Here is a 121033-nt window from a genome sequence, read left to right on the forward strand (position 1 = left end):
CTCTCCAGCCGGGATTTAATTAGTGGAATTCTCTCCAACGTGTAAAAAGACATGAAAGCAGAAATTCAAAGGAGGGCCAATTTACAGAACAGAAGGGAAGGATAAAGGCAGGCTATCAGTCTCTACAGGCATTTCAGAGCAGATGCTGATGCCACTGATATTACCCATTTCTTTAAAGACTCAGAAATTCTTTTTTTTATGTTTGTTTTTGTTTTTGTTTTTTTGGAGGAGGAGGGCAGGGCAATTGGGGTTAAGTGACTTGCCCAAGGTCACACAGCTAGTAAGTGTGTCAAGTGTCTGAGGTCGCATTTGAACTCAGGTCCTCCTGACTCCAGGGCCGGTGTTCTACTCACTGCGCCACCTAGCTGCCCCTCAGAAATTCTTTAAAAACGAAAACAACAAAACAAACAACAAAAAAACCACTCTTTCCCCAGCTTTCAGCCCCAGCAATTGTCCGTTTCCTCTTTTTTTTGTCTGACAATCTGAAAAGTAGGAAGTAGAACTTCAGAGTTGTTTTAATTTGCTTTTCTCTTATTATAAGTGATTTGGAACACTGTCTCATGATGTTATTGATAGCCTGACATTCTTCTTTTCAGAACAGCCTCTTATTCTTATGTAGTTGTTTCAGTTCTCTATATATCTCACATATCAGACCATTATCAGTGAAATTTGCTGGAAAGGTATTTTTTTCCCCCAGTTAACTGTTTCTCTTGTAATATTAACAGCAATGATTTTTTTCTATAAAATCTTTTCAATTTTATATAATCAAAAATGTCCATTTCACCACCTGTGATAATCCTCTTGTTCCCTGGTTTGGTTATTAATCCTTCCCCTATACGTAGTTCTACAAAGTATTTTCTTTCCTACTCTTCTGATTTGTCTATAATATGATGCTTTACATCTATACCGTGTGTCCATTTGCAACTTATCTTGGTATACAGTGTGAGATGTTGGTCTAAAACTAATTTCTGCCACACTGCCTTCCCTATTCCCCAGCATTTTTATCAAAAAGAGAGGCCTTACAGCAGTAGTTAGAGTCTTTGAATTTTCTTTGGAAGTATAATTGATATGGGGATATATATAAGCATATATATAATATATATAAACTGTGTGTGTATATAGACACATATATACATATTTACTATTATTTAATATTTTTAGTTTTCAGCATTTATTTCAACAAGATTTTTAATTACAAATTTTCTCTCCATTTCTACCCTCACCCCCACTCCAAGATGGCATATATTTTCATTGCCCCATTCCCCAGTAAGCCCTCTCTTCTGTCGCCCCACTGCCCCCCCACCTCCTTTTCCCTTACTTTATTGTAGGGCAAGATAGATTTCTATGCCCCATTGCTTGTATATCTTATTTCCTAGTTGCATGTAAAAACAACTTTTTTTTGAACATCTGCTTTTAAAACTTTGAGTCCCAAATTCTCTCCCCTCTTCCCTCCTCACCCATCCTCCCTAAGAAGGCAAGCAATTCAACATAGGCCACATGTGTATAATTATGCAAAACCCTTCCACAACACTCATGTTGTAAAAGACTAACTATATTTTGCTGCCTCCTATCCTGTCCCCTTTATTCAATATTCTCCCTTGACCCTGTCCTTTTATGAAAGTGTTTGCTTTTGATTACCTCCTCCCCCTATCTGCCCTCCCTTCTAGTATCCCCCTTTTTTATCTCCTTCTTCCTTCTTTCCTGTGGGGTAAGATACCCATTTGAGTGTGTATGTTATTCCCTCCTCAAGTCAAATCCCATGAGAGCAAGCTTCACTCATTCCCCCTCACCTGCCCCCTCTTCCCTTCCAGTGAACTGCTTTTTCTTGCCACTGTCATGCAAGATAATTTACCCCATTCTATCTCTCCCTTTCTCCCTCTCTCAATATATTCCTCTCTCATCCCTTAATTTGATTTGATTTTTTAGATATCATCCCTTCATATTCAACTTACCCTATGCCCTCTGTGTGTATATGTATGTGTGTGTATGTATATATATATATATATATATATATATATATATATATATATATATATACACATATATATATATATACATACACACACACATATATATTCCCTTCAGCTACCCTAATACTGAGGTCTCATGAATTATACACATCGTCTTTCCATGTAGGAATGTAAACAAAACAGTTCAACTTTAGTAAGTCCCTTATGATTTCTATTTCTTGTTTACCTTTTCATGCTTCTCTTGATTCTTGTGTTTGAAAGCCAAATTTTCTATTCAGCTCTGGTCTTTTCACTGAGAAAGCTTGAAAGTCCTCTATTTTATTGAAAATCCATATTTTGCCTTGGAGCATGATACTCAGTTTTGCTGGGTAGGTGATTCTTGGTTTTAGTCCTAGCTCCATTGACCTCCAGAATATCATATTCCAAGCCCTTCAATCCCTTAGTGTAGAAGCTGCTAGTTCTTGTGTTATCCTGATTATGTTTCCACAATATTCAAATTGTTTCTTTCTGGTTGCTTGCAATATTTTCTCCTTGATCTGGGAGCTCTGGAATCTGGCGACAATATTCCTAGGAGTTTTCTTTTTGGGGTCTTTTTCAGGAGGCGATATATGGATTCTTTCAATTTCTATTTTACCCTCTGGTTCTAGAACATCAGGGCAGTTTTCCTTGATAATTTCTTAAAAGATGATATCTAGGCTCTTTTTTTGGTCATGGCTTTCAGGTAGTCCAATAATTTTTAAATTATCTCTCCTGGATCTATTTTCCAGGTCAGTGGTGTTTCCAATGAGATATTTCACATTGTCTTCCATTTTTTCATTCCTAGGATTCTGTTTTATAATATCTTGATTTCTCATAAAGTCACTAGCTTCCACTTGCTCCAATCTAATTTTTAGGGTAGTATTTTCTTCAGTGGTCTTTTGGACCTCCTTTTCCATTTGACTAATTCTGCCTTTCAAGGCATTCTTCTCCTCATTAGCTTTTTGGAGCTCTTTTGCCATTTGAGTTAGTCTATTTTTTAGGGTGTTATTTTCTTCAGTATTTTTTTGGGGGATCTCCTTTAGCAAGTCATTGACTTGTTTTTCATGGCTTTCTTGCATCCTTCTCATTTCTTTTCCCAATTTTTCCTCTACTTCTCTAACTTGCTTTTCCAACTCCTTTTTGAGCTCTTCCATGGCCTGAGACCAATTCATGTTTTTCTTGGAGGCTTTTGATGCAGGCTCTTTGACTTTGTTGACTTCTTCTGGCTATATGTTTTGGTCTTCTTTGTCACCAAAGAAAGATTCCAAAGTCTGAGTCTGAATCCGAGCCCGTTTTTGCTGCCTGTTCATATTCCCAGCCAACTACTTGACTCTTGAGCTTTTTGTCAGGATATGACTGCTTGTAGAGTAGAGAGTACTTTGTCCTGAGCTTGAGGGGCTGTGCTGCTGTTTTCAGAGCTATTTCTACACAGCCAGCTCTGCCACAGCAGCAATCCTCCTCCCCCAAGAACTGTCAACCTGGACCTCAACTCAGATCCAAGCAGGCTCTGCACTCCCGCTCTGAACCACCACTTAATTCCTCCTACCAGATGGACCTGGGCCCAGAAGCAACTGCAGCTGTAGCTCTGGAAGCAGCCTCGGAGCTGCATCACCTCTGCCACCCCTGGGGTGGTGGCCAACCGCAAATTCCTTTCACTCTGTCCCAGAAGATTTTTCCCACTAACCTGCACTGCCACAGCTCACTGATTCAGGATGCTAGGGCCTGTTCTGCTGGGCTCCTGGTCTGGTTGGTCCAGGTGTGGCTCAAGCTGGGCTCTGCTCCCCTTGGCTCTCAGCTCCGAGTGATAGACTTTACCCAGTGACTATCCAGGCTGTCCTGAGCTGGAGCCCTGCTTCCCTCTGCTATTTCGTGGGTTCTGCAGTTCTAGAATTTGTTCAGAGCCATTTTTATAGGTGTTTCGAGGGACCTGGGGGAGAGCTTTAGGCAAGTCCCTGCTTTCCCTATATACATATTTACATATATATATTAAGTAATATTGTAATTTTTACTATATTGGCAGGACTTAACTATAAGCAGTTACTATCTAATTAAGTCCTTTATGTAATCTGCAAAAAGTAATTTTGTTTTCTCTTTACCTATGCTTATTCCCTTACTTTTTTTTTCCTTGTCTAATTACTATATCTAACATTTCTAGAAATATGTCAACTATAGTGGTTACAATGAGTCTCCTTACTTCATGCCTGATCTTTTTGGGAAAACACTCTAATTTTCTCCATTACAGATAATGTTGGCTCTTGGTTTTAAATGGATGTTATTTACTACATCAAAAAATAGGTCATTTAGCAATCAAAAACAAACACTTTTGAAAAGGGACAGGGTCAAGGGAGAAAATTGAATAAGGGGGATCGGTCAGGATGAAGCAAAATATAGTTAGTCTTTCACAACATGAGTATTGTGGAAGGGTTATACATAATGATACACATGTGGCCCATGTTGAATTGCTTGACTTCTTAGGGAGGGTGGGTGGGAAGGAAAGAGGGGAAAGAATTTGGAACTCAAAGTTTTAAAAACAGAAGTTCAAAAACAAAAAAAAAAGTTTTTGCATGCAACTAGAAAATAAGATACACAGGCAATGGGGCATAGAAATGTATCTTGCCCTACAAGAAAGAAAGGGACAAGGGGATGGGAGGAGAGTGGAGTGACAGAAGGGAGGGCTGATTGGGGAACAGGGCAACCAGAATATGCGCCATCTTGGAGTTGGGGGGAGGGTAGAAATGGGGAGAAAATCTGTAATTCAAACTCTCGTGAAAATCAATGCTGAAAACTAAATATATTAAAGAAAAAAAATAGGTCATTTATTCCAATGTGTTTTAATGTTTCTAATATAAAGGGGTGTTGTGTTTTATCCAAAAATTATTCATCACTTATGATATAATCATAATTTTTATTGTTTTCATTATTCAATATGGTCTGTTAAGTTTATCATTTTCCTAATATGGAACCAAACCTGCACCCCTAGTATTAATTCAACTTGGTCATAGCACATAACTTTAAATATATTGTTGTAGCCCTTGAAAATATTTTATTTAATATTTGAATATTGATTGATTTTATGTCTTGATAACTTATGCTTCACTCTATATTTAAAGTCCATCATCTTCTTGCTAAGAGAAGGGAGTTGTATCTCACCAAAAATCCTCTGGAAGTCAAGATTTTTCACTGCATTGATCAGAGTTGTGATGTCTTTCAATGTTCTTTTCCTTTACATTATTATGTTCATTGTGTAAATTGTTCTCTTTGTTTCATTTGCTTTGCATCGATTCACATAAGTTCTTAGAGCCAAATCACATTCCATAATATCCATACACTATAATTTGTTCAGCCATTTATTAACTGATAGCACCAGCTTTGTTTTCAGTTTTTTTTTGCTACTGCAAAAAAATGTAGCTGTAAATATTTTGGTGCACATGAGATCTTTTCCTCTGTCATTAACATTTGGCCTGGTAGTGATATTGCTGGCTCATAGTATGTACAGTTAATACTTTTCCAGTATACTATACTTCCAAGTTGTTTTTGAGAACAGTTGGAACAATTTACAATTCTGCCAACATTGCATTAATACATCTTCCCACAGGCCCTCCAACACCGAGCATTTTGAACCCCAGATTCTTTATACACAATGGCCTCATAAGGCCAATCAGTAAGCGAAAGATCTTTATCGCCCATTAAATAGGCCTCAGGTGGGGCCAACAAAGGGAGGCCTGATTAGAGGCAGGCCCATACCCTTTCACTGACTAGATGTGAAGCCCCAGGCCCATACCCTTTTGCTAATTAGGCCAAGAGAGCATGAAGCCCTCAGGGCCCTAAAGGGAGTTGCTAAGACCAGAGCCTGTGACATGTGCACTGAGTTCTAGTCAATCAGATGCTGGCCAGGACTGTATAAAAAGAGAGCCCAGAACTGAGAGCAGCGGAGCAAGATTCAGAAGCAGACATCAAGAGGACATAGAGGCAGTGAGAACTACAGGAATTGGAATTCAGCCCAAGGAGAAGAAGCAGGAACTTGGAGTCTACAGAGCTGCAGAAGGGAGCACAGAGCAGAGTTGGGATTCGTGAGTGATTGTTTCTAGGAAGGCCCTAGGAGGGAGGAAGGTTACAGGGTAACTTGGCTCCTTGCTATAATATTGTGTTACAATTTCCTTGTTGCTACACTGAGTTAGGCTTAGTGGCTTTGGAATATTATTGCTACTATATGGAATTGGAATTGCTGGTCCAGGGATTGGATTCTCTCGCGTCTAAATAAATGTTATACTTCCTCTGCCTTCTACCTAGAGAATTTCTTATACTTCACGATTCTGAACCATTCAGGCACATTCATAGTCATCCTCGAGGTCATGAATCTTGCTTTACTGATATACATGGGCAATTGCAAAGCCTTTGTAAATGTTTCTAAAGCCAGCAAGCATTCACAAGCCAACATCAGGAACCTGAACCCAGAACCTAGCCCCTAGCTTATCAGAACAGGGGCATATGGAAACTTAGATGGCTACACAGGGAGACTGGGTCCAACCTTGGAGCACTGGGAGCCACATAAGGAGCCAAATAAGTGCCAGGATAACTGAGCACCAAGGCCAGGAGGCCTGAGACCAGTGGCACCAGGTGCAGATTCACATGTCCTCTAGCTCTGCTTTAGAATTTTCTCCTAAAAGTGCCACTCAGTGGTAACCTACCCTTTAAATGTGGGCCTCTACTTCATTTTACCCTCTGGTTGGTACCTCCTTATGCCTTGAAATGGACTAGGGAGCTCTAGTTCAATGACTTATTAGTCCTTTTTTTTCAACCATTCCCTCCTACTCACCCCTACACCCCAAACACATGCACCCTTCTCCTCGTCCCACTAAGGTCCTCCTCTGCTTGACCTCCCCTTGCCCCTGGCCCAACACCAGCTGTGCCGGACAGATGAGTTTGTTGTGATATACGTTACAATTACATCAGTTCTACCCTGTGTTCTTCTCTGGAGTTGTTGCTATCTGAAAGCGCACTGTGGTATGTGAGAAGATGATATATACCAGCTGATACTCCCTTCTCCCTATAGCCCTCCTCTCCCAGGCCCTCCTCCTCCTTTCCCATTCCGCTTTTCCCTTCATCCAGAAAACTTTTGTTACTAAGCTCCTAGTATGTCCCATTCCCCTTCCTCCTTCTCCCATTAATTCCCATTTCATACTTTGGTTTCAAGTCTCTCCTTCCTTTTGCTCCCAATTCCACACAATGAACCTTTCTATACCAAACCAGAATCTTCACTTCCATTCACTCTCCCCACTTGCGGTCCAGCCTGAGATTCTGGTGCCAATCACCTCTTTGGAATGGCAGGGCTGAACACTCAACTAGTTTATGTGACCTTTCACAGCTTCATTTCCCTCACCTGAAAATGGGAGTCTAGTGCTCTCAACAATAGCAACAGTTGTTAGCAACAATATAAAAATGCAACAGTAGTTACCATAATAGCTAGCATTTGTAAGTGCATTAAAATAAGCACTTTACACATGTAAACTCATGTGATCCTTGCAACAGCCCTGTGGGGTAGGTGCTATGATCATCCCCACTTTACAGATATGGAAACCTATGCACATAGAGGTTAAGCGATTTTCACAGGGTTGCACAGCTAATAAAACGTGTCCAAGGCAGGATTCAAACTCAGGTCTTCCTGACTCTGTCTACTGTACCATAATAATAATAATAACAATTTGAAAATAATATTAGTAGTATCCGTGGCTGCAAAAAGCCCCTTTGCCTCAGTTTCCTCATCTGTAAAATGAGCTGGAGAAGAAAATGGCAAACCACTGAGATATTTTTGCCAAGAAAACCCCAAATGGGGTCACTGAGAGTCAGACACAACTGAAAAATGACTCAACCAATAGAGTCCTTTAAGGTTTACAAAGCATTTTACATATGTTATCTCATTTGCTTTCGCTACATATATTATCTCATTACTTTTAAGTCACTAGCCAGGCAGAAGCGGTTCTTCTTTAGCTTCTTTCCAACGGGAACTAGGGTCTCACTCATCTTTGTGTGTCCCATCGCTCTTATGCATGTGGTAGTTATTCAGTAAATGTGCATGCTTGCACAAGTGAGTGTACTAAACATGATGAGGTTTGGAACTTCGATACGTCCAACGCAGCCTCTGCTCAGTCAAATCACAGGGTAGGATGCCCGCCCAGGAACAGTGCCACAGCCTGTCTCTGGAAACTTCTGGATGATTTTCCACTGAATAACAACAACAGCAGCTATCATTTACAAAGCTCTTTAAAATTTGCAAATGTGTTCCTTGTGTTATCTCATCAGATCCTCACAACAACAAGGCAAGCACTTAGTAGCATCCCTGTTTTACAGATGAAGATACTGAGGTGAGAGCAGCTAAGTGACTTGCCTAGGGTCACATAGCTAGCAAGTGTTTGAAGTAAGATTTGAACTCCACTCTCGCCAACTCCAGGTCCAGTTGTTGAAGAGCAGGTCTTCCTAAGGGTGAGATCTGTGTTTAAGAGTAAAGCCTGTGTGTTGAAGTCCTCGAAGTATAAACTTCAAGAACATATGGTCTATCATTCACTTTCCTGTACCTTTTCCACTTATAACCTTTCAGACATCATGGAACAGTTCATAGGGAATACATTCGATTCAATTAAGTTCAGTTTCAACTCAATTAGCGTTCAGAGTCATTTGGAAAGTGCTGAAAACTAGAATGGGCAGCTAGGTGGAGGACTGGTTAGAGCGTCAGGCCTGGAGTCAGGAAGCCCTGAATTCAAATCCAGCCTCAGACACTTACTAGGCATACAGATCCTATTTGCCTCCATTTCCTCATTTGTAAAATAAGCTGGAGAAAGAAGTGGCAAACCACTCTTGTATCTTTGCCAAGAAAATCCAAATGGGATCACCAAGTGTTGGACACAACTGAATAATAACGAGGACCTCCTTTGAGCCTAGAAAGAAGATAAAGAATTTGAGGAAGCGGAAATGAGGAAGGTGTGCACTCTAGGCAGAAAGGATGGCTTGTGTGAATACAGGGAGGCAGGATTATATTACCCAGGTTGGTTATGTAGCAAAGGTGAGGGATAAGAGAAGGATGCTGATATGTTTAATGTGAATGTATATGTAGAGCCTGTATTGGATTGCAAGTCATCTTGGGGAGGGAGAGGAAAGGGGGAGAAAATTTGGAACTCAAAAGCGAGTAGAACTGAATGTTGTAAACTAAAAACTAATTAATTAATTTAAAAGAAAAAAAGAAGAGATGGATGCTGGATCACAGCCTTCTTCTCTAAGAAATACTAGTGGACCTAGAAAAAGGCCTCTAACTCATCCAGTAGATCCTCCAGGAAGGATTTATGGGAAGACACAGACAGAAACCCCACATGATGACATGGCACAGATCAGCTACAATTTGCACCAGTGGAAGGAGTCTATTTCTTGGTGAAATCATAAACACATTGAATTACAAGATGTATTAAGGCAGTGTGGCATTATGGAGGCTTATGGAAATAGACAACCAACCTCATAGTCAGGAAGACCTGTGTTCAAGACTTGCTTCTGTCACCTGCTGGTTATGTGGTCCTGGGCATAACCTCCTAGGACCCCCAACCAAAGACTTTAAGTTGCTGGGCAGAGGCTGATCTGCATGGGCACTCTCCAGAAGTTTTTTACACCAAAAAAATCACAGGTCTAGAAAAAAAATTAACTACCAGGTTTTGGAATTGCGAGGAGCACAATTTCAGTAAAATGCAAAGCTTTTCTCTGGCTATCTTGAATAAATGAATGAATAACAAATGAATGAATGATAAAGAATTTATTAACTGCTTCCTATGCTAAGTGTTTGTGATACAAACACAAAAGCAAAGTTAGTACCTGCCTTCAAGGAGTTTACATGGCACAAGGATGGGTGACCAGAGAGGCACCAGAGAGTTGCAGGCATGGTAAATGGAGTTTTAGGGAATTAGATTGATATACCCCATCTAGTAACAATGGCAGAGTTGATTTGATCATTGTTCTAGAACCGGGACAACACGGTTCCTCCCAGAACATGGTTCCAGGGCTTAGGTGGATAAAGAAAAAGGTATAGAGGCAAGGCTTGGCATAGCTTAGTGTAACAACAATGTTGCTTGCAGCTGCTGTGGCTATGTAAGACCAGTAACACCAGCACACAAGAGGGCTGCTAGCATGGGTTCTTTGATCTGTTTTTCTAAGGAAAGAAAATTTAAGGGGTTAACAATCTTTAATTAAACATATATATATTATTCACTTAGTTCAAGGGAAAAAGCCAGCACCCTGAACTTCAGAGCAAATATAAACAGAAATTAAAAGCATACATTATATAAACAGAGCAAACAAACCCAAACCAGTAGACAGGCTTCTAACCATCTAACTATAGCAATACATGCAGTTACCAGAAAGAGAAGCATCAACATCTGGGTTTTCAAAACAGGGGCAAGGGCGGGGCGGGGCATCCATGATGGCTACCCAGAGTCTCATCTGGTCAAATCACATGACACTCTTCCAGGGAGCGAGAGCCCCAAAACAAAATGTCAACCTCAGATCTTATATACCCTTCTTAGGGCCAGAGGGAGTCACAACCATGCAACTCAAACCCATGTGAACTAGGCTCTATTGTTGCTTAAGCAGGTCATCAAAGACTCTTGATTCAATCAAAGAAACAAAGGCAAGACTCAAAGGCACTTGATTACCTCAGTGCTGAGAAGCACTCAAACAAAAAACAGCAAAAAGTCCCACTTTGCTTGCCATTGCATTTGAAAGGCAAGACTCAAAGATACTTTATTACCTTAGCATTCCAAAAGAGAAAATGGTAAAAAAAAAAAAAAAAGTCCCACCCTTCTTACCATTATACTTGGCAAGACCATTGAGGAAATGATGAGAGATTTGGGACTGAAATGAAACCTATCTGGGGCTTTTTCTGAAGTAGCAGTCTTGAGTGGTCTCTGCCCCAACCCCAACCCAACATTTGAATTCTAATGTTTCTCTTTGCTTCTCATTCTGTACCCCCATAATCCATGCCACCTCTCTACTCTCACGCCCCAGTAACCATGCAGACTGCCCATATGTCTCTAGAGCAGAAATTAACATAACAGTTTGACAGGACAAATTGGAGCATAAAGCAGGGAATTAGCTTATCCAAGGTTACCCAGAGCAGCAAGGGCTGGGCCATTTTAAGGGCTTCCTCACAGGTTGGATTTCACTATGAACTTCTATAACCATCCCCATCACCTTTCACTCTGACCCTCAGTCACAGCATGGAATGACTCCCCACAATTCCAAAAGCTGATGGTTAATTTTTTTTTTCCATATCCGTGATTTCACTGGGGTAGGATGTGATGTGAGAACTCCCTCTACCCACACACAAAAGCATCTGCTTTGCAACTTAGGGGCACTGAGAAAGTATGCCTAGGATCATGCAGGCTAAAGGTGCTCTTAAAGAGAGAGAGAGGTCAGAAAAATAGGAAAATAGAAATCCTAGCATCAGAAAGAAGGGTTAAATCATCGGTGACTAGAGCCCAGGAGTGAACATGGTTTCCTTCTTTCTGGAGCTTTATGGAAAGTTCAGTGACTGAGGAATGTCCCTGGAGTCATGCTTCATGGGAGCGGAGCAACTCTGTAAGAATGGGGGAGGGAAGATGGGATCAGAAAGATGGGAAACAGACAGAGAACCAGATAAAGGATCAGGACCTTTGAAAGACTGCCAGGGTTGAGTAGCTGAGGTAGGGCAGAGGGGTTAGGCATTGGCCTAGAAGATTTGCTGGAATAACCCCTAGCACAAAAATGGGATTGCTCTGCTCTTTACATTCCCATTCCTGACCCACTTTCCAAGTTTTCTGTGGCTAGGTTATTAATTACCCCAGTCACTGGAAAGAATGATTAACACTAACCTGTCAATAAACTGCTAGGGTTCGAGTCTCTAAGAGTCACTCTCTCTACTCTGGGGAAGGAAGAGGGGAAAGAACCCATTCTTCTTAGTTTCTCTAATCAAGACTTGACTGTAGAGCACAGTCCTTTAAATGATGTCCTAGGAAGGGAACGGGTCGGGGGGGGGGGGGGGAGTATGGGGGCAGAGTAAGGTTTTTTCAGTAAGGTGAACAATGTTTCCAGGAGCTGCCCAAGAAATCTGTATTCTGACAAAAAGCATGAGTTTTTACAGAGAGGTACGCACTGGGTGTGGGAAGCAGCTGGCAAAAGTAATGCTCATCTACCCTTGCTTTTCTCCCAACATTTTAGTGCCCTCCTGCTTCTCAGTTACCTTAGGGCTCCCTCTCTTTTGCATAATATAGAAAATCCTCAAGCTGAAAAAAAAAGCTTCAGCAGTCATATGATCTAAATGTTTTTAGCAAGCTGTATTTTGCCAACAACATCCCTGATAAGCATCTGCTTGAAGACCTCTAAAGACAGGGAATTCACTACTCTCCAAAACAGTTCACAGGAAGACAATGTGTTATAGAAGAATGAGCACCACTTTCTTGGAGTCAGAAAACCTGGGTTCAAATCCCAGACCTGATCTTTACTAGCTATGTATTGCACCCTTCTCCATGACCACTGCTGGTCAAATCACTTTATTTCTCTGAATTCCAGTTTCTTCATCTGTAAAATGGGGATTATATTTGTATTGGAAGACAGCATGCTATAAGGTAAGAGCTCCACGGGATTCTCTGCTCTGCCACCATCTCAGCTTCTCTGGGCCTCCATTTCCTCATCTGTAAAAAGAGAGGGTAAGACTAGATCTCTTAAGGTCTCTTCTAGAGTTGACATTTTGATTCCACTTTTTGGACAGCTCCAGTTGTTAGGTTTTTCCTTCTACTGAGCCAAAATCTACCTCCTTGTAACTCTTATCACTACGAATATTTTGATACATATTAAAACTTTGACTCTCTCTTTTGCCTAACAGTAGAATCATTGGCACCTTGAGCTCTTAAGGAATAGGCTAGTGGAACACAGGCTCTGGAAGATTCTATTAAGGTGAAAAGTTTTAAAATATGAGACTGACAATGGACTTAGTGGATTTTATACCAGCTAGATAAGTTCAGAGCAAGCTCTTTACCAGGTTATGCTTAGAGTGAGTACAGTGAGGGAAGTTAGGTGGCCCAGTGGATAGTACCGGGAGTTCAAATCTGGCCTCAGACACTTACTAGCTATGTGACCCTGAGCAAGTCACTTAACCCTTTTTACCTCATCTGTAAAAATGAACTGGAGAAGGAAATGGTAAACCACTCCAGTATCTTTGCCAAGAAAACCCCAAATGGGATCGCGGAGTCAGACAGAATTGAAATGGCTGAACAAGAACAAATATTGGATGAAAGATATAGGGCTAGAAGAGATCATAGAGATAATTAAGTCCAAATTCCTTAGTTTATGTATAAGGAAATTGAAGCCCAGAGAGATAAACTGCCTTACTCAGGATCATATGAATAATAAGTATCTGAGGCAGGATTTGAACCCTGGTCTTTCTGAGTCCATGGCCAGAACTGTTATCCACTATACTATGCTGCCTATGAGGATGCCAGTATTACATTAAAACTGTGCTGGGTGAACAAAGGGACCCACAGACTACCTGAGCCATATATGTTGTCTAGTGTCTCTTAAATTTTAATCACTTTATAAAGTGAAGTAAATTAAACAAGTGCTTATCAAGCAGCTGTTATGCAGAAGGCATATATAGGACCTACAAAGACAACAGTGAAAAACTCTCCTTGCCCTCAAGGAGCTTACATTTTTCTCTGGGATATAAAGAAGTGCTATGTAAATACTACTTATTATCACTAATGAGCCTTTCTCATCTCTGAACCTAAGCACTGGTTTCAGTAGTAGGTGAAGCTAGCATCTAATGAGAGGGGTTAGGTTACCTTTCCCACACCTTTGGCCATACCCTGGAGCCCCATGGAAAATACTTAAAGCCTACATTTGGCTTATCTATAAAATATATACAATAATATAAATATAGATAATAATCACAATAATATAAAATATATATAATATAATAAATATAACAAAATATTATATAATAAATATAATATAAATAAATATATAAATATAATAAAATTTTATATTATAATGTAATATAAATGTAATATAAAGTGTTTTGGAGAGTAGTGAATTCCCTGTCTTTAGAGGTCTTCAAATAGCAAGGGACATACAAGGTGAATAAAATACGGGGCAAATATTTATTTCTTCTACGCAAAAGAAATGCTAAATAAAAAGATTCACAAGTGTGCGCTGACAGAGATTTATAACAGGATACTTGTAGGTTACATTAACTTATGCTCTTGGAAGGTTGAAACTTAAACATCAGAATATAAAGCAGTTTTCGGAGTTACTGAATAGGCATTTTACATTTCCCCCAGCTCTGCACTTTCTAAATGATTCTCTCCAGGCACTGAGTACCTTCCCCTTTTGGAGGTCATCCTCTACCAAGCAGAAACTTCCCTTTGCCACTGGTCTGCCCCAAACAAGTGACCCAGTTTTCCATTAATTCTAGTAGCTTCTTGTCCTGTCCTTCCTAATCTTTATAATATGATTCAGGATCTTCAAAGTCTCAAACTCATAAGGTTGCTTCCAGGACAACAAATGTTCAACTAAGGATTGATATTTGGTCACCTATACTCAGAAATTTTCAAAAAGAGGTCTTAGACCCAAGGTCTAAGTTCCCCTAAACTCATACATGTGCTTTACCTGTGATGTGCCCAAAACTCACAATTTCTCTTAAGATGGGGGAAGGGCACTAGCTCTTTTCCCTCTTGCTCCCACACTGCTCCCCCACTCTCCCAGGCATGGGCATGAAGAGTCGTGATATGATCTGCACACGGGAAGAGAAGAGAGTAGCAGAGTGTGGGTCAGTCCCTTTTAAAGGTCTACTGACTCCACAGCACTTCCTACTTACTAGCCAATAAGGGGGTTTCTTCATCATCTCAAAGTACAAGCCCTTCACATATTTCCTTGGAGTCCCCAGAAATTTCCAGAGGAACTCATGATTTTGCTTCATGGTAAAATCCCTATTGATATAATTCTCACGTATGCTCCTCCCTGACTCTATATGTGATTTTTTTAAAAAACTGAACCTATGATTTCTTCAGTATCCAGTTGGTAGCTGTTCTACAATTAGAAAGTTACCTGTGGCACTAAGAAATCAAGTGGTTTATCCACTATAGAAAAGCCAGAATGTGTCAAGAGTCTAAACTTGAAACTAGATCTTCCTGATTCAGAGGCAGGATCTTTATCCACTGGATCCTTAAATTATTGTTGCCATAATAATGATAATTATATAAATTATTGATTTTGCTAAATGAATTACTTAATTATTAATGCATGATTAATTATAAAAATATACAGATGGATTAGATTATCCTTAAGGTCTCTTCTAGATTTAAATTTTATATTCCTCTAGAAGCCAATCTAGAAGGTTGGGTTTCCAGATGCACTGGGATATTACTACTCCCCTTCTCCTTGACCCAAAGTGCAAAAAATGAAGGTGACCACCCTATAGATAGAACATCAGATAAATGTTAAGTTGCTTCCCAAGGTGGGCTAGCCCCCCTCTCATTCTCTTGCTTCCCAAGGTGGGCTAGCCCTGCCTCTCATCCTCTATGAGTAATGAGTCACTGAGGGCAAAGAAAGTTCTTAGGGCTCCTCAGGATTGGATGGAGCTTGAGGTAGTGCCTCCCTAGATTATCATGAGTTCCAACCAGGGAGTCATCCGCTTCCTCTCCTGTTACCCTTTGTCCTGCTCCCTAACTAAACCCTCACCGCTGTCCCCCACCACATACCTAGTGGTACAAAGAGTTAAAAGGCTGGTGTTTGCTGAGATCACTTCCTGTGCTTCTTTCGGAAGGCTGGCCAAGAGCTCTCCCTTTAAGGAATGGGAGGGGGTTTAAGAGGAGAGAGGGAGCAAGAGAGGCTGAGGGGGAGGAGACAGAGGATGGGAAAGTGTTGAATGGAGAAAAAAGACACTTTTTGCCATTGTGAACTTAGTCCTGGGGTAACACTCTCCCTTGCCACTTCACTTCCACACGGGAGTCCCCACTCCACCACTGGCTGGAGAAAAGAGCAGAAGCAGGGGAGGGTGCATGCAGTTTATGTACGCGACAAGCCCGGTACTAGGTCAGCTGCAGCCTGGCCCCAAGGTTGATTCTCTGCTCTGTGCGCCTCTCTTAAGCCGGTGAGCTTCCTGAAGGAAGAGAGCGGGTAAGCTCGCCCATCCACCCTCTCCTTAACCTCAGCGGGGCAGGGGAGAGATTCGAGGGTGTGGGTAGTAACCAACCGACCCATGGGGGAAGGGATGGGCACCCCTTTGGCGACGCAGGTGATACGATAGCTGAGCAGGTGTCTTCCACTTGAAATCTGGCTCCTCCTCTCTTTGGGAGTATCTGTTGGGGCTTCCGAAGGTAAATCGATTTTTTAAAATGGATTGGGGTAGGGGGGAAGAGTCTTTCAAGGAAGAAACCTGACTTTGGAGTTAACACTATCCAACTTCTCGGAGAAGAGAGTGCCTTGGGGATGCAGACTTCTACCACGTAGCCCTAGTTCCTTTCTAGCCGGTGGACCCTTTCCCCATCCCCACTCCGCCTTTCTTTCCAATTGCCATCCCCCACCCCCACCCCCACACAATCCTAGGTTGTAAACCTGTTACTTCTATGTTTCTCCCAAGAAAACAGTAACCAATCAAGCATATGAGAAAACAGGTTGGACAATAGAGTGATTCGGGAACCTGATAGGTGAGGAGATTCAGCTTTGATTCTTGTTAAGTCCAGTAAAGAATAGCAAGGGACCACTAGGGGCGCGGAAGGTTATAGCGGAGTAGACCCCTTCCCAGACGCGCCCCTCCAGTTACTTCGCTTTTTAGGTGCTCACAAAATTCTCACACACCGTGCACATGGGTTGCATGAGAGAATCAAAGGCAGCAGCTTCTGGCACAATTTTCCTCTGATCAGACGTCTCTCTGTCCTACAAAATTCCAGAGTAAAACCGTTTGTAGAATAGATTCTTTCCAGCCTGCTCTTCTAGCTTTGTTTTGGTGACTTCTCTCCAACGGGAGAGTTAGAAAGATGTCTGCTTTGGTGGAGAATTTGGCTCTATTTTCTCAGTGATAATTCTGACCCAGTCGAATTATTGGAAAAAAAAAAAACCTCTTCCCCAATCAATCAATAAACACTGATTAAGCACCTACTATGTGTCAGTCACTGAGCTAAGTACTGGGAATACAAAAAGGAGAGAAAGGCAGTCCCCTCAAGGAGCCTATTACATTCTAATGGGGGAGTCAACATGCAAACAAATACAAAGCAAACTATACACAGGATAAATAGAAAAGAATTAACAGAGGGAAGGCACTAGAATTAAGAGGTGCACCTGGTGTCTTAATTTTTCTCTTGGATGAGGAAGAATGGTCCCATGAAGGCATGCTGCTAGATTCTGAATGGCAGGGCTTGGGTTCGAATTCAGTCTCAGCCTGAATAATCTGTGTGATTTGGGACAAGTCACTTAAACTCTGCAAGCCTCAGTTTCCTCATCTGAAAAAGAAAGCTCACTAGACTAAGTGGACACTAAGGTCCTTTTCTCTTAGCGACGAGGTGGTGCGATACATTCAACAGGTGACCTGAAAGTCAGGAACAACCTAAGTTAAAATTTTGCCTGGGACACTTAGCTGTGTGATCCTAGGCAAGTGGCTCAACCTGTTTCTGCCTCTATGTCCTCTTCTGTTAAATGGAGATATTAGCACCTAATTCACCTGGTTTTTGTGAGGATGAAATGAGTTAATACCTATAGAGTGCTTTGCAAAGCTTAAAGTGCTATGTAAATGATAGATTTAGCTATTATCCTTCTAGCTCTAAATCTATTTTCCTGTGACTATGGCAGAGAATTTTTCTTGTCCTCCTCCAAGAATCACCAGTCTCTGAGACACAGTCTTAATTCCTTTGTGGAAAGAGGACACCTACCTTCTGTACTCAGACCCCATAGTATTTTCCCCAGGAACACATTTCCCTTACCTCTGTGTGTTTATCTTCTAGATTCTGCTACCGTGTGTGTGTTTTCCTGCTAGACTGTCAGCTTCTTGAGACCTGGAAGGAATAATACTAATAAATAGCTAACATTTATATAACATTTACTCTGTGTTAGGCATTATGCTAAGCAATTTACAGTTATTATCTCGTTTGGATCCTCACAACGACCCTGGGAGGTGGGTGCTATTATTATCCCCATTTTACAGATGGGGAAATTGAGGCAAACAGGTAAAGTTATTGAGGTTTTAGGGATACTCAGGACCCCAAAATACTGACACACTGGGTCCTGCCTGAATGAATTTGACCCAAGCCTTCTTTCAGCCAAAGAGAAAAACAAAGTTTATTAAAGATTCACCATATCAGGTAGACACTTAAGGAGTCTGAGCATTTGCAACACCTGTATTGACAAGCAGGCCAGATTCATCTCTGAACACCTTCATGGAGGCAAGATTGGACTTATATTCAGAAAGATTGTGGGAAGGATCTAGGGGTGGGCAAGTAGTCTGGGATGATGGGAGGAGGGGTTTAGGGTCTTGATGGGACTGAGGTGACTGGGGGACTGGGATGAGGTCAGACTCCAGAAATGGGATTAAGGGTGGGAAATAGCTGAAGGCTACCTCCAGAGGGCTAGGCTAGTTTAAGGGTAACAGATTTGGATATAGATATTTTGTTAGGATCAAGGGTGAGAAGTGGCCAGAGGCTATCAAAAGGCAACCAGACAATGGAGGTAAGAGATGACAGATTTGGGCATGAGAAGTCAGATCCAGTGGGAAGATTCAAGGAGAGCTCAAGGGGGTTCCCAAAGCCTACATACCCCATCAAAGTGACTTGCCCAGGCTCACACAGCTAGGACATTTCTGAGGCCAGAAAAAAATTTTAAATTGTTGTTAAGACCACTGGTCATTTTTCTTGTTTGCGGCCCAGCTGGGAGGGTAATTGGAGGTTGCAGCATTATCTGGACCCACTAATTAGTCAAAGAATCATAGATTTAGAGCTGGAGGGGAATTTATAGGCCATCTAGGATGAGGAAACAGAGGAGAGAGTTAAAGTCCTTGACCAGGATCATACAGCTAGGAAGTGTCTGAGATAGTATCTGAACTGCTGTCTTCCTGACTCCAGGTACCATGCTTTATCCACTGAACCACCAAGCTGCCTAGATGGAAAGGATCTTAGAAGCCATCTAGTACAATGCTCTCCCTTTTTACAGATGAAGAAACTGAGGCTGTGAAGCCAGCATTCTATCCAGTGGTTTATCTGGTTATGACCCTTTTGTTTACTCTATGTCCTCTCAGCATTTAAGTAGGTTGAGAATAGTACATTAATTTGCACTGTGCTTCAATAATTTTCCTGTTTGTCACCATGCCCGGACTTGGAGGCATGATGCCTGCATTCAAATCCTAGCTCAGCTACTTCCAATTTAATTCATAAAGCGAATGATTCAATTCCTAAGATCATAGATACAGAGCTAGAAGGGATCTCAGAGGCCATCTAGTCCAACCCCCTCGTTTTACAGTTAAGAAAACTGACACCCAGGGAGATAAATGATGCACCCAACGTCACGCATTGAATATGGAATTTGAAACCAGATCCTGTGACTCCCAGGAACCAGTAAATCTCTCTGAACCTTATTTCTTCATCTTCAAAATGAAGTGATTGGAATTACTAGCTTTATGATTTTAGACTTGTCACAATTGCCAGTCTGAGACTGAAGTTTCCACCTCTGTTATCTGTTGGAAGTACTAAGACAGTCTAATTGACAGAGTTATTACGAGGAAGGTGTTTCACAAACCTTAAAATGCTGTAGAAGTGTGAATTATTATTATGACTTATCACTATTGGATTGTACAAGGCAGCTAGGTGGCAAAGTGGACAGAGTGCTGGGCCTGGAGTCCAGAAGACCTGAGTTTGAATCTGGCCTTAGACACTGTGCTGGACGTGTGACCCTGGGCATGTCCCTTGACTCTGTTTGCCTTAGTTTCCTCATCTGTCAAATGAGCTGGAGAAGGAAATGGCAAACCAGTAACTTTGCCAAGAAAACCCCAACAGGGTCATGAAAAGTCAGATATGACTAAACAACGAGAACCCTAGAAGGATATAGTAATATTCACTTTCTTTCCCCCAAAACTGGAAGGGATGAACCAAGTCCAGTTCGTGTTTTAGATGATGATATTGAGGACAATTACATTTAAGGATGGTGCCATAATTTAAGAAACAGAGACATAAGTGGCCCTTGGATTGAGGGGACAAGCAGATAGTGATAGTGGTAAGTTTTCTGAGGGAAAGGCCACCTAAAACCTGTCCATAATGGAGGACATTAGAATGACTCTCTGAAGTCCCGAGTCCGTAAATTAGTGAGACATTGGCACTATGGAAAGAACCCTACATATGGAGAAAGAAGAACTAGATTCAAATTCTGACTCTGACATAGACTTCTGTGCCCTTAGGCAAGTCACCTAACCTCCCTGGGACTCAGTGTCTCTTGTAAAATCAGGTGGTTGGATTAGATGGTACCCACATTTATAATTCTGGGAGCTAGTTTAAGAACTTACAGTTGCCAGAGGTTACTTATATTTGCTCCTGGAGTCAAAGGACCTAGATTCAAATCTCACATCTGGTTTTCTCAGGGAGTATTAATCTCTTTCTGAAAGAAAAAAAGTGGGGGTGGGGGGAACTGCAGCTTATGGATTCCCAAAAGTTTGTAAAAATGGATCTGAAGTTAATCCTATATCCTACCTGGAACAGGTCCAAGGACCTCAGGTTTTTGAGATAATCTCCTTTTCCCTCACTCCCTATCTGGGAATAGTCCTTGGAATTGTCAGAAGAACCTAGTTATCCCCTTCTGGGATTTGAGGCCTTAAGGTACTCCAAAGCAGGACCCTCTCTGGCTTTTATCTGTATATTACTGCCGTGAGAGGACTGGACTGAGAATCAGAAACACCAGATTCCCCCTCTCTCCAGTGCCTGCTGGCTTGGCTGTCTTTGCAATGCTCCACTTTCCTCATCTATAAAGCCAGAAGAATTTTCTTTGTCCCTTATCCACATTGAAGAGATGATTTACACCAGAATGAGAGAGCCTAAAAGGTGCTTTGAGTCCCCTGATAGAAGAGTCTCCTTAGAAATAGCAGGTAATTCAGATGTTTGTACGTGTAATTGGGGGGAAAATAAAATATTAAATAAAAAAAAGAAATGGCAGGTATTTTTGGTTCTAGTACCATGTACTGTGGGGGAATCATGCTAGCCGGTAGCCTTCAAATATTGTAGGATGGCTCCCTACCGCTGAAGCACCAAAGTGCTTTAATGGAGAGAACAAAATGTGGGGTCAGCTGAAGACCTTGATTCAAAGCCCCAGCTCTGCCGCTTCGTAGCAGTATGACTTAAGAACTACCTAGTCTCTCTGTGCTTTGGTCCACTCACCTGGGAATAACAATGCCTGCTTTGCCTACATCATAGGCATGGCGTATGGATTAAACAAGATAACTGGATTTGGAGAAGGAAAGAACTTTAAGCATTTCTTAGCATAACCTCTACATTTTATAGATATAAAAATATCAGCAGAGGTAAAAACATCATAAAAATGAAAATCATTGCTTGTCGACTGGTTCTTGCAAATAAGCCTCTGCTGTGGTGTCAATGGAAAGGTGTTAGTGCCAGGTGACTCTACTGGTGAAGCTGAACTTTACTGTGACTTCCTAGACCCCCTGCTTAATAGCTGTTATTCATCCAGCCCACCTGCTTCTTTTGGAAGAGCCTCAGGGATTCAGTGGCAGGCAGCTAGACTCATTTCTAATCTGTTTCAAAAACCTTTAATTCACACCACATGCCTCAGCTAGTCTTGGCCTCCGCAGGAACAGTCTTTACTGTTCCTCTAAGCAGAAAAGGATTAACTGGGCTATGGGATCTAGGGCAGAATAAAGATGTCATGAAGACATTTGGTAGAGAAAAGCACCCCATGATGTCTGGGTATATGTCCAAACATCTTGCCTAGACAGAAAGAGAGCATGCTGGGGAACTTGGTTCCTAGAATATTTTGTCTTCACCATTCTCTTGAAATTTAGAAAGTGAAACTGATAAGTGACAAAGAGTAATAATTTATTTCTCTCTCTCTCTCTCTCTCTCTCTCTCTCTCTCTCTCTCTCTCTCTCTCTCTCTCTCTCTCCCTCTTTCTCTCTCCCTCTCTTTCTTTAACATAGATGACTCAAAAAAATGACCCTTCTTGTTTGGGGCTGGCTACTTTTAGAGGTCATTTTTTTTAGCAGTGTGTCCTATAGTTGGGAAAACAACAACACTAGATTGAGAGTCAAGAATTCAGGGTTCTAGGTCCTGTTTCTGACACTCACTTGCTGTATAATTTCAAGTAAGTCACTGCAGCTCTCTGGGCTTCAATAAAATGTTCTGAGTTTTGAAACAAATGACCTCTAAGATTCTATCTCTTTGTTTGTATGCAAGGAAAACTAAGCAAACAAAAGGGGAAGAAAAAAATCAATGAAGTTTTGTAGCCAGGCTGGATTCCCCAAGAGATTCTGTTTTATCTCCTCAGCTCTGATTCCAGTTCAGAGAAAGTGATGTTTTGTTCGTGTCTCTTGTCGTCCTGCCCATTCCAGTTGGTCCTAGTCAGTCCCAGTCCTTCAAGATAGAGGTTGCTATGAAGTCACAATGTTGAGATTGTTTGGGGGTTGATGCAAGTGGATTTGCTGGGCTGTGATCATTCCTTTAGCATTCTCTGGGAGTCCAGAGCCTAAAGAATCAGGCACCAGATGCCAGCAGTTTAATAATTCTAATAACAATTGTGAGAGGCTGCCTGGCATGGCTGATAGAGAGCTGCCCACTCCCACCCCCCTCCCCTAGTCGGGAAGACTGGTTCAAATCTCCTCTGACCTATGAGATATTGAGCTTTGGTGCCCCAGGCAACTCTCCAGGAAGGAAAGTCACAAAGAAGATTTTATTTTGTGAGATATTGAGCCGGTAGATTAGTGCCCCAGGCAACTCTAAAAAGAAAAGTCGCAAAGCGGACACTGATCTGCATTGGTAAAAGGAGTTTCAATACCAGGAATTCTCTGTACTGTACCATAGGACCAGTCCAAAAGAAAAAAAAAGCCCAAAACAAAAGCCAACAACAAACTCAAGTCATTTATGCTTTATGGTGTTAGAGGCAGTTGAATGAAGTGGAAGGATCACTAAATTTCAAGTCATAGGCTCCTTCTAACTGTCTCCAGGCTGAACTAGGTGACTTCTGAGTCCTTTCTGGTACTAACTCTATGATTCTGTGGAGAGTACCAAGACTTTTCTATAAGACCATTCCAAAGTACCACTTGCCTTTGATTGCAAAATCAAGAATATTCCCAAAGTGAGAAAACAGAGGCCAAAGTAGGAAAGGGGGCATTTCTACAGTCTGGGGTAAAATTGGTGATGGATCTATAACCAAACCCTTAACCAAACCTGACCCATCACGATACCTACCACCTGAGTAACGGGAAGCCTGCAAGCTAGTTTCCCCAAAGCCAAGTGGCTACTGGCAACAGGAAGAGAGATCCTCAAGTCCAGGGGATAGATAGAACCTCCAGTACTCATCCATCCTCCAAACCCTTTGCATCCCTCTTTACTTCTTAAGGTTCCTCTCATATCTCCTGATACTCCTCCTCATTCTCTCACCTGAACCCAGGCTTTTCTGAAATGGATAGAGCCTGAGACTTGGAAGACCTGAGTTCAAATCCTGTCTCTTATGTGACCATAAGCTTTATGCCCATAAGCAAATAATTTAACTTCAGTTTCCTCAACAGTAAAGTGGATATAATAAAAGTACCTGTCTCCCAAGGTTGTTGGGAGTTAACTTGGGCTTTACAAACTTCAAACTACTATATAAAAGCTATCATTACTGTTCTTATTATACTTTGCCTCCATATTCCTATGACCCAGAGAAATTTGGATAAATCCCAGAAATAAGGAAAAGTGCTTTGTAAATCTTAAAACATTATAGAAATATGAGCCTTGAGCCCTTAACAGACTCGTAGGGCTGCTAATGGATTTGTTAGCAATGCTGCTCTCTCCAGACTCTGTATCAGAGTATCTGGCAACCCTTTGGCCTGTTTCCTTGCCTAGGGGAGAAGAGCAAAATCTGTTTTTGGAAATAGGATGATGACAGCTGACAGCCCGTGGGAATGAGTAAGAGGAAAGAGGCCACATCTTCCTTTCATCTGACTCTCCATCTGAAACCTATCATTTTGATAAAATTCTGTCATATTTAACTTCTAATTCTTTTTTTTCAAGTTTTATTAATTTTTTTATACCACAGTCCCTTCCCCCAGTGACTTTCTCCCACAATTGAATTCTCCCTTATACTAAATTAATACAGTTAAAGTAAAACAAATCAATATATTGACCATGTCTGAAAACCTATGCCTCACTCAGCTATAGCCTCTCTGCTGACAAGAAATCCTTCACTGTCAGTCCTCTGAAGTCACCATTAATCACTACATTGATCAGAGTTCTGGAGTCATTTAGGTCTTTCACTGTTTCAATATTTCTGAAGGAGGTCCTCCCTTGAACCTCCCCGCTTAACTCCAGTGCCTTCCCTCTGAGATTATTTTCCATATGCACTGTCATATGGTTATTTGCACATTGTCTCCCCTATTAGAATGTTACCTCCTTGAGGGTAGGGACTGGGATTTTTTGTCTTTCTTTGTATCGCCAGCACTTAGCACATAGTAGGTACTTCATAAATGCTTGTTGACTTGAGTTTTGATTTCTTGGGCCATAGTTAGCTATTATAATGAGAGCTGGGGCTCAGAATAATTTTATAAGCCTTATAGACTTTTCCCCAGTCCCATCTTCTCTTCTCTCCCCACCTTTTCTTTGTCTAGATCTCTTCCAATTTTCCCAAGCTGGCTATACCCTCACTTTCTTCTCTGTGTCCTGGTTTCCAGAGATCCTTGGTACTTCCTCCCATTGCAGAAGATAGGAGTGTGCCATTCACCATGTCGGAGACTGAGATGGAGAATGGGACATGTGTGAACTGGCAGAAACGTTGCCTTGCCCTGGAGACCCAGCTCTTTCGATTCCGTCTTCAGGCCAGCAAGATTCGGAAGCTATTGGCTGACAAGGTAAGCCATGGAGGGCCACAGAACTGACCAATCCTCCCAACAGGTTGTTTGCTAGGGAGTATCTGTCCCTATAGCCAAGAGAAAAATGAGTCCAATTCCCTGCAATGGAAGGGACAGGCTAGGAGGGGACCAGAGAGGCAGAGCTGAGGAAGAGAGAAATTCAATAAGAGGCTTTTTCTGACTATGCAGAGCCAAACAAACAAGGATTATGAATAAAAAGCGTGAAATGTCAAAGCATTTCCTATGTTTAGCCATTCTGCTTCCTCACGTGCAAGAGTGTATCTGGGCATTTCATCCCCAGTCTCCCTTATCTTCCTTGGCCTCTCCTCATTCCAGGCAGCAATGACTGTCCCCTCGTTGTGGGCACAGGCTTCCCGAAGCCACAGAATTTTAGAGTCAGAAGGGGTGTATTGCAGTAGCTCTCTCTCCCAACTCATACCTGAAAAGGAATTCCCACTATAACGTGCCTCATGTGGTCATTCAGACTCTGCTTGAAGGTCCCCAGTGAAGGGGCACCTGCTACCTCAGTGCGGGGAGGAGGGGCTTTCTATCCAGTGTGGGATGGACAGGAGTAGGGAGGCAGCCTCCTGGCCCATTTTCTAGCATTCTAGGCACCTGCCTCCAACTGTCTGCTCTGTATTCCCAAGAGATAATACATGGTAGAGGCAGCTGGTGGCACAGTGGATAGAGCCCTGGGCCTAGAGTTAGGAAGATCGGAGTTCAAATCTGCTCTTGGATACTCACAAGCTTTGTGACTTTGGGCAAGTTATTTCACTTCTGTTTGCCTCAGTTTCTTCAACTGTAAAATGGGAATAGTAGTAGAATCTATCTCAAAGGGTTGTGGTGAGGAAAAATGAGATAATATTTGTTTAGGGCTAAAAAAGCACTTAGGACAATACCTGGCACATAATAAGAACTATTTCCTTCCCTTCCCATATGTACAAGTATTTTGCAAACTTAAAGCACTGCATAAATGTTTTAATTATTTAAAAAGCAATAAGTAGAATATGTTTTCCAGGTCTGGACCCTCTGCCCCCACATACACATCCAACCTTCCCCTCCCCCTATGAAAAAATCCCCTGCCCCCTGAAAAAAACTTCAGGAGTTGGGGATAAAAGAGAGTGAGATAAAGATAAAGGATTCCGACAAAATCCTATAACAAATTGGAGGAAGGAGAGATCATTCTCACCTGGTAGAGTCAGGAAAGGCTTCATGGGGAAGTTGGCATCTGAGTTGGACTTTGAATAAAGGGAGGAGGGTCTCTAACAGGTTGGGATTGGGAACACCTAGAGACCATTCCAAGAAGGTGTGATCGGGTGAGGAGAGTCATGAAATGGAGATCTTCCAGTATATCTGCGTGGCCAAGTAATCTAAGGTCTACAACATTTCTAGATCATCACCACATCTCATTCCCATATTTAAGCTCAATGTCCTGAGTTTAGGGTAATCCAGGGGGTATGTTTAAAATTTCCTCATTAATTAGTTTGGAGTCCTCACCCCAGTTTAGTATTTATTTATAGTCACTTGTTTATAAGTGATTATGAATAAATAATTTATGTAATAATATTGTTTATTTAATAAAATGAAGAAACTGCTTTTCCCATAAACAGTTGCTCATATCTTTATGTCAAAACTCCCAGTCTCTTAGGATTCACTTAATATTAATGGCTATATAGTTTATTAACAATGTAATCAGTAACAAAACAAAGACAAAAATAATTACTAAAAATATTTTGAAGATGATAAACTTTAGAGAGGTTGCTGATCTACGTTTGTTGAGAGCATTTTCTCACCCAAGAAACTATACCAGCGAAATCACAGATCTAGTCCTATCCTTATCCCAACAAGATTTTAACCATGAGATAGATCACAGCCAGGGTAACGTCTCCTTCTGGAAACCTAGTTCCAGTATTCAGTTCATTCAACATATCCCTCCTCTCAAAGTAGCTTCTCAAAGATTCTCTTCATGCATTTCACAACACAAAGGTTAAACCAGTTCCATCCAGAAAGCAGATTTCTCCATCTTCCTTTCCATTACCTCCTCTAGCTTTTCTCCAGCCTCTTCACTTCCCTTAAGCCATCTCTCTAATCAGCTTCTCTCCACATTCATTCATCATAAAATTATCTTTATGTTTCTTCATAAAATAAATTAAAACCATTCTCTCAAGAATTAAAGTTTTATTTGCTCTCTATCTTCTCTGTAGCTTCCCTCTTAAAATCTCTAATAACTCTCCTTGCTCAGTTTCTCCAAAACTGCCAGCTAGCCCAACTGAGAAGTCCTAAACATTCCAATTGGCTATTTAAGCTACAATAACAGTAACTATCCTGTATAAAAAAGGCTTTTGAAATTGGGGGTTACAGCTGGAATAGAGTATGTGAAAGAGAGTGATAGGGTAAGGCTGGAGGGATAGGTATGAGAGAAATTGTGGATGGCCTTGAGTGTCAATCAAGAGTTTATAGGCAAGAGGAGCCAGTAAAGGGCAGGGGATGTATCTACTGCATATACCCCCTAGGCTGCTTATTACAATGTTAGACACATAGTAAGGACTAAATAAATACTATTTGCTGTACAGACTTGCTCCCGCCTTCTCTCCTGGCTTTTATTGGTTATTGTTGATAAAGATGCTGCCTTTTGGAGGCCAGGTGGCCTCCAAACACATAACCAATGAAGTTCCTTCCAGCTCTAAATCTTTGATCCTAGTCCTTTTTGCCATTTGTGGCTGAAGTTTAAAGGCTGCTCCTAAAGTAGAAGGAGTCTAATAATAATTAGAATTTTAATAATAAAGTAGAAGGCCAGCTAATAGGAAAGGGAGAGGTTTCTGAAAAAAATAAAGGCAGATGGAATTAAATGCTTTCTAATCCAATAGACCCTTTAGTTGTCTGGTGAAGCCTATAGACCCCTTCTCAGACTAAGGTTTTAAAATGTATAAAATCAAACACATAGGATTACAAATGAATGCTTTGCTCAGGCTTGCCAAAGGGGGCCTGTAAGTCTTCGGAATTAAAATTACTTCTCACTTACAAATCACAGTAAGAATAAAAGAAAAAACCAAATCTTTGTGGAAAAGGGGGAAGTTAACTTTTAATTTTCTCTATGAAACAGCAAGTATCTTTGTATTTACTATATCAGACATTGGCTGTTATGTTCTAAATCAGAGGTTCTTAACCTGGGTTTGAAAGACCTAGTCTTGTTGATAAATTTCAAGGGGTCTGTGAATGGAGATTAAAAAACCCCAACAACTCTACATCTTTTATTTTCATTATAATTGGTTTCATTTGTAATGACCCAAAAATGAACTCCTGCCCTAAATGAAAGGAGGAAAGAGAACTGAAGATATTTCCATACTTAAAAATTCTAGTCTAAGGTTTTATGGGTCACACAAACAAATGGCTGCCCTAGGTGAGATACCCCATAATTTGTTCTGAAAGGGAAAAAAATAAGGGTGATGGAGGAAGGCAGCACATGACAGGGAAATGATGTCCAAGCTTAGACTAGGACCTAAATCAGAGTCACCCAGCATGCACTGAAGATTCTTCTGGATCCCCCAGAAAAACTCAAAGAAGGAGCTAAGAACATCTGGGCGTAGGGTACTTTTCTGGAATCTAGAAGTGACAATTGGTAGAGAAGGCTAAGGAGGAGACAGATTATAGTGGAATCCTCCTCCCCTCCCCTCGCCCCAGCCCCGAGCAGGAGACAGCGAGTCAGTGGGGTAGAAGACAGGAAAAAGTGCTGGATTTGGAGTCAGTTGGCGTAGGTCTGAATCCTGGCAAGTCTGCTGACCTTTTTGAGCTTCAGCTTCTTCATCATGAAGGGAGTTAGACTAGGTGGTCTTTAAGGTCTCTACCGCATCTCAGTTATTAATCCTATATGGTAGCTGAGCAGCTATCTGGTATTGCGGACATCTTTTCAAGTTGTGCTGACAGTAAAAATAGAATTCCATGTGGACAGTTTGGAGTAAGAAGTGATGGCAAATATTGTGAGCATCAAGGTGACTGACCTAGGAGCTCCATTCAAAAGTCCTTCATTTAAATCCGGTTTCCTAGCCCTGTTTCATTAGACCAGCTCCTCAGACTTAATGTTTCAGACCCACCCCACTCCAAACCATCCTAATACCTAATTAACGAGAGATTCTTCCAGGAGTTAGTGCAAGTTTCCCTATTGATCTTTGGAAATAGACTCAGACCTCCCTCTGAGCTTTAGGGATTAGCCCCTACTTTTCCTCTTAGGACTAGTCAATCATTACCAATATAAATCTGTTTTGAAACTTTTACTCTCCCTCTCAACAAATCCTTCTCTTAAGACCATTTCTAGAAGAGGCCCCAGCTACCTTCAAACTCCCCACACCCCCACACCCAGAGCCTCCTTACTCTCTAGCTGCTAAGGGGGAAGGGGGAAACAAGAGAAGGGATTGTGTTACTATGGTAACAGAAGGCCCTGTCATTTACCTCATAGCTTTTCTGGCTGACAAACCTGCTAGAGTTAAAAAAAAAAAAAGCTTCTTGGTTCCCATGAAACCATCTCAAGCTGTGATCTGATACCTCCCAGGAACCTCTGAAAACTTTGAAGGAACCGGCCAAGGTTAGAAACAGCTAAATTGCCCCAGTTTCCAAAGCCCTGTTCACAGAGGCACAAAGGTACAACAGTAAAAGTGGTAGTGAATTTGGAGGCAGGTTCCTGAGTTCTAACCCTGGCTTTACCTCTCTGAGCCTCAGTTTTCTCAATTCTAAAATACGGTGGTTGGGCTGCATGAACCTTCAAGTGTTTTTAAGTTCTACATCTATAATCACATGATTTCTGAACAGTAAAGGCAGGTAGATGAAATAAGTATTGTAAAAAGAACATGGCTGCCATATATCCTCCTCCAGTGGCAACTTGTGTGTTTTAATAATATTGGGATAGTGAGAGATTAATATCATTAATATGAAGGAAAGTGAAGGGGATCCTGCAGTGAAACACCTGTATATTTTTTTTTGCATTTTTTTTTGCAAGTAGGTCTGTGTGAGGAGAACTATTCAAATTTCCAAGATGTCCAGTCTCTGTAGCTGTAAGTTCCCCTAGTGCTGCCACCCAGATCAGAGCATTATAGATCCATAGAGTCAGAAGGGACCTTAGAGATCATCGAGTCCCCCACTACCCCACTTTACAGATTAGGAAATTGAGACCTCAGAGACGTTGTGTATCTTATCCAAGGTCACATAGGTGGCAAAGCCAGGTGTGAACCCGAGTCTTCCCATTCTAAATCCACCTCATCACTTCCTGTCTACCTTTAGTCCTTTCTTTCTGTGAACCAGGCTGGTTCTGGACTGCCCCTCCTCCCTCTACCTCAAGAAATATATCCATAGTGGTTGTTCAGTAATATCCGACTCTTGGTGACCCCATTTGGGGTTTTCTTGGCAAAGATACTGGAGTAGTTTGACATTTCCCCAGCTTATTTTACAGATGAGGAAACTGAGGCAAAATGGTAATCAGTGTCATTGGTGTGGATTCATGGCTTTGTTCAGCAAGAGCTGCAGTTTCTCTGCGTCTTTCTGAAAGTCCTCATGTAAACTTTGATAGGATCATCTAGTCTGCTGTAAGGTGTAAGGTGTAAGGCTGAGGGGCACAGCACCAATTGCCTTTTGAAAGTTCTGGATTCTGTATTTGGCTCAATTTTCACTCACTGTGAGAATTTAGTCCATTTAGATACCCTCTCTGTGCCTCGATTTTTCTAAATCGAAGGCAGGGCTTGCATTATTTACCTTCCACATCCTATAAGTATTATTTATATATAGTATAAGTAAAGCTTACATTTGTATGGCAAATTGCAGTTTACAAAGTGCCTTGCCTGTATCATCTTGAGTATCATAGCAACTCAACGAGGCAGGTCATACAAATATTATTACTTCCATTTCACAAATGAGGAACTGGAGGCTTAAAATGGTAAATAACTTTTCCAAAACCTCATAGATGGACAAGGGGCAGAGCTAGCTTTTGAACCAAGACCTCCTTGCTCCAAATCCAATGATAAACTCCCTCAGCAAGTATTGTGTTCTCCCTTCATTGGAAGTTGAATGACCCCCTGTTGGTTACCATGTTGTAGATGGGATTCTTTGGGGGGCATTGGTTAGACTGGATGGACACTGAGAATTTCCAGCCCTGAAATTATGTGGTTCTGTGAAATACTTTGCTATGATTCTGGAGTCTGGTAGCACATTGCTAGAAGAGAAAACAGTGGTATATAGTAAAGAGAACAAAGGTTCAAGCTTCTGAGCGTATCAGTTTATTAAACAATTCATGTCGATTGCATAACAAATCAAGACCAGGCCTCCTCAGTTTGGCACTGGACCCCGAATACAGGGGGAGACAGATTTTTATGAATTTAAAAACAATCAAATAAGACCAATTAATTAAAAGAAAACAATTCACCAGGATACAAAATTAGGTAATCTGATTTCTAATTGGAGGAAAGATTAGGCAGTTTCCAAGTTGGAAGGGGGAGAGCAAACAGGTAAAATTCCCTGTGTCCCAAAGGTCCGTATTCACTCAAAGGAACATGAAAATAATAACTGATTAACCAGTGTGGGGTCATTTTTCAGATGAGACATATATGTTGCTTGAGATGTATAATTCTGATAAAACTCCTTGAATCGATCTTTGGATCTGACTGCGTTTCTGGTACCTAGGTCCTTAGTTAAGGGTCTCTAAGCAACAGGTGAGGTGGCCCAGCTTCCCAGCTACTCAGGGCTAGGTTCAAACAATGCAACACAACCTTCTCACAATGAGCACAGTTGAATAAAGTTTTCTCACAGGACAGAAATTGAACTAGACCCATAACTGAAGAGAAAAGGAACTGAGCTAGAATTCAGAACTGAGTCACAGGATGAAGTCAGTGAGGTTCACTCAATTCCCACCACCAATTGCTGTTCCAATCCCTTCAATTCCCTTCCTTGGCTACAGTTTGCCATTCTAACCTTGGAAGAGCTTTCATTGCCCTCCTACGACTGGCTGTTATTTTGCAATGTCATCTGACATAGTGCTGAGGCATCCTGAGTTAAGTGCCAGATTGGTGCCAAAGGCACAATGGCAGTGTCACCATCTGTTGGGCTGGGAGGTTGCTTATTGATTCATAAGTGACGTTCCCAGCAGATGAAAGCAGATCCCTCTCTGCTGTTCTTAATCTAATAGCACTTTGGCTGGGATCCCCCTAACCCACAGTGGTCTGGGCACTTTCCCTAGGAACTTTTATGTAGGAGTAAGATCTGGGATGGCCAGCACTTCTCCCTGAAGGGAAAATGTCCTCCACGATGTAAGCATGAAGAGAATTGCGTCAAAATTGTGTGAGCAAAAGTTAATAAAATTTCTTTAGAAAACCTTAAGGTGACATAGGAAAAAAAATGTGATATGGTAGAAAAAGCCTTCAGCTGGATCAGAAAACCTGTATTTTGGGGCAGCTGGGTTGTGCAGTGAGTAGAGCACCAGCCCTGGAGTCAGGAGGACATGAGTTCAAATCCAGCTTCAGACACTTGACACACTTACTAGCTGTGTGACCTTGGGCAAGTCACTTAACCCCAATTGCTCTGCCTTCCCCCCTCAAAAAAATAAATAAATAAGAGAACCTGTATTTTAATCCTGGTTTCCCACTAACTTGGAGACTGACCTTGTTGACCTTGGTCAAGTCCTTTAGCCCTTCTAGGTCTGTTTCCATATCTTTAAAATGAGGAGGCTAAACTCATTTTTATCTCTAAGGTCCCTACAAGCCTAAAATCCTATGATGCTAAATATATGCTAACTTTAAGTTTCAACTGACCACATCCAGTAGGCAGATCAAAATGGCAGTTCCCTCACCAACAACATATTCCACCTGTTGGCTTCTTCATGTTATCTAATTGTCCACTGGATCTAGATGGAAGAAAATACCAAGCTGTGCCCACAGGCTCTATCATTGGCTTTCTGACCTGTCTTGGTCTCTCTACTGATATAACAGAAAGAGTCATTCATCCCACCAGATTTGATTAGGCACCAAAAGTATTCTTGCTCATTGGTAGCTCATGCTCTCTATTATTCCCGGAGCTACAGGAGAGCATAGCAATTGGCAGATTCCCTTTGAGGCAAATATCACAAAGCTTCAGCTCAGGAGCTTGTGGGAAATTTGCCAGGAATCTCAAGGCCTCCCGATTATTTTGTCATATTATTAATTTTTAAAATGCTCACAGTCATAATATCAGCTTGTAATGTTATCTCCTGATAGCTACATAGCAACTGCCTGAAGGTCAAGATCTCTACAGAATAGGATAACAATTTTACCAGATGCCCAAGAGAAAGAGCAGCAGCAGACAGGAGGCGGTGGGAGTCAGCACTGTGTGTTCCATCCTCAGCTACACAAGCGGCTGAATTCTCTTGTCAGGAGGACAAGAAAACTGTTGTCCAGAGCCTCAAAACCCTGAGAAAATACCTACTGGCTGAGCTGTGAAGAGGAATGGGGAGGGATTTTATTTTACCCTGCCTGGTTATAAAGAGCATGGTTTAGAAACTCACTTATGTCTCTAGTTCAGTTGTTTTTCAACCATGTTTGATTCTTTAGGACCCCATTTGGGATTTTCTTGGCAAAGATACTAGAGTGCTTTGCCATTTTCTTCTTCAGCTCATTTTACAGACGAGGAAACTGAGGCAAACAGGGTTAAGTGATATGTCCAGGGTCACACAGCTAATAAGTGTCTGAGGCTGGATTTGAACTCGGGAAGACGAGTAGTCCTGACTCTAGGTCCAGCATTCTATCCACCGCACTACCTAGCTGCCTTTCTCTCTCTCGTGTTTGTCCATTGCTGCAAATGAGACGCCAGTTGGCTATAGTAAGTGACCATGCAAATAGCGGATACCTGTGAGCCTTTTTCTAACCTGATGCTACACTAGTTAGCATTACTCCCTCTCCCCTCTCTTCCACTGATACTCATAAACCTAATATAAAAAGACACTGTTCCTGGCTTTTTCCATCGTGTAAATCAGAGATGGCCAGCTCTCATTCTGCATATAACTCTTAAGACAGTTCATGTGAAGCAAGTGGAGCGAGCATGAAGAGGAATTTTGTTTGATTGAGTCATCCTACAGTCTTTGAAACATAGGAAGCCGTGTGATGTGATAGAAAGAACGCTGGGTTAAGAATCAGAAACCAGAAAAGATCTCCCTGGATCCCTCCAAAGGCCAGTGTAAAATCTGGCCCAGTTCCTTCAGTGCAGACCTGAACCAGGAATGGATTGAGAAGTGTAGCCCAGTCCTAGGTCATTCTTGATTCCGATGGCATTCTATGGCCAAAGAGACTTTAGGGTCCATTCCATGACAGAGTCAAGGATATACTTCACTCTCAAAAGACACCTGAGCCCATCCTGGTCCCTAAATTAGTCCCAGAACAGTTTCTCAGGCTAAAAAAAAGAAGAAGAAACACACAACATGACATAGTAGAAATAACAGTGGATTTGGAACCAAAAGATCTCAGTTCTGGTCCTGATTCTGGTCTTTGGTTGGACGAGTCATTATATCTCTCTGGTTTTCTTATCTCTAAAATAAGATTCTTGGACTAAATGACCTCAAAGATTCCTTCAAGCTCTGCAATCCTATGAGTCTTTTGTGACTATGGGTGACTATGCTGTGTACTTGTTTGTTGTTGGGTTTTTTTTTTTGGTTTTGGGGGGGGTGGTTTGGAGGGGGCAGGCAGAGCAATTGGGGTCACACACCTAGTAAGTGTGTCAAATGTCTGAGGCCAAATTAGAACTCAGGTCCTCCCGACTCACTGCGCCACCTGGCTGCCCCACTATGTACTTGTTGACAGTCATACTAACCTTCACCCCTCCCTCATTGCTAATTGCTTATTTCCTTATTAATTTTCAAACTGGGTTCTAAGGCAATCAAAGGGTTCTTTTAAAAAATATTTCTTCGTAGAAATGTGCAATCTTTCTCATTAATTAATTAGCTCTGAATACTGACTATAATTAATAAAAACCAGAGAAACTTCTTTTCCCATAAACTTTCCTCTCTTTCAGTATCAAATTCTGGTCTTGTAGGATTAAACAAACATCAGTGTTACTATTAACAGTGTAACAAATAATGCAGACTTATTTAAATATTTCAACAACATATCAGCTGTGAGAAAAATCACAGCCAATGCGCCCATTACTAACCGTAGGCTACACAAACTGACTCCTACACAGACACTGAAGCCGTAGTTCTAGTACTTGACTATCAAAGAACGACATTTTCTTGCGAATGTCTTCTCTGCAGAATAAGTTAAACTAAGTTCTCTCAAAATGTTTCTCCACATTCTTTCTAGCTGACAAGCCAACCCGGACTCTTAGTTAAGAAAAAAGTTCTCGACTTAGTCCTTTTTCATCTCTGCCTCACAGTCTCTGTCCATCTGTGGCATTTCACTCTTTCCAGATGACACTTAGATGTACATTCTCCAAGTGTCAAAATTCCATAACCTCCTAAGGGTGGAGTGGCCTCTGTTTGAAGAGCTATTGAAGCTGGGGTAACACTGTGAAAAGAACCAAAACTGGAAGGAAAGAAGTGAGAAGGGGTGCCATTTCAAATGACAGACACAATAACTCCGTCTCAGAGGTAGGGAGGGCATTTTCGGGAAGTAAGTAAAAGAGATGACAATATAAACGTTTGAGTGGTTCAAGCCTAATATGTAAATATGTTGGGGGGGTGGGTTATTGCTTGACTTCTCAATGGGAGGGGGAGAGGCTTACAGGAGGGAGAGAATTTGGAACTCAAATGTTTAATAAATGAATGTTTAAAAATTGTTTACATGTCATTGGGGAAATATTTAATGAAATAAATAAAAATATTTTAAAAAATAGTTGTTATAAGCAAGAGCAGTATTTCCAAGCAGAAGCCCAGGGGTATTTCCTTCCCATTGGTTGTTTAGGATTCTTACCCTATCTACAAGTTTTCTCTGAACAGTAGGCCAGAGCAAAAGAGGGCTGGTTCAGGTAGAGAGGGACCTTCATAACCCTCCAATTCCAACTTATGGGCACAGACTCTCCTTCCTTATCTCTCTTCTCCCTGAGAAGATTAGATTTATGCTGAGAGGTGTCAGGAGGTGGAGGAACTAAGAACTGCAGAATGGCTGAACAGCTCGCTGATTCCTAGGAGATTTCAAAGCCAGGGGCCCAGGCTAGGGGGAAGAAACACACTTGGCTGAGTTGACATAGAAAAAGCTAGATCTCCAGAGATGATGGGGCTAAGGTTAAGAAAATGAGACGTGAATACTGAAACAGACCAGGACAGCACTGCCCAATGGCCAAATGTTCCAGTCTTTAAAATGTATTTATAATTTAAATGTATTTATAAACCTAATACTCTCATCTATAGTTCCAAGAAACTGTAGCATGCCCAGTGGCCACACTCTGTAAAATTGTCTTAGCAGATGGGCTAAACCAGGTTGAAGTAACTGACAGGCCTCCAACCCCATTGGTGAGTTAAGGGGTGTCTACCCCAAACATGTGAAAACTTCTCCCACTGGAATGGGCAGATGAGAACAATTTGTTCCAAAAGCCACCAAGGCAGCTGAAGCAGGTACTGTGGAGTACTTAGAGCTTGATCATACATCACAGATGCCAAGGTCATTCACTGCATCCCAGGCCATTGCCAGTCAACTTGACTTTTGTCCTGCCACTGGACTCCAATGACACTGGAAGAAAGAGTGAGATGGACAATTTTGCACAATTCTGCCTCACTTAAATCCAATTCATGTGAAAGTCAAGACATCATCCGTGATATCACTGGTCCCCTTTGAAAACAAAGGATGAACAGCAACAACTTGAAAGATCTTTGCTTTCATCAGGGTGGGTACCCCCTCCACTGATGCAGAATGCAACACTTCCTTCCACACCCCAATAGCTTTGTCCTTACCGTGACCAAGAATATTCATCACCTCATGGCCAACCCTTTGGTGATGAGCCTTTCTGTATTTAGCTCAACTAGACCTCGGATGAAGGCAGAATTATCTATTGCTAAGTTGGCATCGGAAGCCTTTTCAACTCAGTAGATCTTGCCAGAGTTTGCACTTGGCTTTTGAGAACTCAAGATCATCTCTGGCTAGATGGCACAATGGAGAGAGTGCCTAAACCTGAAGTCAGGAATAACTGAGTTCAAATTCTGCCTCAGACTACCTTTGTGACCCTTTAGCCTTAGTTTGCCTCAATTTCCTCGTCTGTAAAGTGGACATAATAGCACCTTCCTCCCACAGTTGCTTGAGGACAAAATAGGATAATAATTGTAAAGCGCTCAGCATAGGGCCTGGGACATAATAAATGCTATGTAAGTGTTAGCTAGTAGTATTATTCTGAACAACAACTTGGGGGGGGAGGGGCGCAGCTAGATATTTCAATGCCTGGAGTCAGGAAGACTTGAGTTCCAGCTTCAGACACTGACTAGCTGTGTCACCCTAGACAAGTCATTTAACCTTAATCCACTGGAAACAAAATGGCAAACCACTCCACTGTCTTTGCCAAGAAAACCCCATGGACAGTATGGTTTACAGGTTCACTAAGAGTTAGACACAACTGAATTCTTATTATCATCATTATTCGCTGGAGGAAGACCTTAGTGGACGAATAAAAATAGCCCGAGTAAACAAAAAATTTTTTTGTTGTTCAGCCACTCGGTTATGTCTGACTCTCTGTGACCCTGCAGACCATAGCGCACCAGGCCTCTCTCCTCCACTATCTCCTGAAGTCTGTCCGGCTTCATGTATGTTGTTTCCATGCTGCTATCTGTCTATCTTATCCTCTGCTTTCTCCTTTTCCTTCTGCTTTCGATCTTTCCCACCATCAGGGTTGAGAATAAAATAAAGATTTAGGATTTATTAAATAACCTTCCTTGAGACAGACTTATGAGATAGCTAATACCAACATCAAAGAAGTTAGACAACTTGTCCAAAGTCGCAGAGTTAGGTTCAAACATAGTTTTTTTTTTTTTAAATTCCGAACCAGTGTTCTTTCCATTCCGCCATGCCGCCTCATCCCAGAGGGCTGTTTCCTACATTTGAGAGGTCCCGTGCTGCCATCCACCCCTTCCCTTTTTCTTTTGGCCATACAGATGGAGGAGCTGGAGCAAAGGCTCTTAGAAGCTGAGCACAGAGCAGAAAATGCAGAAACACAGGTAAGGCCTGCTAGAGGAATGAGGGGAGGAGGAAGGTGGGCAGGAGTGGCAACAGAGGGCTTTGCTCTCTGGCCTTCCCTGGTCAGAGTGGGGAGCCCTTAGGTATGTATGAGAGATTGAGAAGCCTCCTTAGAGGCACAGGACAACTGAGTAGTCCAATGTTATCAGGCTCTCAAAGGCTCATGTCTGAGAAAAGAAGTATATGCCTGGAGCATCCCTTCTGTAGCCAGGGTTTTTTGGAGTCAGCGTAAGAGAGAGGATGAGCAGATAGGATGCCTCCCCACACCCTGTTGTGGCCACCACTGGCACATCATTCCCCCTAGAACACCCCCTCCAACCAAATGGTTAATTAAAATAATTAATGTCAATTTCTTCCACTGTAACCTCCTTCAAGGGCATATCTGCTTAACTAGATCTCTTCAGTGCCTAGGTAGGTACTTAATCAATGACTGATTAATCAATTGATTGCCTTAGGCAAGAGCTACCTGTAGATCCCCAAATGGGGGCTCTGTGCTTGAAACATAAGTTGAGATCCTATCCCACTTTGCCTATCCCTCATTTGCCTCTTCCAACCATTCTTCATGCCATGAGAGGGACCCTCTTTTTTAGGTGGGTGTGATGGAGGAGAAGATCAAACTGGTCAATGTGAAGAGTACTGAGCCTGAAAGCAACCTTCACCAAAAGTACCAGAAGCTACTGGAGACCGTTCGAGGCAAAGAGGAGCTGATCAGCCAGCTTCAGGGACAGGTGGAGAAGCAGGTAAAAGGATAACTTGCAGAGGAACCCTGGCCTCGAGCTGTGCACAAAATGCTGGCAGGAGAGGAAGAAACACAGCCCTCTTCCTGGGCAAGTGGGTTTGACACAGATTGTGAGGGAGACTGGATAAACAGAGAACAAGATCTGAGGCACCAGGGGTTCTTAACCTGGGTTCCATAAACTTGGTTGTTGTTGTTTTTTAATTGATAACTATATTTCAGTATAATTGATTTTCTTTGTAATCCTGTGCATTTATCTCATGCAGTTTAAAACATTCCGAGAAGGGGGTCCTTCGGTTTCACAAGACTGCCTAAGTAGTCCACCACACAAAAAGGTTAAGAACCCCTGTCTTTGAGAGCAAGCTTTCCCCAGGGCCAAGCCTCTTAGTAATATAGTGGACTTTCAGCCACACCTATTTACATCAGCATCCTAGCACCCTACTCCTGAGGATATCAGCTATGTGCATAATAGATAGACTAATGGCCTTGGACTCAGGGCTGAATCCCATGTCAGACTCTTATTAGCTGTGTGACTCTGGGCAAGTCACTTATCCCCTCCAAGAGGCAGTACTTCTCCTTGCCAAGGCAAACCCCTTTACACGTATAAATGATCCCATTCCATCCCATCTTCTCCTGAAGGTTGCCCCCTCTACTATCTTTATTCTGTCACCAATATTCCATCAACTGCCTGCTTCCTTGCTGGCTCAAATCATGCCTATGTCTATGTCTCCCCTATACTCAAAAACTGTCATTTGATGGCCTATCCCCTGCTATTGGGGATAGGCCGATCAATTGTCCTATATCTTTCTTCCTGTTCATGGCCAAACTGTTTGAGAAGGCTGTGTACACTCAATGCCTCTGCTTCCTTTCCTCTCATTTTCTTAACTCTGCTTTTTGGTTTCTGACTTCATCATTCAACTGAAGCTGTTCTCTCCAAAGCTGCCAGTGATCTCTTAATTTCCAAATCTAATGGCCTTTTCTTAGTCCTCTTTTCTTGATTCTCTGTAGCCTTTGACACTTTTAATCATTCTCTTCTCCTCAATATTTTCTTCTCTCTTCGTTTTCACGATACTGTTCTCTCGTGATTCTCCTCCTACCTAACAATTCCTTTTTTAGTCTCCTTTGCTGAATCTTCATCCAGGTAGCACCTGCTAGTTGTGAATGTGTCCCAAGGCTCTGTCCTAGACCCTTTCTCTTCTCCCTCTATACTATTTCACTTGGTGATCTCATCAGCTCCCATGGATTCAACTTTCATCGCTATGAAGATGGTTCTCAGATGCATTCGTCCTGTCTTATATCTTATATCTCCGACCACTTATTGGATGTCTTGAATTAGATGTCCTCTGGACATCCTAAACTCAACAAGTTCCATATCTTCTCCTCCTCCTGACTTCCCTATTACTGTTGAAGGTCCCACCATCGTCCCAATCCCCCAGGCTCACAGCTAGATGTTGCCTTCCACTCCTCACTCCGTCTCACCTCTCATAGCAGTCAGTTGCCAATTCCAGCTGATTTTCCCTTCATGGCATCTTTCATATATGCCCCCTCTGACACTGTCACCATGCTGGTGCAGGCTCTCATCACCTCACACATACCTCCTCACTCTGGTTCATCCTCCACTTAGCTACCAAAGTGATCTTTCTAAAGGGTAGGTCAAGGGGCAGCTAGGTAGAACAGTTCACAGAGCACTGACCCTGGAGTGTGGAGGACCTGAATTCAAATCTGGCCTCAGACACTAGCTGTGTGACCCTAGGCAAGTCACTTAACTCCAGTTGCAAAAAAAAAAAAAAACAACCCACAAAAAACCGAGTCTAACCTCATCACCTACTCAATAAATTCCAGCGACTCACTGTCACCGATAAGATCAAATATAAAATCCTCTGTTTGTCTTTTAAAGTCTCTTCCTACCTTTCCAGTCTTCTTACATCTTAATCCCATCCAGATACTCTTTGATCTGATGATGCTGGCTTCCTTGCCATTCCTTGCAGAAGACATTCAGTCTCCAGACTCCAGGTATTTCCACTGGCCGATTCTCATTTCTAGAATGATTTTCATCCTCATCCCCACTCCCTGAATTCTCTGGCTTCCTTCAAGTCTCAGATCAAATGCTACCTGCTTCAAATCCTACCTACTGCCTTTCCCAGTCCCACTTAATGCTAGTTAATGTCTTTCCTGAGATTATATCCAATTTTTCCTGTATGTATCATTTATACAAAATTGCTTGCATGTTGTTGCCTTGTAAATTGTAAGACCCTCAATGGCAGGGACTTTTTTTGCCTTTCTTTGTATCTCCCAGCACTAAGCACAGTGTCTGGTACATAGTAGGTACTTAATAAATGCTTTTGACTTGATTTGACTTGAGGAATTTCTATGTATGTGACTTTTAAGTAAGTCTTTGAAGGTAAAAAGTGAAGCAATTATTTCTTATACTTCACTGAAAAAATTGTCATTCTCTGTGAGCCGTCTTTTCCACATATCAAAACCCCTGACATCACCTTCCATTCTCATCTCCTTTATTCCAATCTCTGAAGAGGTGACCCTTCTCAACAGGTCTAACCTCTTTAAATGCAACCAGGATCTCATCCTGTTCTGCCTTCTTCAGCAGATCACCCCCACAACTATCTCCTCCCTCTCTCTTTCTCTCTCTCTCTCATCTTCAGTCTCTCTCTACTAGTTCTTTCTCTTCTACCTATGCTCAAGTTAACTCTTTTCTAATAAAAATTTTTTTAAAAACCTCACTAGAGCTACCATTCTGTCCTATCCACAAAGCTGAGTAAATATCTGTTGAAATACATCCTGGTGATCCTTCCCTTTATAACAAAGAAATTTGTTGTTCAGTTGTCTTTGACTCTCTGTGAGCTCTTGTACCGTATGACACCAATGCTGTCCATGGGATTTTCTTGGCATTTACTTCTCCAGTGATAACAAAAAAATATATCCCTACCATTCTCTTAAGCTTTTGTCCTTTATCTCTCCCTTTCTTAGCCAAACTTCTAGAAAGAGTTCTATATGTACCTCCATTTCTTCTCAATTCTTTGGTAGTTAGTTTCTGGCCTTATCACTCAACTGACACTGCTCTGTCAAAAGTTAATCTCTTTTTTTGTTTGTTTTTTAATTTTTAAAATTTTTTTTAAAGTTAATCTCTTAATTGCCAAATCTATCATCTCAATCTCATCCTTCTTGTCTTCTCTGTAGAATTTTATACTGTTTATTCCTCCTGGATACTATCTCCTCTCTGAGTTTTTGTGACATCATTTTCCCTTGGTTCTCCTACTTGTCCTCAGTCTCCTTTGCTGGTTCACCTCCGTATAGTGACCCCTATTTGTGAGTGTACCTTAAGGCTCTATCCTACATCCTCACCTCTTCTCATTCTACACTCAATATCTCAATAACCTCACCAGCTTCCGTGGACCTGAGTACTAAAACAGACCACCATAGACCTGAGCACTGAATTAGATCAATGTCTACAGAGAAGCACTCTTAATCATCCTTATGAAGATTACTCTCAGATCTATATATCTTTCTCTAGTCTCTCTCCTGAGCTCCAGGCTTGAATCATCAATTGCCTATTATTATCTATATCTATCTATCTATCTATCTATATCCATATAACTATATATATATATGTGTATTATATATATAATGTTATTTTATAACATTTTATAATAATTATATATATATAATGCCTATATATCTTAAATTGGATGTCCTGTAGGCATCTCAAACTCAACATGTCCATAATGGAACCCATTATATCTTTCTCCAAACTTTACCCCTCTTCTGAACATCTCTATTTCTTTTTTTTTTTGGAGGGTAGATGGCAGGGCAACTGGGGTTAAGTGACTTGCCCAAGGTCACACAGCTAGTGAGTGTGTCATGTGTCTGAGGCCAGATTTGAACTCAGGTCCTCCTGACTCCAGGACCAGTTCTCTACTCACTGCACCACCTAGCTGCCCCAGAACATCTCTATTTCTGTTCTGTTCCTTGACTTTCACGGTGCCACACTGGTTCTTCTCATTTCTTTCTGATCCTTCTGAACTCAGTTTTCCTGACTCTAGGTCCAGCACTGTGCTCAGCCACCTAGTATTTATGTAAGTAAGACAGCCAAGTACTTAGAGCAGTTACAGTCTCTTAGTAGGTCTGATGTTTCCCATGAATTAATGTTTCCCGATAGGTTACCTGCCAACATCTTCCTTGGCTTCTACTTTCAGAAGTGTTCAGCATGTCCCACTCTTTACCCAAAAGGTTCCACTAGACTAGAAACTAGTTCTAATCAGTTGTGATTTTCTGTTTCAGAAGCAGCTAAGAATTCAAGATGCAAAGACCGTTCAAGAGAAAGCAGCCAAGATCAAGGAGTGGGTGACCATGAAGTTAGGAGAGGTACAGCTATCACCCGGTCCTGGGGAACTCTGGGAAGAAGCAGGGATAGGCTCTGGGTGATTCACCGTTCACTCAATTCAAACTGAGGAATGCTTCAGTATACTTTCCTTTCCACTTTCTAATTAAAGTAATTTTTCCCAAATCCCCAGACCATAGCTTCTTGTTCTCTTTAAATAACGTTGTTATTTGGGGGGAAAGGAAGGCAAGAAAGGAGTAGTGTCCAGGGATGAGTCTCCCACTACTGGTAAAACTTAACCACTTTTTTATGGAAAGTGCACTGAATTTTAGGTCAGGAGATCGGCATTTGAGACCTGGCTTCTGTACTTTCTGACTAGGTATCCTTGGACGGGTCACCTAAATTCTCTGAGCCACAATCTCTTCATATGAAAAATGGGAACAATGATACCTAGGCAATATCAATGTCATTAATATGAATAGAGAATATTAAATTATTAACAATTATATAATGTTAAACGAATAATAACAGATATTATCTACCTCATAGGGTTGTCTTGAGGAGGGTGCTTTGTAAACTTTGAAGTGCTATACTCCAGTAAATCTGTGATCTCATTAATGTGGGTAATCCCTATAATAAATAATGCAGGTCACAGCCCGACCAAATCCAGCCATCATGCGCTTGCTACTCTCATCCATGTCCTACTATAAGCCCTATAGAAATAATTATTTTTATTGTTATATTGTTAGAATATTGTTAGTTTTGAGCTGTGGGCTGTGAGCTCCTTGAGAGCAGACTGTCTTTGGTCTTCTTTGAGTCTCTATTGCTTAGCAAAGTTCCTGGCACATAATAGGTGCTTAATATACGTTTATTGACTGTCTAGTATCTGTGATTTCATTGGCTTAAAGAACAATTCCATAGGAAGAGTCTGTCTACCGGTGATGGTGGGCAACTGTTCCGAAGCTTAGTTTTAGAGAATTTGGGGGGGCAGGAGAATGAAAGACAAAGTGATTACCCAAAATCACACGCCCAGTTTGTGTCAGAAACGACACTTGAACCTAAGAGCATTCTGAGGATAATACTGTCTCTCTCATTTTTCTTCTTCTTGTTATTAGTATCATTTCTTCCTTTACATCCTTTTCAATGATGTTCAAATGGAAATTCTTGAGACAAGTTGCTATCCTGCAAGTAAAGAATATACATTTGATGTTCTATGGGAGGAAAGTAGGAAACAAGCATTTATTAAGTACTTATTATGTACCAGGCACTGTGCTAACTGCTTTACAAATATTTCATTTGATCCTCACAGCAACCCTGAGAGATAGGTTCTATTGTTATCCCCACTTTATAGATGAGGAAACTGAGGCAGACAGAGAAGAAGTGACTTAGGCAAAGTAACACAGCTAGTAAGTATCTGAGACTGGATTTGAACTCAGGTTTTCCTGTATCCAGGCCCACTGAGCCACCTAGCTGCCTATGTGGACTACTGAAAAGGTGGGTGAATTAACTGGGTTTGTTTTTTAAAATTTAATTTATTTTCAGTTCTCAACATTCGTTTCCATAAATTTTTGAATTTTCTCCCCGCCCAAGACGGCATGCAATCTGATATGTGCTCTACACGTACATGCCTATAAACACATTTTCACATTAGTCATGTTTCATAGAAGAACTATAATGAATGGGAGAAGCCATGAGAAAGAAAACAAAACAAAAGACAAGGAGTCTGCTTTGCTCTGCATTCCGACTCCATAGTTCTTTGAATTAACTGTTTTTTGTAGTTGAATAAAAATACTAGGATGTAAGCTCATTCTCTGTTGGCTCGCTAAAAGTAGTGTTGTTATAATCCCGGTAGTAGGCATGACAACAGGGATGATATCATGCCCTCAACCTGTCCCCTGAGGATTTCAGTCTCCTCTATTAGGTCTCTACATTTTCAAAGTTTTTCATTCCATGATGCTTAGAAATTATGAATATTTAGAAGTATGGCATCTATTTAAAGTCTTCTTAAGTTTTGCTGGATCAGTGTTATGTATAGTTGATTGTGGGCAACAGTTTGGTTTGTGACAATGATATGATGTCAATATAGTTTATTTGGTTGAACTGAGTCCTCCAGAATATTTTGAGATTTCTATTAAGTTTTTGATGTGGTAGTCAAGTCACCAGGTCATATCTTCCTAGATGTTCAGTTATTACTTCAGCTGAAGCATAATAGATTCTACTCCAGTCCCTTACAGTCTCCGTGTGTCTTCTCTGCTTCAAATGTGTCTCTTGTTAAAAACATATTGTAGGATTCTGGTTTTTAATCTACTCTGCTATTCATTTCCATTTTATGGGTGAGTTCTTCCCATTCACGTTCCCAGTTATGATTACTCACCATGTCTTTCCACGCCATCCCCCCCGCCATCCTATTTTTAACCTGTTTATCCTTCTCTCTCTTTTTCTCCTTTCACCCTATCCTTCCTTACAAGCTTTTTGCTTCTGACCACCACCTCCCTCAATCTATCCTCCCTTCTATCAGTCCCCCCCTCTTATCTCCTTCCTCTGCTCCTTCCCTATATGGTAAGATTTCTATACCCAGCTGAACGCGTATGTTATTCCCCCTTTGAGCCAATTCCAATGAGAGTAAGGTTCAAGCATTGCTCACCTCACCCCACCCACCCCATCTTCCTCACCACTGTAGAAATTCAGTTATAGAGCACTGGACCTAGAATAAGGAAGACTTGAGTTCAAATTCAGCCCCAGAATTAACTGTATGACCTGGAAAAGTCAATCAACCTCTGCCTCAGTTTCCTCATCTGTAAAGATAATAATGCCTACTTTCTAAGGTTGTTGTAAGGATAAAATAAGATGACACTTATAAAGTACTCTACAAACTATTTAAGTGCTATGTAAATGCTATTATTATTATCAATATACTCAGTATTTCAATTACAGTATTGATTATGCTTAAGAATTAGAAAAGGGTTCAGCACAGATCAATAAGTTCCCTAGCAGCTAATACGTTCTTAGCAGAATCTTTCCAATAGTTATTGTGTTGTGGTGGGAAGAACACTAGATTGGGAGTCAGGAATTGTATCCCCAGTGGACCACCAACTAGCCATGGGACTTTCAGCAAGTCACTTCACCTGTGTGGGTTTCAGATTCCTTATCCAGTAATGAACATAATAATAATAAAGCAGCTGACATAGTGTTTAGCACTATGTATAGAAATAACATTAACCATTTGATCCTCATAACAACCCTGTAAGGATCCGCAGCTCTTCTCTTGCCTTCAGGATGGGTACTGATTCTGAAACCACGGACTTTCCCTGGAGGGTCCAAGTAGCTCCCCTGGGGGTACCATGGAGAGACCTAGAGATGGGGAGGAAATAGATGGTGTAAAAGGCAATGACATCTTGGGGTTTCTCAGGAAGCTTCCCCCAGAAAAGAGCTTCTGCAAACAAGTAACTATTATTTGTTTACAGAAGAGGAATCTGAGACTGAGAGTGATTTGCAAAATGAAGGGGTCATCTGAGTTGGTCTCTCAGGTCCTTTCCAGTGCTAATAGTCATAGGTTGATCACTTCATAAAACTTCACTAAAGTAGGAAACTTGAATTCTAAAACTTTGCAAACTAGAGTTGCAAAGGAACCTAATAAATTGAGATGGTTCTAAACCAGACTGGAAAAAGGAGAAAATTAGAAAAAGACAGTCCTGGGGAGAGAGAACAGCGTTTTCTATTCTAACAAAGGCCAAATAGCACCTAAGGAGAGAGGAAGGTTCCATGAGTTTTAGTTTTCATTTTTAGTTGCAGCCTAAGGCTCAAATCCAGACTTATAAATGAATTTTTTCTTCTTGCGCAGCTCGAGATGGAGAATCGGCACCTGAAAAGCTACAATCAGCGCCTAGTAGGGCAAGTGAGGGCACTTCAAGAGGCCCTCGGAGGTAGGCAGCAGTCTGTCCTTTGGGGGCAGCTTTCTGGGAAATTCCAAGCTGCCACTGTTACTGATACTTGTCTATTTCCTCCCTATCTCCAGATCTGTCCATGGTGCTACCTGGGGAGTTACTGTGGTCCTTCCAGGGGAAGTCAAAGAAGAATTCTGTAGTTTCAGAGACAAGTACCCATCGTGGAGGCCAGAGAGGACCTGTGGAAGGCAAACAATCTGGAGACAATGCTTCCCAGACTCAGAGTGCCTTGGGAGCAATCATCTTAGCTTCTCCAGGAACCCAGCAGGACAAAGACCTCATTCCTGAAGCAGGAAACACTTTGAAAGGTTCTGGGAGAGTTATTTGCAGAGAAATCCCAGAGGCCAAGGCTCCCCAGCTTTCTCCTGAAGGTACTGTGGAGCTACAGAAATCAACTTACTTGGGTGAAATCCTAGGTGGTTTCCAGAGAGGGGTGCCCATTAAGCTGAAGTTCCCAGTCAAGGAAGGAGTCCTTGGCACCAGTATGACCCTGCCGAAGGTTCGGGCTTTCCGTAACCCCCGGGACAGCATCCAACTTGCCAAACGGCGTTATAGCCAGCCCCAGCTGAGAACTGGATGCTTTCATCACATGGTGAGCATTGAAATTAATACTCTCCAGACCTCCCAGACCCATACCCTTCCCATGAAAGAGACAGACAGCAAACAGAAGAAAAGGAAAGAATCTGAGAAGATGGACACAGAAGAGCCCCCCTCAGATAAGAAAGAAGTCAAAGGCAGTGAGCCAACCTCTAGATTGTTCAAAGAAGAGCTGGAGAAGCCTAGTGCCAGGGAGGTAGAGATGGAGAATAAGCCTCCTACGCCCCCTCTTCACCAGTTACCATCCTGGGTAAGAATTTTCAGTTCATTTTTCAGAGGACAGTGAACCCTAATAGTAGCTAGCATTGTTGCAGTGTTTGAAGGTTTTCAAAGTGCCTTACATGTTTTCTCTATCAACCCTGTGAGGCAAGTGTTATTCTTATCCCATCTTACATGTGAAGAAATTGAGGCTGACATCAGTTAAGTGACTTGCCCAGGATCACATAGATTTGAACTCAGCGGGGGTGGAGTGGGGAGTCTTCTTCCTTTGTAGACCAGCCCTCAATCCACTATGCCACCTGGCTGCCTATAATGAACATTGCATGTATGAGCTAAGCAGTCAGGTGTAGGAGGGATACAACTTCAATCAGAAATTAGCCACCATTGATAGGCTTATAAGATTTAGAGCCAGGAAGACTCTTAGAGATCATCTAGCTGAAACCTTTCATCTTACAAGTCAGAAAACTGATTTATCATGGAGGTGCATAACTGGGCTTTGAACCCAGGCCCTCTGGACTCCAAAGCTTGCCACTATGATATAAAATAGTATGACCCCCACTCTTTCCCTCCATTGTCTCCTGTTCTCACCCTGTGAGTGAATCTTCATCATATCTTGCCTTCCTGGCAGAGCAAATGGACTATTGGAAATAGGAGGAAGGGTGAAGGGTCAGGGTATCATGTGTACATCCTTCTCTTTGCAAACCCAGCCCAATACCCAGAATCTTTTCCCCAGTGAGGAGGCAGTGTATAGATAGCTTCCTGACAAAACATCAGCCCCACAATCAGGTTTTTTTCTAATTATCTTAAAATCCAGTTATTCAACATGTGACCTCTGAGCCAGATGTCCATCCACACGTGGCAGGGGTATGGCCTGCCTGAAATTTTTAACATCCTCCCCAAAAGGCTTTCCCTAATTAGTTAGTATTTATTAGGCCATTATAGTCTAATAATCTAATAATCTGCTACTGTTTTATACAACTGACTACTGCCAGGTGTCCAATAGGAGCTTGGGATCAATTGTAAAAATTTCATGCGGTCCATACAATATGGATTTTTGCTTGTATAATCAATCCAGTATTGGGGGAGGGGAAGAAGTTGGATGCCCTTTACTTAAAGAATACTCTTTGAAAATGTAAATACCCGCTGGGGAGGGTCATACCTTAAGCTAGGGGTTCTTATCTATGGGCTAGACCCTTTTGGCAGTCTGATGAAGCCTAAGGACCCCTTCTCAGAATAATGTTTTTAAATGAATAAAATAAAATGTATAGATTACAAAGGAAACCAAATGTTAGTGAAATCAAAAATAAAATTTTAGGGGGTTCATGTACACCCTGAAATCTATGCATGATTGAGGATCCATGGCCCCCAGGTTAAGAACCCCTGCCTTAAGCTATTATTAGTAATTACCTTTACAGAGGTTGACGGCTAGCTAAGAACAAGAATGAAGCACAGTATAACTATCTGGGGAAAGGAAGGACAACTCCCAAGTCAAGACAATGGTATAGGTGAAAGAGCACTAGCTATAAAATTAGGAAATCAAATCCCATCTCTGACATTTACTACCCAGTGATCTTGGGCCAGTTACTTAACTTCCTCAGGCTTCAGTTTCCTCATCTATAAAACTATGTGCCCTCTGAGTTGCCTTCTAGCTCTAAACACTATGATCCTACAAAACAGAGGTGGGATGGTACCAAAAGTGTGCTAGTGAATGTTTAACAACTAGCTGTCTAGGTTGAGAGGTGAAGGAAGTTGGAAAAGGGAAGGAGAGAGCACACACAACACACTTTTCAAGTTAATCAGCATTTTTAATACTTTTTCCATCACTTTCTCGAGTCTAGACAATTAACAAAACAATAAACCAAGCCCTGATTTGTAGCTGATTTTGGAGGTGTAAAAGCTCCCATTGCAAATTTAACAATCGGCTCTCATTAGCCAGTCAGAGCTAACTCTAGCACACCCCTGCATGATGACAAAGATAGACAATCTCTTTTGCAGTTTTGCCCAAGATTGGTCCTGGTCATATCGGGTAAAATCATCTGATCCTTTTGGGTGACAGAAAAAAATAACATGGGCAAGGACAATCTTCAGCATTTGTCATTCCTGACTCTATTCTCTCCTGGTCAAAGATGGAGAAGGAAAAGTTCCTGGAGAGATTCAGGGTCAGCTAAAAGATCCCGATTTCTTCTGTACAGGAGTTTTTCCTCACAAGTGTTAGTAGCCATCATTCCAACTCTGGATGGATTCTGGGAAGAGCTGGTTTTGCTAGAACAGAGATTTGAAAACAGGAATGGAAGAGCCAGCGACACCTGAGGATGCAAATCCTTCCCTGTCAAGAGTTCTGCCTCATGATGGCTTGCCTCTGCCTTAAAGGTTACAGGATGTAGTAGCTCTGTGGCACTTTCCCAGGGAAAGAAAAGGGGAAAAGGAGAAAGAGAAGGCAAAAGGACCTCAGCAGAGTATAATGGAGGAAAGAGTACTGAACTGGGTTGGTAATACATTAATACACGTCTTTAAGTCAAAATGGGAACATTAAGATCAGATAATGACTTTTTAAGTAGGAATTTTCCCAAAAACATAGGCTTGGAAAGGGTGGTGGGACTAGGGCAGGAGAAGTAATGAGAGGCATAGGCAGAGGTGGCCAGCAAAGACAAGTATAACCTCACCATTTGTCCAAATTCAGGCCGGCATGTTGTATGGGAATAGATGGCAGCTGCTCCCATGTTCTGTTTTCAGTGGTTTAATTGATATGTTTGTACATGAATGAATATAGGGCATGCTCTTAACAGCATCTTTCCCAGGCTGGGCACCAAGTAAATATGGGGAAAAGGTGTTGGTAATAAGAGATAGTGGTTTCCATCACACACTCCATACTTTCACCTGGTATTTGTGGCACCTTTTCAGTGTGTGCGCAACTTCCAGCTACCCCTACGTATTCAGGCCTTCATAATTCTCTCTCCCCAGGGAAAACCAGAGTAAAGCCTAAGCATTGCTGAGAACAGTATTACCCCTGCCAATGGTTATTAGAGAATTGGACTTTCAGAGTTTGAGAAGGGAGGTCAGCAGAACCTATTCCCCACCCCTACCTCACTTGACTTTCAGGCAAAGCTACACTTAAACTATTGCAGTCAATTGAGAATCAAGAAGAGGAAATGCTGGTATTTTGGCAATTAGCTATCAGGAAGTTCATTATATCTAACTGAAATTTCTCAAGCTACAATTTGAGCCATTCACCTTACTCAATCCTTGGTAGAGTTAAAGAAGAGCCAGGCATCGTCCTAGGTATAAGAAATAATCTTTTCTACACTCAGTGATGCCTTTCAAGTGGCTTCTCAGTCCTCTTCCAAATAGCTAAATGACTCAGAGAGAATACTCACTTTGTTTTCCCTCTCACCTAATCACATTACAGTATTCTGACTGAGATCTTAGTTCCCCATTATCACCAGTTTCAACTTTCACTCTCCCCTTGTTCAATTTTTCATCCCTGCCAAGGAAAGTTTTGCTCAGCCCTGCTCCCCAAGCCACCCCCACACAGCCGTAACTAGGATAAGGGCAGTCCAAGCTTTTCAGCTTTTTCCCAGGCACCATATTCAGAGAGACTCTGCTTTCTCCTGGAAGCAGGCATGGTGCTGCTTCATCCCCACTATGGTCCAGTGACATCTCTGCTGACCCCATGTCTCCACAGGGGTTGGGGGAAAGTAGCCTGGTACAAAATGAGGGGGTGGTTTTAATGGCAGTGGAGGTTAGGGAAGGAGGAAAGAGGAAATGAGCAACCTTTCCACCTCCACTAGGATACTGGCATTCACCCCCACATACTTTGGTGGGTAAGGTGTCAGGACGGGCGTGGTCATTGGGAGTGAATGTCAAGGAGGCTTGACAGGGACCAAACCACTCCTTTATCCCCACAGCTGCACCTGGGCAGGTCCATCTTTCCTGGGCTCACTTAGCTTCCCATCCTCTTTCTAAACCCTTTCTCTCCTTACCCAGTCAGTCCTAACCTGCTCCACCCTAACCCTCCTCTGTCTCTATCCTTCTCTGCCCTCAGGAACTATCCTCTATTATTAACAAACTACCCTTTATCTAGATTGCTTCCTCTCCCATTCCTTCCACCTTCTGGTGCTCACCGAAACCTAGCCTTCTCCTGAAAATACTATTTCTCTTGGATTGTCTCCAAGGCTGGCTGCTCCTCTCATATCACCCCCCCTTCCCTTCCCCACCCCCAACCTGACACACAGGCAAGAGAAGCAGGCAGACTCCTTGCTCTCTACTGCCACCTACAGACCTTCCCTCTGTCACTATCACTCAACCACATTCTCAGCTTTAAAGCTCACTCCATCCTGTCCATGTCTTGGTTGCTATCATCTATGGTTCTTCAGGTCACTCTCCTTCTTCCCCAATTAAGTTCAGTACCTGGCTCTGTCTTCTGCACCCTCACCCTGCCCCTTCCGGTATCTTAGTCTCTACCCTCCCACACCCTTCTACTGTTCAACCTAATCTAACCCCTAGTTGCCAGAAGTCCTAATTATGACTGCATATATCTAGGATTTAGAAAGAAATACTTCTAACTCATCTCATACTTAGCAAAAAACAACAAAAACAAAACAAAAACAAAAAAAACCCTCTTCCCATTAAAGAGCTGTATAAGGCTTGGCCCAGAGGATTCAGAGAATCACAGAATTTCAAAACTGCAAAAGACCATGCTGTTCATCTAGTCCACCTCATACCCAAATGGAGAATTCTTACTACAGCTTACAGGTGCTCATCCAGCTTTAGCCTAAAGTCCTCCAGGAACGCAGAACCCACCATCTCCAAAGTAAAACTCATTTCATTTTGAGGTAGGTCTAATTGTTAGGAAGTTGTGGTTTCTTTTTCCCCTTAGGGGCCCTGAGGGCCAATCCTAATTAGGGGCTGTCATTCCAGGAGAGTCGGATTTATGCCGTGGCCTCATCTGGCATGCAGCTGTCTGAGGCATCTCCTGGAAATGATGCTTCTTCCTGTGGTAAGTCCCAAACCAGGTCTGAAATTAGAGGGCAAGGGGGATATGGGGGTGTGGGTGGGGGAGACACTGCTATCTCTGAGAGAAAGAGGAAAGTAGATTTTGGGAAAGAGAACCCTTTCTAGGGTGGTTTAGGACTAGGAAATACTAACACAAAGCAGCAACACACTTCCCCCTACCCTCAATATTTTTATGCAGACGAAAGCAAGCTGTGAAAATAAATATTGAAGGCAACTTTGAAAATGAGAAAGAGCCACAAAAAGGTGGCCTGAGGATGTCAGAAAGGGAGGGAAGGAAGGAGTGGTCAGTCAGTCCAGCCCCTTTGTTTTAATAATTGGGATGGGGGGAGGTAGGGGGACTACCAATAATTCACAAAGGATAGGGAATGGCTAGGGACTGGACCTGCAATTTCACTTGTGTAAGGAACAACCTGGACTTGGAATCAAGAAGACCTGAGTTCAAATACTTAGCTGTGTGACCCTGGGCAAGTCACTTAACTTCTGCCTGTCTCCAGTTCCTCATCTGTAAAATAGGGAGAACAACAGAACCCATTGCTCAGGGCTGTTGTGAAGATCAAATAAGTTGAAATGTGTAAAGCACATTGTGAATCTTAAAGTGACGTGTGTGTGTGCGCGCGCGCGCGTTAGCTATTGTTTCCTAGTATCATTCTCTACAATTTGTATAGTTTTGGAGAATTGTCTACAGCACTGACTTCTCATCCAGGTTTAAATAGCCAGAGGCAGGACCCAGATTCCTAGCTCCAAGACTGGTTCTCTCTTCATCACATCATGCTGCCCATCATCTAATATCTTATCTACCATTTACATGACACTGTCACATGCATTTGATCCTCTGAGGCAGAGTATAATTCTCTGTCAGGAGAGGAGGAGGTTGAGGGACTTGGCTAAAGTCAAGGCAAGATTAGAGTCTAGATCTTGTAGCTTCTAATACGGTGCTCTTTCCAGGACAATACAACAGTTAATGACATATGTGTTAAATATTAAACTTAGGGGTGGGTTTTTTTTCAACACCACTGGATGGCAGCCCCTCTTAACTCCAAGTTTGGTTCCTGAAGCAATTTAGGAAACCCCCATAGGGCCATCACCCTGGTTTTCTATACCCTGGAGATGATTCTGATGGAAGTTGAAGGAATCTCTAAGAGTTTGGCTTTCTAACAAGGAGAGTTATTAATAGGAGAAATGGAATGGGGATACCTCAGCAGGTAGTGAGTTCCCTGTTGCTGAAGAACTATAAGCAGAAGTTGGGTAACCACTTATTAGAGATGTTGTAGAAAGAGTCGAGCTCATGCATGGATTGGGCTGGGTGACATTCCTTCCAACTCTGACATTCTGTGATTTGAGGAGAGTTGGGACAGGGAGTAGGACAGAGTGAAAGCTTCTCAGAGTCAATAATTTCCCATTTAGGGCTGGCATTATGCGCCTTCCCTGGCTATAAAAAGACAGGCAAGACCATTGATTCTATGTCAACGTTGAAATCTCCCATTTTCTCTTCATACTGCAGTGCAGTTCATGGCCCAGAAGAAAAGACAAGGGCATTGTTACCCCCAAGTCCTCCCTCATCTGGGGCCTGAAGCTAAATCTAGCGTCTCCCTAGACCAGCCTTTCAAGGTCGTGTCCTATCCTTCCCTTTGTGTTTTTCTTCAATCATTTCAGTCATGTCCAACTCTTCATGACATCTTGGCAAAGATACTGGAGTGGTTTGCCATTTCCTTCTCCAGCTCATTTTACAGATGGGGAAACTGAGGCAAACAGGGTTGAGTGACTTGCCTAGGGTCACACAGCTAGTGTCTGAAGCCAGATTTGGACTCTTTAAGATGAGTCTTCCTGATTCCAAGCCCAGTTACCCCCACCACCCAGCTGCCCCTTTAGTCGTTTCCTCCCTCTATCAGTCCCCTCCCTGAGTTATGGTGCCCTAGTATTTAGCATCTCTTCTCTCTCTTCCCACCTCCAGGTTCAAGTTCTACATCCCTCCCCTCCCCTGGGTCCTTCTCCAAGCTTGTCTACAAGAACTTCCATGCACCTGTCTATACCACATTGAAGGGGGTAAGGAATCAAGAACTAGGGATGATTACACCCTTTTAGAGAAGACCCCTGGAGCTTTGATTGGTAAGACTGGCAAGATCATCTAAGGTCAGGGCTTCATGCCACGTCTCTGAACAGGACTGTATCATGCCCTTCAGTATGGAGCACCATTTCTCAGGAAGGACTCTCTCCACATGTCCCCATATATTAGTCCTTGGTAGGGACCACACTTACCCTATTCTTAATCTGTTCCCTAGCTTTAGGGAGCCAGGCCAGTTGTGTTCATGTCAGAATTCAGTCTGGAAAATTTCTTTGAGAGGAGAAACAGGGAGAATCAAGGAAATCAGGATGGTGACACTAGTGAAATAATCAGTAGTCCCTCTTAGTCTCCGTCTTCATCTGCTGAGTCCCTACCCATCCATTAAATCCCAACTCAGTTGCTCCTCTTCCATGAAATATACCCTGATACACTCCCCAAACACATAAAATCATCCACATTCACACATTTAACTTTCATAACTTCAAGCATTCACATGACTTTATTAGTAACCTCATTTTCTTTTTTTTAAATTTAATCTAATTTATTTATTTAACATATTTAGTTTTCAGCATTGGTTTTCACAAGAGTTTGAATTACAAATTTTCTCCCCATTTCTACCCTCCCCCCCCCAACTCCAAGATGGCATATATTCTGGTTGCCCTGTTCCCCAGTCAAGTAACCTCATTTTCACTTTCACTGTTGGCAATAGCACACTTTTGCAGCTATGTGCTGTAGAAAAAAGAATGAGAGGCACGATGCGTGCAGGTCTGTAGAGTAGCTGGTATCTGACCAGGCATTTCATTGGTATTGCTCACCTACTGTAGTAAAGAGCTCCCCGTGCATGTGGGGTGTCAGAGGTGATATGGAGAACTCACTAGTTTCAGAATTTTGCAACAGCAGTGACTAAAGTCCCAGCAACCCTTCCCTTGGTTTTCAGAGAGTGGCCAAGGTAGAGAGGTTTACAGCAATGTAGAATTGTGTGGAATCGATGTTTTTTTTTTTTTAATTGAGATATTACCACTAAAGGTCACAGAATTCTACAAAATTACTAGCAAGAAAAATGTTTTGCATGTTACCAATTTTACTTTGTGCATTTTATGGGGTATTTCATGGTTACTGTGTTAGGAAAAGTGCATATTATTAGAATTGATGTTTTGGTATAAAAATGTATGCAGAAAAGTGTATTTTCAGTAATTTCTAGAATCTCTAATGAAAGATTACAGTTTTGGTGGTTATGGGAACCAAATCCCCTATTTCCCATTGGTTCAATATATCAACATTTGCATTTTTTTTTTGCTTTCATGCCAATTTCCAGAAACATTACCCTCATAAAATTTGAGGACTGACTGAACACATACACCCATGTATATCATCAGTGATGGCCCTCCCCTCAAACCTTACACAGCATTTTTGTAACTCTTTTATGTACATTATAGTTCTTTATATCTTATAATTCTATTAAACTGTAAGCTCCATGAGAGAAGGCACCCTTTCCTCCAAAATCTAATACACAGCAGGCACCTAATAAGTGTTGGTTGTTATAAGAAGCAAAGTACCCTCCCCAAGAACTTGCCCAACTCTCTCATTCCTTAGGAGCTGTTGATCAGACTTTACTCCAGGGTGGTAGGAAGTACGATGAACTAGAGATGATGCCCTTGTTTCCTTCTGCATAGTCACACATTTCATGACTCTCCTGGGGATGGGGGGAAATTGGCTTTCCAGAGAGCAACTCAGATCAGCACCATGCCCTTCTTGGATGAGTCCTCTGGTTCTGATGATGACTGCAGCTCCCAGGCCAGTTTCCAAACTTCGATCACCTGCATTGAGTCCAAGAAGGCCAGTATACCAGGAAGCCCACGGGCTATCAAGAGAGGTACAGGGAGCCTGGGGCATGAATAAGGCCTCAATAATCTTAACCAGCAAGCAGGACCCCAGCTTTCTCCAATGGGCAATGAGCTGTGGGGGTGACCCCGCTGGGCTGTGGGACACTACCACTCCTATCCAATCAGAGTCGGTTATAGGAAGAGTCAATCTCTAAAGTAGTTCTTAATGTTTTTGGTGTCATGGACCACTTTTGTAGTATGGGAAAGGGAATGCCCCTTCTTGGAGTAATGTGTAAGACATACACATAGGATTACAAAGGAAAATTATTTTATTGAAATGCAGTTATTACAATATACATATACTTTTTAAAAAAAAGTTCAAAACCCCATATTAAGAACCCCGGCTCTAAAGAGTTCACATTGAATCTTCTGAATGAGTTATTTGAACTTCATTAAATCCCTGGGAAAGAAAGAGAAAAGATGTTAGGATGGTAGTCCCATTTTAGAAATGGAGAAACTGAGGTACAGAATTGAAAAGATACACCCAGGTTCTCTTTAATAAAGTGAGAGCCAGAGTTCTTAGGTCCATTAAAAAAAATTCCTTGCAAAACACCACCTGGCCTACTACCTCCTTTTTTGTAAGGGTCGACAAGAATACAGGTAGGAACAACCTGGACTGATTCATGAAGAGAAAAACTGCTTATCACTAAGGTTCTTCCTCTTCCACTGTTTGAGACAACTAAGGAGTATGATCACCTAGACAACTTGGCCCTCACCATATCTCTCTAGCCTGCTCTAGGAAGAGGAAGATATGACTGTGCCCTCTCACTACTTACTCAGGAGGTTGGGCAGTTTTGCTTGACATGGGCAGGGTAGATGCTTGAAAAAGGCATGGGAACCTGTGTCTCTTAACTATCTCCTCTCACCAAACCCATTTCTCCATGGCTAGGTGTCTCCATATCTTCCCTAAGCTCAGAGAGTGACTACGCTATTCCCCCTGATGCCTATTCTCTGGACAGCGACTACTCAGAGCCTGAATATAAAGTTCAACGGACCTCAATCTATTCCACTGATGGATTTGGATCCTATGGGGTAAGTGAGACCTTGGAAGCATGGCCCCAATGGCTGGAAAGGGGAAGACTTAGCTGGGGATTTACCACACTCCTTTAACTAGAAACTACAAAGAAAGGTTGACACATCTTGTGTCAAGTGGGTTAGGATCCTTGTCTTTTTCAAAAAAATATTTTGGGCAATATTTGGTATTTGGCAATATTTTGTTTTCATACAACTGAACAAACACCCAAATAAACCCCACTAAAAGTACATTTCCTGAAAACAGTTTAGCAAACCTGCCTAATAGCATGGTTGCAACTGCTAATTCATGTCACTTTCCATTTTTAAAGTTTACACGTCATTAAGAGAAAAGGAACATGTCTTTTAATTTGACAAAGGTATCAACATTGTTTGTTGTACCACTGTTCTTGATAACGTGGTAGTCATACAAGGTTTCCCATATTTCTCTGACTTTTTTATTATTTGTCTTTCCTTACAGAACAATAATATTCCATTACATTTAGATATCATAGTTTGTTCAGTCATAGCTCAATTGTTGAGTATATGTTTCCAGTTACAGAAAGAAATAATTGTTAGCTCTTCTTTGTCTATGCTTATTCTCTTCATTTCTCTTCCTTATCTTTATTGTCACAGCTAGAATTTTTAGCACTAACAGTGGAGACACTGAATACCTTTGATTCAACTTTTATCTTACTGGGAAAAGTTTCCAGTGTACCTCCATCACAAACACTGTTAGCTCTTGCTTTTTAATCAACGCTTTAAATCATATCAAAAATTATTTTCAGTACTGTAGCATTTTAGTAGCATTTTTAACATAAATAAGCCCTATCTTTTGTCAAAGCCTTTTTCTGCTTGTATTTGTCTATTCATGTGATTTTAGGGATTTCTGGCATAAATATGATTAATGATGCTGAGAAAACAGTATGGTGTTTCATATTCATATTCTATGAATATTTCATGGAAAAGGAGACATCTTCAGTGTCAGGAAGACCTTAGTTCAAGTACTGATTCTGACACATACCACAGACCCTAGGCCAATCATTCAACTTCTTGGTGCCCTAAATAACTTTCTAAGACGATCTATATATTGCAGAGAAGGTACTTATCTGATTAGTCACCAGGAGCTTCTTACATCAATGAAATCACAGGTCTGGTTTAAAAGAAATACTAGTAGTTTTCCTAATATTGAACCATCCTTACATGTCTGGTATAAATCCAATCTGGTTGTAATGAATTATTTTGGATATACTCTAGTAGCTTCTCTGCTGTTATTTACATAATATCAATATTGATTAGTAATATTCCTCTGTAGTTTTCTTTTGCCTTGTCTTCTTAGAATTTATTTAGAGTTTTTTGTCAATACATTTTTATTTTTACACTAGTCATTTTCCTATATACCCATTGTTGGACCCTCCTTTGTAACAACAACAAAAAAAAAACAGTTAAGTTAAATAGACACCCAAAAAATCTGTGTTTGGAACATTTTATGCCCATAATTCTCCACCTCTCTATAGAAGAAAAGAGTATTTATTTTCTGTTCTCTATAACCAAGTTTGCTTCATGGCAACTGAAGTCAGCTGCTTTTTGGTGCTGGACTCGTTTACATTGCTATAGTCACTGTGCATATTCTCCTAGTTCTTCTTAATTAACTCTGCATCTCTTTACCCTCCGTCACAACACTCTCTACATCTATGTTTTCTAGCAAACCAGGCTAGAGGCTGTTTGTTCCTTTGTTTGGTAGTATCCTCTCTGCCCAAGGGCAGAAACTCCCTTGCCACATTCTATTCCAACCAAGAGACCCAGATCTCTCAAACTCACAAAGCGTGAACAAGTCCAAGACTGAACAAATCCATCTCAGGACCATTGCTCAATTACCTGGGAGCAGGAAAATAAACACAAAGCAAAAGAGGCAACTAGGCCTCTTAGAGCAGCCTCAGGCTCACCCATGCAGGAGGACATGTGCTTTGGTTACCACAATGGTGGTGGGGGGAAGGAGACTTATTAAGGGGTACCCTGAACTTATCTTCTTGAGTTGCCATATTTTGCAGAAATACTGGACCCAGAGTATACAGGAAGCCCTGAATGTGTCAAGGACAAAGCCCCCCTCAAGCTGACATAATTTGTTGTTTGTACCCCAAGATGGACTTGTGTGCAAGGACAAGTGTGTCCTTGGGAGTCAAGATGGTGACAGTCAGTTTGCTAAATAGTCCGGGCATGACTGTGGCTGCAAGCTGCAGCTACAAAAAGAAGAAAATAACTGAGGACAGATCACTGCTTTTTAAGGACCCTCTGAGTTACTGATTTTTCCTGCTAAGTGGCTGGTAATGAACCTGCTTTATCATCTCAAAGCACTTTCAGGACCGAGCCACATATGGCTAGTCTGAAGCAGGTAGGGCAGCTCTGCACATGCTCTCTGGGGGTGTGCCTCAACTCAACCCCTCCTACAAGGCGATAAAGAGGAGCTGAACTCAGACTGGATTGGCCCTTCAGTCTCGCCAGAATTCTCTAACCTTAATTCTTTGTGTGAGAAATGAGGTCCCTAAGAGGATGGCAAGAAGAAGAGGGGGTACTGCATTACAAGTGGAGACAATATACATGATAGGCACTCAGTAAATATTTATTGAATTGAATTGGACAGCAACTTGTCTTCAAGAGTATGGGCCCAGGGGCAGTTAGGTGGCGCCGTGAGTGGAGCATCAGTCCTGGAGGCAGGAGGACCTGAGTTCAAATCCAGCTTCAGACACTTGACACACGTACTAGCTGTGTGACCTTGGGCAAGTCACTTAACCCCAATTGCCCTGCCCTCCTCCTCCAAAAAAAGAGTATAGGCCTAGATAGGAAGGAAAGACTTTTCAACACCTGGCTATGACAGGCCTTTCTAGCTTTATCTCCCTCTTTTCGCTTCCATAAACCCTCTACTCCAGACAAATTGGTCTACTCATTCCTTCCCAAATACACCATGAGCATTCCTTGCTTATGAGTCCTTGCTCTTGCCTGGAATGCCCTCCCTTCTGTCTCTTAGACAATTGAAGTCCTTTCACTGATCAACTGAAGCTCCATCTTCTTCATGAAAACCTCTTGGAGCATCTCAAGACCAACCCCAGAGATCATTTCTCTGAAGTACCACTCATTTGGCAGTTGTCATATTTTATCTTACATTGCTACTGATTTTTTAATCTATTTTCTCACCTTGAATATAAGCCTTTCAAAGGTAGAAACCATGTCTTTTACCTTTTTGTATCCTATGCACCAGGAGGGGTATGCTACCCTACATGAGGCATCACTGAAAGTCTGAAGACTCGCAACAAATGCATGTTAATGATGATGCAATAATTGAGGCAGCTAGGTGGTGCAGTGGATAGAGAACTGGACCTGGAATCAGGAAGATCTGAGTTAAACTTTATCTTTCTACGTGCCCCTGGGCAAATCATTTAACCTCTGTTTGCCTCAGTTCCCTCATCTGTAAAATAATACCACCTACCTCCCAGAGTTGTTGTGAGGATCAAATAAGATAACATTTATAAAATACCAGGCAAACTTTAACATGACGGATATATATATGCTAGCTATCATTATCCGTAACAATAATATAGTCATTGGTTTCACATGAATAACTGTGGCCTACACTATATCTAATAGCCCTGACCACACTCTCTTTTTCTTTCTTTTCACCTCCACTTCCACTTCCTTCCATGTCTGTAGGAATCCCTAGAGAAGTCAGGCTACCTACTGAAAATGGATAGTCGGGTGAAGACATGGAAAAGACGCTGGTTTGTTCTAAGACACAGACAAATCATGTACTACAAGTCCCCGGTAAGGTCCTTCCCACAGGCCTATCACCGTAACACAACCTCAGGACAATGCAATAGGTGCCCTAGGACGGGGCAGCATGGGCTAGGATGGAGCAACAGCCATGAGTTGAGAGGAAGAAGAAGGAGGAGTAAAAGGCCAACCACCCATCTGGACTTCAGCAAGCACTGAACCAGAAATGTGGAGGACACCACTGAGAGGGAATATAACCCTGGAGGAAATTGGCATATTCACATTACAACCATGAGGCTCAGAATAGGATGCAGTATGAAAAGCCTGAGGGCCGTAAAGCTTGGCAGTTCCCCAGGTGGCTTCTGGACCCATTTTGGTAGTTCAATCTGTCCTTTTGTGACATCGATCAATGAGATGTGACTGAGTTCCCACTCCTTTCCCTATAAAGCATAGCCTAGGTACCATATCCCCCAAGCACTGCTAAGTCCTCCTAAACTGAGACACTATCACCAGGAAAGTCTGTGTGTCCTATTCCCCAAGACATGTCAGAAGGTTACAAGAGGGTGAAAAATGAAGACTGGGCGATTCAGGCACTAATGTCCCCATACCTCAACCCTGCTCCTCTGCCATCTCTTCCTACAGAGTGATGTGATCCGGAAACCACAAGGTCAAGTGGAACTGAACTCCCACTGCCACATTGTCCGGGGGGAAGGTGCACAGACATTTCAGGTGAGTCTTACTTGTGTATACACTCATCATCTTCTGAAACAGGGCCCAGATGCTGAGGACAAGATGAAAAAGTGAGCCCAGAAGTAAATGAGTCCATGTTAGGTAATCAAAGTACATAGAGAAGATGATAAGTTCAAACTTGGCCAGGACTCCTATAACTCCTAGGTGTGAGAAGGGAGGAAAGAGAGAAAGAAACATAGAAAGGGAGAGGGTGATGGTGAAAGATGGAAAAGGCAAGAAGGAAACGGGGGGGAGGGGAGTGTGGCGAGAAGAAGAGGCTGAGAAGATGGGCCAATAAACCCTGGGATCTGTGAAGACCCAGATGCCTTCCCTCTATTTCCCCTTATTCCCTGTGTCCCCTACAGCTCATCTCTGAGAAGAAAACCTACTACCTGACCGCAGATTCCCCCAACTTGCTGGAGGAGTGGATCCGGGTACTCCAAAGCTTGCTGAAGGTGCAGGCCATTGGATCTCCAGCCCTGCCACAGAGTGGGACTAAGCCCACTGTGAGAGGCTGGCTGACCAAGGTATGAGCAGCCCCCATATTGTGAGGCTCCTGAAAAGACAGTGGAGACAGGATAGAAAGAGGCCAGAAAGGGTTATGGAATCCTGCCTCATATCATATCATATAGAGAGAGGCAGGTAAGTGGCACAGTGACCAGAGCACTGGACTTGGGAGTCAGGATGGCCTGAGTTCAAAACCAGCCTCAGATTCTACTAACTAAAATGGGAAAAATACTAATAGCATCTACCTTCCTGGATTATTATGAGGATAAAATGAGACATTTGTAAAATGCTTTACAATTCTTAAAATGCTATATAAGTACTACCATTATTCCATATAGCATCTTTTGCTCAGAATCTCCATGCACGTTCTAGACCAGTAATCTTGAAAGTGCAGGTCCATGGCATGACCCCAAACAGTGGATGGTCAAGCAACTGAAGGGCTAAAAGATGGGTCAGCCTCCCGACTCAAAGGGTTTGTCTCTAGTAGAACTACACCCCTTCTTTCATCCATTATTTCCAACACTACCCCACACTGTGCCCTCCTACCTCTGGCCTCCTCCTCTTGTGGAGGCTCCTAACCTCTCCAGTTTCCACCTGGCTTTGGCCCCTCAGGGGCTGACAACCTGAGGCCTTGGCACTTGCATTAGAATGTGGGCAAATTTGTTGCCCCTGACATACCTACACCATGCCCCATCACCTCATAACTGTCTGCGGCAAGCACCCCTGGGGGGAGGAAGAAAAAGGACTTAAGTGTTCCAGTTCATTTTTGGTGGGACAGAGTAAGTCACACAAGATAAGCAAGCAGGAATGGATTTTGATCTTCACTACAGATTTCACTTCATTATCTTTCTACCTCAAATCTACACCTTTTCTGAACTACCCTATTTCTACTGAAGGTGCCACCATCCTTCTAGTCACCCAGGTTTGAAACTCTGTGTCATCCTCCACTCCTTACTCTCACATATCCAATGTAATCAATCACTCCGTGTGTCCAGCCAAACGGCTCTAGCCACGGTAGCTCTAGATATCAAGAATTAGGATTGTTGGAATCCCTTCGCTAGGCAAAAGAGTTTCTTATACTTTTTCCCTGGGTTACTAAGGATTGAATTCTCCCCACACAACTTTCTGGATGACAACAGAATGACAATATGACGACAACAGAAAGCAAGATCCCAGAGCCACATGTAGACAACAGAGCTGTTCTAGTCTTGCTGCTTCCTTTGTATCTCACCAGGTAAAACATGGTCATTCCAAGCTGGTCTGGTGTTCTCTGATTGGAAAAACCTTCTACTACTATCGAAGCCATGAGGACAAGGTATTTTACTCAATTTGATGATAGTTTTCTATAGGTTTGTCTTTTCCCCTCACCATGGGGACCATCAGTATCCATTCTTCCATTTCTTCAAAAACAAAAACCAGTCACCCAGACCGCTGAATTTTCTTGGACCCATAGAGTTCTGGTAGTCCCTGCTGAATCTCACCAGTCTTTTCAATTTCCCGGCTCCATTCGGGATATCTAGCCAATGACTTCTGCCTATGCAGTTTGTCTACTCGTTTGTATTTTTCCACCTGAACTTCATTCTGCCTTCTGCATTGTTGAGTTAGTTGGAGACATTCCCTCATTTTCCTTGCCCTCATCTCCCCACCTCTGGTAATCTCAGGACATAAGGAGGCATTTGACTCCAGCTCCCTCTTTCCCTAATGGTGTCTGTCTCTAGTATCCTCTGGGCTGCTTGCCCATTCAGGGGGCATTTATAGAGGAGGTGGATCGTTCCTGTGATTCAGATGAAGACTACGAGGCCACTGGAGGGATGAGAAGGCTTCTTTCTTCCCACTGTACCTTGGTGATCCACCCACCAGAACACAGTCCCACCTATCTTCTCATTGGTTCCAAGCATGAGAAGGTAAGGCAGGAAGGGGGACAAAGGGGGGCCACCAAAAAAGAACTGGGGTTGGTGATTCCACTCTCTTCCCTTTTCCCTCAAACTTGAACTTAAGGGAGTTTAGCTTTGCTTCTTTCCCCACTGCCTCTGCCAACTAACCTTTGGTGACTAGTAGGTGTAGAATTCCTCCAAATCTGAGAATCCCTTGAAACAACACCCTCAGAGGAGGATGACCCATTCATTTGGGGGAATGAAAAGGAACCACATGTTTGAAAATCTAAGTTATTCTTCCATATAGTCCTGAATCTTTGCTTATGGTTGTTGGTTATGACCAAGCGTCCTTGCCACTTCAGTGGACTTCACCTAAAACACTGAATTCTGCCTATTAGACTGAGCTCCTTGAGAGCAAGGACTGGGTTAGGCTTTTTATTTTGTTTTGTTTTGGACTTTCTTTGTATCCATAGTATTTAGCATAGTATTTAGGGTTCTAGAGGTGCTAAATAAGTGCTTCTTGGGAGCACCAGCTAACTCTTCTTCACCTCTAGGATGCATGGCTCTACCACCTCACAGTGGTTGCAGGTAGCAATAGTGCCAAGGTAGGCACTACCTATGAGCAGCTCATTGGAAAACTGATGGATGAAGAAGGGGACCCAGGTAAGCAGCATCCAACAGACTTAATGTTTGGGTGGAGTGGGTGGATGGCTTGAGATTGGTTAGGTAGCAATAAATGAGTCATTCCTTTGACCACTTTAAGAATTGCCTAGCTATTAAGCAAAATACTTTCTTAACTCCAGCACCTCCACAAGCTTAGCCCTGCGTCAGGGCTGGGATGACTTACTCTGTTTCCTGGAGAGTTTCTCAGAGAAAGATGTTTTCCAGTTACATGGTGGAAGTTTCACTCTGTTTAGCCCTCAGCTTTGCAGGCAGGACAAAAGGCTGGTGAATGAAGGTGACTAGTTAATCTATAGCTAGGGCATGTTAATAAAGAAAACAGGAATGGAAACAGGACTGACCTAATGGAAACAGGATATTTGAGGTTCATTCATTTGATTACTGGTATCCTCTCTTTCTCTTTCTCTCCTCTCTGTCTCTCTCTCTCCTACCCTCTGTCTCTATCTCCTTCTCTCCTCTCCCCTTCCCTCCCCTCCTCCTCTCTCTTGCTCTCTTCCTCTCCCTCTTTCCTTCTCTTTTCCATTCTTTCTGTTCTGTTTCTCTCCCTTTGCCTCTCTGTGTCTTCTCTTCCTTCTTCTCCCCTTCCCTCCTTCTCCCCCTCTCTCCTTTTCTTTCTCTCCCTCTCTCTGCCACACTATTCAGGGCCATACTCTCATGTATCTTTGTGTGCAACTAATTGTCAATTGAGATTGTTTTATTCTTTGGATTTGTGTCCCTAGTGTGTAGGCACTTAATAAATATTTGTTGATTGATACAATGCCCAAATAAGTCTTCATGCATGTATAAATACTTGTAACCATAATTATATGTTATACACACATCTTTCATAAGCCATGATGATGAACTCAATGCCAATTGTGTGCCCTAGGACAATCCCTACCCTTCCCTACCTCCCTTCAAGGTCAAACTCTAGAGATGAAGCCTTCAGGATGTCAGATAGGGCATCCCCCTGGTAGTAACTGACACTGCCTTCTGGTGCTATGCTCCTATCAGGTTCCCCTTTGTGGAGACACCCCATGCTGTCCTATAGTAAAGATGGGCTTTGTGCCTCCCTCACCACACTGCCCTCAGAAGCCCTGCAGACTGAGGCCCTCAAGCTGTTTAAGGTAATTTTTCAGGCAGCCTATGCCATCCTCCCTGTTCTCTACCTTCCACAAGGTGTCCTGAGCAGTACTAAAATTCAGTGCTCTCAAGCAATAACCACATGTAGCCAATGTACTCTTGTCCTTGTGAAACTAGCAGACAGGTTGGAATAGCAGGGAGAAATGAACGCTCCATAAGCCCGGGTTTTATGGTCTCATCCTCCTCTTTAAGAATAGAAGCCAAAAGTGCCACTACTGGGAAAGGATCTTCATTGAAGGAGGAAGCAGTGGAAACAGCATTTATGAGGCACTGGGAAGAGGCAAGGCCTTTTCTTAAAGTGAAACATAAATGGTTCCCTGCTAAAATGCATCTTTGCCTTCCCCCTTCTGTTGTGACAGATGAGTCCCATTCTATCTATTCTTGTGTCTTATGATTATAGAACTAGGCAAATTAAAACTGTAGAGGCAGAGAATATGAAATGGGGCATCTCTCCTTTTAACAAAGCTTCCAATGGAAGTAACTGAATTCCAGTCCAATGGGTCATTGTGGTTCAGTTGTTTTTTCAGTCATGTCCGACTCTTCATGACCTCATTTTGGGATTTTCTTGGCAAAGATACCAGAGGGGTTTGCCATTTCCTACTCCAGCTCGTTTTACTGATGAGGAAACTGAGGTAAACAGGGTTAAGTGATTTGTCCAGGGTCACATATCTATTAAATGTCTGAGGCTGGATTTGAACTGAGGTCTTCCTGACTCCAGGCCTGGTGCTCTATACACTGTGCCACCCAGGGGTTGTAACACATAGTACTTAATAAACAATATTTATCTTCCCTCTTAAAAACCCAATCATCTCTCCAAAATTTCCCATTTCCATTGAAGGCACCACCATTCCTCCACTCTCACACAACGTTACTCACTCCCCCTCCCCCTCCCTCTGATATCTGAACCAATGGCCAAATCTTGATGTTTCTCCTTCCACAACATCACTGACAACCAGCCTCTTCTCTCAACTCACAATTACCACCTTAGTTCAGGTTCTCATGTCCTCTGGCCTAACTTTCACATTTCAAGACACTTAATAGTTGTGTGACGCTAGCAGATCACCATCTCGACTTCACTTTGCCCATTCAGGGTCAATAGCACCCACCTCCCAGGGCTGTTATGAGGATCAAATGAGATAGTATTTGTAAAGTGTATAGCACAGTTCCTGGCACATAGCAGGCACTTAAAAAGCTTATTTTCTTCCTTCCTTCTTTTGTATCTTCCTTCTCTTTCTCCTTCCTTCCTTCCTCCCTTCCTTCTTTTTTCGTAAAATCCCTCTTTTCCTTCAAGACATAGCTCAGGCATTACTTCAGCCCTTCCTGATGCCCTCAATGGCTAGTGCCCTCTGCTGAATACGACCTTGGGTCTGTTTGTATGTATTCTCTTTATATTCATTCTTCATATACATGCATACGACCTTGTTGCCTCCCCGTTATAATGTAAGCTGCTTCTAAGTAGGGATGGTTCATCTTATTGTATTTGTATCCCCAGCACTCAGCACAGTGCCTGACACATAGTAGATGCTTAATAAATGCTTGCTGGTTGATTCAAAGTGAAGGAAACCAGTCCAAAAAAAAACCCCAGCCCTTCCCTTGAGGGTATCACCCAGCACATTTCCTTAGTAAAAGTGGGCCCATCCTAGACGATTTCTGTTAAAGGACTCTAAACACTATTTGGCCACTGTTTATTTCCTTGGTGGAAAGTGTTATTTTTTTCCATTTGAAAGGCCAAGGACCTGAGGCACATAAAGAATATTATTTGTTCAGCAGTAGCACAGAGAAAGCTAAAAGGGAACCCAAGAGTCCTAACTTCCCTTTTATTTCCCTCTCTGGCCAATAGCAAGGAGATTGCTTCTCGTGCTGCCCCTGGAGCAGAAGGATTCTGTCCCCAAACCCCTTCCTGCTCCCCCTTTCCCCCCTGCCTCAGCCCTTAACAATGAACAACCATTCCTCATTTGGGAAATAACTATGAGTGGACTTGATTCTTGATTCTCCTATTCAGTCTCAAGACTTCTGGGAAAATGCAGCCATCTTACTCTCGCCTCCCACTGGAGTAAGGGAGATCATTTCTGCTGCCTGAATTTCAGAGCCTGAACCTAGCCTCCTGGGACTCAAAGTCACTTAGCATCTTGGCCATGAGGGCTTTGGGTGCCAAGAAGGATCATAAGGCATGGGGACTTGCTTCTAATTCTCAGTCAGTTAACAAGCATTTATTAAGCACATTATGTACCAGACACTGTGCTAAGTGCTGGGGACACAAAGAAAAAAAACAGCCCCTGCTCTCAAGGAGCATTTCATTCTAGTGGGAGAGAAAACGTAAATAATTAAGTACATATAATACAGAGGAAGAGAGTAGATGCTTATTTGCTTCCAATTTTTTCTTTCCCAGTCCTGCCAACTATTCATCAATGTACCTATAGGGGCTGCCTCTGTGGACTACCATGTGTCACTGGCCCAAACAGCTCTGCAGGTATGCCTGGTTCACCCAGAACTGCAGAGTGAGCTCTACTGCCAGCTTATCAAGCAGACCAGCTGCCACCCCCCACAGGGACATTCCCTCTTGCAGGTGAGTGTATGTGGCATGGGGGAGGCACAGCCTTCCCCACCCCAAGCCAACTTTTCCCAGTTGTGAGGAACTGTCCATGGTGGGGTAGGAAAGATGCAGAAGGGAGGGTAGGAGCAGGCCACCCCTCCGGCTATACCAACAGGTTAGGGTTGCCCAGATTGATGATTTTACCTCTCTATTTTACATCAATCCCGGGGTTGGGGGTGGGGGTGGGGTCACATCTTTGTCCTGTCCTTAATTCTCTACACACTGATCGATCATTTGGTTGCCCATTCTTGTGACCTCTGATGGCCACAGATTTGAAAGTGTTAGACCTCTGGGTTGAGAAAAGAGAACACTGACACTCTCTAAGGTCCAAGGCAAGGCAGAGAACAACTAGACCCCTCACTCACTTGTCGGTGCCTGGTTTCCCTTGACAGTGCTGGCAACTCCTGGCTCTATGTGCTCCCCTTTTTCTGCCTCAGCATCACTTCCTCTGGTACATCAAACAGCAACTCCAGCGCCATGCAGATCCCAGGTGAACAGATGGCATTTCTTTTACCCTTGGTCTCTCTCTCCCCCTCTCCCTCTAGCTCTAACACTGAACATAGCTGATTTAAGAGGGAAGGAATACTATGGAACACATGGAAAAATGAAGGCCCCAAATTGCCCTTGCCCTCTGATTTATTGAGGAATTTGTACATGTAGATCAGTAGTGCCAAATTCAAACAGAAATGGATCCTTGCTGAGCAACATAATAACTTAGAAAACCACAAATTAACATAAATTACCTGTGCTGTATTGTATTTTTCTTTATTTTGTTAAACATATCCCAATTACATTTTAATCTAATCTCAACATACTCAGGAGTTCTGTGGGCCGAAAATTTGACACCTCTGATGTAGACCCCCACGTGAAGATCCAGGTGCACTTGTTTCTTTATACACTGTTCAAGCATATGTATATCCACAGACATTCATTTGGGGTATTCACCTATAATTACAAAGTCCTTCTAATGACACCAAAGGCTTTGGTTTTTAAAAAATTAGCTCCATTCTGGAAACTCTTAGCCATAAATCAGATCTTACCCCTTCTTTAATCTATCACACTAAATCCCAATAAATTTTTCTGAGCTTCCTGAATTTAAATTGGGCTGCCCCTACTTTTCCTCTTTCTTCTACTTAACCCTTTTCTGGCTGGTTGGCTGCCAGTGTGGATCAGGAGATATCTGTGTTATAAACTTACAGCATGTGTGTCCTGAGTGACAGCTGGAAGACAGAGAGGGATTAGATTCCTCTGGGGATTCCAACTCATGAACCAGTGCTGAAAGTTGATAGGGGCTAAGTGTGGTGAGAACCTCATAGCAGTCCCATCCTAGAGTGAGTTAAACCTTGAGGTTCCCATGAGCATCCATCCAGATGTTGAAGAATCCATAGCAACTTTCCAAATTTAATCTCCTTAAAATTAGTGATAAACATTTATTAATTTCCTACTATGTGCCAGACAATGTCCTAAGCATTAGGGATACAAAAAAAGGCAAAAAATAGTCTCTTTTCTCAAGGAGCTCATAATCTAATGAGGGAAATATGTAAACAACTATATACAAACAAGATATATACAGGATTAATTGGAAATAATCAACAGGGGGAACGGGGGATCAGGAAAGGCTTCCTACATAGGTAGGAGTTTATCTGGGATTTGAAGGAAGCCAGGAGACGGAGATGAGAAGAGAGTATCACAGGCATCAGGGGCAGCTTGTAAAACTGTTCAGAGTTGGGAGACAGGGTGTCTTGTTTGAGAAACAGCAAGGAGGCCAATGTCACTGGATCTCATAGTAGGTCGGGTAGGGGGGAAGGTGTAAGAAGGCAGGAAGGCTTTGAACACCAAACAGAGGATTTTATATCTGATCCTAGAAGTGATGGGGAACCACTTGAGTTTACTGAGTAGGGGAGTGACATGGTCAGACCTGTGCTTTAGGAAGTTTACTTTGACAGCTAAGTGTATGCTAGACTGAAGTGAGGAGACACTTGCAGCAGGGGGACCAACCAGCAGGCCACTGAAGGGGTTCTAGGCAAGAGATGCTATGAAGGTAAATAGACAGGCCTTGGCAACATATTGAATACGGAGGGGGGGAGGTGAAAGACCATGAGGAGTTGCACATCTCAAGGCCGATACACCTGTCCAGGTCTGCAGGCAGCATAGTCATGATGCGATACCATTTAAACTCCAACGTGACAGGCAAGAATGTGATCTCCAGTGGTCCCCTCTCGCTTTTCTGTTTAGAAGCGAAGCTGGCCAATATGCTACCTACTGCCAGCGAGCCGTGGAACGGACCCTGGAGGCTGGGGAACGGGAAGCCAAGCCATCTCGCATGGAAGTAGCATCCATCCTACTGCGCAACCCCTACCACCACTCCCTGCCCTTCAGCCTCCCTGTGCACTTTGTCAACGGGACCTACCAGGTGAGACAGGCAGCACTCCCCTCCTGGTCCTCCTCTACCTAAGCCTTCCAACCCTGTCCCTGGCTCCTATTGTTCTTGTGGTTCAGTTGTACCTGACTCCTTGTGACCCTGTGCACCATACTGTCCATGGGGTTTTCTTGGCAAAGATATTAAGTGGTTTGCCCTTTCCTTTTCCAATGGATTAAGAGAGCTTAAGTGATTTGCCCAGGATCACACAGCTAGTACACATCTGGGGCCACATTTGAACTTGGGTCTTCCTGACTCCAAACCTAGTGTTTTTGCCTCCTACTTAATATTCTGGCCTCCTGCCCCATCCTAACTACTCCATAGAAAACTGTTTCTGGCCTAAGCAGGTGTATATTTAACTTCCTGGGAAACATACCCATGTAGCTGACTGGTTTGGGAAAGGCAAATTAACAATTAAAATTAGCCTAGCATGGGGGGTGGGGAAGGAACCACATCATGGAAAATATTTTCTCCTAAGCCCTTGCATGTATGAGAAGGTGGAGGTATTGGAATGGTCTTCTTGACACTTTTGTACAGATCTGTTCAAAGTCATACAAGCAAAGAAGCAGTATGGAGGAGTGCATAGAGAGCCAGCCTCAGAGTCAGACCCTCACTGGCTGTCTGGTCCTCTCAGACCCTATCTCCTCTACCCCCATGCAGCTCTCTAAACTGTAAGTCCCAGAGAAGGCACTGATTGGCACTGATGGGAGGCATTCCTCACTGGGAGATCCCTATATTAATGGTATCGCCTGAGGGGAAAAAGTCACGAAGCAGACTGGTACTAAAATTGGCATTTAATCCTAACCTCCTGTTGGGAAGGCTGGCACACCTAGGCATTCTCCTCTCTGTACAAAACCATGCAAACCAAGCTGTCCCTGGCACGTTATGTTAAATCATGTCCCTTACGATAAATCTTCTCATCTCTTACCTTAGACCTCTTTCATTGCTTTTCATTTCACTGAGACCTTTTCTGCCCAATCAGGTGGTAGGTTTTGATGGCTCCTCCACTGTGGATGAGTTCCTCCATCGGCTGAACCAGGAAATGGGAATGAGAAAGACATCCCACTCTGGCTTTTCACTCTTCACAGATGATCCTTCTGGCAAGGACCTGGAGCACTACCTACAAGGAAGCATTAAGGTGATTTCATGCCTCCACATTAAGCCCTCCAAAAGTGTGCAGAGATATAGTCCACCTCATTAGGGATACTAATTGTGCAAGAACTATTTCATGGGCTGTGAAATCAAGTCAAGCCAACAAGCATTTATTAAGCATTTTCTATATGACAGGCTCTGCACCAAGTACAGGGAATTACAAATACAAGTGCCCTTGCCCTCAAGGAGCTTACATACACACAAGAGAAGACAAAACATAAGAAGAACCTAAAAAGGAGGGGTGGAGGAATAAACGTCTTAGGGAAGGGGGTAGAGGTGTAAGGGAAGTCCAAGAGGAAAATGAAGAGAACAGCCTAAAGAAGAATGAAGACATGGTTAGTCTGGTTTTTGTTGTTGTTCAGTTGTGTCTGAATCTTTCTGACCGCATTTGTAGTTTTCTTGGCAAAGATACAGGAATGGTTTGCCATTTCCTTCTCCAGTTCATTTTATACTTGAGGAAACTGGGGCAAACAGGGTTAAGTGACTTGCCCAGGGTCACACAGCTAGTAAGTGTCTGAGGCCAGATTTGAACTCTAGAAGATGAGTCTTCCTGACTCCAGGACCAGCTCTCCATCCATTGTGCCATCCAGCTGCCTGCATTTATAATAGTCTCTTACAATTTACAGAGCACCCTACAGAGTAGGGTGACATTTGATCCTCACAGTTGCCCTGTGAAATGCCTGGCACAAATATTGTCATCTCCATTTTACAGAAAGATAAAATAAGGTTTGGGAAGTTCCTACTTGCCCAGGGTCTTGGTGCCAGCGTCAGAGCTAAGCCTCAAATCCACGTCTGATTCCATGTCCAGTCCTCTCTCCTTTCCACACCACGACACTGCCTCACTGTGTATGCAGCACGCTGGATCCCTAAAATCGCCTTATTAAATACTGAGGCCCTTTTTGAAACTGAATGTCTGTGGATGAGATCCAAGAAGTACCTGCTTTGGATCATATGACAATAGTATGATGAGACAATTCTCATTAATTTGTTTCTGTGCTTAGGTACTTAAGGTACAGAAGTATTGGTTTTCTATATTCAGATTTTTTTTTGTCTCCCACTTTAGACCTTGAAAATGATGTCCTTTGTAATCTTTTCCTATTCACACAGTTGGTATAGTCCTAGGAATGCAATCAACTCAACAATCCTTTGTTAAGCATCTACTGTGTGCCAGGCACTGCGCAAAGACAAAAAATGAAAAGAGTCACTGCTCTCAAATAAGCTTACATTCTATCAGAGCAGACATGTCCGTATATAAGCATGTACGTTATACATACAAAGGAATTGAATTCAAGGTAATTAGAGAGAACAATCACTAGCAATTAGGGGAATCAGGGAAGACTTTGTACAGAATTGGTGCTTGAGATGAGTCCTGAAGGAAGAGAAGCATTCTATGAGACAGAAGTGGAGCTGGAGTCCATTCCAGATGTAGAAATGTCCAGGGCAAAGGCAAGGATGGAGGTGGGAGATGGGACTGTTGTGCATGAGGGACAAAGAGAAGGCCAATTTGGACAGTGATGTGTATAAAGGGAAGTAATACGTAAGAAAGCTGAAATGAGATAAAGGCTAAGTTATAAAGGATTTTACAAACCAAAGACGTTAACATTTCATCCTAGAGACAATGAAGTGTCATTAGAGTTTGTTGAGCAGAGGAATAACACAATCAGATATGTGCTTTAGAAAAATCACTTGGTGAGAAACTTAAGGCAAGGAAGCCAAACAGAACATTGTAATAGTCCAGGCAAGATGTGATGGGGGCATAAAATAAGGTAATGGTGGTGGGTGTGCTAATAAAAAGGGTCGATTGTGAAAAGCATGGAGGCAGAAACCTCAAGATTTGGCAACTAATTGGATCCATGTGGTACTTGAGGAATCAGGGCAAATGCTGAGATCGCAAACCAAGGAGATTTGAAGTATGGTTGTGCCCTTGACAGAAATAAGGAAATTTGGTAGAGGCAGGAGGCAGCTAGTAAGTATTTATTGATGAAGAGGATGGTAATCAAGTATCATTTTGGAATCTGCAGTGTGTCTGAGGAACTCAATGTTGGAGTTCTAGGGCAGGTATTTTGAGGACATATTTTTTGAGTGGAACCTGCACCACCAGATGTTCCTACCATCTTTGCTTTCCATATCAATTGTGAAACACACATGGCCACCTTCTAGGGAGTTGCAAGCAGATAAAACCCAATCAAAACCTTCAGTGCTTACTGAGGAATAGCAGCTGACTCTCCAGGTTTAGCATGCAAGAAATATTTTACAGCTCTACTTATCCTTCTGTGCTCCAGTTCCTGGCTCAGGACAGTGCTAGGCACATAGGAGGTACCCAGTAAGCCTTTGGTCATGGGAAGAATGGTACTTAATTGAACGGAAATGGTCATTTAAAATGGGTAGAGGGTGCATGTCTTCAGGGGTCTTTCTGAGTTTTCCTTCATAAAAGTTCTTCTCTCTATCATTCTCCCTAAAGATCTGTGATGCCATTTCCAAGTGGGAACAATCTCTGAGACAGCTTCATCCTAGGAAGTCTGAGGGCAGCAACCGGATTGTGAAGCTGATTTACAAGAACAGGTCCTAAACACTGAGGATGGTTTGGGACACAAATATCACATAAGAGACTGAACCTTATGGCCTTCCCTTGCTACCATGAGCTTGTTCCCTCTCTTAGTTGCTCAAAATGTCCTCTATTCTACAAATCAGGGAGGGCCCAAAGGCCTAAGCACTGCTTGAGGGGTCATTCTAACCTTCAGCTTTGTCCCCAAATCTCTATGTGACACTGGATTGAATAGCCTTCCCTCGCTAGTCTTGTTTCTTTCTTCCTCCTTCAGAAAAACAACAAAAACCAATCTCATAGAAGGACTTTGTATATTACCTTGCAAGGGGGAAGCTTTCCATTGGCACTAAGAGTTTAAGACTGTGAATTGGATAAGTAGCTCCACCACCCAATTCAAGTGACAAATACAGGCATTCTTAGAAGTAGGTAACTAAACTATACAGCCTGGCTAGACAAACAATTCTTTTCCAGGGATCATCTCCCAATAAAATAATTCCCATTGATCTAGTAATTGTGTTTAACTCATCTAACTCACCTATAGCATATCATGATACCTAGTATCATGGTACCTAGTTACCCCAGTAGTCTGGTGGGAAAACACAGCCTATTCAGAGTTAAATCCAAGAAGTTTTGAGGACCCCAAAGGACCTTCTTTCCATGTGTTACTGTTGGTATGAATTTATGTCATGGCCCCTTTTTCCTTGTCATACTTCATGACAATTTTCCTGTGGGAAGGGTCATGAAGATGGAGAAAACATAAGCCTTCCTCTTTTAAAATCAAGATTAAAAACAACCCTAAGAAAATTAAATCCTTGTTGTTCCCTGTTCAGTATCCATGTTGATTTCTCTTTGTATTGTCCTTGAGTCAAGTCTTCTATGTGCTCCCTCCTCCTTACAGGCTCTATTTCCGGCATCAGGTCAAAGGAGAAACTGAGCAGGAGCGGCTTCTGCTTGCCTTCCAGGTGAGCAATGAGATCACTGCAGGAAGATTCCCAGTCAACAAGGAATTAGCTCTTGAGATGGCTGCACTGATGGCCCAGGTAAGTGATCTGCCATCCGCCGAGTGAAAACGCCTCTGAAACTAGGGGCCAGAATAGACTGGATGACATCTGACTATTGCTGCTACGAGGATGCAGCCCCTAACACAGAACATGCCACAGGGCTTATGAGACCTAAGAAGAGGAAGTGATAGAAAACATTAGGGAACTGAAAGAAACAGTTCCTAGGAGGCCTGTGCAGGACTTTTTGTATGCTAAATGTCCCAGAGGATGGGAAGTAATCAGACTACTTCACACATTTTATCTGCTAAAAGTGTAAAAGGAAATGGAATACACATTTAACCCAGTCTATGGCACTTTTTCATCACCTTGATGACAGAAAGCTGGCCTGCTAGGAGGCAGCTGTCTCTGTAAGAAGTAGGGGTCCACACATGTACAAAAATATTTATAGCAGCTCTTTGTGGTGGCCAAGAACTGGAAATTGAGGGGATGTCCATCAATTGGGGAATGACTTGCAACTGGGAAATAAGATATACAGACAATGGGGTATAGAAATCTATTTTGCCCTACAAGAAAGTAAAGGGAAAAGGAATGGAGGGGTGGAGTGGAGTGATAGAAGGGAGGGCAGACTGGGGAAAGGGACAATCAGAATACATGACATCTTGGGGTGGGGGGAGGATAGAGATGGGGAGAAAATTTATAACTCAAAGTCTTGTGGAAATGAATTGTTGAAAACTAAAAATAAATTTTAACAAAATAATATTTTTTTAAAAAAAGAGAAGGCAGAAAGCAGTAAGGGTTTACAAGAAAAAAAAACAAGTATTTCTATTTAGACATATTGAGTTTAAGATGTTTACACAACATCTAGTTTAAGATGTCTGAGAGGCAGCTGGAGATGTGAGACTGAAGACCAGAAGAGAGACTGGGGCAGGACAGATAGATTTAAGAATCAACAGCATAGAGATGGTAAGCACCATAGGAGCTAATGAGATCATCAAGTAATACAGAGGGAGAAAAGGGCCCAGGAGAGAACTCAGACAGACACCTATGACAGGATCTCAGAAAAACCAAACCGGTACCTTACAAAAGGGAAACGGGAAGAAACAGAATGAGGATAAGTACACTGAAACATATTAGTGATGATAAATTGCACCTGAAGAATAGCATAAACAACATTATTAAAGACATAAATAAATGGAAAGAGAAATGGACTATTTACATATGAGGAAAAATCAAATTATTGATGATGATGATGATGATGATGATAATAGAAAATAATACCTGTGTGACATCCAGCAAGCAAGTCATTTAACTTCTCTGGGCCTTAGGCTCTTCATCTGTTAACATGGAAGGCTTGAACTAGATGATCTTAATATCCTTTCTACATCTAAATTTATGATTCTATAAACTATCCTTCTAATGTAACTTAAAATATTTAATTTCCTAGAAAAAAATTGGGGAACGGCTGAACCAGTTGTGGTATATAAATGTAATGGAATACTATTGTGCTATAAGAAATGATGAACAGGCAGACTTCAGAAAAACCTGGAAAGACTTATATGAACTGATGCTGAGTGCAGTGAGCAGAACCAGGAGAACACTGTACACGGTAACAGCCACAGTGTGCAATGACTGCTTTTGATAGACTTAGCCCTTCTCAGCAATGCAAGGGCCTAAAACAATTCCAAAGGACTCATGATGGAAAATGCCATCCACATCTAGAGAAAGAACTATGTAGCCTGAATGCAGAATGAAGCAGACTACTTTTTTTTGTTTTGTTTTCTTTCTCATGGTTTCTCCCATTCATTATAATTCTTCTATATGACATGACTGATGTGAAAATATGTTTAATAGGAATGTATATGTAGAGCCTATATCAGACTGCAGGCTGTCTTGGGGAGGGAGGGGGAAAGAAGGACGAGAAAATTTAAAACTTATGGAAGCGAATGTTGAAAATGAAAAATAAATAAATAAATAAATAAATAAAAAAAGAAGTAGGGGTCCAGGAACTGGGAGAAAGCTAAATGTGCAAAAACCAAAGAAGTGGTTGGAATAAATGATCGATCCCTAAGGTTCCTTCTAGCACTAACATTCTTGTCTGATTAAAAAAAACAACATTTTATTAAGTCATTATTATGGGAAGAAAACCTGAGTTTGGAACCTAGCTCTCCTTCTTACTAGTTCTATGCTCTTGGGCACGGGACTTAACCTCTGTGGGACTCAGTTTTTTCATCTGTAAAACAAGGATAATAACATTTGCGCCACCTACAAGATTAAATATGACAACAAAACATACTTTGTAACAGTAAAGTGTTGTATGAATGCAAGCAAGTATAATTTTTATTAGGATTTTGTTTTTATAGCTTAAAGGGCTGATCCATCCCAACAACACATTCCTGTAGACTGCTGTCAGTCACTCCTCCATTCTCAAAATAAGAATTGGAAATTCCACTTCTCAACAAACCCTTCCTTCTCCTTCCTCCTAATTGAGGCCTAATGCTTATATACTTTCTACACAGGTGGAATATGGGGATTTGGAGAAGCCTAATCTTCTTGGTCCTGTGGGAACAGCTCCCACCAAGGCTCAGCATCTCCTCCAATTGGTCCTAGATAGGTTCTACCCGAGGAGATACAGATATGGTGCCCCTTCTGAACAGTTGAGGTAGGAGGGGCAGTAGCTCAGCATGATATAGGAGGTGGTATAGGGAGGAGAGGGTCTGATAGAAGCAAGGGTTGCCACATAAATAATATGTCTGGGTTCTTCAATGATTAGGTTTTCTTTCCCCTCCCTTCTCAGACACTTGGCAGACACGCTGGCCTCAAAATGGTCAACACTGCAAGGCTGTTCCTCAACTGAGTGCATCCGTATCTACTTGACTGTGGCTCGAAAGTGGTCCTTGTTTGGTGCTAAACTCTTTGCTGCTCAGGTGTGTGTCAGTGGCCCCTAGGAAAAATATAATAACACAATACATGGGGAACCTCTAAGACCATCCTAGAGCAGCCTTCTCTTCCAGTTGCCTAGTTTTGACTTGGTTTAGCTTCATCCCTAACCCCACACAACATGGTGGGTGACCACTGGAACTGGTGTCAAAGGGACTTGGAGTGGAATTCTGAACTTACTACCTACTCTCTGAGTGCCCCTGGACAAATCACTTCTCGTTCCTAGGTTTCAGTTTCCTCATTCATAAAATGAATCTGTTGGACTAGACTAGATGAGTCTGATCGACAGATCATGATGGTAATTTGATATCTGAGTATGTAACCCACAGTGGTGCTTCACCAACTCATTTCTTATGTCCACATCTCAGGAAGACCCTTTTTCCTGTGGCCTCCATTTCTCTGTCTTCCTTCCCCCTTCCCCAATGCCCTTATTATTCTTGCCAGGTTAAAGCTAAATAGTAAACTTATTCACAGTGAAGTGCTAGTGACCCATTACATCTCCAAAGAGTACTTTTAAAGTGAAATCTAGAGAGACCATGAACCTCTAATAACCACTGCACATCAGGGAGATTTTTTTGCTTTCTTGGTATTTCACAGGAAACTACCTACTTCAGTTTCATGCAAGAAAGACCAGATTTCATTGTCTGGCATAAGCTTTAATCTCTCATCACAGACTGATTAGCATCCTGCTCCTGTGAGTCAAACAAGGTCATTCTGAATATTGGAAACCCTCCCCATCCCTCCTCCCTAGGGATGTGACAAGATGCAAAGCCCATAGAATTTGAGGAGTTTTTTTCCATCTCTCTCCCTGCCCCTCCTCCTCCATTTCTATTAATATCCCTAAAGTTGACTGAAGCCAAATATACGTATCTTCTTGATGGGACACTCCGGGGCTAACAAGAATCCCATAACCACAAGAGAACCTGCTCAAATAGCAGCACCATGGGTGAACCCACAGAGGAGTTACCTAGCTCTTCAAAAAGACCCAGTATATTGATCAGGACCCCCAGGCTATTGACCATATTGCTCCTTATTTCCCTAGACCACCCAACTTTCTACCAAAGGGAACACTCTGGTGTGGATTGCTGTGAATGAAGATGGTGTCAGTATCCTGGAACACAACACTATGGTATTAAGAAAAGTAGAGTTGCTTCCCAAATCCCTCTTATCTTCACCTCAGGCCTGAGTTTGGTCACCACAAACTCTATACCTCCCTATGTAAAGCCTTCCCTTATATGTAAAGTACAGATTTTCCAAGTGTTCATTTCCAAACTGTGGTGAAATGATCCATAATTAGCTGAAACCACCAGTGTCTAGAAAATATCTAGTATGCCACTGATTCCTAGTTTGGGAGATGAGGTTCCCTCACGAGCTCGCATTCTCACCAACTGCCTTCTTTCTACAGCAAGTTCAAGCCACTCACCCCTACTCCTTGGTGCTGACCTTCGGTGGCTACCAGAATGATTTTATGATTGTGATCAGACCTGTTCCAGATAAAAGTCCTGGTAAAGGCAACACTGAGAAGCTGATCTTCCGGATGGCACTTCCTAAGGTGGGTCTGAGCAGCTGCCAGGGAAATTTACCCTGGTCCTTTATAAGCTCCATGAAGGAATGAAGGCTAAAGCTTCATATTTTCTGGTAGATATAACAGCTACGTGACACTTTAGGGTTTATAAAATACTTAACACATCATATCATTTGATTTTTACAACAACCCAATAAGGTCATGAATGTATGCTTATCGCCATTTTGCAGAACAGATGAGGTCACACATCAGGACCCAACCAAGGTCACACACAACTAATCAGTGGCACAGCTGGGACTTAAACCCAGATTCCAGCAGACTGTGCTATGGTTCCTCCAAGCTCTAAGACTTAGAAAAGAGTCCAAGTTGCAATGGGCCAGAAGATAACTCTACCTCCAACTAAATTCTATGGCTTCAATGCACACAATAATCCAAAGTGTCCAGGTAGACTTGAACCACTCCAGATTTTATGGTTATTTTTTCTTCCCTCTTCCTAGATTACAGAGTTGACGTTTATGATGGCCAGCTACATGAACCATTGCTCCACAGTCTCAACCTCATCTCCTAATACACCTCCTATTGGAAACCTCCAAGAAGTGGATGGAAAACAGTTTCTTTCTTCTGCCTCACATTCCAAAGGGCCAACGCTTCTATGAGCATCTTTCTTCCACCTATCTCCCCTCACTTTGTGCCTGTGGACTTGGTGACATCTTGATGACATGCTGGGTCCCTCCTTCTACTAACTCCCCCTCATCCCTTGTGTCTGTTTCAAATTAGTGTGCCAAGTTTCAGGCCTTGACTTTTCTAACTCTAAACCCAAATGACAAAAGCCAAGTACTCACCCTCTTCTCACACGAATGACCAGACTCTGAATGCAATTCTAACAGATTCCCAAGAGAGGTCATGGTTCTATGCAGACACCATCCAGAATCCAGGACACTGCCCTTAACAAGAAAAATACCTACATACTCTCTGCATTTGGCATTTTAAATTGCAGCTGATTTTCTCACACATTCACTTCAGATCTGATGATACGAACTTCAGATTTTGTGGCAAAGGCCTAGAGCCTACCACGAACAGGCCTTATTTCCATGCTGATGAGGTAACAGGAGATGCGGGAGAAAGAATGGACTTGCTTCCCTGTTTCGGGGAGGAAACACCACCCCTTATCTCCCAACACTCAACCCAACCTGAGACAGGAGAGTAGGAAAACTGCAGAGAAGGACAATGGGTGCACTCAGGCTCCAATAATAGAGCAAAGAAACTCAATTCCTTACATAGGAGTTAGTGGATACTTGCGGTGACTTGTGTGGCGGCTGTAGTATATTGTTGCATGATGATGTCCCAGCCTCGGTAGGGCCTGAGGCTGCTGAGCTGTACTCTACACTGTGGGCAAATTTCACTGCCCTACATTGTCCCAGAACCCTTACCAGACTATCTCTTCTAGTCTGTGTTTAATCACTGGACCAAATGCTTTAAAAATAAGCATTCATTACTGTGGACAGGGGACTATGCACTGATTTCCTGGTCTTTGAAGACCCAAATAAATACACTCTCTGCTTTTCTGCAGCTTTGTGGGACCACTAGAGCTCGTGATCCTGACCTTATCCCTTAAGACATGTTCTGCCTTCTGTAGGAGGAACAGTTTAAGGGAAACAGTAGGAAAGTAGGATTAGTCAAGCTCACTGGAACATATAAGTATCTTTCATCTTTAAAAAAAAAAAGACAGTGAAAGAAACTCAAAGTTTCCTTCATTTTTGTTCCCTACCACCAAATTCTTACCTCTCCACTGGGACCAAGGCAGATGATTCTCATTGATCTTCATATTCCCTCCAAAGCCAACCAAACAAAAGAATCTATACTATTTTCCAAATATTTAATGACTACAATTTCATTTCCCAGCTCTCTAACACCCAAGGTATTCTTAACATTTATGAGCAAGAGAACAGAGGTAGTTGGATGGAAAGAGCAATTCCACCCAACGGCCAGATTTGAACCCTGATATTGTCATCACTAACCCCTTCATGATGCTAAAACTGTATGGAGTTGGACCTAGTTACTCTGAGAGGTCCTGCCTCTACAAAATCCCCCCCCCCCGCCTTTGCATTCTAAGCTGGAAAGGACAAGATAATAAGCACTTCTAATAACATACTCAAATGCAGTATATAACTTCAATGTTCTTGTTCCCACCTCTTCTCTTTCTGTAGGGAATGAAGATTTGCCTGATATACCTTATTATGATCATCCTTCCAGGGCTGGTGTGGAAGGCAGAGCATATCTCCAATCTTACTTCATAATATCCTGAGCCCCTGCCTACAGGGCAAACACGAATAATCTCATCTGCAACAATAAGTAAAAAATTGATATCCCCCATAACCAAAAAAGGAATTATTTACACTAGGTTTTAAGGGTTTTTTCCCCACTTTTTCTTCTTCCCTCCCTTGGAGTTTATCAATGCTATGTGGTGGTGGTGTTTTGTCATTTTTCAGGTTGTGTCCAACTCTTCGTAACCCCTTTTGGGGTTTTCTTGGCAAAGATACTGGTGTGGTTTGCCATTTCCTCCTCCATAATGTTATGTAGAATGAATGAATTAATGAATAAGCATTTATTATTAATTTTGCAGTATAAAGCACTTAGGACACACATAAAAAAGCAAAGATAGTCCCCATTCTCAGGGTGCTCATATTCTAATGGAGGAAACAACACATATGGGAGGTTTTGGCTGCAAATCAAATGGAAAGGCCCAGTGGTACTTAGGGTGCAGTAGCTAAGCAGACAGTGATGCATCTTTTAAAATGTCATTTCCACCAATAAAACCTTGCTTCTGATGTTGAACCACTTGAAAACACCAAGGACTTTAGTGGGAAGAACTTCCTTTTCTAGGCCTGCATTCAGTAGCTATGGCTGCTGAAAAGGCAGGAGCTGCATCTCTGCAAGAGTTGCTTCCTTAGACAATGGTTGTAGGAGCTATGCCGGAAGAAGGCTCAGTGGTCAGGAGTGGCCAGGAGTGTGGGAGGGGGTGGTGCTACTATTCCTAGGGCTCTTAAATTTACCTTCCCAGTAGAGGCGGTTGGCATTTTGTGTTGGTAGTGATGGGGATAGCAGGCCATCTCCACAATGTTTGCTTTCTTTGATAAAAGGCTATGAAGGCCAGGCTAGAAGAGGGTTAATACTTCAAATTGTTTCAGGCTGAAGCAGCTTATTCAATCCAAATGGGTATTTCCTGCCTTCTTCCTGTCCTTAGACTGTATTACATCTCGAGGCCCATGAGAACTCAAAAGCGAAAAGGCTCCCTCAGCATCAGTATCTTTGATATTTCTGCCATCTGTATCTAATATCAAAACATGTTTCACCTAGAAAAAAGCCATTCCTATCTAGGGCTACCTGCATCTTTTCTGGCAATAGTGATGGACAACATAAAATCATAGAAGAGTATATCAATCTGACTGAAATACCACAAAGGCAGCTCTCTGTGAGATTTGATATCTTGACAGGCACCATCATAAACTAATCCCACACAGATCACAGAAATTAAATTGTCAGAACCTATAGAGGTTTGTGTCCTCTATAATTAAGGTACAATTCCTTCTTTAGCCAAAACCTAAATGATTCTCCATTTTTTTCCCCTCAAATTCCCCACAAGATCTGTAGCTGGCAATCAGTTTTCTTAGTAGGACTTATAAATCACTAATCACAAGGTAAGCAGCATATTTACTAAGGAAGCTCTCTAAGTATTGGCAAAGGCCACCAATGCTATTCATAGTCATCCCTCAAAAGGTAGTATGACTGACCCTCAGTTTTAAGATGGAGAAACAAGGATGCAAAGTGACTTGGCAGAACATTATTCTTGACTTCAAGTATTATTTGATGGGCTATTGTATAGAAGGGGCATTAGACATGATCTCCTTGGCAATGTGGAAGGAAGCTGTAGAAGCAGATTTTTGGCTCAATATAAGGGAAACTTTCTTAACATTTAAACTATATAAAATTGCAATGGGCTGTCCCAAGAAATAGTGTGTTCCTTATCACTGAAAGTCTTCAAGCAGAGGCTAGATGACAACGTGTAGGAAATATCACCTGGCATATAGTAAATGCTTAACAAGTGCTTTACTTGTTTGTGGAGGATTTCTTTTGGGCTTCTGAGGTCCCTTCCAACCCTATGATTCTATGAGTTGTCTACTCTCTCAAACGCTATAGGAGAGAACTTGTACTTCTTAAGAAGAACCTGAGTTCCATCTAGAATTTGACTCCTGGGGCCACCCTGCTTAGGGAAGAACAAACTTCTAGAGATGTAGTATGCACCAACTTAACTGATCTGTCAAACTCTCCTGCTTAGGAGCATCTAAAATGAGGCTCATATCCTGGAGGTGAGTCAAGTGTAATAATGGGAGAACCTGAAGACCAGAGACTTTCTTGAAAATAGGCCACCAATTCTTGGCTTATCACCCATTCCCTCTAATCATGATCTATGAAGGAGTCCTAGTTTCTGCTAGTAGGATAAAGGATTCTGCTCTCAGAATTCCTCCACAAGGTATTCCTGAACTACTACAAAGAGAAAGCTACACACGTAGATTTTCCCAATTCCATTTTATTAACAGTCACTTTCATAACAACACCTTGTTTTGACCTGGCTCTTACCTCCCAAAGGACTTTACCTCATTAGCATCTCACTCATATTTCAGCTCTCCCACACAATGAGGTAGAATGCATTTATCCCCATTTAACATTCATCCATGTCTTTCAAAAAACAGTTTTTAAGGTGCTGAAGGCAGTACAAAAATAAGACACTGTTCCTGCTGTACAGGAAAGAAAACGAACATACAAAGAAATAACCTGCATAACCTCACACAGTAGATTAGTGGTGAACAAAAGATTCAATCTAGATACTTCGTCATTTATTCTAGTCCTCGGTACTCCCTGACTTCCATGTGGGTCATCATAGATGGGTCTCACTGTTGGTCTGGCACTTGTCATTTTGGACTGTGCCTGTGATTGTGCTGGTAAAGGGAACTCCCAAGGTAGGTACCTGCCCTGCCTGAGCCCCTCAGAGGTCCAGCACTTCCCTGGGCACACAAGGCCAGTATATGCAAGAAGGAGAACTCAAAAAAGTCTTCTTAACTACAAGGCCAGCACTTTCTCCACTACACCATGGTTCCATGCTGTTTAGAACTGGCGAAAACAAAGGAATGGCTGTGGCAAGATCTGGGATTATCTTGATAGGAAGTAGCATGGGAATCTGTTGAATGGGACTCACAGACTTGTTGATGTGACCGCCTGGTGTGCTAAGATCTCTTGGCAGCTCCTGTACACTTCAATCAAGCAGTCCAGTCGGGGCTTGGCACTCTAAAGCCCAGCAAGGAGAAATATAGTCAGAACTAATGATTTTTGGAGGTTATTGGTACCTTGAAAGACAAAATAGCTCAGCCCACCAGTTTCACAAAAAGTTCTACATTCATGTGTAAAACACTCTATTCATTAATTCAAATATTTATTAAGTATTTATTGTGTGCCAGGTACTGTGGAGCTTCAAAGGTATATAAATCACGATCACTGTGATCCCTCAAAGCGTTTCTCCCCTGATATGAATTCAAAAAGAGAAGGCATATCTGGGCTCACCTGGAAGACAGGGACTACTTGCGACACCCCCTGTGGTTCCACTGGGTCCTTCAGTAAAATGCACAGGTAGTAGATCACCTTTTGCTATAAGAAAATAAATAAATGGTAGAAGCACAAATATAACACACAACTTTTTAGTGAAAGTCAAAGGGCTACATTCCCAATAGATAACAAATATGTTTCAAACGTGTAAGACAACAACAAGTTCTGGGGAAGAAGTGATAACATTTTCTAGACTGGCAATACAGCAAGGATGCCCAAAAGTCAGGCTATAATTTGTCTGAAGTGCTAATTTCCTATTACTCAAGCTACAATAAAGATAACAACAGACACCCTATTCCACAGAGTTGTCATAAGAATAGAGCTTTGTAAACCATAGAGTCATAAGTATGATTCTGTGATAACAAGAGCTTACGTTTTAAATTACATATTACAAACCCAGTATCTTGCCTACTTCATAATGATGGTAAGTCATTTCACCTCTCTTGGCTTCATTTGTAAAATGAGAGAGTTGCATCTGATGATTTCCCTACAGTCCCTTCTAGTTAGGATATTCTATAAGCAAACAAGGACTTGATGCTTCTCTTTGGAGCTGGTCTTCTCAGTGAGCAGAAAATAAACCTCCACTTCAAAAAGGTGCATGAATATTTTCTGGTCATTAAATGAAGGCTGAATCTATCTGACACAGAAGTGTCTTCAAGTCTAACTACATGGTTAATAATCCTCTGGATACGAAGGGTCTAAGAATATTCCAAAAGGTATGTGCTTCAAGAGATACCTGAAGAACACTCACCATGTAAATGGCCTCATTGATGACAACATCCTTCACCTTGCCCATCTCAATGAAGGTTGTACTCTCTTTTCCGGAGGCATAGGATGAGGTCATTTGGATGCCAAGAGAGCCAATGATCAGTAGGGTCTCTTGATCAATCTTCACAAAGTGGAGGTAACCAAGCAAACCTAACAGAGTGATGAAGATAGCAGCAGAGAGGACCATACTGTTCTGAGGAAAGAAGTCAAAAGGAGCCAATGAGAAGACTATACCAGATTTTACATGTCTTCATCATCCCAGCTATGACAAAACAGACAAAACACCACAAGGTGGTGCCTAGGTCCAGCAATGGGAAGGATGAGTCAAGAATTCTATCCAGCAATACAAAGGAGACAAGGGAAATGAGAACAGGGAGAAAAAAAATAATTTTCAAATTAAGCAGAGAGATGCCCTGAAGATTGTATGATGTAGCCTTTGTACCATCATCAACCTCAGAAGGCTCTCCTCCAAAGATTTCAATTTTGAAGCATCAGCCTTCTAGCGTCCCACAGTGTTGCTTGAGCACAACTGACTCATTCATTGTTAGAACATAAGACTACCTTGCAGTATCTCAGGATACAGAAAGAAAAATTGGAGATCCACAATCATATTATTTAAACTAATCAACTACAGTCTTACTCATTAATTGGATGATTAGGTTTTTAAGCTATTTCCTGCTAGGACAACTACTCATACCTGCAGTCCCAATCCTTGGCTTACGCAGTCTTTCAGTTGCTGGCACCCAGATATACTCCTCAGTTCTATATCCAAACAATTCTTTATATAACCACCCATCCCCTGAATTTCAATTCATCAAGCATTTATTAAGTCATCAAATTAACAAGCAATTACTTACTGCCTACTACATATCAGGCACTGTGTTTGCAGTCTAATTATGAAGACAACATTCAAACAGCCATGTACAAACAAGAGATAGGGTAAATTGTAAATAATCAACAGATGGAAGGTACCAGCATTAAGAGGGATAAGAAAAGGCTTCTTGTAGAAAGTGATTCTTTAACTGAGACTTGAAAGAAGCCAGGAAAACCAGGAGGCAGAGATGAGGAGGAAGACAATTCCAAGCACGGGGAAGCCAGTGAAAACGACCAGGGTTGGGAGATGAAAATGTCAAGTGCAAGGAACAGCAAAGAGACCAGTGTCACTGAATTACAGAGTACTATGGAAGAGGATAAAATGTAAGAAAGATCGAAAGGTATGAACACTTTAAAAGTCAGAGGATGCTATGTTTGATCCTAGAAGTAATAGGAAGTCACTAGAATTTGAGGAGGGGCATGGTCTCTGTACTTTATCACTTTGACAGCTGAATGGAGGAAGGACTGAAGTGAGGTGAGACTTATGGCAGGGAAAGAAACTGACAGGCTATTGCAATAATCCAAGTGTGAGGTAATGAAGGCCTGCACCAGGATGGTGGCACTGTCAAAAAAAGGATGTACATGAGAAATGTTACAAAGAAAGACATGACAGGACCTGGCGAGTGGTAGGATGCGGCAGTAGCGAAGGGGGAAGGGGAGAGTTAGGAGTTGAGGATGACACCTAGGTTGAGAGCTTGAGTGACTGGAAGAATGGTGGTGCCCTTGACATTAATAGGAGAGTTAGGAAAAGAAGAGGATTTGGGAGGGAAAGATAATAAGCTGGTTTGGACACGCTTAGTTTAAGATGTCCAATGAGAGAGAATAGAGGTCAAGGGAGATAAAAATTAGATAAGCAGATTTAAGAATCACCTATATAGAGATGATAACTGAATCCTTGGGAGGTAATGAAATCACCAAGTGAAATGGTACAGAGGGAGAAGAAGGTCCAGGACAGAGCCTTGGAGGGCACCCAGAGTTAGTGGCTGCCACCTGAATGAAGATCCAGCAAAGAAGATAGAGAAGGAGCACTTGGACAGGCAGGAGGAGAACCAGGAGAGAGCAGTGTCACAAAAAGCATAACAGAAAAGAGAGCATCAACAAAAGGAAGGTGACTGACAAGTGTCAAAGGCTGCAGAAAGGTAAAGAAGGATGATGATTGGGAAAAGATTTGTCACTTAAAAATCACTGGTAGAGAGCAGTTTCATTTGAATGATGAGGCTGGATGCCAGAATGCAGTTAATGAAAGAATGAGAAAAAAGGAAGCGGAAGCACAGAGTATAAGCAGCCTTCTCAAGAAGTTTAGGTATGAAAGAGAGGAGAGCTATAGGATGAGAGCTAGAAGGGATGGATGGCTCAAAGTAAGCATTTTTGAGGAAGGAGGGAGACACAGGCATGTTAGGGCAGCAGGGAAGCAGTCAGTAGACAGGGAAAGTGGAAGATTAGTGAACGAGTAGGGATGATAAAAAGGGGCAATCTGCTGGAGAAGATAGGATGGAAAGAGATCTACGTGCTTAATTTAGAGTGTAGCGGCCCTTGATAAGAAGAGCCAACTCATCATGCCAAGACAAAGAAGAGGAAATAAGAGGGAGCTCTAGGTAAATGGTTTCAATTTTTTCAGGGAAATATGAGGCAAGGTTCTCAACTTTTCAGGGAGGAAGGAGAGCTATGAGGGATGGAAAAGTTTGGAAAAGCTGCTGTGAGTATGATAGTGAATCAATTTTGTAGTGTAAAAGGATTGTCTTGCTGTAGTGAAAGCCCAGTTGAAGTTATGTAACAAATTTATAATGGACCCAATTAGTATAGTTCTGTGACCTTCTCCAGCTTCATTCAGCAACACATGAATAGGAGTGAAGGGAGTAGATGGTGGGAGTGATCCAAGGCTGGGGCATGTCATAGAAAGATTGTTCATAGGAGAAGGGGGCAAGGGACTCATGAGAAGAGAACAGCTACAGAACTGAACTGATTTACCGAGGGATCAAGATAGGAGAGAATGGAGCTAGTGAAGGGGTAAAGTGCTGGCCCTGGAAAGAACTGAGTTGAAGGATTGGAGGTCCCAGTGAGGAACAAAGAACATGGTGGGGGTTGCCAGGCAAAGAGAGAGCTGAAATGACAAATAGTTTATGGTCAGATAAGGGAAATGTCAGAGTTCACGAACACTGAAGTGGCTCATTTGTGGGTGAAAGCAACAAAGGTATGACCATCTCTGTGTATAGCCAAAATAGGGTGGATAAATAGGTCATGGGAAATGAGTAAACTGAGAAACTGGAAGGTTAGAATGTTTTAAGGAATATCAATATGTATGTTCAAGTCCCCTAGTATGAGGGCAGGAGTTGGGGAGGAGAGACTCTGTGAGTCAGGCACCGAACTCCTTGAGAAAAGGAGAATGTCCTGGAAGTTGGTACATAACAACTACTAAGAACTTGACTAGGGGATAAAAACGGAATGAGTGAACCTCAAAGGAAGAGAGATTACTCAGGGATGATGGCAGAGGAAGAGCCTACAAGTGGAAACAGGGAGCACGGAGTACTCCAACTTCCCCACCTCAAACAGTAAAGAAAGTGAAAACAATTCTGTAGAGGATGGTCAGGGAGGTTTTGTCATCAGGAGGCAGCCAAGGTCTCAGTGAGTACAAAGAGATAGAAAGAATAAGAAATGAAAAGGTTTAAGAGGAAAGTAAGTTTTTAATTATGGAGCAGGCATTCTAGAGGGCACAAGAGAGGGGATGGGTAGCTTTAGAGTGGGACACTGGAGGTTGAGAGACACTGGGGGGGGCTTACATTGAGGGGGATAGGAATAAAGGAGTGACCAATGGGGGACAAACAACAGAATTTGAACAATGACAGCCAGGGATTCAGAATTATTAGAATAGGGAGGGTATGACAGGGTGGAAGTTTATTAATCATATGCCAACTAGCACTGTCCTAAGTGTTGGGGTTACAAACACAAATATAAAAACCCTTGCCCTTAAGAAGCTTATATTCTACTGGGAAAAACAAGTATATGGACAAGTAGAAAATATATACAAAATAAGCACAAAGCAGTGGAATAGCCCATTTCTGATATGTCCAACCTATCCGGTAGGCCCAAGCGTTGGCAATAATTCATTTCTCTAGCCCTTTAAATTTTTCAAAGCACTTCCCTCACAACTACTGGGATTCAAGTAGTATCAACATTATTATCTTCATTTTACAAATGAGAAAACAGACTGGCAGAAGTCAAGTGATTTGCCCATGATCACAGTCAGTAACTATCTGTGGCTATATTCAAAACCAGGTCTTTTGACTCCAAGTGCACAACTCTGTCCAACAGACCCACTGTCTCACAACAGACTGCTGGTGATTCTACTTTATTTTGCCTAATACTCATTCAGTGTCTCTTCTTGATCTCCTGCGGCCATCGCTCCCTCCTGGCTCCAGCCGTCTCACCTCTGGTTAGTGGGTTAGTGAACGTATTCCTTTCTAAGCGCACTCTAAATGAATTGTCTCTTTTTCTTTTTTTTTTTAATTTTTTTTGGAGAGGAGAAGGCAGGGCAATTGGGGTTAAGTGACTTGCCCAAGGTCACACAGCTAGTCTGTCCAGTGTCTGAGGCTGGATTTGAACTCGGGTCCTCCTGACTCCAGGGCCGGTGTTCTACTCACTGCACAACCTAGCTGCCCCTTGCCCCTTTTTCTTAGCCAGTATCAAAGTGTTTTGATGAAAATGGCTTCTTAGTATAATGAGATCTCATACTTATGGGCCGCCTTCTTTTCTTTTTTTCATTAATCCTCCTGATATTCTTACCCTTTCGTTAATCCAGATAAATTCTTTTTTTTTTTTTCCTAGATCTATAAAGTAATACTTAGGTAGTTTGATCAGTATGAACTGTATCAAGAAGCGGGTGACTTGGGGCAGCTAGGTGGCGCAGTCAGGAGAGCACCGGCCCTGGAATCAGGAGGACCTGAGTTCAGATCTGGCCTCAGACACCTGACACACGTGCTAGCTGTGTGACCTTGGGCAAGTCACTTAACCCCAACTGCCCTGCCGAAAAAAAGAGGGTGATTGACCCTTTTTCTAAAAACTCCCTTTTTAAAATCCCTACCCTGTCCCCAGTTCCCATAGTAGTATCACAAGTCTTTCCTATCTTTTCACTATAAGGACGTTAAAATATGTAAAACAACTGTGTGTGTCTATATGTGTATATGTATATATATATATATATATACATATAGACACACACATCATATAAATACACACACATATATAGTCCCATTCTTTGCCCAAAAGTGATGAAAAGTAGGGTACAATGCAATTCACAATAAATTGAAGTGAGGGAGTATTTTCTCACAGCTACAGAATAAGTTATTAAACGTATAGTAGTAAAGCAACAAAAGGAAGACTGGAGACATGAGTAGGAGACAGAAAAATATCTTATACATGTGCTGAAGAAGGGTATCTAAACAGGCTTAAGTTGAGACTGGAGATTAATAAAATACCAAAGGCACAACTAAAGGACCCTTGTTGCTACTACTTTTTATAAAGGTACATATTTTAATGGTAACAATAACTGGTTTTTATATAGAACGCTAAGGTTTACAAAGCACCTTACAAATATTATTTTATCTTCATAACAACCCTGAGACGTAGATGCTATTATCCCCATTTTACGGACGAGGCAACAAGCAAAAAGAAGTTAAAGGACTTGCTTAGGATCACACAGCTAGTAAGCAACCGAAGCTGGATATGAGCCTACGTCTTCCTGAGCCCAGGTCCAATCCTCTAACTCTCCATAATATATAAGGTATTTATTTTGTAATGTGTTACGTGCAGTAGCACAGTGAAGCAGAAAGACAGCTGTGCTTGGAGTGAAGAAGATCATGGTTTATTCAAATACTACCTCTAACTATAGCTGTGCAACCCTGCACAAATCATTTAACCTCTCTGTGCCTCAGGCAACTCTCTAGGACTTCTCAAGACAGGAGTTACAATCTGCATTAGTAGATTTAGTTCCACAACACAGATCCTCTATTTACAAGTCCATAAAAATGAAAGGAAGTAAATGACATACCAAATTAGTGGTTCAGATAATAAGTGCTATATGAGTTGCGAGGAAGATCTTTGTGGGCTGGGATATTCTTAGAAGATTTCCTGGAGAGTTGAGCTGGTGGTTTTTGAAGGCCAGGAAATAATTGAAGAGAAGACCATATGTTGTAATAGGCATTCTAGCCTGTGAAAAACAGGCAGAATGGCAGTGATAATGTGGGAATGCAAATGGAATATTGGGGTGGGGGGGTAGAGGAATGAGTAGTGAAAAAAATCTAACAAATAGAGGGTTCATGAAATGTTAATTTGGAAGATTAAATTAAGATCAGACTGTGAAAGACCTTAAATTTCAGGCTAAGGAAAGTGTAATTTATTCTGCAGGTTAAGTGATACCTTTGAGGTCCCTTCCAATTCTGAAAACAAGAGGACAAAACTATGAAGATGAAATTTAATTCAGATAAATGTAAAGTCCTGCATTGGGATTTTTTAAAAAAATTAATTGCCCAGGTAGTAGATGGGGGAGAACAGGCTTAATACCAGTTCATGTGAAAAAGTGTCAGAAATTTCAGATGATTACAAGCTTTATGTAAGTTCACAGTGTGCTATGACAGCTATGACAGCAATACACACACACACACACACACACACGCAAATACAATGCTAAGCTGCTTAAGAGAAATGCAGAAACCTGTCCAGAATCAGGAAGTAATAGTTCTAGTTACTATATGACAAGTTTGTTACAATACATCTGGAGAGTGGTATTCAATTCTGGAACAACAAAAGAACCGAAGTGTGACCAGAGAAATGTAAGGTCAGTCAGTTTGAATGCAGATAGAAGCATACTATTTTTTTTTCTTTCTTATTTTTTTTTGTTCTGATTCTTCTTTCATAACACGACTAATGTGGAAATGTGTTTAATATGATTGTACATGTATAGCCTATTTATTAGATTGCATGCTGTTTTGGGGAAGGGAGAGGAGGGGAGGGGTAAAATTTAGAATTCAAAATCTTATGAAAGTGAATGTTGGAAACTAAAAATGAATAAATTAATTTTTAAAAAGAAAATAAAAATAGCTATCAGCCACTTACGCAGAAAGATTAATAACATCATTCAAAAGCAAGGGGGGCTCTTTGAGGAGCAGGAACTGTCCTATCCTGTACTGCTCACAATGAAAGCTTAAGGCAGCACTGGTGCCTAGGGAACAAAAGAACACTGGGTTTCAGAAGGGAAGGTAGAAGGGAAACAGACAACTTTGCCTATTTCAAAATGTTGTCTAGAGATGGTCCTGTTCAGGAAAGAAAAGAAAAACTATTTATCTATATGGTACCAGGACTCAGAATTCAGGCAAGTAGAATTATGGGTAAGCCTGAGAACCTTACCACTAACACATCATGTCAATTTCTTTTAAAAAGTCAACGGGTTTTAAACATACTTTCTACTGAGCTTTTGGAACACAGTTTAAGTTAGAAAATGCCTAATTCTGCATCTGTGGTAATTAAATTTCTGAAATAAGGCATGGATAAAAAAGGTAATACAACCTTAGCTCGTATTAATTGAAGTATAATATTCATATTACAGAAAGTAAAAGCCATAGGATTTAAAGACATAAGGAGCCTTAGGGATTATCTAAACACCTAATTTTACAGATGAAGAAACTAAATGAAACCTCAAGAGGCTAAGTAAATTGACCAACATTACACAGGTAGCAGGGGTGTTAGGTCACATCTGGAGTATTATGTTTAATTTTCATGTGACAACTGGAGTTGTTAAGTGGAGTCAAGGAAACCAGGTGGCAGAGAAGATAGCACACTGGTCTTGGAGTTAGGAAGAACTAGGGTCCAATCTTGCCTGTGACACTGGGCAAAAAGTCACTTAATCACCCTCAGCCTCAGTTTCCCCATCTGTAAAATGAATAGCACTTACCCCAAAGGGTTGTTGTGAGACATAAATAAGATAATACATGTAAAATGCCTGGCAAACCTTAAAGTACTACATAAATGTTAGATATTACCAGATGAGGCCAAAGGAGGACTGGGCTTGAAATTAAGACTACCTAGCTATGTGACACAGAAGTTATTTAACCTCTCTATGAGCCTCAGGAAACAAATCAGTTCTAGGCAGTTGCCTAAGTCAGACATAGTAGATAACTAAGACATGGAGAGCAGTGGGAAGGAGAGGTGACCAGCATGAAGACAGGTCAGAAAACCACATATCATAGCAAAATGGGTTGCTTTGGCCTGAGGAAGAATGAAAATGAGAGGCATTATAATAGCTGTCTCCAAACACTTAAAAGACTGTCCAGTAGAAAAGGGCATAGACTTGTCCTATGTTGTACCAAAAGGCTAAACTAAAAGAAAGCTGTGGTAAATCAATCAACAAGCATTTAGTAAGATCCACTGTGCTATATGTTGGGAATACCGTGAAAAAAGCAAAACAATCCCTGCCCTCAAGGAGTTTGCCTAGATTTTATGAAAGAAAATAACATGTGAGCACATAAGTAAATACAAACTATATAGATCAAATAAATGAGTTAATTTGGTGGGAAGGGCGCCAGAAATCAGGCAAAGCCTGATGTACAAAGTGGCACCTGATCTGAGTTTTCAAAGGATGTAGGAATTCTAAGAGGAGGCCTTGAGAAGGTTAACGTGTTCTAGGCATAGAGGACAGCTTGTACTGCAAAGGAATGGAGACAACAGGTGCAGCATTTCCTGTGAGGAACAGCAAGTAGCCCACTTTGCCTGGATTGTACAGGAAGTGGAATAATACATAAATCTGGAAAGATAGGCTGCAACCAGACTGCGAAGGGCTTTAAATGTCAAATGGAAGTTTATATGTTGTTTTAAAGGCAATGGAGGGGACTGGGAAAGCTACCCAGTGCTACTCAACTGCCTCCTGTACAAAATTTGTTACTACTGCTTTGAACAAGTCTTCACTAAAGTCAAGCAGCCAAGCCAACCCAAGACTTTGATAGGATCAGAAATGCTGAGATCAGTAAGAAAGACTTTAAGCTTGATGTCCTAGAAAAAGCATATTGTGATATGCTTCTGACATATGACAGTTCTTCCTCAAGTAGAACATTGGCTGGTCAGAATATACAAGATATACCAGTACCTGGTCAGAAAATTGAACTCGTCTTCATCCAGAATGTTGCACATTGTTTTCATATGCAGTTTGTCAAAACAGGGCAGAATGAGATGAAAATTACCTGCTAATTTTGCCCTGGGCAGTACAGGCTGAAGCAGGTGAATTCTTTTTATAATTACAAGCTGGTTACAGAATGAAATGCCAGCTTGCTTTGTAATATGGTCAATTAAAGAGTAAGAACATTTTTTTTTCTTAAATAAAGGCAATAGAAAGTTTTCTGAGGGGGATGTTAAATAGACAGACCTGTGCTTTAGTAATAAGCTTTGGCAGTTCACAAGATAATAGATTTAAAGTTCCAAATGACCTCAGAGGTCAGGTCCATCATTTTACAGATGGGTGACACACCTCTTATTTCAAGCTTAGAGTCGAGTTTTTTATTCCCAACCCCAACTCCAATGTTCTATCCACTGCAAGGGGCCTTCCTCCCCCCGCCCCCACCCATCCACCCCACCCCCCAGTACCTTCCCTCTGAAACGAACTCCCATTTATGCTACATACACTTAACTTGTATGCACTTTTTTTTTTTTTGCGTGCCGTCCCCTCCACTAGAATGCGAGCTCCTTGAAGGCAGGGGCTGTTTTTGCCTTTCTTTGTACCCCCAGCGCTTAGCACTGGGCATGGTACACACACTGGGCACTTGAGTAAATGCTGTTGACTGCTGCTCCACAACAGCCGTCCAACAACAACGGTCTGTGCTAAAGTACGACCACCCACGAGGGATACGGACTAGCCATTTATACTGGACCGTGTGCCAGGCATCGCGGCAAGCGCTTTACAGCTATTATCTGATCCTCACAGCAACACTGGGAGCTAGGTGCTATTATTACAGACGAGGAAACTGAGGCAAACGGCGGTGAAGTGCCTTGCCAGTCTGCATCCGAGGCCCAGCGGGCGGAAGTGGGAATCCAGCTGGGGCAGAGGGGGAGGGCCGCCGACATCCGGAGCCCCGGCCGGCGGCGAGGGCAGGGCGGGTACCTGGCAGAGGGTGAAGAGCCCGTAGGCCACCAGCCACACAGTGCAGGTGGCGGCCGTGAGCGAGCGCAGCGAGAGCCTCGGGCAGCCGACGCAGAACTCCCGGCAGGAGGGGGAGTAGTAGCGGCGCTGGAGAGCCAGGCGACCGCCGTCGATGTCCGAGAAGCTGCGTCGCTCCTCCATGGCCCCAGCCCAGCTCGGCACAGCCGGGCGGCGAAGCCGCGCCCCCTCGCCATTACACACTTCCGGAAATGGGCCGGGTTCGGCCCCGCCTCCCCTGCCCCCCCCCCCCCGCCCCGGTCTCGCGAGTCTTCGCAGGAGCTTGTTCTGAGAAGGTGGCACACGACTTTTGCAGGTGTGACGTGTCACCCGCTTCGAAAAAAACGGTCCCGAGGGTTCCACTTCCGTTTCCTGGGGTTATCACGCGGCGGAGCGAAGGCACCACCTCCCGGCCTAGACCTGCGGAAACCACCAGACTTCAGAACTACAAAGCCTTGAACGAGGAAGGAGCTCGGCCTGTGGATGGCGCCGTCTGCCCCGGGGGCTACAAGTTCTTAACCTCGGGGCATGTAGGAATGATCGGGGTCCCCTTTATGAGACGTATTAGTTAGGGTCCTCAGAGGTGGCGGGCGGCATTTCAGCTGTAGGTGCCCGGGTGTAAAAATGGTGAGCGGAGCTATAATGTACAGATGGGCAAAGCCACCGCTGGCGGGAAGAAACGGAGAAGTATATTGACCCTGGCGTGCCGCCTGCGCGAATGCTGCACCCAACACAGGTTGCCCCCAGGTTTTTTTTTCCATCCAAACCACAACTGAACAAAAATCAATATAGGGCTGAAGACTGTATCACTACCTACCGAACAAATAGCTGGACTGAGGTCCTGTCTGATAGAGCTAACGGTTTACAGATAGGCATCAAAGATCCAATTAGATAACTGAGGCTGTACTTCACAATATGCCAAATACTGGAAGTATTTGTGGTATAGTGAAAACAACACTGGATTCCAGTCCTGGTTCTGCCACTTAAGTAGCTGACCTTGAGCAAGCTACTTTTTTTAGGGCCTCAGATTTCTTACCTATAAAATGAGAGGATTGGTATAAATGATGTTTCTGGTTCTTTCTACCACTAACATTGTATGTATGTGTTTGATTTCTAATTGATATTCCTCCAGAATCTTATTTCCTGATCATTTGTGTTTTAGAAGAGTCATCTCTTTTGAGATGCCGTGTTTATTTCTGTACCCTGAGTAAAAAAACAAAACATCCCTTTGGGAAAACTGCTAACCACTTTTCTAGTTCATAATTGTGAATTAAAAATAGTTTTATCAGTGAAAGTACTTTTTTAAAAGAGTAAATGGTTACTTCTCAAGCATAAATGATGCTTAAAAAATTCTTTAAAACCTCTTCTGGTCAGTTAAATTTGAGCATCTCAAGTTCTCTTATAAAATCTGGCTCATTAAAATTCATCTACTTGCCATTCCCTTGGGCCCCAACTAGAGCATAAGAGGTAACAAGATCTAAACGGAACAATCTGAGATCTCTCAAATACTTACACTAGACATCAAAGCTTCCTGGAGGGTACAAGAGGGCAACTTATATACAGCAGCAAGAGATTGGCATTTTGTCAGAAGATCTTTGTAGTAAACAGATTTCTTCAAGTCCAAAAGTCTATGTAAGTAATAACTGAAGGACACGTCCAATTCCTTACTCAGCTAGGTTTAACAGTAACTGACAACAAACATTTATTGGGGCCTACTGTGGGCAATGTTCTAGGACAGGTGTTAAGGGTTAAAGATAAAGCAGAGAAGTAACATGAAAAACACTCTCTTGCCTCTTGAGCTTTCTTCTCTCTTCAGGCCTGAACATCACCTGTCAACCGGGGTAATGGTGTTTCTCCTGCTTGACCAGACCTGATCAGGTCCTGTTCATGGGGTGCCCCCATTTCATACCTCTAGCCACCAAGTCTTCAGCTAGACTGGAATCTCCATGATGACAGGGATCTTCCCCTGGAAACAACATTGGTTCCCAAAGGTTCCTTTACTTAATACTGCTGGTAATCATCAAAGAAACCTGCAAACCAGTCTCCTTATGCCAGGAGTTCCCTTCACAGCCCTCCTCTAGTAAAAGAAAAATAGCTCAGGTATACCAAAGAACTAGATCATTTATGGTAAGGCATAATTCAAGAGGCAGCAAATGTTTTCATGACTCACCTCTAAGAAAATCCCTACCTCTCCATGGGAGAGAAACATGACTCAGGTATACCAGAGAAGAAGATTAGTAGTGATCAGGTCAGGCCCTGTTTGAAAATCCTTCCCCTCCACCAGTGCCCAGAAGTATACCAGTCTCATTGTCCCTGAAGGGAGCCTTTGAAAGCCCCCTTTGTAGCATACCCTGATGAACATATGCCTCGAGTATGTCAGAAAACTAGACTATTTATGGCAAAGTCAAATCCTAATGGTGCTACTGGAGCCGGCAGGCATTTTTGTGACCAAATATGTTTGAAAAGCTTCACTTTTTGGCTTTTTTTTACTTTTTCTAGTTAGGATTGTAAAAGGTTATAGAGAATCCCATATAAGGCCTAAGCAATATCTGAAAAAGATCCCAGAAATACCAATGATAAAACAAACAGAATTCTTCCACCCAGGCCAGAATGTCACAAAAAGATAGCCAGGAACTAACAAAGGCCAGTAGAGGCAGTCAGGAAAGAAAGTGGGCTCAGGTAATTGTGGAAGCCCTCAGAAGTGGTAAGAGGAGCCACACTAGGAAAGCCTGCATAAGCAACCAAAAAGGGATTGAAGCCAGCCACAATTCTGAATAAGGACTTTTATAAGCCAGCTCAAGAGCTCCTGCAATTGTAAACATAGAGCTAGATCCTTACCCTGGCAGGATAGAATAGCAGCAGAGAGACAGAACCTCCAGAAGTTATTGCACAGGGAGACAGGACCTAGTTGTATAGTACTTAGAGCACTGGAGGCCACAGCAGAAAATGGGTTCACTTAAGTGCCTGGACACTAATGCTGGAAGGACTGTGCATGAAGCCTAACACCAATATGATCTTTAACAACCCACTGGAGTTTGTCAGGGCCACAAAAGGGGAGAACTAACTATTGACTGGGGATAATAAAAGGGCAAAGCAGAACGTGACCAAGACCAGAATCTACAATGGACTAAGTCAAGAGCGTCAGAAGGGATTAAACCAAGCAAAAAAAATCCCAAGCCAAGAACTAAGGATCAAAAACAAAAATACAATATAAGAAATACTGTGGGTTAAGAAAAACCCAACAGAGTAGTCCAACAATAACTACAAGCAGAACCTCAGAAAAAACAACTTTGAGATTCCACCTCACATTCATTAGATTGGCAAAAATGATAAAGAAAATAACAATTGTTGGAGGGATAGGCACACTAATGCACTGTTGGTAAAGTTGTGAAGTGTTAAAACCATTTTGGAAGGCAGTTTGGAATATACCCCAAAATTTACACTTTAAACCACTGATATCATTACTAATCTTAAAAACCCCAAGTAGATCAAAGAAGAAGATGAACCATATGTACAAAAATATGTTGTTGCTTATAAGATACTGGCTTAGTTCAACATTTCCTTCTCCAGCTCATTTTACAGATGAGGAACTGAGACAAATTGGGTTGTGACTTGCCCAGGGTCACACAGCAAGTAAGTATCTGAGGCCAGATTTGAACTTAAGGAAGATGAGTCTTCTGGACTTCAGGCCAGGCATTCTATCCATTGTGCCATCTAGCTGCCCTAAAAAAAAAAAAAGGCATTTTTATTATTGCAAACAATGGAGGGAGGGGGAAGAGAGGAGGGTAGTGACTGCTTGTGAATGACTAAACAAATTATGGTGTATGAACATAATATTGCTCCTTAAGAAATGACAAAAGAGACTTCTTTTCCAAAAAAAAAGAATTGTGTAAACAAGGAGAGTGAATTGAACAGAACCAGATGAATAATTTTTAAAATTATAACATTGTAAAAAAAAACTTTGAAAGACTTAAGACTGATCAACACTTAAGAATTCTGATCAATTAGGAATCTATTAGACTAATGATGAAGTATACTACCCACTTCTTGGAAAAGAGGTAATGGACTTAGAAATCCTGAATGAGACATTTTCAGGCATGGCCAAAGTGTGACTATATTTGTTATAAAGGAGCACTTTGTGTGGGGGCAGGAATGGAGCAATGTGGAGATAATGATATTAAGATGAAGAAAAAAAAGATCAATGTGTCATTTAAAAAAGCAGAAAGATGTTCAGAAGAGGGCACAGACAAGTGGGGCAGTGTTGGAATTGTGTAAAAGCCGTATTTTTAAGTATGAAATATCACAAAAAATAAGCTGTACTTCATGGAGATTCATGTTTTTATATGCTGTTCTCTTTTTCTACTCTATATGGAGGAAAATGCTCATGTTTATTGATGCTTGTAATGTTCATAATAATAAAAAGGACAATTCTTTTAAAAAGAAAATCTCTACTTCTTCCTTTATCTTTTCAAAATATCATCTGACCCATGTGATAATCTCACTACTGGGAATGTACTGGAAGAATATAACTTTTTTTTTTAAAGCACTATCTGGACCAAGCTATCTATAGTTGCAGCATACATAACATAATTTTTTAAAAACAGAAAAAACCTAAATGTCTAATAGTTGGGGAATGGCTGAACAAACCATGGCACATTGATATAAGAGGGGTATAGCACATGTGGGATAGTCAGTAGAATGCTGGACTTGAATTCAGAAAGATCTGGGTTCAAATTCTGCCTCTGACACATGCTAGCTTTGTTAGGATGGGCAAGCCACTTAACCCCTTGATACAAGTAACTTTCTAAGATTATAAAATGCAGATAAGTTGTTGTTTGCATAAGTAGAAGAAATTTCCATACTGAGAATTCCCTGTGCCAGTAAAATCACAGGTTTGGATCCAAACACCACTTTCTACATGAAGCCTCTCCTGCTAGCGCCCTCCTTTCTTAACTTACTTTACATTTATTTTCTTTTAAAAAAATTTTTTTTGAGTTCTGAGTTAGGTCTCCTTCCTTACTTCCTAACCCCACATTAGAGAAGGCCAATATTTGATATAAATATACATGTGGAACTATAAAATATATACTTCCAGATACCAGTTCTTTCTCTGGAGGTTGATAGCATTTTCCTTCATAAATTTTTTGTAGTTAAATGTTCATATTACTCAGAATAACTTAGTCATTTGGTAATTTTTTGAACAATATTGCTGTGACTGTTACAACAGTCTCTTGGTTGGGCTCGTTTCATTCTACATTATTTCATGCAAGTCTTTCCCTGTTTTTCTAACATCACCCTGCTCATCATTTCTTACAGCACAGTAGCTTCCATCACAATCATATACCACAACATATTCAGCCATTCTAGCTTTTAATGACAAAACAAACACCATATTGACCATTCCTCAGCCCTTTCTGAAGCCACACAGGCTTTCGGGTAGATGACCATCTTCCAGGTGAAGAATCAGCCTATTAAGGAAGAGTCTGGCAAGAATCTTGCCAGCAATGACTAAGAGAGAACCCCTCCCCCCGCCCCGATTGTCACAGGTCAATCTATTTCCCTTTCCTTTACAGAGATGGACAATGGCGGCATCCTTGAACTCCTGGAGGATAACTTCCTGTTGCTATATAACCTGGAAAATTTCTGTCAGCTTTTGTCTGAGCCATGGACCCCTAACTTTGTAAATCTCAGCTGGAATAGGGTCAGCACCAGGTGCTTTACCACACAGGAGAAGCCTAATGGCATTCAAAACCTCTTCTTCAGCTGGAAATTCAGCTAGAGAGGGATTGAGTTCAACCTGAAGTGTATGGTCAATGACTTTAACATTGATTAATGATGGTTTGTTGAGAACACTATGGAAGTCTTTGGCCCATCTCTCCAGGATCACATTCTTATCACTAATCAATGGGGTTCTATCAGCACTAAGTAGCTGAGACACACCATAGAACTTTGGCCCATAAATAGCCTTTAGGGCATTATAAAAGAGCTTTGGATTGTTACTATAAGTATAAAACTCAATTTAGTCTACCTTCTTACTGAGCCAAAAATCCTGTATCTAAGTTTCACTTGCACTTTGCTTTTGATGGCGTTAAATGCTACCTTATTAGAGGCAGATGAACAATTCTGCTGGTAAACCCTTGGAGTTCTTGTTTTTCATTTAGCACCTTCTGAATTTCCCCATCATTTTCATTAAACCAATCTGGATGTTTGCCAGTGTTCTGGCCCAGATGAGTAAATGCAGTGCCATGCACTAAATCTCTTAAAGCTGCTCCACTGTTGCCAACTATGTGTTGACTCAGCTTTCCCTCAAAGTTAGCAACAAACTCTTCCAGCTCAGAGAAGTGTTCTAATCTGTTTTCATTAAGTCTTCTGGTGGTTGTGTTGTCTTGAGACCTCTGCTTTTGTTGAATGCAAATATTTAATTTGGAAAGGAAAAGTCTATGATCAATCTAGCACTCTGTGCCACACATCACCTTATTCCTTCTCACATCCTATCAGTCTCTCCTCCTTAAAATGACAGTCTATTAAATTCCAGTATTTGCTGCGAAGGTGCATCCATGAAGTTTCATTGTGTTTAGATAAACAGAAGGCAGTGTTGGTGATGAAATGGTCATGAGACTCACAAGTCTTCGGTAGTAAGTAACTTTTGCTGTTGCTGTTTCTGACTCCATTCCTCCCAAGGACTCCTTGCCATATCTGACAGTCTGTGCCTACTCTGGCATTAAAGTCACCCAGAATTATAAGTCTCTCATCTTTTGGCACATTGATGATGAGGGTCTCCAGGTCTTCATAAAATTTTTCTTTCACCTCATCAGGGTTCCTCATGATAGGAACATATTCACTGATGGTGGTGGTATGGCGCTTTCTTACAAGTGGTAATCACATTGTCATAAGCTAGTTATTCACTCCTTTCAGTAAATATACAAACTGATTTACTAGATTAGTTTTTATTGCAAAACCTATGCCAGCTTCATGGAGCTCTGCATCATTGTGCCCACTCAAGAAAAACATGGATCCAGCTCCAACTTTGGTATGCTAATGTTCATTTGCCAGCCTTGTTTCACTCATGGCTGCTGAGTTCTCTTACAAGAGCTTTCAGGTCTACTGGATTTCATGTTGCCCATAAGTACGTGCACATTGCATGTACTGATGGAATCATCTTCACAGACTCAAGATGGCAGAGTAAAGTCAGGTACTCACCTGAGCTTTCCCCAAAACCCCTCCAAATGCCTGTAAAAATGACTCTAAACAAATTCTAGAGCAGCAAAACCCACAAAAAGACAGAGTGAAACAAATTTCCAGCCCAGGACCACCTGGAAGATTGACAGGAAAAGTCTGTTGCACCAGTCTCAGAGAGAAGCACAGTCCAGCACAGGCAGCGCCAGCACAGACTGGGCTGGAGCAGGCTTCAGGGCTTGAATCACTGGCAGCTATTGCAGTTTCCAGACTTCTCAGCCCACAAACACCAAAGACAACTTAGAAGGTCAGCAGGAAAGGTCTGTCAGACCTAAGTGAGAGAGGAGCGCAGTCCAGCCCTGGTCCCAGCACAGCCCCATCCCCAGCAAACCAGGAGCAGGCCTTGAGAGTGACTAAATCAGCAACAGCAGTGGCAGTGCCTGCTTCTGGAGCTCTCAGCTCACAGATGATAAGGAGAACAAACAAGTGGTCAGAAGGAGATTACAGGGGTCTCTTTGCTGTCACTAAGGCAGGGCTCTGTTGCTTTGTCCATACTTGGATATGGGTGACAGTCCTGGGGCAAGGGGGAGCACAGGAATAGTAGAGCTTGCAGCAGCAGTGGAGAAGGAACCCTTCTCACAGTTCCAGGGCAGAAAAGAGTGCTTGTGGTTACTCACAGACCAGAGAACAGGCCAGGAGAGGAGTAAATACCTCTCCTTAGACCATAGAACCTTGAAAGAACTGAAAACTTACAGGTCCCTAGAAGTATTTCTGAAAACAGCTGCACAAAACCCCTGAAGCTTGGGACAGTGCATCCTCCACCCTGAAAGTAGAGCCATACTTTAACAAAGAGTTAAAAAAAATCAAGTAATAGGCTGGGGAAAATGAGCAAACAACAGGAAAAAACTCAGACTATAGAAATTTACTTTGGTGACAAGGAAGATCGAAACATACACTCAGAAGATGACAACAAAGTCAAAACTCCTACATCCAAAACCTCCAAGAAACATATGAATTGGTCTCAGGCCATGAAAGAGCTCAAAAAGGATTTTGAAAATCAAGTCAGAGAAGCTGAGGAAAAATTGGGAAGAGAAATGAGATTAATTTAAGAAAATCATGAAAAATGAGTCAACAGCTTGGTAAAGGAGACCCAAAAAATTACTGAAGAAAATAACACCTTAAAAAATAGACAGACCAAATGGCAAAAGAGCTCCAAAAAGGCAATGAGGAGAAGAATGCCTTAAAAAGCATTGGTCAAATGGAAAAGGTCCAAAAGCTACTTGAAGAAAGTAATTCCTTAAAAATTAGAATGGAGCAAATGGAAGCTAATGACTCAATGAGAAATCAAGAAATTATAAAACAAACCAAGAGACTGAAAAAATAGAAGACAGTGTGAAATATCTCATTGGAAATACAACTGACCTGGAAAGTAAATCCAGGACATAGAATTTAAAAATTATTGGATTACCTGAAAGCCATGATCAAAAGAAGAGCCCAGATATCATCTTTTAAGAAATTATCAAGGAAAACTGCCCTGATGGTCTAGAACCAGAGGGCAAAATAGAAATTGAAACAACCTACCAATCACCTCCTGAAAGAGATCCCAAAATGAAAACTCCCAGAATATTGTAGCCAAATTCAAGAGTTCCCAGGTCAAGGAGAAAATATTGCAAGCAGCCAGAAAGAAACAGTTCAAGTATCATGGAGCCACAATCAGGATAACACAAGATTTAGCAGCTTCTATATTAAAAGATTGCAGGGCTTGTAATTATAATAATAATATTCTGGAGGGCAAAGAAGCTAGGATTAACTAAGCTAAGAATCTCCTACCCAGCAAAACTGAGAATAATCCATGACAGGAAAAAACTGACCTTCAATGAGGGATTAATTTCATGCATTCTTGAGAAAAGACCAGAGCTAAATAGAAAATTTGACTTTCAAATATAAGACTCAAGAGAGGCATGACAAGGTAAACAGAAAAGAGAAATCATAAGGGATTTATTAAAGTTGAACTGTTTACATTCCTACATGGAAAGATGATATTTGTAACTCATAAGATCTTTTTCATTACTAGGTAGTTAGAAGGAATATATATAGACAGAGGGCACAGGGTGAGTTGAATATGAAGGGATGATATCTAAAAAATAAAATTAAGGCATGAGAAAGGAATGTACTGGGAGAAAGAGAAGGGGGAGGAAGAAAAGGGTAAATTATCTCACATAAAGGAGGCAAGAAAAAGCTTTTACAGTGGAGGGGAAGAGGGGGAGGTGAGAGGGAATGAGTGAACCTTACTCTCATCAGAATTGGCTAAAAGAGGGGGTACCGTACATATTCGATTGGGTATAGAAATTTATCTTATGCTACAGGAAAGTAGGGGGCAAGGGGATAAGAGAGGGAGGACTGATAGAAGGGAGGGCAGATTAGGTGAGGGGGTAATCAGAAGCAAACCCTTTTGAGGAAGGACATGGGAATAGAATAGGTGGGGGTGGAATAGGATGGAGGGAAATATAGTTAGTCTTTCACAATATGACTTTTAGGGAAGTGTTTTGTATGACTACACATATATAACCTATATCAAATTGCCTGCCTTCTAATGGGGGAAGGCGGGAGGAAGGGAGAGAATTTGGAACTCAAAGTTTTAAAAATGAATGTTAAAAATTGTTTTTACATGGAACTTGGAAATAAGATACACAAGCAATGGGGTATAGAAATCTATCTTACCTCACAGGAAAATAGAAGGAAAAGAGGATGAGAGAAAGGGGGTGGTGATAGAAGGGAAGGCATACTGGGGGAAGGGGTAGTCAGAAGCAAAACATTTTTTGAGGGGGGACAGGGTGAAAGAAGAGAGAGAATAGAATAAATGGGGATAGGGGAAATAGGATGGAGAGAAATAGTTAGCAATAGTAACTGTGAAAAAAAATTTGAAGCAAGTTTCTCTGATAAAGGCCTCATTTCTCTAACATATAGAGATCTGTGTCAAATTTATAAAAATAAGAACCATTCTCCAATTGATAAATGATCAAAAAATATAATCAGTTGTCAGATGAAGTCATTAAAGCTATCTATGGCCATATGAAAAAATATTGTAACTCACTATTAATTGGAGAAATTCAAATTAAAATAATTCTGAGGTACTACCTCATTACCTATTAGATTAGCTAATAGGACAGAAAAAGTAAATGACAAACGCTGGAGGTGATGTGGGAAAAATGACACATTAATGTACTGTTGTTGGAGCTGTGAATTGATTAAACCATTCTATAGAACAATTTGGAACTATGCCCAAAAGGGCTATAAAACCACACATACCCTTTGAAACAGCAATACCACTGCAAGGTCTGTATCCCAAAAGAGATAAAAAACAAAAAGGAAAAAGAGCTATATGTACAAAAATATTTATAGCAGCTCTTTTCTGGGGGTAAAGAATTAGAAATTGAAGGGATGCACATCAACTGGGGAATGGCTGAACAAGTCATGGTATGTAATTATGATGGAATACTATTGTACTATAAGAAATGATGAGCAAGATGCTCTCAGAAAAACTTTCATGGACTGATGCAAAGTGAAATGTACTGGGTACAAAGTAACAGCGATATTATAAGATGATCAGCTGTGAATGACTTAGCTATTCTCATCAATACAATGATCCATGGCAGCTTGAAGGTCTTAGGATGAAAAAGGCTATCCATCCCAAGAGAAAGAACTGATGGTGTCTGGATCCAGATTAAAGCATACTTTTTAAAATGTCATTTTTCTTGAGTTTTTTTCTATGTTTTCTTTCACAATCTATCATGGATATGTTTTGCATGACTACACATATACAACCTATATGGAATTGCTTGCCTTCTCAATGGGGGGGGGCAGGGTGAGGAGGGAGGAAGGGAGAGAATTTGGAACTCGAAGTGTTAAAAACAAATGTTAAAATTGTTTTTACATGTAACTGGGAAAAAATTAAACACTAAATAAATAGCAAACAAACAAAAATAAAGTGAATAAATGCGTGTGTGTGTGTGTGTGTGTATATATATATATATATATATATATATATATATATATATATATATATATATGAAGTAGATTAAGGTAGTTTAAGAAACAGGGTACACTTGGAGGGATCAGGAAAGCACCATCACACAGAAGATAGTGTTTAAGCTGTGTGTTAAAGGAAGAGGGGGACTCTGAAATGGAAGTAAGGAATAAGTAACTGGAAAAGGAAAATGGAGTGTTGTGTGTGAGGTACAGAGAAAAGAACAGTTTGGATTGCTGAGTATGAGATGGGAATGTTGTAATGTCTAATGAGGCTGGGAAAGAAAGGTGAAGTCCAAGTTATATAGGACTTTTAAAGTTTAACTGAAACCCAATCGATGAATGGTCAAAGGATATGAACAGGTAGTTTTTCAGATGAAGAAATTAAAGCTATCTATGTTATAAAGCTAGTCATATGAAAAAATGCTCTAAATTACTATTGATTAGACAAATGCAAATCAAAACAACTGTTAGGTACCACATCATACCTATCCAATTGGCTAACATGACAAAACAGGAAAATGATAACTGTTGGAGATGTGGGAAAATTGGAACACCAATGCATTGTTGATGGACTTGTGAACCATTCCGGAGAGCAATTTGGAACTATGCACAAAGGGCTATAAAAATGTGCATACTCTTTGGTCCAGAAATACCACTTTTAGGTCTATATCCCAAAAATATCATAAAAGTTAAAAAATGACCCACATTTACAAAAATATTTCTAATAGCTCTTTTTGTGGTAGCCGAGATTTGGAAATTGAGGAGATGTTCATCAATTGGGGAATGCCTGAACAAGTTGTAGTATATGAATGTAATGAAGTACTATTGTGCTATAAGAAATTATGAGTAGACAGAAAAACCTGGAAAGACTTATATGAACTGATGCTTGGTGAAGTGAGCAGAACCAGAAGAACATTGTACACAGTAACAGCAACATTGTGTGATAACTAACTTTGAGAGACTTAGTTCTTCTCAGCAATGTAAGGATCTAAGACAACTCCAAAAGACTCATGATGGAAAATGCTGTCCACATCCAGAAAAAGAACTATAGAGTCTGAATACAGATCAAAGCATAATATTTTCTCTGTTTTGTTTCTTTTTTCTATGGTTCCTCCCATTGGTTCTAATTCTTCTTTACAACATGACTAATGTGAAAATATGTTTAATATGAAAATATATGTAGAACCTATATCGGATTGCAATCTGTCTTGGGGAGAGGGGGAGAAAATATAAAACTCAAAATCTTACGGAAGTGAATGTTGAAAACTAAAAATAAACTAATTAATTTTAAAAAAAGAAATGATGAGCAGGTAAACTTCAGGAAAACCTGGAAAGACTTAATGAACCGACGCTGAGTGAAGTGAGCAGAACAAGGAGACCATTGTACACAGTAATGGCAGCATTGATAGATAGACTTATCTTGATAAACTTAGCTCCTCTCAGCAAAGCAAGGATCTAAGACAGTTACAAGGGACACACGATGGAAAATCCTCTCCACACCCAGAGAAAGAACTATGCAGATCGAAGCATACTATTTGCTCTCTCCTCTTTTTTGTTTCTTATTTCTCATGGTTTCTCCCATGGGTTCTAATTTCTCTTTACAATATGACTAATGTGAAAATACGTTTAAAAAAGACAAAAATGAAAAATATTTATTTTGTATTTATATTTATATATTTATAATATTTTATATATATATTTATATATTTATAGCAACTCTTTCTTACCTCCTATCTTCCCTATCGTTGTATAGTATACCACTATTCTTCCAGTCCCTCAGGTTTGCAAACTAGGAATCATCCCGGACTTCTCACTATCTCTCACTTCCTATATCCAAGCTGTTCCATCGGTGCCACATCTCCCCAATACACCCCTTTCCCCTCTGACACTACCACCACTCTAGTGCAGGCCCTCATCACTTCATGCCTTGATTATTGATATAGCTTGTTTGTGCGTCTGCCCACCTCAATACCCTCCCTACTCCACTCTGTCCTTCATTTAGTCATTAAAGTGATTTTCCTAAAGCAGAAGTCACCCCTCCTTACTCAATAATTTCCAGTGGCTCCCTATAGCCTCTAGAAGCAAATAAAAAATGCTCTGTTTGGCACTGAAAATCCTTCATAACCTAGTCCCTTCCTTTCCAGGTCTCGTTCCCTGACATGTGCATTTTGATCTAAGTGACACTGGCCTCCTGGCTGTTCCACAAACAAGACTCTCCATCTGTCAGCTCTGGCATTTTCTTTGGCTGTCCCACATGCCTGGAATGCTGTCCATCCTCCAATCTGACTACTGACTACCCTCTTGTTTTAAGTCCCAACTAAAATCCCATCTTTTATAGGAAGGCTTCCCCGATGCCTCTTAGTTCCAAGGTCTTCCCTCTGTTAATTATTTCCTATTTATATAGCTTGCTTGGTATATATTTGTTTGCCTGTTGTCTCCCCTTTTAAATTTTGAGCTCCAGGAGGAGTTCTTTTGGTATTCCTAGCACTTTAGCATAGTGGCTGTAGTAGGTGCTTAATAAATGTTTATTGATTGATTTCTCCCTCATCCTTAAAAAATCCTCACTTGATCCATTTGCCCTATCCCTTATCCCACATCATTTCTTTTGTGGGTAAACCTGAGAATCTACAATCTATGCCTCCATTTCTTTTCTTCTCACTCTCTTCTCAACTTTACCATCTGGCTTTTGACTGAAGCCTGCTCTCTATTCCTTAGACCACCAAAATATTCATAGCAGCAATTTTGTAGTAGCAAAGAAGTAGAAACAAAGGATAGACAAATAAATAGATAATAGATATAAATATACCTATTGATTATATCTTGTAATTGACCAAAGTTGTCTCTGGAGAAGGGATGAGAAAATGTACCACTCTTGTAGGACTATGGGCATGCAGCATTACACAGAAATTTAGACAGCTGATATGTAAATTAGTTTTACTTCACTATTTTTTCTTGCTTTTTTTTAAACTAAAGGATGTCTTTCTGGTAAAGGAAGGAGATACTCAGAAACGAAGGTGACGTTAAAACAAAAGATATCAATAAAACTTTTTAAAAGGCACCTAGGTCACTTGTCTTTCTTTCAGTTCTTTCTTCCTATTTCTAGCTCCCTTTTCTTCTTTCTTTGTTTCACTTTCCCCTCACTATCTCTCCCTCTCTTTCACTTGTTATTTTGTCTCTTTTCCCAAATCTTTTTCCTCTAACTATCCCTAGCACAGTGCTTAGGTGGTAAAGGAAGATCTGAATTCAAATCCTTGCCTCAAAGACTTAGTAGCTCTTGACTCTGGAATGTCATTTAACCTCTGGGTCGATTTCCTCATCTGGAAGATGGGAATGATCATCGCATCTACTTCCTAAGATTGTTGTGAGGATAAAATGAGATGATATCCATAAAATGTTGTGCAAGTCTTAAAGCACAAGGTAAATGCTAGTTATTGTTATGATGATGATAGTGACTGAATGTAGAACTAAAGTAGATGTTTTTAGAACTTATTTTATTTATTGTATAAAGTTTTGTGTCCCATTTACATTTTTCTCTAAAAATATACACATGTAATGTATAAAAATATATACATATACATAAAATATATATAACATGTAATATCTGTGTGTGTGTTACACACACACCCCTATATTGGCCTTTTTTCCACGGACTAGTGGGCCTTTAGAGAAGCAAGCTCTCTTCCCTCCACAGCAGAAGCATTTCCTTACCCACAATTACCTACCAGATGTCTCCACTTGATCTTCCTACTGTCACCTTAAACACAACATATCTAAAACTGATTTGATCTTCACTCCTAAGCCAGCCTTCATTTCTAGGCAGCCAAGTTAAAAAACTGATATGCATCTTCATGTCTTCCCTCTCCTCCTTCCTCCAATCCTGTTGCTTCTTCCTTTGGAAAGGGAGCATAGTTTAGTGAAAAGAATACTGTACTTGGAGTTAGGTGCCCCTGGTTTAAATCCAAGTCCTGCCATTTACTAACTGTGTGTTCTTGGGTAAGTCTTTTAACTTCTAGACTTCAGTTTCTTCATCAGTAAAATGAGATAGCCTCCAAGAGCTAGAAGCCTCCTTCTAGCTCTATAGCTATGACAGTATGATCTGAATGGCAGTAGCAGGAACATCTAGGGTAATCAGAGACCTTGGAGATAGGATAAGCCTGGCCCTTCCTCATACCCACTTTAAAAACAATAACTACAACCAAGGCTCATGGCCCATCACTGAGAGATCTAATTTTAATTCCTATGATTTGATGAAGTATGTCTTAGAAAAACCATATACTAGCAGAAGACATGGGTTCAAATTATAACCTCTGAGCCTCATATTTTTCATCTGTAACGTGGAGATAATACCAGCCACATGTAGTTCTTGTGAAGATCAAATAGAACAAGAATCAATCAGAACTGTGAAAGAACTTGAGAATTGAAAAGTGCACTCTCTCTCCTCCCCCCTCTCTTTCTCAAAGCCTTTATCCCCTATATCTTAACTAGTGAAACAGCTTCCTAACTAATCTTTTCACGTCATGTCTGTACCTTCTCCTGCCCTTGTTTTATTGCATTTCTCTGATAAAAATCCTACAATGGGGCCAAGCCAATATAATAAAAATGACAATTCTACCTAAATTAATTTACTTATTCAGTGCTATACCAATCAAACTACCAAAAAATATTTTGTAGAGCTAGAAAAAAAAGAGTAACAAAATTCACCTGAAAAACAAAAGGTCAAGAATATCAAGGGAATTAATGAAGAAAAATGTAAAGGAAGGTAGCCTCGCAGTACCAGATCTCAAACTGTATTACAAAACAGTAATCATCAAAATAATCTGGTACTGGCTAAGAAATAAGAGTGATGAGTAAGTTAAATAGATTAGATACATAAAACATAGTAGCAAATGACCATAGTGATCTAGTATTTGTCAAAGCAAAATATCCAAGATTTTGGGACAAGACCTCACTATTGGATAAAAAATTCTAGGAAAATAGAGCACCAACCCTAGAGTCAGGAGAACCTGAATTCAAATCTGTCCTCAGACACTTGACACGTACTAGCTGTATGATCCTGGATAAGTCACTTAACCCCAACTGCCCAGCAAAGAAAAAAAAAGTTGCTAGAAAAACTGGAAATTAGGCATAGACCAACATCTCAAAGTGTTTACCAAGATCAGATCAAAATGGGTACATGATTTGGACATAAAGGGTGATACCTTAGGCAAATTATGGGAGCGTGGAATATTTTACCCATCATGGATAAGGGAAGAATTTATGACCAAACAAGAGATAGAGAATATTATGTGATGTAAAATGAGTAATTCTGATTATGTTAAAAAGGTTTTGCACAAACAAAACCAATGTGGCAAAGATTAGAAGGAAGGCAGAAAACTGGGAGTGCGGGTAGAATTTATAGCAAGTTTCTCTGATAAAGTTCTCATTTTTCAAACATGTAGAGAACTGAATCAAATTTATAAGAATACGAGTCATTCACCAATTGATAAACAGTTAAAGGATATGAACAGGCAGTTTCCAGAAGACAAAATCAAAGCTATTCTAAATGCTTTAAGTCATTATTAGATAAATACAAATTAAAACAATTCTGAGATACCATCTCATACCTATGAGGTTGATTGGCTAATGTGACAGAAAAGGAAAATGATAAGTGTTGAAGGGGATGTGGCAAAATTGGGGCACTAATGTACTGTTGGTGGGGTTGTGAACTGATCCAGTCATTCTGGAGAGCAATTTGGAATTATGCCCAAAAGATTATAAAACCGTTCGTACCCTTTGACCCATTACTAGGTTTGTATCCCAAAGAGATCAAAGAAAAGAGAAAAGGAACTATTTGTGCAAGAAAATTCATAGCAGCTCTTTCTCTGGTGGCAAAGAATTGGAAATTGAGGAGATATCCCTATATCCTGACTGGGGAATGACTGAACAAGTTGTGGCATATAATTGTGATGGAGATAATATTGTACTACAAGAAATGGCGAGCAAGATGCTTTCAGAAAAATGTGGGATGACTCATATGAACTGATGCAAAGTGAAGAGAACATCGTGTGTAGTAACAGCAATTTTGTACAATGATAGACTTAGAATGATTTAGTTATTCTCAGCAATACAATAAGATAAGACAATTAAGGACTTAGGATGAAAAATGCTATCTACTTCCAGAGAAAGAACTGATGGAGTCTGAATGCAGATTTAAGCATAATTTTAAAAAAATTTCTTGGGGTTCTTTATGTTTGTTTGTTTTGGTCTATGTTTTCTTTTGCTGTAACATGGCTGATATGGAAATGTTTTGTATGACTGCACATGTATAATCTATATGTAATTGCTTGCCATCTCAAGAAGGGTAGAAGGGAGAGAGAGAGAGAATTTGGAACTCAAATTTGATGTTTGGGGCTTGAGGAAAGAGGAACAAACTTGAAACAGATGCCCTCCAACTTTGATAATCAATTAAAGGACAGTAAAAGGATTCCTGTGGAAGAATAAGAGAACAGTAGAGATTAATTGACAAATTTGTAATGGATCCAGTCAGCAAGATTGAATGACTTCCTCCAGTAGAGTTCAGCAGCATGGAAGAAGGGGCAGAAAAAGGGTAACTCAGGGTTAGACTTTGGAAAGAGATGAACAGCAATAAGACTTGGAGGCAAATGATGTGAGGATAGAGATCAGTATAAAGTTAAACTTGTTAACTTCAAGATCAAGATAATAAAGAAAGAAAAGTAAAGTCTGAGCAAGAATGTTGGACAAGGAAAGCATAGAGAGGTGAAGGGTCATATAAGTACGAAGAATAGGTTTAGGAGGAGAAAAGATGAGAAAATAAGAGGCTGTGGTCTGAGAGGAATTTCGGTGTTCTGGATCATGGAGATTGTTTAATGGTGCTCTTTAGAGTAAGACTATCTCTGCGGGGCTTGAGGTGGAGTGAAAGTGTAGATCATGTCAATTGAGTAGATTGATAGCCTGGGAGGCCAGGCTATTTGAGGGGAGATTACACACACACACACATACACACCTGTATGTGAGAGATAGATGTATACTATATATGTAGAATACATACATACTGTCTATATGCGTATTTGTTCATTCATTATTTTATTTGTTCATTTATTTATTTAGGGATATGGGGTGGGGACCTGAGGCCTTGAAGCTACATGTGGCCATTTAGATCCCCTTAATAAAAGGATTTGTTCTGTGAAGTTTGGATTCAATTAAAGGGCTCCTCCCTTTGGGATGAGATGGAGTTGGGATTGAGGATCTGATTATAGACTAGCTGGGTGGCTCAGTGGTGAGAGACCTGTGTCTGGACTCTCACTAGTTATAGTAAAATAAAATCTAGCAGTAGTTGTGGGATGGTTATTTTATTTTATAGGAATTAATTGGGACATAACATCTTGTGGTCTCTCTAAACTACAGCCATCAGACTATGGTAAAAATGTCTGTATCAGCAACTTTCAAAGTTTCCATTAAGAGTGTATTATTGGGACAGTTTGGTGGCACAGTGGACAAAGCGCTGGCCCTGGAATCAGGAGGACCTGAGTTCAAATTTGGCCTCAGACACTTCCTAAGTGTGGCTATAGGTAAGTCACTTAACCATTTTTGCCTCAGTTTCCTCATCTGTAAAATGAGCTGAAGAAGGTAATGGCAAACCACTCCAGTATCTTTGCCAAGAAAACCTCAAATGAGGTTACAAAGAGCCAGATAGGACTGAAAAGCAATTGAAAAACACATTACATCTTTACAAACAAAATTGCTGAAATTTGTGATTCACTCCTTCAATGAAAGGAGGCTGGTGTGGTAGAGTTTGTTTGCCAGTATTCCAGCTCTAATCCTGCTTCTGCTTAACTGTGGCAAGTAATTAGGCAAGTCATTGAAACTGTTTTGTAAATTAATAGCTAGCATTTATAAAGCGTTGTAAGGTTGCCAAAGCACTTTGCATACATTCTGTCAGGAGGCCCTCACTACAAAGAAACTGAGATTGAGAGAGGTTGAGTGGCCTGCCTCGGTCCCAGGATCTCACTGCCAGCATCTGGGGCAGAATTTGGACTGGAGTCTTCCCAATTCAAAGTCCGCCACTCAATCCACTAGATCACCCCGCTCCCGCTTAGTGGATGGCATCAAATGACCGGAAGACCCTTTCCAGTACTACTGCTTTATGATTCTAAGAAATGTGCTTGAAAGAATTCTGACCAATCCATTATAGAAAGCAACATTGGAATTATGGGGAAAAGAGTGACTAAGCTGTCTAAATCTTCTGACTCAAGAGATTGCACTACTAGACACATGCCTTAAGGAGGGCAACAAGAGAAAGGCCTCATAGGCACCAAGATATTTATAGTAGCACTTTTTTATGATTGCACAGAACTAAAGTAGATGTTCATCGATTCCGGGATTGCTAAATAAATTGTGGTATAGGAATGTAATAGAACATTATTGCTGTGCTGTAATAGGATGTTAAGAATATGAATACAGGGGGCATAGCCAAGATGGCGTCTGGAAAGCAGGGACTTGCATGAGCTCCCTGCCAGGTCCCTCCAAAAACCTATAAAAAATGGCTCTCAACAAATTCTAGAACTGCAGAACCCACGATATAGCAGAGGAAAGCAGGGCTCCAGCTCAGGACAGCCTGGATGGTCACTGAGTAAGGTCTATTACACGGAACTGGGAGCCGAGGGGAGCAGAGCCCAGCTTGAGCCGCGCCTGGACCAACGAGACCGGGAGCCCAGTGGAACAAGCCCTAGCATCCTGAATCAGTGAGCTGTGGCAGTTACCAGACTTCTCAACCCACAAACACCAAAGACAACAGAGAAGAACTGCAGAACCCACGAAATAGAAGAGGGAAACAGGGCTCCAGGCCAGGACAACCTGGATGGTCGCTGGGTAAGGTCTATATCACATTGAGCTGGGAGCGGAAAGGAGCAGAGCCCAGCATGGGCCGTGCCAGGACCAACCAGATGGGGAGCCGGGTGGAACAGGCCCTAGCGCCCTGAATCAGTGAGCTGTGGCAGTTACCAGACTTCTCAACCCACAAACACCAAAGACAACAGAGGTTAGTGGGAAAAGCTGCGGGGACAGAGTGAAAGGAGTTCCCGGTTTGGCCACTGCCCCAGGGGCAGCAGAGGTGGTGCAGTTACAGAACTACAGCAGCAGTTGCTTCTGGCCCTAGGCCCACCTGGTGGGAGGAATTAAGTGGCGGTTCAGAGCAGGAGTGCAGAGCCTGCTTAAGATCTGAGTCAGGTCCAGGTTGGCGGTTCTTGGGGGTGGAGGAGCGCTGGTGTGGCAGAGCTGGCTGTATAGAAATAGCTCTGAAAACAATGCATCCCCTCAAGCTTGGAACAAAGTACTCTCTACTCTATAAGCAGTCGTACCCCAATGAAAAACTCAAGGGTCAAGTAGTTGGCTGGGAACATGGTCAGGCAGCAAAAACGGACTCAGATTCAGACTCAGACTTTGGAATCTTTCTTTGGTGACAAAGTAGACCAAAACATACAGCCAGAAGAACTTAACAAAGTTAAAGAGCCTACATCAAAATCCTCCAAGAAAAACATGAACTGGTCTCAGGCCATGGAAGAGCTCAAAAAGGATTTGGAAAAGCAAGTTAGAGAAGTAGAGGAAAAATTGGGAAGAGAAATGAGAAGGATGTGAGAAAACCATGAAAAACAAGTCAATGACTTGCTAAAGGGGATCCAAAAAAATACTAAAGAAAACAACACCTTAAAAAATAGACTAACTCAAATGGCAAAAGAGCTCCAAAAAGAGGAGAAGAATGCCTTAAAAGGCAGAATTAGCCAAATGGAAAAGGAGGTCCAAAAGACCACTGAAGAAAATACTACCCTAAAAATTACATTGGAGCAAGTGGAAGCTAGTGACTTTATGAGAATTCAAGATATTATAAAAACAGAACCAAAGGAATGAAAAAGTGAAAGACAATGTGAAATATCTCATTGGAAAAACCACTGACCTCAAAAATAGATCCGGGAGAGATAATTTAAAAATTATTGGACTACCTGAAAGCCATGATCAAAAGAAGAGCCTGGATATCATTTTTCAAGAAATTATCAAGGAGAACTGCCCTGATATTCTAGAGCCAGAGGGTAAAATAGAAATTGAAAGAATCCACAAATCGCCTCCTGAAAAAGATCCCAAAAAGAAAACTCCTAGGAATATTGTCGCCAAATTCCAGAGCTCCCAGATCAAGGAGAAAATACTGCAAGCAGCCAGAAAGAAATAATTTTAGTATTATGGAAATATAATCAGAATAATACAAGATCTAGCAGCTTCTACACTAAGAGATCGAAGGGCTTGGAATGCGATATTCCGGAGGTCAATGGAGCTAGGATTAAAACCAAGAATCACCTACCCAGCAAAACTGAGTATCATGTTCCAAGGCAAAATATGGATTTTCAATAAAATAGAGGACTTTCAAGCTTTCTCAGTGAAAAGACCAGAGCTGAATAGAAAATGTGACTTTCAAACACAAGAATCAAGAGAAGCATGAGAAGCCTCCAGATAACTACACAAGATTGCAAATGCCATGACTATTTTCCCACATCCACGTTTGCTTGGGCTAACTTTACTTGCCATACTTGTCCCTTCTGTTACTAACACTTATTCCCTCTCTTCCTTCACAAAGTCTTTTTCTGAATCTTTCTAATTCACTTATTTTATAATATTATAGGGACGAGACCTGTGATTCCATCCATGTACGAAACTCCCTTTACCAGTGGAGGTCAGTACATTCACTTTAACTCAGTGTAGTTTTAGAGGGTGACCTTGCCAGGGTCAAACAGCCAACATATATGGGATATGGGCCTAGAACCCATGTCCTACTGGTTCTGAGACTGGTTCTATGTCCATTATGTAACCATGCAATATTATGTATTTATATATCATAGATACACAATATATAATATATATATATAATATATACATGTATAATACACATTGATATTACATATTTAACAGTAATGTGAATGCCTCACATCTATATCACACTTGGAGACTGGCAAAGTACTTTGCCTACCTTATCTCATTTAATCCTCACTTCCTAGGCAGGGACATAATAGATATTAGAATAATCCTCGTTTTACCAATGAGCTAGCTAAGCTTCAGAGAGTGGGCAGAATTTGTCCAGGGTCAAACAGCCAGTCTGTGTCAGAGGTAAGCCTTGAACTCTGGTGCTAAAGCTGGCCCTCTGTCCATTATGGAACAGCAACTCTCATATGTTGTTATATATTTAATAATAAGATAATAACTTACATTTACACAGGACATTACCATTGCAAAGTATTTTTTCTGCACTATCGCACCTATCCTGGCAGGTAGTCTGATGATCATCCCCCCTTTACAGATGAGATAACAGAGGATTTGTCCAAGGCTTGTAAGTGTCCAAGACAGGATTTTCACTCATTTCCTCTTGACTACAAGCACAATGCTCAACATGCTATGGAGTTATCCATCTATGGATCTTACCCCTATTAGAATCTAAGCTCCATGAAAAGATGGACCTCATCCAGTGATCTGTGTACAACACAGAGTTAATATATATCTGTCAGGTGAAAAAATGAATGAGTTTTCTGAGGTCCTGAGAGATGTTATAACATGCCTTAGGTCCCAGGGCTCGATATCTCTTGCTGTAGATTTCCACAGGTAATAAAATTAAAAGTTTCCACTCAGATTTCCTTGCTTCCTCTGATATCCACCTAGGTACCAAAAGAGACAATGTGGCATAGCGGAAGGAGAATTCAGCTCGAAGTCAGAAAACTCCCAGCTCTGTCTGGTCCTGGAAAGCCAAATCATTTCTCTGGGTCTCAGTGTCCTTATCTGTCGAATTGCACTAATAATAATTGCGCTGCCTGGGTTTTGGGGAGAAAAGTATCTTGTAAACTGAAAGACTGCCAAAGTGGGAATCATTATCACTATTATTATCATTGCAACACAATTACTAATAAAATAAATCCATCTTTAAAAAAAAGAATATGAATACAGAGCATCATGGAAAGACTCACATGAAGTGACATAAACATAACCTGGAAAATAACATACACAACGACTGCCACAATGTAACTGGAAACAACAGCAAATGAAACACAATGCTGTGAAATCATAAAGATCAAACGATGCCAAAGAAGAGAAATGGCACCTCCCCCTTCTTTGCAGAGGTGTTGCCAATATGCTGGTTGGTTTTTGGTGAACTTCTTTCTTCTTTTTTTAATCTTTAAAATTTAAGCTCTCCGGGGCAGGACAGAGGGAGAGTATACAGTGGTAAATGTAGGTGATGTAAAAACAAAATGTATCAATAAAAACTTATTTAAAAAAAAAAAAGGTATGGTCAAATCCTTCACACGGCATCAGCTTTTGAATTAATGAAAAAACCGAGAACGCAACAGAGAGTAATAGATTAAACTCTCACTAGAAAGAGTAAGATAGGTACTGTGACTTCAGTAGAGAACGACCAAAACTTGCAGAAGAGTTC

The 121033-nt window shown here is 41.6% G+C and overlaps 2 protein-coding genes across 3 annotated transcripts; one reads left to right on the top strand and one right to left on the bottom strand.

Annotated features, from left to right (window-relative positions):
- Window positions 1-24957: 24957 nt before the first annotated feature.
- On the top strand, window positions 24958-81547 carry PLEKHH1 (pleckstrin homology, MyTH4 and FERM domain containing H1). Its single transcript, XM_036735304.1, has 28 exons — window positions 24958-25083; window positions 38159-38221; window positions 38831-38980; window positions 43273-43356; window positions 47154-47235; window positions 47328-48103; window positions 52990-53068; window positions 55037-55128; window positions 56870-57020; window positions 57920-58062; window positions 61747-61857; window positions 62449-62535; window positions 62901-63062; window positions 64277-64357; window positions 64761-64946; window positions 65471-65579; window positions 66591-66703; window positions 69109-69285; window positions 69705-69802; window positions 71548-71725; window positions 72714-72869; window positions 75345-75445; window positions 76327-76468; window positions 78946-79088; window positions 79224-79353; window positions 80409-80495; window positions 80772-80918; window positions 81389-81547. The coding sequence occupies exons 1-28, from the start codon at window positions 24958-24960 to the stop codon at window positions 81545-81547; spliced, it is 4113 nt and encodes a 1370-aa protein (XP_036591199.1).
- Window positions 72764-97532, bottom strand: PIGH (phosphatidylinositol glycan anchor biosynthesis class H). 2 transcript variants are annotated; one of them, XM_036735305.1, is made up of 5 exons: window positions 97330-97532; window positions 87301-87510; window positions 86508-86591; window positions 86146-86234; window positions 72764-72851 (listed from the first exon to the last, which is right to left on the bottom strand). In XM_036735305.1, the coding sequence occupies exons 1-5, from the start codon at window positions 97507-97509 to the stop codon at window positions 72848-72850; spliced, it is 567 nt and encodes a 188-aa protein (XP_036591200.1). In that variant the 5' UTR covers window positions 97510-97532; the 3' UTR covers window positions 72764-72847. The 2 variants fall into 2 exon arrangements, with proteins under 2 accessions (XP_036591200.1, XP_036591201.1); XM_036735306.1 differs by lacking the exon at window positions 86146-86234 and having other exon boundaries at window positions 72774-72851.
- Window positions 97533-121033: the final 23501 nt, after the last annotated feature.

The sequence above is a fragment of the Trichosurus vulpecula genome, chromosome 8, assembly GCF_011100635.1.
Source record: "Trichosurus vulpecula isolate mTriVul1 chromosome 8, mTriVul1.pri, whole genome shotgun sequence".
Taxonomy (NCBI): Eukaryota; Metazoa; Chordata; class Mammalia; order Diprotodontia; family Phalangeridae; genus Trichosurus; species Trichosurus vulpecula.

Bases quoted from the DNA above. Each gene is read 5' to 3' on its own strand.
- PIGH (XM_036735305.1), bottom strand. From the start codon at position 97,509: ATGGAGGAGCGACGCAGCTTCTCGGACATCGACGGCGGTCGCCTGGCT. The intron at 87,511-97,329 runs GTACCCGCCCTG...TTCTTTCCTCAG, and splicing joins GGCTCTTCACCCTCTGCCAG to AACAGTATGGTCCTCTCTGC. The intron at 86,592-87,300 runs GTGAGTGTTCTT...ATTTTCTTATAG, and splicing joins TCAATGAGGCCATTTACATG to CAAAAGGTGATCTACTACCT.
- PLEKHH1 (XM_036735304.1), top strand. From the start codon at position 24,958: ATGTCGGAGACTGAGATGGAGAATGGGACATGTGTGAACTGGCAGAAA. The intron at 25,084-38,158 runs GTAAGCCATGGA...TTGGCCATACAG, and splicing joins GGAAGCTATTGGCTGACAAG to ATGGAGGAGCTGGAGCAAAG. The intron at 43,357-47,153 runs GTACAGCTATCA...CTTCTTGCGCAG, and splicing joins TGACCATGAAGTTAGGAGAG to CTCGAGATGGAGAATCGGCA.